Here is a 144,179-nt window from a genome sequence, read left to right as displayed (position 1 = left end):
TTTCGGTGCTCCAGCGATCCTGTTGCTGCTTCTTCCGACGATTCCTTGTTCTTCTTCAATCTCTATTCTTCTCTGTAAGGCCCTTTTTCTTTTCTATCTTTGGTTTTCTTTGCATTCCTTTCCCAAGTTTTCGTCCTCGGGATACTGTTTCGTTGCCATCTTCTTGCTTTTATCCTCTGTCTTTCGTCTTTTTTAGTTTCGTCTGCTCGGACAATGGCCCAATCTTCTCAACCCGAAGACCAGACCCTCGGCCCATGGTACACTACCATGGAGTCGCGCTTCGATCAGCGCGACGCTTCTGATTAATAGTTTCGATATCTCCTCCGACCTTGAAATCATCCTACCAACAGACTCTGCTCGGCCAAACAAACCGCCGCGCGGAGTTTTTTGTGTTTTCCGCGACCAGTTCACGGCCGGTCTACGATTTCCGATTCATCCCTTTATCATTGACGTCTGCAATTTTTTCGGCGTTCCGCTCGGAAGCCTAGTTCCCAACACCTTCCGCCTTCTATGCGGTATTGTCGTCCTTTTTAAAATCCATAACATTCCCCTCCAACCAGAGGTTTTCTACTATTTCTACTACCCTAAACAGTCCGAGCCAGGCACTTACATGTTCCAGGCTCGGCCCGGCTTGGTTTTCTTCAATAAACTACCTTCTTCCAATAAGCATTGGAAAGAATTCTTCTTTTATATCCGCCTTCCCTAGCGGGCTCCCTTCCGAACCCAATGGCAGGTTGGCAACCCTCTCTCCCCATAGCTCAAAAGGTTCAAGACCCGGCCGGATTATCTTCACGGCGCCAACATGCTCGTCGGTCTGCGGTTTGACATCAACAAATTTCTTCCAGAGGGGGTTATGTACATATTCGGCCTGAGTCCGATCAGAACACCCCTCCCGAGCAGCTTCGGTAAGAATTTTACTTGTGCATTTGCCTTGCTTGCTAACTGATTTTTTCCTTTTTCCTTTGCAGCGAATATTGTCATGGAGTCGGTGATGGCTGGTATTCTGAAGAAGAAGGTGGCGGCACTTGAAGCCACGGCGGCCAAAGAAATGGAGACGCTCAGCATCCAGCCGGTCAGCTCTAATGAAGAAGAGAGCGGGACAAACGCTGGGGAGTCAGCCGCTCAGGCTTCTCTCCCAGAGCCAACGGCTGGCGCAAGTGTTAGCCAAGAGCCTTCCGCTCGGGGCGAAGGCTCCGCTCCGGAAGAAAAGCGGCCTCTCCAACAAAAGAGGCGTCGAGTGGAGACTCCCCTTCGGTCAGCCACGTCCGCGGTTCAGCCGTCCGCCCGGGTCACTGCAAGCGCTCGCGGCAAGGCTGCAGAGGTCGAGGCTATTTCGTCCGACCGGACCCCATCTCAATTGGATGCGCCGACAGAGCCTATTGAGGTCGTTCCCGTCAGCGTCCTTCCGCCCGCTCCCCACCGAGTCCAGCGTTCAACAATTTTATCTCAATTTTCGACACCGGCCTCCGATCCTCTTCCATCCTCCGCTCAGACGACCCCCGGTCATGGCCGCACTGTTAGGGTCACTTTGTATCTCCCCACCGAGGAGCTTTTACCCAAGTCCGAGCGGCCTACCGCGCCCAAGCATACAATCACCTTGAAGGGGCCCCTAGATGAAATGTGGGTCGACGCTTGGGCGCGCGTCGAGATGATCCCCCTCCGCAATTTGGCCAACAGCCATATGCAAGAGGCCATGGGGGTAAGTTCGTTTTCTCCCAAGTTTTTTATGCATTCTTTCCGATCGGCCTATTAATGATTTTGTTAATTGCAGAGATGGGTAGAAGAGATAGCCGTCTCCAACCGCCTGGCGATGGTGGACGAAGAATTAAGAAAACTGAAGGCTGCAGGCGGTCCGTCCGGCTCCCAAGGCCCCTCATATGCCGAACTGCAGAAGGAGCTGAAGAAGGCTCAAGATTTGTTGGCGGCCGAGCAGAAGAAGACGGTCGACCAGGCTCACAATTTGGCCGAGCTCGAGCGAGTGAACAAATCTCTAGATCGCAAGATAAGCCTGGCGACCGAGCGGAAGAACACGGCTATCTCCGACCTAGAGAAGAAGAATGTTGAGGCTCGGGGCTTGGAGGAGAAGGTTAAAGAGCTGATGGACCAACTGGCCAACGAGAAGGTTACCCGAATGGATGAGGTGGCAAAGCTCGAGGCTGCTTTACAAGAACACAAGGCAGCCGCCGATGCTTCCCGAGCGGCCTTTAAAGAGTACCAGGAGGCCGAACCAAGCCGGGTCGCTGCCCTGAAACAAAATTACATCCGTTCGACCGAGTTTTCGGAGAAGGTCTGCGAGCGGATGTACATGGCCTTCAAGCTTGCCATGAATGCCACGACGGAATACTTGAAGTCCAAGGGGCAACTTCCCGAGTCCACCGTCATCCCGGCTAAGGACCAGGCGACACTTCTCAACAACATCCCGACGACTCTTTATGATTATTTAGAATAGGAGTCTATATGTAATTCTGCCGCTCGGCTAAAAACAGTCACTTTTTGTAATTTGGCCGCTCGGTCTTAGTTTCCTTAATAGGATATCCTTTTGCTTGCTTTGTCCTTTTGTTAGTCGATACGTGTGCTTTCCACTCGCCTCTTATCACACCTTTCTTGTGTTCGAAAGGGATTTTGACGAAGTATTTTACGTAACTTTTCTGCTCGGGCGAATATGTCCTGCTTAGACAGAAGAGGTTGTTCGCTGGATGTTGAAAGTACCTTCCGCTCGGAGGGTTTATAGTCGCCAGCTTGACTCGATATTTAACGTCGGAGCTCGACGGTCTTCCGCTTGGAAGGTTTATAGTCGCCGGCTCGACTCTCGATTTTTAACGTTGGAGCTCGATGGTCTTCCGCTCGGAGGGTTTATAGTCGCCGGCTCGACTCTCGATATTTAACGTCGGAGCTCGACGGCCTTCCGCTCGGAGGGTTTATAGCCGCCGGCTCGACTCTCGATTTTTAACGTCGGAGCTCGACGGCCTTCCGCTCGGAGGGTTTGTCGGCTCGACTCTCAATTTTAACGTCGGAGCTCGACGGTCTTCCCCCGGAGGGTTTATAGTCGGCTCGACTTTCGATATTTAACGTCGGAGCTCGACGGTCTTCCTTCGGAGGGTTTATAGTCGCCGACTCGATTTTTAACGAGTTCGACGGCCTTCCTTCCGGAGGGTTTATAGTCTGGACTCTCGATTTTTAACGTCGAGCTAGACGGTCTTCCCTCGGAGGGTTTATAGTCGCCGGCTCGACTCTCGATATTTAACGCCTGAGCTCGACGGTCTTCCTCTCGGAGGGTTTATAGCCCGGCTCGACTCTCGATATTTAACGTCGGAGCTCGGCGGCCTTCCGCCGAGGGGTTTATAGTTGGCTCGACTCTCGATATTTAACGTCGGAGCTCGACGGTCTTCCTCTCGGAGGGTTTATAGTTGCCGGCTCGACTCTTGATATTTAACGTCGGAGCTCGACGGCCTTCCGCTCGGAGGGTTTATAGTCGTCGGCTCGACTCTCGATTTTTAACGTCGGAGCTCGACGGTCTTCCGCTCGGAGGGTTTATAGTCGCCGGCTCGACTCTCGATATTTAACGTCGGAGCTCGACGGCCTTCCGCTCGGAGGGTTTATAGTCGGCGGCTCGACTCTCGATTTTTAACGTCGGAGCTCGACGGCCTTCCGCTCGGAGGGTTTATAGTCGCTGGCTCGACTCTCGATTTTTAACGTCGGAGCTCGACGGTCTTCCGCTCGGAGGGTTTATAGTCACCGGCTCGACTCTCAATATTTAACGTCGGAGCTCGACGACCTTTAAGGCTAATTTTGACGCTGCCGTTTGGCGAAGCTATATGCCATCCTTTTATCATTTTTGCTTCCTGCATTACAAGGACATAGGCGACCAAAACATATATAAAATTACATCAGCGCACCTCTCACCCAGCTCGGTACGGCTGGAGATGATTCGCGCTCCATGGTCGATCTAGCTACCCGCCCAAGGAGCCTCCAGCTTGCCGACGTCGCCGACCGACTTTACTTTCTTCCAGACAAGGTCGCCAACTTGGAATGCTCTAGGGATCACGCGCCGGTTGTAGTTCTGCTTTATTCTTTGTCGGTACGCCATCAGTCGGACGGACGTCTTGGCTCGCTCCTCGTCGACCAAGTCCAGCTCCATGTTCCTCCGCTCGGTGTTATCATCATCATAATTCTGGATCCGGACGGACTCGACACCAACTTCAACCGGGATCACCGCGTCGCCGCCATACACCAAATGGAATGGCGTAACGCCCGTTCCTTCCTTTGGGGTCGTGCGGATAGCCCATAAGACGCCCGGTAGCTCGTCCACCCAGCTTCCTCCCATGTGGTCGAGCCGAGCCCGAAGAATGCGAAGAATGCGAAGAATCTCCCGATTGGTTACTTCTGCTTGGCCGTTGCTCTGGGGATACGCCACGGAAGTAAAGTGTTGCTCGATGCCATAACTTTCGCACCATTCTTCGAGCTGCTTCCCTACGAACTGTCGTCCGTTATCCGATACGAGCCGGCAAGGGATGTCGAACCGGCAGATTATATGCTGCCAAATGAACTTCTTGACCATCTACTCGGTGATCTTGGCTAGCGGCTCGACCTCCACCCATTTGGAAAAATAGTCGACCGCCACTAGTAGAAACTTCCGCTGTCCGGTCGCCATAGGAAACGGACCCACAATATCCATTTCCCATTGGTCGAACGGACAAGACACGGTAGCTGCTTTCATTTCCTCCGTCGGTCGGTGGGAGAAGTTGTGATACTTCTGGCAGGAAAGGCACGTCGCGGCAGTCCGAGCGGCGTCTGCTTGCAGGGTTGGCCAGAAGTATCCGGCCAGCAAGATCTTCTTAGCCAGCGATCGTCCGCCCAGATGCCCTCCACACGATCCTTGATGCACTTCTTGGAGGATGTACGCCGCGTCTTCCGAGCTCACGCATTTCAAAAGCGGGCGAGAGAAAGCCTTCTTGTAGAGTTGGTCTCCAATGAGTGTGAACCGACCGGCTCTCCTTCTTAATAGCTGGGCTTCATCCCGATCGAAAGGTGTAGCACCCGAGCGGAGAAACTCCATGATGGGTGTCCTCCAATTGCTCGGAAACGCGAGGCCTTCCATCTGGTCGACGTGAGTCACCAATGATACTTGTTCAATTGGCTGATGGATGATGACCGGTGATATTGAACTAGCAAGTTTGGCTAACTCATCTGCTGCCTGGTTTTCCGCTCGAGGTATCTTCTGGATAATGACTTCTCTGAAATTGGCCTTGAGCTTTTCGAAGGCTTCAGCGTAGAGTTTGAGCCGAGCGTTGTTAATCTCGAAAGTGCCAGAGAGCTGCTGAGCGGCCAACTGAGAATCTGAATGCAGCGTCACTCGACCGGCCCCAACATGCCGGGCGGCCTGTAAGCCGGCTATAAGGGCTTCATACTCCGCTTCGTTGTTTGTAGCTTTGTAATCCAGCCGGACGGATAAATGCATCCTTTCTTCTTGGGGAGAGAGCAATAGTACGCCAATCCCGCTCCCGAGCTGAGTGGACGATCCGTCCACAAATATTTTCCACATAGCTTCGGGCTTAGGCCTTTGTACTTCGGTGATAAAATCTACCAAGGATTGCGCCTTTATCGCCGAGCGGGGTTGGTACTGAATGTCAAATTCGCTCAACTCCGTTGTCCATTTGATGAGCCGTCCGGACGCTTCTGGATTCAACAGCACTCTTCCCAATGGGCTATTCATCCGGACGATGATAGTATGAGCCAAGAAATAGGGACGGAGGCGCCGAGCGGCGAGGACCAAAGAAAAAGCCAGCTTCTCGAGCCTAGTGTAGCGAGATTCAACATCTTTTAAAATATGGCTTAGAAAATATACAGGTTCTTCTCCGCTCGCCCTTACTAGTGCCGAGCCGACTGCTTGCTCAGTTGAAGATAAATAGATACAAAGTGGCTCATTCAAGTACGTCTTCAGCTCTTCGAACGCCCGATCGCATTCTTCATCCCAATGGAACTTGGTAGCCTTGCGTAAGATTTTGAAAAACGGGAGACTCCGATCGGCCGTCTTCGAGATGAATCTGGACAATGTTGTTATCCGACCGGTCAAGCACTGTACTTCCCTCAGATTTCTTGGAGGCGGCATATCTTGTAGTGCTTTCACCTTGTTGGGATTTGCCTCGATGCCCCGCTCAGTCACTATGTAGCCCAAGAAACATCCGCCTTTTGCTCCGAACAGACACTTCTGAGGGTTCAGCTTAGCTCCATACTGCCTCAGCGTTCGGAAAGTCTCCTCCATGTCTTTTAAGAGATCGGTCGCTCGGACAGACTTGATGAGAATATCATCCACGTACACTTCTAAATTTCGTCCGATCTGATCCTTGAAAACTTTGTTCATCAAGCGCTGGTAGGTTGCCCCCGCGTTCTTCAGTCTGAACGGTATCACATTGTAGCAGTATGTACCGTCGGCTGTAACGAAGCTAACCTTTTCTTGATCTTCTCGGGCGAGCGGCACTTGATGGTAGCCCTGATAGGTGTCGAGCATGCATATCAACTTGCAGCCGGCTGTGGAGTCCACCAGTTGATCGATCCAGGGGAGAGGATAAAAATCCTTTGGGCATGCTTTGTTGAGATCTCGGAAATCGATGCATACTCTCCACTTGTTGCCCGGCTTGGAGACTAGTACCACGTTCGCCAGCCAGCTCGAGAACTGGACTTCGCGTATGTGGTCGGCCTCCAGGAGCCTCTTGACCTCCGCTCGGATGATGGCATTTTGCTCTACGCTGAAGTCCCTCTTCCTTTGCTTCACCGGCCGAACGTCCGGTCGGACGTGGAGCTCGTGCTGCGCTATACTCGGCGAGATTCCGAGCAGCTCATGAGTCGACCAAACGAAGACATCACAGTTTTTCTGGAGACATTCAATTACTTCCTCTTTCTGTCGTGCCTCCAGATCGGCCGCGATGAATGTGGTGGCCTCCGATCGGGTTGGGTGAATCTGCACTTCCTCTTTATCTTCATAAACTAAAGAGGGTGGTTTTTCGGTTATAGCGTTCACCTTGATCCGTGGCATCTTCCGAGCGGCATTAGCTTCAGTTCGGACCATCTCGACGTAGCATCGCCGAGCCGCCAGTTGGTCTCCCCGTACTTCTCCAACCTTGTCTTCGACCGAGAACTTGATTTTCTGGTGGAAGGTGGAGACGGCCGCTTGGAATTCACTGAGAGCCGGTCGTCCCAAGATGACGTTGTATGCTGACGGAGAGTCTACCATGACGAAGTTTGCAGTCCGCGTCCTTCTGAGCAGCTCCTCTCCCAGTGAAATAGCCAGTCGGATCTGTCCGACCGGCAGGACTTCATTGCCCGTAAACCCGTAGAGGGGGGTTGTCATGGGCAGCAGCTCGGCTCGATCGATTTGCAGTTGATCGAAAGCTTTTTTGAATATGATGTTGACCGAGCTGCTTGTATCAATGAAGATGCGGTGAATAGTGTAATTGGCTATTACTGCTTTGATGAGAAGGCCGTCGTCATGAGGCACTTCAACTCCCTCCAAATCCCTGGGCCCGAAGCTGATTTCGGGTCCGCTCGCCCGTTCCTGGCTGCAGCCGACCGCATGGATCTGGAGCTGCCTGACGCCCGCCTTCCTTGCTCGGTTAGAGTCGCCTCCGGTCGGTCCGCCAGCTATAATGTTGATTTCGCTTCGAGAAGTGTTACTTCTATTTTCTTCTTCCCGAGCGGACGGCCTAGGCTACTCCCTAGACATCCGGGGATTGTCTTCACGCCTCAGAGTATGATGCCGCTCTGGAGTCTGTCTCTGTCACCTGTCGGATATCATCCGATCGGCTTCACGAGGTCGCTGTCGCCTGTAGGATGATGGCGATCGGCGGTGGCCACCCCGGGGCACGGGGTGGGTGATCAGAGGAAGGCTTCGGCAATCTCTTGTGTTGTGCGTGTCGGTCCGATAGAAAGAGCAGAACATAGGGGTCCATACCTTCTTCTTTGGTTTGGGCCGCTCGGCAGCTACCTCTTGGACATAAGACCTCCCATGGTGAGAGCGGATTGCTTTAGCCAGCGGTCCTCTGGGCGGCTCCGGGCGATTGACAGGCTTCCGCTCGGCAGGTGCTGGCCGGTCAGTTGTGACTTCCTTTCTTCGGGTCGCCTGGGCTTCCTCCACGTTGATGTATTCATTGGCCCGGTGTAACATATGGTCGTAGTCTCGGGGCGGCTTCCGAATGAGCGAATGGAAGAAGTCACCGTCCACGAGGCCTTGTGTAAATGCATTCATCATTGTCTCTGAGGTGACCGTTGGAATGTCCATGGCCACCTGGTTGAATCGCTGGATATAATCTCTAAGCGGCTCTCTGGGCTCTTGCTTGATGGCGAACAGGCTGACGCTTGTCTTCTGATAATGCCGACTGCTTGCAAAGTGGTCGAGGAAGGCCATGCGGAAGTCTTTGAAACTTGTGATGGATCCGTCCGGCAACCTCCGAAACCACCGTTGAGCCGATCCCGAGAGGGTGGTAAGGAAAACCCGACACTTCACTCCATCTGTGTATTGATGAAGGGTGGCTGTGTTGTCGAACTTACCCAAATGATCGTCCAGGTTGGTGGTTCCATTGTATTCACCGATCGCCAGGGGTACATAGTGCTTTGGGAGAGGATCTCGTAGAATGGCCTCTGAGAATTGCCGATTGATCCGCTCGGGAGAAGCGTCCATTCGGGGGGCCTTGCCTTTTCTGTTGTCTCGTATTGGCACTTCGTCTGATGAGGATCCTCGATCGCGATTAACTGCTGCGGCTTCCGGAGGCGTGCGGAATAGGGCCCGATGAAATGGAATCGTGGCCTGAGGTGCTTCCGCTCGGCCCTCTGGTCCTGATGTCGCTTGCTGCTCAATCCACTCGGCTTGTGCCTTCTGTTTTTGTTCCACAAGCTTAGCTGCCCTTGACTCGATCAGAGCGTCAAGCTCCTCCGGGGAGAGCGTCACTGTATGCGGTCGTCCAGCTTCGTCCATTGCTTCCGATCAGATGCAGGAGCGTTCCCACAGACGGCGGCAAATTGATCCTGTCCGAATCGCTGAATCAACGGACGCTGGGCACGTGGCGCTCTCCTAGTTGCTGACGTAGATCTCCGACCGGTCGTACGGTGCTCCGACGAACCTATAAAGAAGTCGGGCCGGGAAGGGGTTCCCGGCGACGACCCTCCGACGCTCAAGTCAGGCAAGTAGACAGCAAAGAAGTGGCTCCGAATATCAGAGAATGCATACCTCTAGCGAAGTATGAGGCTCCTTTATATAGAGCTAGGAAGGGGCTCACACACACATACCGAGGCGAATATGTGTCCTCAGCCCATACTGCTACAGTCCGAGCACATCTCTGATGGGGCAGCGGTACTCTCTGTCATAAGATCCTGCGTATGGCCTGCTCATCGAACATACCCGCTGTCAGAGGATGTTTCTTGGTCCTTTTGTCTCTTCTTACTCCATGCCGAGCGTCCAGCCGGTCGGCAGTCCCATCTCGTCCGGCCGGTCACATGTGCTGGTCCACTTAGGAGATTCCCGCTAGTGTGCTCTGTGGAGATTTAGCAGTATTGCTACTTTATGCCTTCGGCCGAGCGGGCTACCCGCTCGGTCGTACGATCCTGTTCAACATGAGCGTCGGAACCCTAACTCCCGCCGGGGTGCCTTTGCCTTCAGTTAGACACCGGTCGCCGGTCGGTCCAACCTTTTTCGGTCGACCGGTCGGTCCACCCTTCTCCGATAGTCCTTTTAACCTTTTGACCTCCACGTGGCGTTGACTTCTTGGAACGGGGGTTCCCTGTTCTTACCACCGGATCACCCGCATTTAACGTCGCCGATCGACGTTCGGTGGAGACGAGGTTTTAACGTCGTCGCTTGACAATTTGTTATAGACCCGCGTTTAACGTCGCAGCTCGATGATTTGACGAAGACTCGAGTTTAAGGTCGTCGCTCGACCACTGATGGAGACAAGAGTTTAACGTCGTAGCTCGACGGTCGATGGAGATAAGGTTTTAACGTTGTCACTCAACGGCTTGTGTTGACTCGCGTTTAAGGTCGCCGACTGTTGATATAAACTTGTACACCTAGATTTAAGGTCACCGCTTGACCGATGAGGGAGATGCACTTAGAGACCTTTGCTTTTCTATTCAAATTTAGCCCTGCGTTCGGCAAACACACAATAGATACAAAGTACAGGATTCACTTGCGCACCTCTCATCTAGCCCTGAAGGGTTGAAGATGGTTCGCGCTCCATGGCCTCTTGAGCTGCCTCCCCTCTTCATCCTCCAGATAGTACGCGTCTAATCGGAGCTTCTGCATGAACTTGAACGGTCTTTCCCATGGTGCCTCGAGCTTGGCAACATCGCCGACCGGCTTCACTTTCTTCTAAACGAGGTTAGAAGAGGAATACGGTAGAAGATCAAGAGGTTTTTCTAAAAGGTATAACTAGTATTTTTTCTTTCCGCATCATACTAGTTATTTTTGGAAATAATACTAAATACAAGAGGCATACGATTCTAGAGTTTCGAATTTGTTTTCGATATAGTGTTCTTTTGTTTTTCTTTTCCTTGTGATTTGATTGTTCTTTTCGGTTAACCTAAAGTTATTTTAGGAAATTAAATATTAGCTTTCCATAAAAGGTTTTGTCTAGTCGGTGGTGGTTGCTCCCATATCCAAGAAGGCCATGTGCCTCGCCACGTCAGTACTGGGAACCAATTATGAAAATTAATATTTAATAGAATTAATAACTTAAGGTGACTTGGGTCGAACGTGTTAAGTTCCGCAGGAGATCCAAGTCAAAACCTAAAAGAACAAATAGATTAAGTTTTGGATCAAACGTGTTAAGTTCCGCAGGCGATCCAAAATTTAATTTAAAAGAACACATGGTAGCTAGGAAAAGGTTCAGACCTTTGTACAAAATTTTTGTACAGTGGAACCTCTAGGTTTTCCGAGTAGCAACCAACAATTGGTATCAGAGCTAGGGTTTTGCCTCTGTGTATTTGGTATTAGTTTAATTATGCACATGTCATACATAATTTAGGCAGGTTAATAGTAGGATGTGCTAACTTTGTGGATGCAGGATCCAACTATTATGGCTTATAGTTATTATGTGTGTGATTGGACCCTTGGACATGTCAAGGGCATTTTATTGTGTGTGCATGATTATATTATAAAATACAGCAGGAGTAGTATTTAGTTTTATTAGGATTTTATTTTTTGATCTAGTTACATGTACATTCCTTTTATGGAATATAGGATCGATGGATGTAAATTTTATTTTATGTTCGATCTAGTTTACATGTACATTCCTTCGAGGAATATAAGATCAAAATGTAAAATTCTATTTATGTCGCGGATCGAATCTTGCAAAGCGTGGAACCTTCTAAGGACCAGAGGCGCAGCGGAACTAGGAGCAAGATGGATACGACAGCTAGACCCGGTGGCAGTGGCCAAATATGGCAGCAGCTTGGGATGACAATGTTGGTTGCTACTCGGAAAGCCTAGAGGTTCCACTGTACAAAAATTTTGTACAAAGGTCTGAACCTTTTCCTAGCTACCATGTGTTCTTTTAAATTAAATTTTGGATCGCCTGCGGAACTTAACACGTTTGATCCAAAACTTAATCTATTCGTTCTTTTAGGTTTTGACTTGGGTCTCCTGCGGAACTTAACACGTTCGACCCAAATCGCCTTAAGTTATTAATTCCATTAAATATTAATTTCCATAATCGGTTCCCAGTACTGACGTGGCGAGGCACATGGCCTTCTTGGATATGGGAGCAACCACCACCGACTAGACAAAACCTTTTATAGAAAGGTAATATTTAATTTCCTAAAATAACTTTAGGTTAACCGAAAAGAACAATCAAATCACAAGGAAAAGAAAAAACAAAAGAACACAACATCGAAATTCTAGAATCGTAAGCCTCTTGTATTTGGTATTATTTCCATAAATAACTAGTATGATGCGGAAAGAAAAATTACTAGTTATACCTTGTAGAAAAACCTCTTGATCTTCTACCGTATTCCTCTTCTAACCTCGGACGTTGTGTGAGCAACGATCTTCCGAGATGAGAAACCACCAACCACCTTCTTCTCCTCCTAGCTAGGTTCGGCCACAAAAATAAAGCTTCACCAAGGAAGAAAAAAAAACACCAACCAAGCTCCAAGAGATGCAAGCTTTCTCTCCTTCTTCTTCTTCTTCTTCTCCAAGTAGTATCCGGCCTCCACAAGAGCTCCAAGCAATAGAGAATTTCGGCCACCACAAAGAGGAAGAAAGGGAGAAGATGTTGGCCGGCCACACCAAAGAATAGGAGAGGGAGAATAATAGAGGTTGTCTCTTGTGAAGGCACCCTCACCCCTTCTTTTATATTCCTTGGCCTAGGCAAATTAGGAAATTTAATTACAATAAAATTTCCTTAATTCCCTTGACATGATTTAATTGAGAAAAATAAAATAATATTTCCCCAATTAATCTCTAATGGCCGGCCACATCAAAAGGAAATAAATTAGACAAGTTTTAATCAACAAATTAAAACTTCCTAATTTGTTTCCGGAAATTTTAAAAATAAAATTTCTCTTTAAAAATCTCTTCATGGTTGATAAAAGGAAATTTCTATAATTTTAATTTTATCAACATGTGGATAATTTTAAAGAGAAAATAAAATATCTCACCAATCTACAAATAAGGAAAGAGATTTAATCTCTTTCTTTAATCTTTTGTAGATCTTTTACAAGAGAGATATTTTAATTTTAATTCTCTTTTTAATAAATTATTTCTTCCACATAATAAAAATTAAAATTAAAATCTCTTTTAAATTTAATTTGGCCGGCCCTACAAGCTTGGGTTCAAGCTAGGGCCGGCCACCCAATATTATACCTAGGCCGGCCCTAGCTTGTTCCCAAGCTAGCTTGGTCGGCCCCTATTGGGTGGGTATAGAAGGTGGGTATAGGTGGGTATAGAACTCTATAAATAAGAGGCTACGATAGGGATCGAGAGGAGGAATTGGTTTTGGTCTCCTGATAAAATTAAGCATCCCGTGTTCGCCCCGAACACACAACTTAATTTTATCAATAATAATTCATTCCACTAGAGAACTATTATTGAACTACCGCACCAATCCCAAATTACATTTTTGGGCTCCTTCTTATTATGAGTGTGTTAGTCTCCCTGTGTTTAAGATATCGAATGTCCACTAATTAAGTGAGTTACTGACAACTCATTTAATTAATATCTTAGTCCAAGAGTAGTACCACTCAACCTTATTATCATGTCGGACTAAGTCCACCTGCAGGGTTTAACATGACAATCCTTATGAGCTCCTCTTGAGGACATTATCAACCTAGTATCACTAGGACACAGTTTCCTTTTATAATCAACAACACACACTATAAGTGATATCATTTCCCAACTTATCGGGCTTATTGATTCATCGAACTAAATCTCACCCATTGATAAATTAAAGAAATAAATATCAAATATATGTGCTTGTTATTATATTAGGATTAAGAGCACACACTTCCATAATAACTGATGTCTTTGTTCCTTTATAAAGTCAGTATAAAAAGAACGACCTCAAATGGTCCTACTCAATACACTCTAAGTGTACTAGTGTAATTATATAGTTAAGATAAACTAACACCTAATTACACTACGACCTTCCAATGGTTTGTTCCTTTCCATTATGGTCGTGAGCTACTGTTTATAATTTATAAGGTACTGATAACATGATCCTCTGTGTGTGACACCACACACCATGTTATCTACAATATAAATTAATTGAGCAACTACATTTATCATAAATGTAGACATTTGACCAATGTGATTCTTATGTCTAGATAAATATTTATACCAAAAGCTAGGCTTTTAGTATACACTCTAACAGACAACACACGGAGGACAACTAGAGATAAAAGCCATAATAGTTGAAAATTAGATTTTCTATTTATTGCTTTTATATTGTGTTGTGTGTGCATGTTAGTTTACATATTTAGTAGGCTAGCATAGTTAAAATTCCTCATTTATAAATAACTAAGTGGGAGAGGGATTTTTAAGTAAATCCCATGGTCTCCATTACTGGTTTGTAAGTGATGCAAACAAGCTTGCGCGTTGGCTCTGAGTGCCTTCCTCCATAACGGATGAGCTTGTTTGTGGATCACTAGAACAGACTTCCATTTTTGGATGACTATAAGAAGTTAATTAAGAGCGTGTGATCTTCCCCAATGGAAGGGGCATAATCTTATTAATGGACTTAGTGTCAAGTAATGGTATACACTTAGACACATCTAATAGTATCCTCCCCATCGGAGTCACTGCTATTATTTGTGTGACCAAATGATACCAACTATTAATTTTATTTATCAAAAAGTTAGGTTGACAAGATAATAAAATTAATGGGTTAAAACCCTCCTTTTACAAATGTTGAATTTGTATACGTCCACACTAACGTGGCATGCAAAATTCACGGTGTTTGAGGTGTTGGAGAATTTAAATAATATTGTTTGAGGAATCAATATTTTTTTATTCAAAAGTTTTTGACCAAATATTTGATCAAAGACAGATCAACTATTAATTTTATTTCGTCATAAAGTAAAGTTGACGAGATAATAAAATTAATGAATAAAATCTCCTCTTCGATTTTGTATACGTCCACACTATCGTGGCATACAAAATTCATGGGGATTTTTAAGGAGTTGATCTTGACCAAATATTTTTGTGATTCTTAGGATTTAAAATGTTTGTCAATTCCCTAGTAGTCATACTATAGAAAAGACTTAGTAATCCCAATTGTAATGATTGGAAATAGGACTTGGACATTAAGGTAGACTGTCTTCTTAGAACTAAGAACAATATAGGTGTATTTAATTTATTAGTTGAAACATGTTTAGTGGTGTTATCTACCAGAACCTGGAGTGTAGATACAGATGCCATTAATCATGTCCGTAATTCATTGCAGGGTTCTAGGAAACCCGGCAACTAAATGAAAATTAAAACACCGTCTACATGGGCACTACTGTAAAAATGGTAGCTGTGGCAGTGGGAGATGTTTATCTTTTGATAAGAATAAAACATGGATTTTTGAGTAATTGTCTTTCCAAGTTTAGAAAGAACTAGTTTTCAGTTTCTAAACTATTCAAAGAACTTGATATTACGCCTCTTTTAATAACAAAGTTGTTATTAAGGAAAAGAGGAAGTTATCTGTTCCAGTACGTTGGTTGACAATTTATAAATCCAATAACTCTCACGATGCAACAAATGGAAATTAGTAACACATCTTCTAACTTTAAGAGAAAGTAACCTTCGAAAATGAACCAATTATATCTTTGGCTTCTAAGGCTAGGTTATATTAACTTGAGTAGGATTCATTGGTAGCTGATGAACTTTTGGGTTCATTAGTAGTGGAAATCTTTCCAACCTACGAGTCTTACTTGGAAGGAAAAATAACCAAGAATCTTTTAAGTCTAAGGGGTATGGAGTCAAAGATATATTGGAATTGGTTCATTCTGATTTGTGTGATCCTATGAGCATCCAGGCAAGAGGTTGTTTCAAATATTTCATCTATTTTATAGACAACTATTTGAGATACGGATATATTTACTTGATGTGCCGCAAGTCTAAGTGCTTTGATTAGTTCAAAGAGTACGAGGCTGATGTGGAGAAACGACAAAGTAAAAGTATCAAGACACTACGGTAAGATCGTAGTGGCAAGTACCTCTTGGGAGAATTTAGGAGTCATTTAACAGAAGTAGGGATTCAATCCCAACTAACTGCACCTGGTACACCCCAACAGAATGGTGTAGGAAAAGGAAGGTATAGGACTCTTATGGAAATAAGTAGATTGATAAGTTATTAAGAATATTATCAAAATCATTTTAAGGATATACTCTGGAAACGGGAGTGAATATAGTACCTTCTAAAGTCAGAACTCTCTACTCATATAGAAATGCTGAATATGCGTAAGCCTATTTCGAAGCATATTCGGATTCGGGTAGTCCAGCACATATGCAGAAGAGAGACAATGATAAGTTGGACAGGAATTCACTTGTTTGTGGGTCATCCTAGTGAAATGAAAGTAGGTTTATAGTCTTAAAAATCAGAAGGTCATTGTTAGCATCAATGACCGATTTTTAGAAAAGGACTATGTAATAAACCATGTGCTCATAAGAAAATTTGTTCTTAAGGAAGTAATAAAAGACATGTCTAATCTAGTACCAACTGTACAAGATGAGATACCACAAGGAAACTGCAACACGTATCACAAATGATACACAATTGCAGAAAGTGTCTTGTCGTAGTGGGAGGGTTGTTAGGCAACCTAAAAAGATTCATGTTTTGGGAGAGTTTTTGGACTCGATCCCTGGAGGACATGAACCTGATCTCCGGACATATGACGAAACACTCCAAGATAAAGATGCAACATCTTGACAAAGAGTAATGAATAACAGAATTAGAATATATGTATTCTAATAAAATCTGGAAGCTTGTAGAACCACCAAATGGTGTAAAAGCCTTTTGGTGTTAAAAGGTCTATAATAGGAAAAGAGGGATAGAAAGGAAGGTAGTAACTTTCAAAGCAAGGCTTGATGAAAAAGGAAACTTTTCCGGTAGCCATGCTTAAGTCTATCGATTCTTTTATCTATTTGGCAAGTGGATGTCAAGACGGCATTCCTTAATGGAAGTCTTGATGAAAGCATCCATATAAAGCAACGAAGGTTCATTGCAAAGGGCTAAGAGCATCTTGTGTGCAAGCTCGGTCACCTATGGATTGAGGCAAAGCTTCAAGGTCTTGGAATATCCGGTTTATCAAAGTAATCCGGACCTATGGATTTATTGAGTAAACGGATAAGTCTTGTGTATACAAAGGTGTGATGGAAACGTGGTGGTATTTCTTGTACTATACATAGATAGCATTTTGGTAGTTGAAATAATATCAAAATGTTGTCGAAGTAGGGTATGGTTGTCCAAATAATTGATATAAAGGACTTGGGAGAATGTATATATTCTTGAGATCAAAGTAATAAGGGGCAATAAAAAGAATATTTTACTTATCCCAAGCTTCATATCGGAAAAATCATTGCTCGTTTTAAGCATGCAAAACTCGAAAGGTTTCTTACCTTTTCGGGATGGAGTAACTTTATCTAAAGATATGTCTGTAGACATCAAAGGAGATAAAGGAAATAAAGGCGATTCTTTATGCTTCGGTGTCGGAAGCCTAATGTATGCTATGCACGAGATCAATCTGTTTTGCCAAGGGCATAGTTAGCAGATATCAAAGTAACCCTGGACAAGGACAGTGAACTGTAGTAAAGCATATATTGAAGTACCTTAGAGGCACTAGAGATTATATGCTAGCTCACAAGGCAGTTAATTTGGTTCTTGTGGGTTGCATGTATTTTGACTTCCAATCGGATAGGAACAATAATAAGTCAACCTCGGGGTTTTGTGTTTACTTTAGGAGGAAAAGTCATAACTATGGAAGAGTGATAAGCATAGGTGTTTTTCTGGACTCCACCATAGAAGCTGAGTATATGGCAAGCCTCTGAGGTAGCCATAAAAGCTGAATGACTTAATAACCTCAAGATAGACTTAGATATGATTTCTAGTTTGCCCAAAGATTATTACAATTTATTGTAATAATAATGGTGCAGTAACAAACTCGAAGAAACCATGAGTCTATAAGGCAAGTAAGCACAATAGAGCGCAAGTAATACCCAATACGAGAAATCGTATAACGAGGAGAAGTTGTTGCCGCCTAGATTGCATCAGATGATAACCTAAGGTCCTTAAGGCAAGAGCTTTTTAAAAGGCATGGGAATCAGATGTATGGCAGCAGATATGGCAGCTTAGTCTTTTAGTATAAGTGGGAGATTGTTAGAATGTATACTAAAAGCCTAGCTTTTGGTATAAAACATTTATCTAGAAATAAGAATCACATTGGTCAAATGTCTACATTTGTGATAAATGTAGTTGTTCAATTAATTTATATTGTAAATAACATGGTGTGTGGTGTCATACACAGAAGATCATGTTATCAGTACCTTATAAATTATAAACAGTAGCTCACGACCAAGATGGAAAGGAACAAACCATTGGAAGGTCGTAGTGTAATTAGGTATTAGTTTATCTTAACTATATAATTACACTAGTACACTTAGAGTGTATTGAGTAGGACCATTTGAGGTCGTTCCTTTTATACTGACTTTATGAAGGAACAAAGACCTCAGTTATTATGGAAGTGTGTGCTCTTAATCCTAATATAATAACAAGCACATATATTTGATATTTATTTCTTTAATTTATCAATGGGTGAGATTTAGTTCGATAAATCAATAAGCCCGATAAGTTGGGAAATGATATCACTTATAGTGTGTGTTGTTGATTATAGAAGGAAACTGTGTCCTAGTAATCTAGGTTGAGAATGTCCCCAAGAGGAGCTCATAAGGATTGTTATGTTAAACCCTGCAGGTGGACTTAGTCCGACATGACAATGAAGTTGAGTGGTACTACTCTTGGAGCTAGATATTAATTAAGTGAGTTGTCAGTAACTTACTTAATTAGTGGACATTTGTTATCTTAAACACAGGGCGACTAACACACTCATAATAAGGAGCCCAAAATGTAATTTGGGATTGGTGCGGTAGATCAATAATAGTTCTCTAGTGGAATGAATTATTATTGATGAAATTAAGTTATGTGTTCGGGGCGAACACGGGATGCTTAATTTCATCGGGAGACCAAAACCAATTCCTCCTCTCGGTCCCTATCGTAGCCTCTAGTATATAGAGATTTATACCCACCGCATACCCACCTTCTTACCCATCCAATGGGGCCGGCCAAGCTAGCTTGGAACCCAAGCTAGGGCCGGCCAAAGCTTGGGTCCCAAGCTTAGGTGGCCGGCCACTAGAATATTAAAAAGGATTTTTATTAAAATTATTTCTTATGTGGATATCATGATTTTAAAAGAGAGTTTAAAAATTAAAAATTTCCTTTTATAGCTTTCTACAAAAGATTAAGAGAAGAGATTAATCTCTTTCCTTATTTGTAGTTTAAAAGGATGGTTTTAATTTTTGGTAAAAACTTTCCTTATTTGTAAATCATCTACATGTTTAAAAGAGAGTTTAAAATTTGAAATCTTTCCTTATTTGTTGATTAAAGGAGGATTTTAAATTTTAAGAAAACTTTCCTTTTTAACCATGTTCATGATTTAAAAGAAAGTTTAAAAATTAATAATTCTCTTTTATTAGTTTCTACAAAAGATTAAGAAAAGACTTGATATCTTTCCTTATTTGTAGATTAAAAGAGATTTTAATTTTTAGAGATAACTTTCTTTTTATCCACATGTTTAAAAGAAAGATTTTAATCTATTAAATTTCCTTTTTATAAACCAATCATGAAGGGATTAAATTATTGGAGAAATTTTTATAAATTTCCGGAAACAAATTAGGAAGTTTTAATTCTTGTTTTAATTAAAACTTTCCTTGATTTGGGGCTTGAGGTGGCCGACCATTGTATTTGAAAAAGAAAATATTTTTAATTAAATAATTTTTCTTTTCAATGGAAAAAGAATTAAGGAAATTTTTATTAAATTTTCCTTATTTGCCAAGACCAAGGATTATAAAAGAGGGGGTAGAGGAGGCTTCAAGGTGAACGACTCTATTCTATTTTTCTTCCTCTTTTCCTTGGTGGTGTGGCCGACCCTTCCTTCTTCTCTTCTTCTTCTCTTTGTGGCCGAACCTCTTCATGCTTATGGAGTTTTAATTGGTGGCCAGATCTAGCTTGAGGAAGAAGGAGAGAAAGCCTACATCCCTTGGAGCTTGGTTGGTGGAAAAGATCTTCATCTTTTGGAAGCTTTGTGCTTGGCCGAAATTTGAAGAAAGGAGAAGGTGCTTTGGTGGTTTCTCATCTCGGAAGATCGTTGCCCACACAACGTCCAAGGTTAGAAGAGGAATACGGTAGAAGATCAAGAGGTTTTTCTAAAAGGTATAACTAGTATTTTTTCTTTCCGCATCATACTAGTTATTTTTGGAAATAATACTAAATACAAGAGGCATACGATTCTAGAGTTTCAAATTTGTTTTCGATATAGTGTTCTTTTGTTTTTCTTTTCCTTGTGATTTGATTGTTCTTTTCGGTTAACCTAAAGTTATTTTAGGAAATTAAATATTAGCTTTCCATAAAAGGTTTTGTCTAGTCGGTGGTGGTTGCTCTCATATCCAAGAAGGCCATGTGCCTTGCCACGTCAGTACTGGGAACCAATTATGGAAATTAATATTTAATGGAATTAATAACTTAAGGTGACTTGGGTCGAACGTGTTAAGTTCCGCAGGAGATCCAAGTCAAAACCTAAAAGAACGAATAGATTAAGTTTTGGATCAAACGTGTTAAGTTCCGCAGGCGATCCAAAATTTAATTTAAAAGAACACATGGTAGCTAGGAAAAGGTTCAGACCTTTGTACAAAATTTTTGTACAGTGGAACCTCTAGGTTTTCCTAGTAGCAACCAACAATTAATTAAGTGAGTTGTCAGTAACTTACTTAATTAGTGGACATTCGTAATCTTAAATACAGGGAGAATAACACACTCATGATAAGAAGGAGCTCATAATGTAATTTGGGATTGGTGTGATAGTGTGATAATAACTCTCTAGTGGAATGAGTTATTATCGATGAACTTGAGTTGTGTGTTCGGGGCGAGCACAGGATACTCAAGCTCATCGGAAGGCCAAAACCAATTTCTCTTCTAGGTCCCTGTTGTAGTCTCATTATAACCTCAAGTCCATCCAAATGTAAGGCTCTTCTTGGTGTCCAAGAAGGGGGTCGGACCATTGCTTGGTGACCAAGCAATGGCCGGCCACATCCTCTTATAGGGGCCGACCCTATTGCTTGGTGACCAAGCTTGTAGGGCCGGCCAAGATTAATTCAAATAGGAGGGGTGTTTTGAATTTTTAAAATCTTCTCTTTGTAGAAAATTATAAGTTTTAAAAGAGATATTTTAATTTTTAAAACTTTCCTTATTTGAATTAGGTCACATGTTTTAATAGAGAGTTTTAAAAGTTTTAAAACTTTCCTTTTTTTAACCATCCTCATGGTTTAAGAAAAAAAAAAGGAAGATAAGTTTTAAAATTAAAATTTTTTATCATCATGTTAAAAAGAAAATTTTGTAAGAGAAGTTTTAAATTTTAAAATATGGTTTTAATTTTTAGAACTTTCCTTTTTTAACTCCTACTTTAGGAAAGAGAGCTTGTAAAATTTTATAAGAGTTTTTCTTATAAAATTTTATAAAAATAAAATTCCTTTTCCCCCTAGATGAGGTGGCCGGCCACCTTGCTTGGTGCCCAAGCAAGTGGCCGGCCATATTAAATTATTTAAAATCATCACAAAATTAAATGTGATGAATGATTCAATCAAGAGGAAAGAAAAGGAAAAATTAAAAGGGAAAAGGAAAAACTCTTGGATGATTTTATTTTTTGTAAAAAGTTTTTCCTTATTTGTCTTGGGCAAGTAATATAAAAGAAGGGGTGATGGGGGCTTCATGAGAAACAACTCTTATTCTCTTGTTTGGAGACCTCTTGGTGGTCGGCCCTCTCCCTTCTTCCTTTCCCTTTGCTCTCTTCTCCTTGGTGGTGGTGGTAGTCGGATTTTAGAAGAAGAGGAGAAGCTCTTTTGGGTGGTGTTCATCTTGGAGGATCATCGCCCACACGACGTCCAAGGCGAGGCGAGAAATACGGCAGAAGATCTCGAGGTCATTAGCTTACAAAGAGAAGGTATAACTAGTAATTTTCTTCCGCATCATACTAGTTATTTTCTTTGTAAGAATTCTAAATACAAGAGGTAATTAGATCTAGTTTTTCGAGTTTGTGTTTTCTTCTTTTTCGAATTTGTGATTCGATTGTTCTTTTTGGTTAACCTAGAGTTATTTAAGGAAATAAATATTAGCTTTCCTTAAAAGACTTTGCCTAGGCGGTGGTGGTTGCTCCCATATCTAAGAAGGTCATGTGTCTCGTCATGCAGTCCTGGAAGTCAATTTTGGAAATTAATATTTATGGAATTAATAACTTAGGTAGATTTGAATCAATAGTGTTAAGTTCTGCTTGCGATTCAAATCTAAACCATTAAGAACATATAAGTTAAATTTGGAATCAATGATGTTAAGTTCCGTTTGCGATTCCTAATTTAACTTCTAAAGAACACAATAGGTTATTTAAGGAAAGGTTCGACACTTGTACACAAATTTTTGTACAGTGGAACCGGTACGTTTTCCTAGGACTAACCAGCAATCCGGTCCTCCCGAGGCGAGATAAGCAATATGTCGATCCCGCTACCTTGCCGAATGGATGAGTCGTCCACATATATCCCCCACATTGCCGCTAGCTCATCACTCTGGACTTCCGTGATGAAATCCGCCAAGGCCTGAGCCTTGATCGCCGACCGGGGTTGATACTGAATGTCGAACTCATTGAGCTCTGTCGTCCACTTAATCAGCCGTCCGGACACCTCTGGATTGAGGAGAACTCTTCCCAAGATGTTGTTAGTCATCACTATAATTAAGTGCATTAGGAAGTATGGGTGAAACTTCCGTGCGGCGAGTACTAATGCATAAGCTAACTTTTCGAGACCAGTGTAGCGGGACTCGACATCCTTTAATATGTGGCTTAAGAAATATACAGGTTGCTGCTCTTGACCGTTCTGCCTAACTAGAGCCGACCCGACCGCATGCTCATTGGATGACAAATAGATCCAGAGCGACTCACCCATAACTAGCTTGGCTAATACAGGCAATGAATTCAGATACTCCTTCAGCTCCTCCAGCACTCAATCGCACTCGGCGTCCCACCTCGGCGCAGTATCCTGAAGAATGGCAGGCTTCAATCGGATGACTTGGATATGAATCTAGACAACGTTGTGATCTGACCGGTCAACCTCTGAGCTTCCTTCAAATTCCGAGGCGGAAGCATGTTTTACAAAGCTTGGACCTTGCTCGGATTGGCTTCGATGCCCCGCTCGGTGACGATGTAGCCCAGGAAGCGACCACCCTTTGCGCCAAATAGGCACTTGCTGTAACACCCCAAATTTTATGATTTGGAGTCCTAAAAGACCTTATTAAAATCTAGAAATGTTTTAGAAAAATTCTAGAGATTTTTAGAGATTTTTAGAAATTTTTAGAGTATTTTTATGTAATTTCTGGAGGTCGTTTGATATTTTTACCAAAAGAAAGAAGTTTCGACAAAAAAATGTTCAAGTCGAGATTCGAACCGTGGACCTTGGACCTGAACCGAGCCTTAACCAAATCCAGTTAGCCAACTGATCCAGCAATCATTTCTTATTAATGAAGGAGAAAAATTCCATTTAAGCAGTAGTTGGGAAATAAATTGAAATAAAAAGGGCGCGACGGAAGATTTGAACCTGCAACCCTTAACTTGGTCAAAATACGGCCAACCAACTCTTCCGCAAATATTTCGTGAAAATATAAGGTGCGAAATATTCTTAAGCAATTGTTGGTAATAAAAGTAACCCTAGGTTATAAAAAGGAGGTTAAGTGAAGAGAGGAAGGGGAATTTTGCTCGATCCCTCTTCTCCTCTCGCACGCAGCGACGACGTCGGCTTCTCTCGGGCAGAAACGAAGAAGAGGGCTAGGGCTTCACCTCTATCTCCTCCTCCCGTGCGCCTTCTCCTCTCGAGTGACAGTGAAGAAGAAGCCCGTGAGCGCCTTGTCAAGGAGGACGCGCGGACACGAATGGAAGAGGCCGAGATCGTGAGCTCCTCCGAAACCCTAGAGCTGCCTTTCTCCTGTCGGTTGTGAGTCCAAGGAACCGAGGTAAGTTGCTACTCACCTGCAGTAGAGTAGTTTCGAATTCGGATTAGAGTTTTCCTTGTGTCTCTTGATTTTTTTTTTGGAGCATGCTGTGAGGTTGATTTCTTGTGAAGCCTGCTGCCGAGAATCTCAAGAAAAGAAATTAATTGGTTAGCTAGGCATATGTTTTGGCTTTTACAGATTTTGGGATTTATGCTGTGAAGTTTTGTTTAGCACGACATTCGCTTCTTTTGAAATTTCTGCCGTGAGTTCAGAGGAAGAACAGGAAAGGATTTTGGTTGCCTCATATAAGTTTAAGCTGTGAACAAATTCTATATGGGTTCTGTTTTAAATTCCAGCAAGCCTTGTTGACCTTGCTGTGCAGGTCTAGATTGTTGGTTGCTATTCGGAAAACCTAGAGGTTCCACTGTACAAAAATTTTGTACAAAGGTCTGAACCTTTTTCCTAGCTACCATGTGTTCTTTTAAATTAAATTTTGGATCGCCTGCGGAACTTAACACGTTTGATCCAAAACTTAATCTATTTGTTCTTTTAGGTTTTAACTTGGATCTCCTGCGGAACTTAACACGTTCGACCCAAGTCTCCTTAAGTTATTAATTCTATTAAATACTAATTTCCATAAAAGGTTCCCAGTACTGACGTGGCGAGGCACATGGCCTTCTTGGATATGGGAGCAACCACCACCGACTAGACAAAACCTTTAATAGAAAGCTAATATTTAATTTCCTAAAATAACTTTAGGTTAACCAAAGAGAACAATCAAATCACAAGGAAAAGAAAGAAAATAAAAGAACACAACATCGAAAAACATATTCGAAATACTAGATCATAAGCCTCTTGTATTTGGTATTATTTCCATAAATAACTAGCATGATGCGGAAATAAAAATTACTAATTATACCTTGTAGAAAAACCTCTTGATCTTCTACCGTATTCCTCTTCTAACCTCGGACGTTGTGTGGGCAACGATCTACCAAGATGAGAAACCACCAACCACCTTCTTCTCCTCCAAGCAAGGTTCGGCCAGAACTTTACCAAAGAAGAAAATCAAAATACTAACCAAGCTCCAAGAGATGCTAACTTTCTCTCCTTCTTCTTCTTCTTCTCCAAGTAGTATCCGGCCACCACAAGAACTCCAAGAGAGATGAAGTGTTCGGCCACCACAAGAGGAAGAGAGGGAGAGGGTAATGGCCGGCCACAACACCAAGGAAAAAGGGAGAGAAAACAATAGAGGTTGTGTCTCATGAAGGCACCCTCACCCCTTCTTTTATATTCCTTGGCCTAGGCAAATTAGGAAATTTAATTATAATAAAATTTCCTCAATTTCCTTGACATGATTTAATTTAGAAAAATAAAATAAATTTTCCAAATCAATCTTCAATGGCCGGCCACATCATTGGAAAACAAATCGGACAAGTTTTAATCAACAATTAAAACTTCCTAATTTGTTTCCGGAAATTTTAAAAAATAAAATTTCTCTTTAAAATCTCTTCATGGTTAATAAAAGGAAATTTCTATAATTTTAATTTTATCAACATGTGAATAATTTTTAAAGAAAAAAATAAAACATCTCTCCAATCTACAAATAAGGAAAGAGATCTAATCTCTTTCTTTAATCTTTTATAGATCTTTTACAAGAGAGATATTTTAATTTTAATTCTCTTTAAATTATATCTTCCACATAATAATAAAAATTAAAATTAAAATCCTTTTTAATTTAATTTGGCCGGCCCTACTAGCTTGGGCCACCCAAATTCATACCTAGGCCGGCCCTAGCTTGTTCCCAAGCTAGCTTGGCCGACCCCTATTGGGTGGATATAGAAGGTGGGTATAGGTGGATATAGAACTCTATAAATAAGAGGCTACGATAGGGACCGAGAGGAGGAATTGGTTTTGGTCTCCGATAAAATTAAGCATCCGTGTTCGCCGAACACAACTTAATTTTATCAATGATAATTCATTCCACTAGAGAACTATCATTGAACTACCGCACCAATCCTAAATTACATTTTTGGGCTCCTTCTTATTATGAGTGTGTTAGTCTCCCTGTGTTTAAGATATCGAATGTCCACTAATTAAGTGAGTTACTGACAACTCATTTAATTAATATCTAAGTCCAAGAGTAGTACCACTCAACCTTATTGTCATGTCGGACTAAGTCCACCTGCAGGGTTTAAAATGACAATCTTTATGAGCTCCTCTTGAGGACATTATCAACCTAGTATCTCTAGGACACAGTTTCCTTCTATAATCAACAACACACACTATAAGTGATACCATTTCCCAACTTATCGGGTTTATTGATTCAACGAACTAAATCTCACCCATTGATAAATTAAAGAAATAAATATCAAATATATGTGCTTGTTATTATATTAGGATTAAGAGCACACACTTCCATAATAACTGAGGTCTTTGTTCCTTTATAAAGTCAGTATAAAAGAAACGACCTCAAATGGTCCTACTCAATACACTCTGAGTGTACTAGTGTAATTTATATAGTCAAGATAAACTAATACCTAATTACACTACGACCTTCTAATGGTTTGTTCCTTTTCCATTTTGGTCGTGAGCTACTGTTTATAATTTATAAGGTACTGATAACATCATCTTCTGTATGTGACACCACATACTATGTTATCTACAATATAAATTAAATGAACAACTACAAACAAATGTAGACAATTAGACCAAATGTGATTCTTTATTCATAATAAATGTTTACAAAGCTTAGGCTTTCAGTATACATTCCAACAATCTCCTCATCTCTTTCTACCATATCTTCAATTTCAACACCATTCCTCCACATGCCGATCGAAAGCTTTCGCCGGAAGGGCCTTAGTGAAAGGATCTGCCAGGTTATCCGCTGATGCAATCTTGGCGATGACAACTTCTCCTCGCTTCACAATATCTCGTATCAGGTGGTACTTGCGCTCTATATGTTTACTTGCCTTATGAGCTCGTGGTTCCTTTGAGTTTGCAGCTGCACCACTATTATCACAATAAATTGTGATGATTTTGGGCAAACCAGAATCACATCTAAGTCCATTAAGCTCTGAGCCATCTGCTTCTTTAGGCGCCTCGGAGGGCTACATATTCAACTTCCATGGTTGAGTCGAAGCGCATTTACGCTTAACACTCCTCCATGAAATGGCTCCACCTCCTAAAGTAAACACATAGCCGATGTAGACTTCTTGTTATCCCTATCGATTGGAAATCGAATCGTGTAACCCACAAGGAGCGGATCGTGCGCGGTAAACTAGCATATAATCTCTAGTCCTTCTCGGGTACTTCAATATATGCTTTGCATGATCAATGTCCTTGTCCGAGGTTACTCGATGTCTGCGACCATGCCCAAAAGCGGATATCGGTCTCATAACATTGCATACATTAGGCTTCCAAGCAGAACCGCTTTCATGTCCTCTATCTCTTTTGATGTCTTTGGAGACATCTCTTTAGATAGAGCTACTCCATGTCTAAAAGGTAGAAACCTTTCTTGGAATCCTGCATGCTAAAGCGAGCAAGGATTGTATCTATATATGAAGCTTGGGATAGACACAACATTCTTTTCTTACGATCCTTATAACTTTGATCCCAAGAATGTGTGCACATTCTCCTAAGTCCTTCATATCAAATTGTTTGGACAACCATACCCTTACGTCGATAATACCTTGACATTGTTGCCAATTAACAAAATATCATCTACGTATAGTACAAGAAATACCACCACGTTTCCGTTACACTTCTTATATACACAAGACTCATCCGGACTTTGAATAAATCCATATGACTGGATTACTTCATTAAATCGGATGTTCCAAGACCTTGAAACTTGCTTCAGTCCATAAATAGACCGATTGAGCTTGCACACTAGATGCTCTTTGCCTTTTTCAATGAACCCTTCTGGTTGCTTCATATGGATGTTCTCTTCAAGACTTCCATTAAGGAAAGCTGTCTTGACATCCATTTGCCAAATCTCATAATCCATATGAGCAGCAATGGATAAGAGTATCCGGATAGACTTAAGCATGGCTACTGGTGAAAAGGTCTCCTCATAATCGATTCCCTCTTTTTGAGTGTACCCTTTTGCAACAAGCCTAGCTTTGAAGGTTTCTACCTTCCTCATCCCTCTTTTCCTTTTGTAGATCCACTTGCATCCAGCTTTTACACCATCGGTGGTTCTACAAGCTCCCAAACCTTATTAGAGTACATGGACTCTATTTGAATTCATTGTCTTTTGCCAAGATGCTGCATCTATATCTTGGAGTGCTTCGTCATATGTCCGGGGATCAGGTTCATGTTTACCCGGGATCAAGTCCGAAGACTCCCCCAAAAACATGAATCTTTCAGGCTGCCTTACAACCCTCCCACTACGACGAGGCACTGTCTGTGGTTGTGTATCATGTGTGACACGTGTTGCAGTCTCTTGTGGTACTTCATCTTGTACTGTTGGTACTGAAGTAGACATGTCCTCTCTAAGTTCTTCTAAAATAACTTTACTACTGGGCTTGTGATCCATTATATAGTCTTCTTCTAAAAACTGGGCATTGGTGCTAACAATGACCTTCTGGTCTTTAGGACTATAAAATAAACCACCTTTCGTTCCTTTGGGATACCCTACAAACACACGAACTTCTGTACGAGATTCTAACTTATCAGCATCTAGTTTCAGCACATGTGCTGGACTACTCCAAATCCGAATATGTCTTAGACTGGACTTTCGCCCATTCCACAATTCTGTGGGAGTAGAAGAAACAGATTTAGAAGGTACTAAGTTCAGAATGTACACTACTGTTTCCAGAGCATATCCCCAAAACCAATTTGGTAATTCTGAATAACTCATCATCGATCTAACTATCTCCATAAGAGTCCTATTCCTTCGTTCTGCCACACCATTCTGTTGGGGTGTACTAGGTGCGGACAGTTGGGATTGAATCCCAACCTCTGATAAGTAATTCCTAAACTCTCCTAAGAGGTATTCGCCACCACGATCAGATCGTAGTGTCTTGATACTTTTATCTAGTCATTTTTCCACATCAGCCTTGTACTCTTTGAACTTATCAAAGCACTCGGACTTGCGGCGCATTAGGTAAATATATCCGTATCTTGAATAATCATCTATAAAAGAGACAAAATATTCAAAACCTCCTCTTGCCTGGACAGACATAGGACCACACAAATCAGAGTGAACCAATTCTAACACTTCTTTGGCTCTATACCCCTTGACCTTGAACGGCCTCTTGGTCATTTTACCTTCTAAGCAAGATTCACAAGTTGGAAAATTTTCCAACTCTAATGAACTCAAAGTCCATCGGCTATAAGCCTCTGAATCCTACTTAAATTAATATGACCAAGTCTTAGATGCCAAAGATATGCTTGGTTCATTTGAAGGTTCTTTTCTCTTATTAGAATTAGAAGATGAGTTATAAATTTCCATGTTTTGCTTTGTGGAAGAAATTGGATTTAAAATATACAAATTGCCAACTAATGCACGAGCAGATAATCACTTTATTTCTTTTAATAACTACATCGTTCTGAAAGAAACTGAATATCCATCTATAAACAGATTAAATTCTTTCTAAAACCGGGTACATAAAGACAATTTCTTAAAACCAAATTTCTATTTCTACTAAAAGACAAGTAGGCGTCTCCCACACAATGCCACCTTAGTAGCATTGCCCGTATAGACGGTAATCTCCCCTTGAGATAGTCGTCGGGTTTCTGGAACCCCGCAAGGAATTGCAGACATGATCGATGGCTCCGTATCTACACCAGGTTCTGGTAGATAACACCGCTAAACATGTTTCAACAACGAGCATGAGATATACCTTTGTTTTGGTTCCTACGAGGACAGTCCGCCTTAATGTCCTGACTGCTTGCGGATGAAGCACTTGCCCTTCGACTTCTTCACTCCGACTTTAAATCCGTACTCGAGATTTATTCACTTTCTTTCTGAGCCGACTTGTTTCTTCTTCTTCTTTCCTTCGGTTTAGAAGTAGAACCATTTTCAAAAAAGTGAATTTGAGAATTGTGACGAAATAATCCTTCTGCTGCTGAAGTTCCGTCAGTAGTTCCCTAATGAATAAATCCTTTTATTCATATTATAGTCAAAACTTCTAGGTAGCGTTTGGAGGATCATATCGATCTGGGTTTCCCCATCAATTTCTCCTCCAAGGATCTGTATCTCGTTCAGATAAGCCATCATCTTTAGGATATGATCCCTTACAGGAGTACCCTCTTGCATGGTGGCTGTCATTATCTTTCTCATAGCTTCTTGTCTAGAAGCCCTATCCTGATGACCAAAGAGCTCCTTGAGATTGTTCATAATATCATAAACTGTTGGTAAATCTTGATGCTGATGTTGGAATACATTTGACATTGAAGCCAAAATGTAACACCACGTCATCTCATCCGCTTTTACCCATCTCTTATGATATTCAATCTCCTCTTGGGTAGATTCACCAATGGGTGCATCAGGACAAGGTTCGATCAGACAAATTTATAGCTTTCAGCAATGTCCAGGTTCCTTTTCCAATCTTTGTAATTAGGTCCAGTAAGTCTATTCTGTTGAAGTATGATGGACAGTGGGTTGAAAGTCATCCTAAGAATCACAAATAACTTTTGGTCAGAACTCTAAATTTAGAATAATATTGATTCCTCAAACAATACTATTTTAAATTAACCAACACCTCATAACACCGTGAATTTTGTATGCCACGTTAGTGTGGACGTATACAAATTCAACATTTGTAAAGGAGGGTTTTAACCCATTAATTTTATTATCTTGTCAACCTAACTTTTGACAAATAAAATTAATAGTTGGTATTATTTGGTCACACAAATAATAATAGTGACTCCGTTGGGGAGGATACTATTAGATGTGTCTAAGTGTATACCATTACTTGACACTAAGTCCATTAATAAGATTATGCCCCTTCCGTTGGGGAAGATCACACGCTCTTAATTAACTTCCTATAGTCATCCAAAAATGGAAGTCTGTTCTAGTGATCCACAAACAAGCTCATCCGTTATGGAGGAAGGCACTCAGAGCCAACGCGCAAGCTTGCATCACTTACAAACCAATAATGGAGACCATGGGATTTATTTAAAATCCCTCTCCCACTTAGTTATTTATAAATGAGGAATTTTAACTATGCTAGCCTACTAAACTTGCAAACTAACATGCACACAAATATAAAAGCAATAAATAGAAAATTTAATTTTCAACTATTATGGCTTTTATCTCTTAATTGTCCTCCGTGTGTTGTCATCCCAAGCTGTTGCCATATTTGGCCACCGCCTCGGGTCTAGCTGTCGCATCCATCTTGCTCCTAGTTCCGCTGCGCCTCTGGTCCTTAGAAGGTTCCACGCTTTGCAAGATTCGATTCACGACATAAATAGAATTTACATTTTGATCCTATATTCCATAAAAGGAATGTACATGTATCTAGATCAAAATAAAATCCTAATAAAACTAAATACGACTCCTGTTGTATTTTAATACAATCATGCACACACATATAAATTGCCCTTGACATGTCCAAGGGTCCAATCACACACATAATTAACTAAAAGCCATAATAGTTGGATCCTGCGTCCACAAAGTTAGCACATCCTACTATTATCACCTAAATTATGTATGACATGTGCATAATTAAACTAAATACCAAATACAGAGAAAACCCTAGCTCGATACCAATTGTTGGTTGCTACTCGGAAAACCTAGAGGTTCCATTGTATAAAAATTTGTACAAAGGCACTGAACCTTTTCCTAGCTACCATGTGTTCTTTTAAATTAAATTTTGGATCGCTTGAACTTAACACGTTTGATCCAAAACTTAATCTATTTGTTCTTTTAGGTTTTAACTTGGATCTCTGGGGAACTTAACACGTTCGACCCAAGTCTCCTTAAGTTATTAATTCCATTAAATACTAATTTCCATAAAGGTTCCCAATCTGGCGTGGCGAGGCACATGGCCTTCTTGGATATGGGAGCAACCACCACCGACTAGACAAAACCTTTAATAGAAAGCTAATATTTAATTTCCTAAAATAACTTTAGGTTAACCAAAGAGAACAATCAAATCACAAGGAAAAGAAAGAAAACAAAAGAACACAACATCGAAAACATATTGAAATACTAGATCATAAGCCTCTTGTATTTGGTATTATTTCCATAAATAACTAGCATGATCCGGAAATAAAATTACTAATTATACCTTGTAGAAAAACCTCTTGATCTTCTACCGTATTCCTCTTCTAACCTCGGACGTTGTGTGGGCAACGATCTACCAAGATGAGAAACCACCAACCACCTTCTTCTCCTCCAAGCAAGGTTCGGCCACAAAGGAAGAACTTTACCAAAGAAGAAAATCAAAATACTAACCAAGCTCCAAGAGATGCTAACTTTCTCTCCTTCTTCTTCTTCTCCAAGTAGTATCTGGCCACCACAAGAACTCCAAGAGAGATGATCGGCCACCACAAGAGGAAGAGAGGGAGAGGTAATGGCCGGCCACACCAAGGAAAAGGGAGAGAAAACAATAGAGGTTGTCTCATGAAGGCACCCTCACCCTTCTTTTATATTCCTTGGCCTAGGCAAATTAGGAAATTTAATTACAATAAAATTTCCTCAATTTCCTTGACATGATTTAATTTAGAAAAATAAAATAAATTTTCCAAATCAATCTTCAATGGCCGGCCACATCATTGGAAAACAAATTGGACAAGTTTTAATCAACAATTAAAACTTCCTAATTTGTTTCCGGAAATTTTAAAAAATAAAATTTCTCTTTAAAATCTCTTCATGGTTGATAAAAGGAAATTTCTATAATTTTAATTTTATCAACATGTGAATAATTTTTAAAGAAAAAATAAAACATCTCTCCAATCTACAAATAAGGAAAGAGATCTAATCTCTTTCTTTAATCTTTTATAGATCTTTTACAAGAGAGATATTTTAATTTTAATTCTCTTTAAATTATATCTTCCACATAATAATAAAAATTAAAATTAAAATCCCTTTTTAATTTAATTTGGCCGGCCCTACTAGCTTGGGTTCAAGCTAGGGCTTATACCTAGGCCGGCCCTAGCTTGGTTCCCAAGCTAGCTTGGTCGGCCCCTTATTGGTGGGTATAGAAGGTGGGTATAGGTGGGTATAGAACTCTATAAATAAGAGGCTACGATAGGGACCGAGAGGAGGAATTGGTTTTGGTCTCCCGATAAAATTAAGCATCCCGTGTTCGCCCCGAACACACAACTTAATTTTATCAATGATAATTCATTCCACTAGAGAACTATCATTGAACTACCGCACCAATCCCAAATTACATTTTTGGGCTCCTTCTTATTATGAGTGTGTTAGTCTCCCTGTGTTTAAGATATCGAATGTCCACTAATTAAGTGAGTTACTGACAACTCATTTAATTAATATCTAAATCCAAGAGTAGTACCACTCAACGTTATTGTCATGTCGGACTAAGTCCACCTGCAGGGTTTAACATGACAATCTTTGTGAGCTCCTCTTGAGGACATTATCAACCTAGTATCTCTAGGACACAGTTTCCTTCTATAATCAACAACACACACTATAAGTGATACCATTTCCCAACTTATCGGGTTTATTGATTCAACGAACTAAATCTCACCCATTGATAAATTAAAGAAATAAATATCAAATATATGTGCTTGTTATTATATTAGGATTAAGAGCACACACTTCCATAATAACTGAGGTCTTTGTTCCTTTATAAAGTCAGTATAAAAGAAACGACCTCAAATGGTCCTACTCAATACACTCTGAGTGTACTAGTGTAATTTATATAGTCAAGATAAACTAATACCTAATTACACTACGACCTTCTAATGGTTTGTTCCTTTTCCATTTTGGTCGTGAGCTACTGTTTATAATTTATAAGGTACTGATAACATCATCTTCTGTATGTGACACCACATACTATGTTATCTACAATATAAATTAAATGAACAACTACAAACAAATGTAGACAATTAGACCAAATGTGATTCTTTATTCATAATAAATGTTTACAAAGCTTAGGCTTTCAGTATACATTCCAACATAGATCTGTGCTAGAGGGGCACGAGCAGCCTTACTGTTAGTTTCAGTTGTGTCTTCTGTTGCTTGGCAGAAGTTAAGTTTTGAACAAGTTTAAATTAGGTTTCTTTTTAGCGTCAACAGGATTGTTAGCTTGGGGTTATGTTTCCTTGCAATATTCATCCAAGCGTACAAATTTTCCTTTAATTGAAGCTTGAGCAGATTTTAGTTTTCATTTAGCTCTTAGAATCATGTGTAGCATTTTGGTTTCAACAGCTTTGTGCCGTCATGTATGTTTTAATGTAGATTTGTAAGCAATCATTTTAGTTTCTAATGCAAGTTTTGTGCGCAATTATTTTGGTTTATGATGCAGTTTTCATATGCAGTTATCTTAGTTAACGCAGATGTGTAAGCACTCGTTTGTTTTAATGCAGATTTTTCTTATAAGCTGTAGAATGAATCAGATTTGTTAGGTTCATACTAATTATTGTAGTTTGCTGTAGTTCAAGTTCTCTATGCTAGTTCTAATACCTGTGAGCTATTCTCAAGTTTTACTATGCAAGAGATGAATTCTTCTTCAGTAGCTCATTGACTTTATGCATGAAATTGGTTATAGGAAATGAATGAAGTTCCTTTGTTGCCATGAAACTTAATTCAAATTGCTCAATTTTGAATAGTCGTGTAGTATAGGTTTTAATTCCAATAGATTTTAGATTTAGTTTAAGCTTGTATGATATGCAAATTTTCTAGTTTTCATTTGCTATTTTAACAAGCATGAACAACCATGTATTCTAGTGGAAAAATAAGAGTTCCATTAAATTCTTTTATAAGTATTAACAAGTATAAGACAGATAAAGAAAAGAAAGAAAAAGGTCAAGGCCTTAAGTAGATCCCAAAGTCAAGACTTTAGGGATTTTGGCACACAAGGTGCTAAAGAAAATACCGAGGCATTATATAGAAGTATTAAAAGATAACAAGTATTTTACTTTTATCAGTGACACTGTGCTGGACTCTCAGTTGTCCTTGGGTTGGGCTCCCATAGTCGTCCCTAGGTTTAGATAACCTAGTAGCAGGACTCTCAGTTGTCGGTCGGCTGGGCTCCCATAGTGGTAAATGGGTCGCCCAATGGGTCGGGTCGTTACAAAAGTAAAAGCACAGTTGCCGGGCCCAAGAAAAGTTGATTATTATTTTGAAGTATTATAAGTATAAGTTTTTGAACAAGTAAAACGAGTTTTACATAAACATAAAGTATTAAAGATTAAGTTAGAACAAATGAAATAAGTTTCGTGTAGTTCTAAAAATCAGTAAGTTTAGTTCTTTATTCTACCATGTTTATCTAGTGGATGAGTAGTTTTCATGTTTACCTATTAGATGAGTAGCATGATTAGCTATTAGAATTACATGAGTAGATTCCTTAGCTTTTCTTCGCGATTAGTTTGACATGAGCAGTTATGTTTATGCTTTATTTCTTTTTAGAGCATATAGTTTCTAGTTCTTTTCGTATACATGCACATTCATGATTTTGTGAGTTAGATAGCGCTTACTAAGCAAATTTTGCTTATAGACTGCACTTCCTCTTACTGCAGATAAAGGAAAAGAAAAGTTATAGCAAGGAAGGCGACAAGGTGGCGCAGATGGTGTGTGATGCCAGGACTATGGAAGCCTTGGGACTTAGTTTAAGAATTTATTAAGATTGCCATTTATTAAGAATGTATTAGATGAATCATTTAGTCTTCCGCTGTTAGTTAATTGTATGTTTTTATTTTGTTTTCGCTATTTATTACTTGCATGATTTGATTTCATTAAACTGCGTGGTGATGTTATTCCTTTTGTGTGTTTGATATGTGTTCCAGCCGCCTGTGGCTATGTATATTATGTTATGTATGTCAGTTTAAGGTCACCGGTACAAGGGAGACTCTGCCGAAATTTTTCGGTAGGGTTTCCATGTGATTTTTAATCATACCGGTTAAGTAGAGTTAGTAGTTAAGTAACGGTCATCCTTAAAGAGTAGTAGTAGTAAGAAGGGTGGTCGTTACACTTGCTCGGGTTTAGCTTTATTTCGTATGCCTTTAGCGTCTGACAAGTCTCGTCGATATCTACGCATAGGTCAGTGACTCGGAGGGATTTGATAAGCATGTCATCGACGTATACCTCCATATTACAGCCGATCTGCCATCGGAACACTTTATTCATTAGCCTCTGGTAGGTGGCTCCGACATTCTTCAGTCCGAACGACATGATGTTGTAGCAGTATGTTCCGTCAGCCGTAATGAAGCTGACCTTCTCTTGATCTTCACGGGCAAGTTACACTTGGTGGTATCTTTGATATGCGTCGAGCATACAGATCAGCTCGCAGCCCGCCGTTGAGTCCACCATTTGATCTATCTTGGGTAGTGAATAGAAGTCTTTCGGGTAGGCCTTGTTAAGGTCGTGGAAGTCGATGCAGACTCGCCACTTGTTGCTCGGCTTAGAGATTAAGACAACATTGGCTAGCCAACTCGGAAATTGGACTTCCCTGATATGGCCGACCTCCAATAACTTCTCTATCTCTGCCTGGATGATCACTTTCCGCTCTGTGCTGAAATCACTTTTTCTTTGTTTGACCGGCTGAGCGTTCGGTCGGACGTGAAGCTCGTGCTGGGCCATGCTCGGGGAGATGTCGAGCAGCTCATGTGTCGACCAAGCGAATATATCGTGATTCTGTTTGAGGTAGGCGATCAGCTCCGCCTTCTTCTCCTCCTCCAGGTCAGCGACAAAGAAGGTCATGGCTTCCGACCGGTTAGGGTGGATCTAAACCTCATCCTTTTCTTCATATATTAAAGTGGGAGGTTTTTCAGTGATAGCATTCACCTCTAGTTGTAGAGTCTTCCGAGCGGCTTTGGTCTCGGTCTTGATCATCTCCACATAGCAGCGCCGAGCAGCCAGTTGGTCGCCTTTGACCTCGCCCACCTAATCGTCCACTGGGAACTTCACCTTCTGGTAGTAGGTCGACACTACTGCCCGAAACTCGTTGACGGTTGGTTGGCCCAAGATGACGTTGTAAGCTGATGACGCGTATACTACTATGAAGTTAGTAGTCCGGGTCCTCCTCAACGGCTCTTCTCCCAGTGAGATGGCCAACCTTGCTTGGTCGATCGGCAAAACTTTGTTGCTTGTGACTCCATAAAGTGGGGTTGCCATAGGCAATAGCTCATTGCGATCGATCTGCAGTTTGTTGGACCCCATGGGTGTTTTGATGTGATCAACCAAGTTATGTTAGGTCATGCTTGTTATTTGATTCCTATGTCTAAGTGTGCAGGAACTTAGGAGTGCAAGAAGTCAAGCGGAAGATGCAGCGAGCGAGAAGGACGACACGAGAAGGGAGCCGACGGGCTCGGTGCATCCGAATGACAAAAGAGCTGCGGAAGAGTACACCGGTGGATGAGAAGAACATGCACGACGTTCGAGGGACGAGAAGCCGGGTCAGAATCCTGCTCGAGTAGAAGGTCGGAAATTGGGTTCGGATGAGCCTTATTTCGGTTGGCCGAAATCACCCAAGCGATCGGAGCTTCGGAAGAAGAGGAAAAAAGAGAAGTTGGAAGCTATTTATACCATGCAAGTTGAAGGCAATATTTATACCATGCAGGTTGAAGGCACCCTCAACATCATTGAGGGCGCCCTCAACATTGAAGGTGCCTCCATCACCTTGAAGGTGCCTCAGACAGTCTGAGGTGCCTTCAAGGACATTGGAGGCGCCTCAGACCCAGTCTTCGTGACTGTTTGCAACTAGATAGAGCTTTATCCGGTCAAACTGCTTGGAGTCACCCTCAAGCCTCTTGGAGGCGCCCTCAACCCTCTTGGAGGCACCTTCAACACTCAGGATAAGATTTCCAGGAGCTATATAAAGACCCCTGGAGCTAGAAAATTAATCAATCAACTCTGTAACAACTTTCTAGCAACTTGTAAGAGCTTTTAGTGTGTAAAAGGCTTCTCCGCCTTTAGAGAATGAGACTTTTTTAGTACGCTTTCGAATTGCCTTGAATTAACAACCTTCTTGGTTGTAACCAAGTCAAAATCGCCGAGTCTTCTTTATTTTCTATTTTTCTGCTTTATTTTATTTTCTTATTATTATTGCTATAATTTTAGAGTTGAAAGTTTGAGGAAGGTATTCTTATTTTGCAAGCAATTCACCCCTCACCTCTTGCCGACCCCGCTGCATCAACAAGTGATATCAGAGTCCGACAGCCTCAGAAGGACTAATCGTCAACTGAAGCACGAAGATCAAGACAATGGCCGGAACAAGCATTCATCCTCCGAAATTTGACAGAGACTTCGCTACATGGAAGCGAAGAATGGAGGTATTCTTTAAGACTGAGTTTGATATTCTTCTTATTATGAAATATGATTTTGTAGCCCCCAAAGACAAGGAAGAATACAATTGGATGAAGAAGGAGCAAGTCGATTTCATGGCCAACAGAAAGGCGAAGTTCCACCTACTCAGCGTCTTGCCGCCCTAGGAGGTAAGTCGAATCGGAAGCTACGACTCCGCTAAAGACCCCCTGGGAAAAATTCCTGGAGCTCCACGAAGGCACCTCAGAAGCAAAGTTAGCAAGGCGCGACATCCTTCGAACTCAGCTGACGAATCTCCGGATGAACAACAGTGAGAAGGTAGCACAACTCCATGCGAGAATTAAGGAGTTGATAACTCAACTGACCAATCTCGGAGAACCGGTAACGAATCGAGATTCTATCTGGTATGCACTCAACGCCTTCCCAAGAACTCCAGAGTGGGCTTCCTTAGTAGATGCTTACTACATCTCTAAGGACTTTGAGGTAAGTACTTTAGAAAGTTTATTCTCTACATTTGAACTTCACGAATCAAGAATTGCAGAACCTAAAGAGAAGTCAAGTCTCAATGTTGCCCTACAAGCCGAGATGAATGATCCCGACTCTAAAGCGTCAATCGACGAAATTAAAGTGGCATTATTGGTAAGGAAGTTGAATAAATTTGTTAAAACTAATAAATTTAGATCGCAGTCGAAGAAGCATTAACGCAACAAAAGGACGGCCCGATGCTACACCTGCAACGAAGAAGGGCACATCAAGGATGACTGCCCCAAATTTAAAAAAAAGGGACAAAGAGAAGTCTTGAAGACCGACGTCCTTCAAACGCAAGAGTCTGAAGGCTACATGGGATGAATCTTCATCCTTAGAATCTAAAGTCAAAGGCTTCTCGGGATTAGCACTGATGGCCAACCATCTTTTTGAAGAAACCAGCTCGGAGATGAGCATAGATGAAGGGGGAAGATCATCAGAAGAAGAAAGCTACGGTGAAAGGGGAGCATCACCAAGTAAGGTAAGTAAGGTACGTGCTCTAACCCCTACTCAATCCTTTCAATTTATCAAAGTGCTTACGAAAGATCTAGCAAAATTAGAACAAGAAAATGCTGAATTAAAATTAAACTTAGCAAAAACATGTCCTCTATACATGTATGATAATTTGAAATTAGAATATGAAAAATTAAAAATTGAAATTAAAAAATTGAAAAATGATCATGCATGCCTAAATAAATTTTCAAAACAAAAAATTAAAATTTATGAAAAATTGAATTGGTATATTAGAAAACACCAGGATCAACTTAGAAAAGTTCCCAAAAGTTATGTACCCCTTAAGTTCTTAAAAAATCCAATAGGAAGGAACCTATACTGGGTTCCAAAATCTTTGCTAGTTTATTTTTTTTTAAGTTAGAGCTTACCGCGAGAAAATTAAACGTTAAAATTTCTTTATAAGACTTTGTCTAAGGAAGTAGTTGTTGCTCCAATAACCAAGAAGGCCTAGTGCCTTGCCATGACCTGGAAGCCAAAATATCGAAATAAAATATTTAATTAACTTTATGGTAAAAGCATTAAAATTAGAATTAAATAATACTTTAAAAGGTTTTTCAAACATCTTTTTTAAAATTCTTCAAAAAAAAAAATCTCTTAAGAAAAATATTTGTTACTTAAAAAAAATAAGATTTTTTTTCCTTAGAAATCATTTTGAAAATGTTGGACTTGGATTTTAAAAATCATTTTTTTACTTGAATTTTTTTAATAATTATTATCCCGTTCTTTTTACTGTGATCAAAGGGGGGAGAAAGATAGGTACAAGTTTAGGGGGAATTTTTAATGTTTTTTACTTAAAATCTTGTGTTGCAAATTCTATTGCAATCCTTATGTTTGAATCGTTAGTTTAGTAATTTCTGTAAATTACTGTTTGTCTATTTTGTTTTCCTAACTTGAACTTGGATTGATGCAAATCAAAAAGGGGGAGATTGTTGGACCCCCGTGGGTGTTTTGATGTAATCAACCAAGTTATGTTAGGTCCTGCTTGTTATTTGATCCCTGTGTCTAAGTGTGCAGGAACTTAGGAGCGCAGGAAGTCGACCGGAAGACGCAGCTAGCGAGAAGAACGACACGGGAAGAGAGTTGACGGGCTCAGTGCATCCGAAGGACGAAAGCGTTGCGGAAGAGTACATCGGTAGACGAGAAGAACGTGCACGACGTTCGAGGGAAGAGAAGTCGGGTCAGAAGCCTGCTCGAGGAGAAGGCCAAAAATTAGGTTCGGGTGAGCCCTATTTCGGTTGGACGAAATCACCCAAGCGATCAGAGCTTCGGAAGAAGAGGAAAAAGAGAAGCTGGAAGCTATTTATACCATACAGGTTGAAGGTAGTATTTATACCATGCAGGTTGAAGGCACCCTCAACATCATTGAGGGTGCCCTCAACATTGAAGGTGCCTCCATCACCTTGAAGGTGCTCGGACCAGTCCGAGGCGCCTTCAAGGGCATTGGAGGCGCCTCAGATCTAGTCTTTGTGACTGTTTGCAACCGGATAGAGTTTTATCCGGTCAAACTGCTTGGAGGCGCCCTCAACCCTCTTGGAGGCGCCTTCAACACTCGGGATAAGATTTCCAAGAGCTATATAAAAGGCCCCTGGAGCTAGGAAATTAATCAATCAACTCTGTAAAAACTTCCTAGCAACTTGTAAGAGCTTTTAGTGTGGAAAAGGCTTCTCCACCTTCAGAGAAGGAGACTTTTCTAGTGCGCTTTCCAACCGCCTTAGATTAACAACCTTCTTGGTTGTAACCAAGTCAAAATCGCTAAGTCTTCTTTCTTTTCTGTTATTCTGCTTTATTTTATTTTCTTATTATTGTTGCTATAATTTTAGAGTTGAAAGTTTGAGGAGGGTATTCTTATTTTGCAGGCAATTCACCCCTCCACTCTTGCCGGCCCCGCTGCACCAACACAGTTGATCGAATGCTTGCTTGAAAATGATGTTCATCGAACTCCCCGTGTCGACGAAGGTCCGGTGAATGGTGTAGTTGGCGATCACCGCTCGGATGATCAAAGCATCATCATGAGGGATTTCGACACCCTCCAAATCGCTGGGGCCGAAGCTAATTTGAGGCACTTCGGCCTTCTCCTTGTTGCACCCCATGACATGGATCTCCAACCAACGAGCGTATGACTTCTGGCTCGGTTGGAGTCTCCGTCGTCGGCCCTCCTGCGATCATGTCTATCTCTCCCCGGGAAACGTTGTTCTTGTTTTCCTCTTCCCGGACGGATGGCCTGTTGCGCTCGGCTGGGATCCTGGAGGGATCGATTTCCTCCCTTCGCTGATAGCGATGGCGCTCGGGCTCCCTTCTTTCTTCCCCTCGCTGCTCGATCAAGCGGCGATGATCTTGTCGATCAAGAGATGGGGAGGGGCGGCGAAATCCTCTCGGGGGCGGTCGGCTGATGATTGGCGTCAGTCCTCGGCAGTCCCATGTGTTGTGCATCGCCGACTGGTGGAATAAACAAAACATAGGCGTCCATACATTTCCCTTTGATGCCCTGGGTCGACCGAACACCACATATTGTATGGTATGTGCCCTGATCTCCTGGTGCGGCCATGCTCCTTCAGCCCTCGACCCCTTGGGTGGTAGATGGTTGCTAGCCGGTCGGCGCTGAATGCTCGGTCGACGCCTACTTTCTTCTGGCCGCTTGGGCTTTTTCCATGTTGATGTATTCGTTGGCTTTCTTGAGCATGTGGTCAAAGTCTCTCGGCAGCTTCCGGATGAGTGACCGGAAGAAATCTTCCTCGGCAAGCCCTTGGGTGAAGGCATTTATCATGGTCTCGGATGAGACCGAGGGGATGTCCATGGCCATTTGGTTGAAGCATTGAATGTACGCTCGAAGCGCTTCCTTGGGCCCTTGTTTCCAGGCGAAGAGGCTGACGCTCGTCTTCTGGTAGCGTCGGCTATTGGCGATGTGGTGTTGGAAGGCGGCTTGGAAGTCTTTGAAGCTTCGTATCAAGCCGTCCGACAGTCTTCTGAACTAGCGCTGCGCCGATCCGGAGAGAGTCGTGAGAAAGACTCTGCACTTCACTTTGTCCATGTACTGGTGCAACGTAGCCTCATTGTGGAACCGATCTAGATGATAATTTGGGTCGGTCGATCCATTGTACGTCCTGATCGCCAACGGGGTGTAGTGTTGAGACAGAGGGTCTTGTAAGATCTCCTCTGAGAACTGTCTATTGATCCGTTCGGGAGACACGACGTTTTGGGGCACTTTTCCTTTCCGCGCATCCCGAACGAGTGCATCGTCGGAAGATAATCCCCGCTCCTGATGCGCTTGGGCTATCTTCAAGGGGGTTTGGAATAGAGCTTGATAGAAGGGGATCAGCACGGGCGACACTTCACCTTAGGTGTCGGTCGACCTTCAGTTCTGCCCCCATATGGAGAGTTGCTCCGCTCAGTCTTCTTGCCCCACTCGCCTATCGGCCGTCGATGTTGTAGGTTGTGACGTTGGTCGATCGACTAATGCTTGTTGTTGTTGTTGCGCTATCATTTTTGCTGCCCGTGCTTACACGAGCATCTCTAGCTCCTCTTGAGTGAGCGTCACGATCGTCAGTCATCCAGCGTCTTCCATCTTCTTGGCTCGGATTCAGGTGGCATTCCCACAGATGGCACCAAATATAATCCTGTCTGAAAGTCGACGAGATGGATACTGGGGGCATGGTGCTCCTGCTGACCTCCTGTGGGCTCCACTCCCACCTATAACATAAGTAGCGTCTGTGCCGAGCCAGGGAAGGGGTCCCGACGATGACCCTCCAACGCTCAAGTCAGTCTCCAGCGAAGCAAGAAGAAGCAAAGAGAACTGTAGCGCAACAGTAGAAATCGTGTGTAAAACATATCTCCGCCGATGCTTGGACCCCCTTTATATAGAGCCCCAAAAGCGCATGTGCACACTTCCCAAGGCAAGCACACATCTCAAAACTTTCCCTGAAAAGACATGTTAATAAAGTGTCTCTGACACAGTACCTTAACGGGCCGAGCATATATCTGAAGTGACAGTGGAAGCTTCCGTCGTACGATCTCTTGTCTCACCATGCCGTCTATTAGCGGCACTAGCTTCCAAAAGGATGTCGAAAGATATCCTTCTGTGTCTGTTGCTTGGCCGAGCGGAATGGTCGCTCGGCCAGAATTCTTCTATCCTGGTGCTGTCTACTGTCACGCTAAGCGGGATAGCCGCTCAGCTGAAAGTCCACTATCGCGCTGAGCTGGATAGCCACTCGGTTGAAAGTCCACTGTCGCGCCGATCTGGATAGCCGCTCGGCTGAATATCCACTGTCCAAGTGTCGTCCGTTGTCGGGCCGAGCGGGATTGCCGCTCAGCCGGAAGCCTATCGTCCATATGCTCGATTGAGGGGCCAAACTGGATAGTTGCTTGGTGGGTAGTTCTCTATCTGCGTGCTCAACTGATGTTGAGTCTACTGCTAGACAAAGCGGAGGAGCCGCTTGGCTCGGCTTCTGCGTGTCCTTTAAGCATTGGTTTGATTACTGCCTATGCCGAAGACGGTAGGTCGGTGCTTAATCCCCGATCGGCGTGTGACTCGCACGATCGACCAACACCGTCCACCCGTTGGCTGTCTTGATTTTGACCTCCTTTGACCCCCACCGTGGCAGCGAGGTGGGGCCCCTCGTCATCACCACATCAATAAGTATTTTGTCTAACTTAGTTTGAAGTTCGAGAAAGGATATTCATTTATTTTTCAAGACTATTCACCACTCTAGCCGGCTGCCAGAGGACCATCAATGTCCATGATCATGTAATGATCCTGTTTACATTTATGCACATGTTTATATTTATGTTCCATGATTGTCTAATGATCATGGTTATACTTATGTATATGTTCAAGTGTACTTAGTGTGACCCTGGGGATCCACGTTGGACTACTTATCCAGTTAAGTTCTGGGGACCCATGCCCGGGAAGCTTACCATTAGAATTAGTTATGTATGTATGGGCAAGATATGTTCTGAGGACCTACGTCCAGGAAGCTTATCGTAGAATTATTTATGTATGTATTGGGAGGACATGTCTTAGGCAAGCCCGGAAAGCATCCCAAAGTGTTGATTCGGGAAAATCCTACACCCCGGGAAGCTTATCAAGTCGCGATCCGGGTACCATGTATCACTCATGTTCCAAGGTTCAGGTGCGGGTACCTTTTGTCTAGAAGCCCGGGGAGCTTCGAGGGTCGACTCGGGGATTCCCTTCCGGGTAGCTCACACTATGGGTAAAATATGTTTCGAGCAAGTCCGGGGAGCTTATACTATAGAATTGATTAAAGTATCAATGGGTAGGGGTATCCGTTCCAGGGCTCAGATCCCTACCAATTATGGTAGGAGCAAGGGGGACGGGTAAAATATGTCCTTGGCAAGCCTGGGAAGCTTATCTAAGAAATTAGTTAACATCATGCATGAGATAGTGGTATGATCTGGGGACTCATGCCCTGGGAGCACACCAAACCGTGAAGGCTTATATTTATACTTATGTACATGTGTATGTCTATATCTATGAATGCTCATGCTCATGTCTATGCTCTTGTTCATGTTTATATTCATATATGTTTATGTTTATATCCATGTATGTTTATACTCATGTTTATACTTTTATGTTCACGTGTTTACATTCATACTTTAGTATGCAAACGCAAGGAACATGCTTTACTATAAATAAAGATTTAGGAGGGTGTATTCAATGTTAGACTTTTAATTACTTTGAATAACTTTTGTGGATTTTAAAAGTCTAGGTATATTCAATCTAGATTTTTATAAACTTTATAGAAATCGAGTGGTATCCAAATTAGATTGTTATAGACTTTTAAAAAGTCATGTGATATTCAAACTTGACTTTTTAAAACTCTATGAAAATCTTTTGGTATCCAAAGTTTCAATATGAATTCTTTTAGAAATCCTTGGATATAAATTTTAACCAATAAGAGCTTTCCAAAACACTTGATACAATTTTAAAAATAAAATAAAAAGTCTTCTCCTCACCCTTGAAATTTCTATAGACTTCAAATCACTTTAATTTGTTACAAATAAGTTATTACTCTTCCCGCCCTTCGATTTTGATTATTTCTTTGATCTTAAAGGTCCCATCCTTGTTCAACCTTTCGGTGGCCTGCATCAATCTCTCAGCATGCATTTCATACAAAGCTGAGAGTCCTCTGAAATGTCGTTCTCCGACGTTATAATGACAAAAGAATGGATTGAAACGGTTGGAACAGAACAGCGACCGCTTGTAGCCTTTTCTCCGGCGACGGGCTGCAAGCGGAGATTTTTTTCTCCGGTTTCTCGTGATGGGAAACAATGAGTGTTATCCAATGAAGCATGCGGTGCGCCGGAAATGAGGAAAGCAAATAGAAAAATTATTTGAGGCGGTCGATGATGCTTCCGTCGGCTACTTACGAGCAGGTCAAAGTCAAAGTCGATTTGGACGGCAACGCTACGCGTAGAAGAAAAAGAAACTTGAGATATTAGGTTTTAATATAAAATATATATTAATAAATCAAATTAATTCTCAACTTAATTAATAGATAATTTAATAAAGTCTAATGAAATTCGATCCTAAAAATATTCTATAAAATTTATTAAATTTTAAAATTTCCTAAATAAATTTTATATATTTATATTTGTTTATTTTAATAATATTATTACTAATCAAATTAATAATAATATTATTAATTTTATTACTAATCAAATTTACCCATTCAACATTTTATTAAAAACTTGACAACATTTCATGATAATTTGGATCAAAATTATAAATAAAAATATTTAAAATTATTATAATATTGTTGGATTTAAAATTATATTATTAAAGGTTTTTTTTTAAGTGAGACATTATTTTTTTAAAGCCAAAATAAGATAAAAGTATAAAAAGTTGAATTTTTTTTTATGGATAAGTATGCCATTTGTTATTTTATTAAAAAAATAAATTTAATTAGGTATTTTAGGTTTTGTTTGAAAATAAATATCGCACGAGACCATGATCGCCTACGTTTTTTTAAGATTGAATATACCCCCTTAAATCCACAACTTTCTATTAAATTTACAAATTTATGTAAAAGTCTTTGCAACAAAGTTAATAGAATTCCATGGACTTCTTTCCACAACTATATGTGATTCTATAAAAGTCAATAAAAATCTATCAACTACACAAAAGTATATCATTAAAAAAAGTCAATGATAGTTATTTACTCTCTTGATTGAATACACCCCGTTAGATAGATTTTCTCTTTTTGACACATGGATATAAGAACTAATTAATGCATAGTATAGTTTGAATGTGCTGAATATCTCAGATAATGAGACGAATAAGACAGGAGACATTGATAGGTCAGCAAGCTCAAGACAATGACAGTACAATCCAAAAGCCTTCCAGTTTAGTTTACACATTAATTAAATTTTTTTTTGAAGAATAAATTCTGAAATTATATGATCAGTACCAAATGTTGTTAGTAGTTAATGATTTTAAGAACTATTTAAGTATTTTAGTTAAATCGAGAGTATATTATAATTGTAAGTATAATTATGATTCGACACGTCCATATTAAAAAAAAAAAAAATTGTCCAGAAAGTTTCAAATATATATTAGAAGTATATATTAGAAGAATGGTAGAGGAAGTAGAAGAATAAATTTTGCAAAATTCACTAATAGAAGTTTGAGATGACGATTTCAAAAAATTCAATTTTTTTTAAATACTATAATAACATTGAGATAAATAAATACGAAATTTGATAAATATTTTATCTTGTTATCTTAGTTTGGCAGTTAAATGCTCTCTGTCAAGTATTATAAAGGTATTGTTCTGCTAAACAAATAAATTATCAAACTTGAATTTAAATTTTGCCCTGTATTTTGGGCCGGAGGCCGAATTTTGTTGGGCCCACCTCTCGATCTCAACTCTTATTCATCTCACTCCGTTTGACTGCGTGAGAGGGCGTTCTCGTCTTTTGACTTGGGTTCTAATCGATCGAAGAGACAAAAGAGCCGAGAAAGGGTTTTGGTGTTGGACAACAGGAGCGATCCAAAGAGGCGTCGGCTCGAAGGTCCCTCCCTCAAATCCCTGGTTTTCTATGAATCAGATGCTTTTGTTGGCATTTTCTTTGTGTTCCTGGAAGAAATTAGCTTTCCCCCTTTCTATACTGGTTCACCTTGCCATTGAAATTTTTGCTCTACTTACGTTGGAAGAGATTTTGAGATGTTATCATCCTGATCCGCTGGTTTTGTTTTTTTTTTGGTCATTTTTTGGTCACTATTGATAGTATTGATTCACAATGAAGCATTCATAATGAAGCGTTCTGAGGAAATAATTAAAACCAAAAAAGAACATACTAATTTAAAGTTTCTTTGGACTTTCTTCTTGTTGTGTGGGTTATTTAACAAGCTTGTGAACTCCCATCTTCACTCTGTTATGTTCTTTGCACAACATGATATTATCCCATTTTTCGATAGGGATGCTGCATTTCATGAAAGAGCTGTAAAATAAACTGTCAATCTTGCACAATTTGTTTTGGTGTTGTAATGAGTGGTAGGTCTACTACACAAACATTGAATGAGTGAAACTATGTTTGTAAAGTGAGGACAAATATCTGGGTGGTTGTCTCTTTGAGCAAAATGGGAAAGTAACCATGATTTGGATTGTTGGTATAAGTCAATAAGATGGCCTCTACCTGAGAATGGACACGTTGAAACTACCCAACCTCTTAACTTTCAATGAACTTTGGTGCTAGGGTTACAGGTGGAGTCTATTTGTGAATTTTCTCTAATAACCTCTTGAAAAGCAGGGTAAGAACGATAGATCCATTGTGGTCTAACCCTTTCCCGGTACCCGACATGACAGGAGCTTTGTGCACCGGGCTGCCAATATATATAACAGTCAATGGTAATGGTATGGATAATCTTCATGGATGACGAATGAATTCTTAGACAAGTTGAAGATGCAAGGAATAGAGGAATAAAAAGAAAGCTTTACTTAGAATAACCCAATTTGATTTAAGGGATTTTATATGACTATGCTGGTATAACCTTACATAGAGTTCAATGGTGTGATAAAATTCATGTAGTTGACTCGAATAGTTGGTATCAACATGGTTGATGATTATGGTGGTTCTTCTAGACTAAAACTTTAAGATATTTGTATCTTTGGAATTGGCTTTAGAATCCATTAAATTTAAGCTGTTTGGTCAACCACACCTATTCTAGCGGTAAAGTTGTCTAGTTTTGAAAGCAACGTTGCATCTTACCTTGCGATATTATTCATTGTCTCCTAAAATCCTACCTCAGAACCTTGGTACATCTAAGTTCTTTAGACTTAATAGAATAAGGTTGACAATTGCATCTTTTTGATTGTTCAAATTTCTAATATCATATAATTGATTATGGTATCATTTTGAGTTGGAGATCTGTATCATGCGCATGGCTATAATATTATGAACTTATAATTAACTTATACTACAATATTTAATTTTTTTTATACTGGTATATTTGCTAATAAACAATTTATGCTACTTTTGTCAAATTTCTTGTCTTAGGCCATCATCATCATCACTTTCTGATAACTATTAGAGGTTGACTACATCAATCTTATCCCTCTATTGAACTCTATTTAACTATATATTTACGGCTGTAAATGAATCAAATGCTTATGAGTAAGTTTAGCGTTTGACTTGGTAATAACTTGTTTATGTTCATTTTATTAATGTTTGTGGACAAAGATTGTGAACTATTCATGTCCATTAATAAAGTATGTGAAGTATGTTTGAAATCTCTCAAAACGGAAAACAAACTTGGAGTATCAAGCTCACTGGCTAACCAAATAATCTTAAAAATGTAAAAAACTTCAAACAATGAAACAAGCATGAAGTGAAATGTTGTTCCATGCCGGACAGCACGGACGGTATTTATCGTTCCATTGTGCGGGCGAAACCGGTACCCCAATCTCCAAAATTTCGCATGGCGCGTGATAGCGCATGTTTGCGATAGCTGTCACGATCGATTATTCGAGCAGAAGAAAAAAAAAAATTAGTTAGCGATCAGCGACGAGGCGACGTTGAACAGCGGCGAGGCGACGGGGAGCGACAATGACCACTCAAGAGGTATGATTTCCCCTTTCATAAACAGCCTAGAGGGCGTTGGAAGCATCTCGCGATGCCTTCAGCGCTGAAGGTGTCGTGGGACGCTTCTGGTGGTGTCGAAGGCGTCGTGGGACGCCTTTGGCACCGCCAGAAGCGTCTTGGGAAGCTTCCAACGGCACTGGAAGCGTCCCGGGGTGTCGTCGGACGACCCCCAGCTATGGGTGTCAATTCGGGTAGGTCGGGTCGGGTCGGGTCGGGTCGGGTCGGGTTGATTTTTTTTTAACCCAACTCGAACTTGACTCGAACTCGAATTCAATCCGAAATCCCTAAACTCGAACCCGACCAACCCGAACCCGACTCTGATAACCCGAAAATCCAATTCAAAACGACTTTTTTTTTTTTTTGCTATTTTTCCTATAATTCTTCACTTTTATCCCAATACTCCATCATTATCATACTAACATTGATATTAATATACATAAAAACATCTTAATTTTCAAAATAAAATTCGATTTAATCCCAAAAAATCGAATAAACCCTATATTTGGGTCAACTCGAATATGACCTGACCCAACCCCAACCCGGATCTGACTTGACTCAACCCGAAAACCTTCCAACCCGAACCCGATCCGAACTCGAAAATACCAACCCGAACCTGATTTTTTTCGGATCGACTCGGGTTGGGTCGTCGGGTCGGATTCATTTTTACCCCCATCGATGTTTGCGGCGATGTTTTTAACATCGAGTAAATTAAAATTTTAATTTAATTAATTTAAATAATTCTCAAGGTATTTGTGATATTTTGAGTAGGCTTTTATAAACTCTAGTTTAATTATTCCAATAAAATATATAAAAAAATATTTAAAATTAATTTTTTAAAATAAATTTTATTAATTAATATTCTGAAATTTTATTTTTTAATGTTTTAAATTTCATTTAAAAATTCTAAAAAATTATAATTATTTAGTTTTATATTCTAATATTTTTTACCATTTTAAATTTCATTACAAATTTTATTTTTTTTATTAATTAGATTTATACTATGATAATTTTTATTATTTTATATTTTTTTACTATTTTACTATTTAATTGATAATTTTTTTACTATTTAAAATATATATTATTTAAATTAATAATTAATTAAATGAATAAATAATTATTTTTAAAAAAAATTATATTTGGTTATTTTTTCTAACCATATTAAGTTGTCCAATAATTGAGAATTTATATAAAATCTATATACAACTTATTTTTAAATTATACACAATGAACATATTTATCTAATAATTACTATATGTAAATAAAAAAATACTGAAACCGTATCAGCACGATACCGAAACTATATCGTTCCGGTTTAGGACCGAAACTTCGGCACAAATCTAGATTTTACACCTTGGAAACAAGTTTGAATTATGAACTCGTTAACATTCAGACTCAAACCAACCATGCAAGAAAGAAACCAAGTAAGCTTAAGCAATTGTCATTTTAGTAGCTTGGTTAATTTTACGTTTAGTTCAGGCTTGGTTACCTTACTAAACACTCCTAAACGGCACAAGTTTTTATTTATTTGGCTCATTTTCAGATCTTAAATCACTTTGATTTACATCAGTTATCATTTTATTATCTTCTATGTCCTTGCATTTTTTTTTTGTAATTATTTGTCTTGCTTGGCTATAGAATTTATTTGATTGAATGACCACCTTTAACAATGTTCATGACAGTGTCGCATATTTATTTCTCATTTTATTGAAAGGGAGCCTTGGCGTTGTTGCTTTGTGACCAAAAGGTCACGGGTTCAAATCTTGCAAAAAATAGAATAAGGCTACGTACAATGGATCCTTTCCCTGGACCCCGCATAGCGGGAGCTTCGTGCATCGGGCTGTCCTTTTTTATTGAGTTACACCTAATTGCTCCTAGATATCAGTATTTTTTATTTTATCTTTCCTAGTACACTCGGACATCCATCATCATATTCTTTTCTATGTTAGATTAACTTTTTTGTATGGGTTATTTACTTATATTAAATTTTTGTATGTATTATTTAGTAAGTTCTGAATACTATTTTATATGTCATATACTTCATATATGTGGCTGCATGTTAAATACTTATATTAAATTTGTAAAAGTCCACCTCATTTTTCTAGGTGTGTATGCCCATGAACCTAGGCCCTTCGTCCACTTACTCATCTTCATAATTACCAACTCTTTGTTGATCCCAACTATTCAGAGTCGGTTAGATTGATCTTGCCTCTCTATTGAATCCCTTACAAGGCTATATCACTACTATTATTTTGATATCTTAGTCACATTTTTTTTACCTGAATTATGATAACATATTGCCTAATTTAAAACATCAGTCATTTAAACTGTTGGTTGATGCAAGGGTTGGGCAGATCTCCTTCATAGTATTGTAGGGTTGATCATATTTTTAATCATCAATGTATCAGTGACATCTAAAACTGAAGTTACTTGTTTGATTGCTATCCATTTACAGTCATCAATTATGTGGTAAACTTATCTTGATGTTTCCTTTCATTATGATGACCTTTTGGATCGTCCACATGGCTTAAGTGTTCAGCAAACTCCCATGACAAGTTGTGAAGAAAATGTGAACCATATTTTAGTAGCATGATTGCCCCCATGTCCTGATAGCATTACATTTAACTACTTATTTTAGCACTTCAGCCCTTGATAGAATGCCTACTTTGATATATTCAGGTCCGTCAATGCATATGTTGGTCAGATCAAGGTATCTTTGTAAAGCTAGCCTAGAAATCAGTTTTGTCAAAGAGGATAACTCATTCATTCTGTTGTGTGTTATAATTCTATTGTGGTTTTTTGAAATTCTTATTGGAATGGGTATTTTTAAAACAGCCCCATATAGCATGACCAATGCCTGGATCTAGGCATGGAATGGAGAATTAAAAAGAGCCATCAAGGAGTTTGCAACTGTGATTACATCTATTTTAGAAACTGAACTGCTATTCATTTGTCCAAAACTGAAAGAACTATGTTGATAAAATTTGTGATTGAAGATTATTTCTATTACATATCTGAGAAACACTTCTCCAAACTAGCCAGTCAATTACATTTGGTGATCAACCTGATTTGATATTTGGACATGACTACCTGTGTTCACATCCAATTTCAGATTTGTAAGAAGCATTGTAGCATATTATAAGTTTGACCATGCATTGTATTCCCTATCATGAAGGTATAGAGAACAATATATGTCGAACCCTCCTGACAGTTTAAATATAAAGAAAAGTGATTATGTGATCCAACTGTAATTATTTCTGAAGTCAATATTGTTCAGGCAAAGTGGCTATTCACTTAGAGATTGAAGTCAATTCTTGAGTTTCAAAGTGAAATTATCTAAGGGTTGTTAAGAAATTAATTAGCCAACCCCACAATACAATAAACAAGATTCTCTTGAGTACATTTCCTTTTTCTTTATTTTTTTTCACTTTTTAAAAATTGCACCATTCAAGTACACAATATTGTGAGATTAGACCATAGGTTTTGTAGCAGTCGGTGCCTAGACCCATAATGTCAGTTGACTTCTTCTCTTACTCATGTACACAAGGTTAGCAGTTGATACCAATCTGTATATCGAAACCTTAAGAAAGCAACATTGTATGTGATTAAGGTGATCCAATAGATAAACACACTGATTCCTTTTAAATTTTGTCATGAATAATCTGTAAATTGTACACATAAATGCTATGCGTTTTTAACTTTCAATTTTTGCAAGTGCTCACGTGAGTGCCATTTTCTATTTCAGGTGGCATGGCAGGTAGGAATCGTATTCCCCGCCATCTTGTGAATGAGAGGTCTCATGGTTTCCGAGATGGCCCTCCACTTCGTCGACCTGTGCCTGTACATCCAGCTGAGGAAGAACTAGCTTTGAGGCATGACGAAATCCGTAGGCTTCATACTGACAATCAGCTACTGATGGACGAAAATATTGCCCTCAGGAGAGAGATAACGTTCGCCAAGGATGAACTCCATCAACTTAGTCAGGCTATACCCAAGCTCCGGGCCGATAAAGAACTAGAGGCGAGGGAATTGATCCAGAGGGGTCTTAAGTTGGAAGCTGATCTTCGTGCCGTTGAGCCCCTCAGGGAAGAGGCTCTGCAACTAAAATCTGAAGCACAGAAGTTGGACAAATTGCGACAAGAGTTATCTGCAAAGGTTCAAACTATGCAACAAGATCTGAAACATTTGCAGGCTGAAAACCAACAAATACCTACATTACGCGCAGACATTGATGGACTTCGACAGGAATTGGTTAGAGCCAGGTCTGTGATTTCCTTATTATTATCGTCTTTTTCACTATCATTTCCTTACCTTTCCTGGGAATCAAATACAAAATACCTAAATGAGTAACATTTAGCTTGCTAGTTACAGTTCTTGTTCATAGTAAATATCTTTCCATGGTTATGTAGGACGGCATATGAATATGAGAAAAAAGCAAATGCCGAGCAAGTAGAACAGAGGCAAGCAATGGAGAAAAACATTGTATCCATGGCTCGGGAGGTTGAGAAGCTGAGAGTAGAGCTGGATAAGAGAGCAAGAGGACTCAGTTAGTCGTTTGCTATTCTATTTCTATGCATTCTGCCTCATGAAAACTGATTCTCTGTTATTCTATAGGTTCTGGCGGGTATAATATGCTTAACCCAAGTGCCAATATGAGTTACATGACTCCATATGAAGATGGCTATGGCGGAGACAAAGGTTATTATGGAGCTGCTGCCCCATGGGGTGCACCCAATGAACCTCGCGGCTTTTCTCGTCATTGAAGGAAATCCTTCTTCTACATGCCAAGAACTGAACTTCCTCTTCTCAGGTAGTACGTCGCCGCCAACAAGCCTTGCTCATGCATTTCACTTGTATCTGAATGATAATTCTGTAGGTTGAATGCTTCATATAGAAACAGTAAGTCCTATGGAACCCCATTTGCCTAATCTGTTATTGTGATATCAGCAGCTTCTACAGACACTTTACGATCTCTAGCTTTTCCTTTTTGATATGATATTATTTGGTTTTGATTGAATTTATATTTTGGATTTAGAAATATTAGAAATAACTATTCATATTTTGAATATTATAACTAACAAATACATATAATAATTTGTTTGACTTGTATGATTCACTTAATTCAGATTGTTTATGTTTCAAAATATATAACAATTTTGTTATATATTAATTCACCTAAATATAACCAACAAATATTATAACTAGCAATTAATATATATGCATATGTGTGTGTATATATATATATATACACTTTTTTTTTTACATATACAGACTTGGAAAAGAAAATCGTTTTTATTATATAAAAAAATAAACTTAAGCTTATGAACTTATATACTATTTTTTTTTAACTTTATTTGGATTTTTTTTTGTATCCTTACTTTTTTTATTTATTTGGATTGATATCCTTTTTCTTTAATTTCTTTATTTATTTCTGCTATTTTTTTTAACAACTTAAGAATTGAGCAAATTCCTTTGGCAACTAGATTAAAAGCGTTTGGTAACATGTTTAACGAAAATAAATGTAATCAAAATTGAGAAAAACAAATGGAGTATATATATATATATATAATTTGAAAAAAAAAATTTATGATCCTGATCCATGTAATTGTATTGTTACCAAACTGGCGCTTTCTATTGGCGTGGTACCCACTTTTGCTACTAATAACAAGAAAAGGTTGGCTCATGGAAGGCTTGTAGAGCTGTAAATGAGTACCCATGTAAAAACTTATTTATACTCATTGATAAAAATTTTATCAACGTTTTAAATAAATAAGTTTATATTATTAGATTTAATAATCAATTAAATAAATTTAAAATACAAAAAATTTAAACATTTAAATTTAATTAAAAGTTTAATAACAATTAAATGAATCAAACTCAAACTAAAAAGAAATTAAGTCAAGTTTAGATAATCATGGATGATCGTGTTCGAAAGTCGGGGAGACGGATGCTAGAGGCGTGGCGCTATTACCGACCTCCGGTGGACTTCGCTCTCGCCTGTAACACAAACAACGTCAGTGCCGAGCCAGGAAAGGGGTCTCCGATGATGGCTCTCCGACACTCAAGTCAGTCTCCGCCGAAGCAAGAAGAAGCAGAGAGAGACTGTAGCGCAACAGTAGAAATCGTGAGAAAAGCATACCTCCGTCGATGCCTGGACCCCCCTTTATATAGAGCTTCTGTAACGTGTGTGCACGCTTCTTAAAGCGGGCACGTTATCCCAAGCTTTCCCTGAAGAGACTTGTCAGTAAAGTGTCCCTGACGCAGTACCTTAACAAGCCGACCATATCTCTGAAGTGAGAGTGGAAGCTTCCGCCGTACGATCTTCTGTCTGACCATGTCGCCTGTTAGTGGCACTAGCTCCCAAAACGATGTCGAAGGATATCCCGCTGTGTCTGTTGCTTGGCCGAGTGGAATGGTCGCTCGGCCAGGATTCTGATATCCTTGCGTCCGCTGCCACACCGAGCGAGATAGCCTCTCGGCTGAAAGTCCCCTATCCAAATGTCGTCCGTTGTTGGGTTGAGCGGAATGGTCGCTCGGCCGGAAGCCTAATGTCCACATGCTCTATTGCTTTGCCAAGCGGGATAGCCGTTGAGCGGGCAATTCACTATTCGCGTACTTGGCTGATGTCGAGTCCGCTACTAGGCTGAGTGGAGGAGCCACTCGGGTCGGCTTCTGCGCGTCCCTTGGGCATCGGTTTGATTACTCCGTGTCGGCTGAAAACCCACTGTCGCGCCGAGCGGGAGAGCCACTCGGCTGAAAGTCCTCTGTCCGTGTCGTCCGTTGTTTGGCTGAGCGGGAGAACTGCTCTGCTCGGCTTCTACGCATCCTCGCTCGAACGGCCAAGATCGTCCATCGGACCGTATCGGGTCGTCCATCTGCTGATCGTCTTGAGTTTGACCTCCATTGACCTCTACCATGGTAGCGGGGTGGGGGCCTCTCATCATCACCACATCACAATCCTCCCCTTCAAGTCTAGTCGAAGGAGGATGTAGTCCGACTGACTGGACCATTATGTGAGTTGATTCCCTCCCGATCTGCCTTCGTCGCTGTATGGACTCCGACCAAGATGGGCCCGATCCTCGTCGATCAGCCTTTTGAAGCCTGTCGCACGATCATAAGCAGGCTCCCTCGATCCGATCGGACGGATAGAGGTTTGCACTTGTAGAGCTTTTTCCTCGGGTTGTTTCAGGCGAGTGCGGGCTAGGCTAACGCCACCTATATTTCTTGGGAATCATGCAAATCCCCTCTCATTAAGGCAGAACAGGTTCCCACGCCTGCATTAACTGTCGACCCGTGGTAGCATGCCACGTGTCACGCCCACCATCATTGCACACCTGACGTGACAAACATTGATTGTGACGCTTGGCGGTTTGAATTCAATGACGAGATCTCGTCCTAGGTTTCCGCGACCTAGATCGGATGGCTCCGGTGGCCGAGCCCGGGGTATATGATCCCGCTACGTCGCCGCCTTCTCCACACTTTCGTTGTTGTGTTTCCGACGACCTCTGTGCTTCTGCGCGCTTTGCTCCCCGATGATCCTTCGCCCCCCTTTCCCGTGACCCCTCTTTTTCCCAGTAAGCTATCTTCCCTTCACGTTCGTTTTTGAGCAGTTGACTCATTTTTTTTTGTTCCGTTGAAATCCCCAGTGACCTTTTCCCCTTTGATTGTGTTTCTGCCTCCTGGCTGCCCCCCTTTTTCTTTATTGTTGAGATGGCAAGCTCTTTGCAACCATCGGCTCCCATACCTGGACTTTGGTATACCACCATAGAGTCTAGGTTTGATGAGAGTGACGCTGAGGGCCTTAGAAATGCCTTTGAAATTCCATCCAACCATGAGATTATTCTACCATCTTCATCCGATCGGCCAAATACCCCGCCGGCCAGATGTGTCTGTCTGTTCAGGGACCATTTCGTCGCCGATCTATGGTTCCCTATCCATCATTTCATCATCGCAGTTTGTAAATACTTCCACATCTATCTTACTCAACTCGTGATGAACTCCTTTCGTCTTCTGTGCGGCGTCATCGTCTTGTTTTGGTTGCACAACATCCCTCTTACACCTCGAGTCTTTCATTATTTTTATTACCCGAAACTGTCCGAGCCCGGGACTTTCTTCTTTCAGTCTAGGGGTCGGTTTAGTGTTTGTTTGATAAAATGCTAACTTTCAATAAATATTGGTGGGAGTACTTCTTTTTCATGCATCTTCCCAAGCGCCCGGAATTCTCAACCCGCTGGCACCTCAACCCCCACTGAAGAGCTACAAGAGCCGGCCAGACTATCTGAATGCTACGCCGATGCTGGCCGGTCAGAAGTACGATATCCACAAGTTGCTGCTTGAGGGTGTCCTCTACATCTTTGGCCTCAGTCCGATCCGCACCTGGCTACTGACCAGCCTAGGTATGCAACTGCTTTACATTTTCCCTTTGATGCTAACTGATTTTTCTTTTTCTCCTACAGCCGAAGTCATGATGCAAGCGCGAATGGCCGGCAAGGTGAAACTTACGAATAGCGCGATCGAGGCGACGGCTACTGAAGAGCTAACGAGCTGAGGTCTGTAATTGGTCGGCTCACACGAAGATTCGCTCGGCCTGAGCGAGGAGACGCCCGTGATGGTGGGTGAAGGCGAGGCCAGCCATGCGTCGAGCGACAGAGCCACCCCGGGCTCACAGCCTCCATCCTCACAACGCCCCATCATTCCTGTCGAGGAGCCATCGAGTTCGGCCTCCTCCAACGTGCTACTGACCAGGCGCAAGAGGCGCCAAGCGAAGCCATCTTCGTGTTCCGCTACCTTGGGCATGCAACCGGTCGAGAGGGTTGAAACTTCAACTCTGGCTCCGCTCCCAGAAACTGTGGAGGCTTCATCGTCCGATCAGACGCCTTCCCTGGTCGAGCTACCGCAAGGGGTCGTTGTCGCATCGCCCGTGGCCTTCATGCCTCCACCACTGAAACTCTGAAGGTTAAATGATCCGACATCTTATCGGCTTCTGGTTGGGAGGCCTCAATTCACTCGGCCCTGAGCGGGCGATGGTCTTTCACGGCGATCCTCCACCTACCAACGGAAGACTACAGCGAGCCAAGCGCCCAGTCCCGGACCCCCGAGCACCAGATCATACCCAACCTCGCTTGCCAAAGTCTGGGAGGATGCATGGGCCCGCGCGACGATACTACCTCCGGCGCCCTAGCCAACAGTCATACCCAAATGGCCATCGGAGTAAGTTTTTTAATATAAACTCATGGCTTACCTCCATTTGGCTTTAACCTTTTCCCGTCTACCCGCAGTACTGGGTGGAGAGTCTGGTCATGTGCCACAAGCTCGCCTTCCTGGAGGATGAGTTCAAGAAACTCAAAGTCTCGAGCGCTGCCTCCTCCTCCCAAGGGTCGTCGACCTCTGAGGTCAAGAAGCTGAAAGCCGACCTGGAGAAGAGTAATAAGCTTCTGGAAGTCGAGCGGAAAAAATCTGCATATCAAGAGGTGATGCTTGTTCGGCTCAACAAACATGTCACCACCTTCGAGAAGAATATAGAGTCGGCCACTGCCAGGAAGCAACGGCCCATCGATGACCTGGAACTAAAGAATAAGGAGGCCCAGAGCCTGGCCCAGAAGCTCAAGGAGGTCGAAAATTTTTTGGTGGTCTAGCAAAACAACCGCTCGGCCGAAGAGAAGTCCCTTTGCTATCAAATAGCCTCCAAGGATGCTGCGCTAGCCGCCGCCAAGGATGAGCTGGAGGGATCCCGGGCAGCGCTACGGATTTACCAGGATGCCGAAGGGAGTAGGTTTGAAACCATGAAGCAAGTCTACCTCCATTCGAACGCATTCTGCGACAGATTCACCGATTAGGCCCTTCGACTGTTCGACTTGGCGATCGAAGGGATGATCGATCAGCTTCGCAAGGGGGGCTACCTGCCAGTCGCTGTGACCAGTAAGGTCATAAACTGGGACAAGTTGACAGCCACTCTGTCTGACGACATGCTAGATTACCTAGAGTGAGGCTGAGGGCTCTATCTTTGTAATCTCCGCTTTGTAAAATTTAAAGTATTAATGCATGCTTGGTCGTTCGACGAGACTTTTTCTTATTGTGTTTGCTTTTTGGTCTTCCTTTAGTCGTATTGTAGCCCTATAACTCCTCCGCTCGGTCGTGGTTTGTATGCGCGTCTGCTCGATTCGCCTTTCTTTTCAAGTCATGAAGCTTGAAGTATTTTGGTGCATTCTCTCAAACAGGCCTTTCATCTGTAAATTTGGGGTCTTGGGCAACACTCATTTGCAATCAGCCGTTCGACAACCCACGTAGACTCGGGTCTATCGTTACCACTTGGCTATTTGATGAAGTCCCGGGTTTAACGTCATCGCTCGACGATTTGGTGAAGACTCGAGTTTAACGTCGCCACTTGATGATTTGAAGTAGACCCACTTTTAACGTCGCCACTCGACGATTTGGTGAAGACTCGTGTTTAAGGTCGCCGCTTGACCGTTGATGGAGATGAGGGTTTAAGGTCACCGTTCGACCGTTGATGGAGACAAGGGTTTAAGGTCACTGCTCGACCGTTGATGGAGATGAGAGTTTAGGGTTGCCACTCGACAGTTGTTGGAGACACGCATTTAACATCGTCGCTCGATGGTTGATGGAGACGAGGGTTTTAACGTCGCCACTCGACGATTTGGTGAAGACTCGTGTTTAAGGTCGCCGCTTGACCGTTGATGGAGATGAGGGTTTAAGGTCACCGTTCGACCGTTGATGGAGACAAGGGTTTAAGGTCACTGCTCGACCGTTGATGGAGATGAGAGTTTAGGGTTGTCACTCGACCATTGTTGGAGACACGCATTTAACATCGTCGCTCGATGGTCGATGGAGACGAGGGTTTAAGGTCGTCACTCAACGGTTGATGGAGACGAGGGGTTAAGGTCACGCTCGATCATTGATGGAAATGAGGGTTTAAGGTCGTCACTCGACCATTGATGGAGACGGGGGTTTAAGGTCGTCGCTCGACCGTTGTTGGAGACACGTGTTTAACGTCGCCGCTCGACAGTTTGCCGGAGACTCGCGTTTAACGTCATCGCTCGATGGTTCATATGCACTCGTACCCGGATTTAAGGTCGTCGCTTGACCGTTGAAGGTGATACACTTAAAAGAGACCTTTGCTTTTTTATTCAAACTTTACCCTGCATTCGGCAAACATACAACAACTACGAAATACAGGATTCACTTGCGCACCTCTCATCTAGCCCTGTAGGGTTGAAGATGGTTCGTGCTCCAAGGCCTCTCGAGTTGCCTCCCTTCTTCGTCCTCCAAATAGTAGGCGTCCGAATGGAGCTTCCGCACGACCTTGAACGGTCCTGCCCATGGTGCATCGAGCTTGGCAACATCGCCGGCCGACTTCACTTTCTTCCAGATGAGGTCGCCGACCTGGAAGGACCTCAGGATCACTCGCCGATTGTAATTCTGCCTCATGCGCTGCCGGTAGGCCGTTATCCGAATGACGACTTTTGCCCTTGCTTCGTCCACCAAGTCGAGCTCTATCAACCTCTATTCGGTGTTCCCTTCGTCGTAGTGTTGCACCCGATCGGATTTTACCCCAACCTCCATGGGGACAACTGCTTTGCCGCCATATACCAACTGAAATGGGGTTACGCCGATCGCCTCTTTCGGAGTCATGCGGAGAGCCCATAGCACATTGGGGAGCTCGTCAACCCAACTGCCTCTCATGTGGTCGAGTCGAGCGCACAAGACTCGGAGGATCTCCCGATTGGTGACTTCCGATTGTCCATTGCCTTGAGGGTAGGCCACCAAGGTGAAGAATTGTTGGATACCATAGTCTTCACACCATTTTCTGAGCTCCCGGCTAACGAACCACCTCCCATTGTCAAACATGAGTCGGCGCAGGATTCCAAATCGACAAATAATGTTTTGCCAAATAAATTTAGTGACCATCTGCTCGGTGATTCTTGTAAGAGGCTCGTCCTCTACCTACTTTGAGAAGTAGTCCACCGCCACTAGTAGAAACTTTCGTTGACCGGTTGCCATAGGGAAAGACCCCACGATGTCCATGCGCCATTGGTCGAACAGGCACGATACCGTGGGCGCTTTCATCTCCTCGATCGGTCGGTGTGGCAGGTTCTAGTACTTCTGGCAAGACAGGCAGGTTGCCACCGTCCGAACGGCATCCTCCTGGAGGGTCAACAAAAAGTATCCAGCTAAAAGTATTTTTCGGGCCAATGCGCGACTGCTTGGATGACCTCCGCAAGAGCCTTGGTGCATCTCATTCAGGATGTAATCGACGTCTTCTGGTCTGATGCATTTGAGTAGGGGTTGGGAGAAGACTTTCTTATAGAGCTGGTCGCCAATCAACGTGAACCAACTGACCCTTTTATTTATCAAGCGGGCATCTTCCGGATCGACAGGTGCAGTTCCCAAATGTAAGAACTCTGTCAGCCCCGTCCTCCAGTCGTTCGAGAAGGTGATTCCCTCCATACGATCGATGTGGGCTACCAGTGAGACTTGCTCGATCGACCGCCCTATGACGATCGACGTTAACGAATTGGCCAACTTCGCTAGCTCATCCGCTGCTTGGTTCTCCGATCGGGGGGTCTTCTATATAACTACTTTTTGGAAGTTGGCCTTCAGCTTTTCAAAAGCCTCTACATAGATCTTCAGCCATGTGCTGCTTATTTCAAAGGTCCCGGATAGTTGCTGGGCGGCAAGCTAAGAATCCGAGTGAATGAGGACTCTATCTGCTCCCACGTGTCGAGCTGCTTGCAGGCCAGCTATCAATGCCTCATACTCGGCTTCGTTGTTAGTAGCTCGATAGTCCAGCCGAACGGATAGCTGCATCCGGTTTCCCGAGGTGAGATGAGGATTAAGTCGATCTCGCTGCCCTGCCGAGTGGATGAGTCGCCCACATATATCTTCCACGTCGCCACCGGCTTGTCACTCTGGACTTCTATCATAGAATCTGCCAGGGCTTGAACCTTGATCGCCGCACGGGGTTGATATTGGATGTCGAACTCGCTAAGTTCGGTCGTCCACTTGATTAGCCATCCGGACGCCTTTGGATTGAGGAGGACTCATCCTAGAGCGCTGTTAGTCATCACTATTATTGAGTGCGCTAGGAAGTACGGGTGAAGCCTCCATGCGGCGAGTACTAGTGCATAAGCCAACTTTTCGAGACCGGTGTAGCGAGATTCAATATCCTTCAATATATGACTCAGAAAATATACAGGTTGCTGATCTTGGTCGTTCTGCCTGACTAAAGTCGATCCAACGACATGTTCATTGGATGACAAATATATTCAGAGCGGTTCACCCGCGACTAGCTTGGCTAACACAGGTAGTGAGCTCAGGTACTCCTTCAGCTCCTCCAGCGCTCGGTCACAATCGGCGTCCCATTAGAATTTTTTGGCTCGACGTAGTATCTTGAAAATGGTAGGCTTCGATCGGATGACTTGGATATAAACTAGCACAATGTTGTGATCCGATAGGTCAGCCTCTAAGCTTCCTTAAAATTCCGAGGCGGAGGCATTTCTGCAAAGTGTGGACCTTGCTGAGATTGACTTCGATGCCCCGCTCGGTGATGATGTAGCCTAGGAAGCGACCACTCTTTGCGCCGAACAGACACTTGATTGGGTTCAACTTTATTCCATATGCCCTTAACCTCCGGTAAGTTTTGTTGATATCTGTGCATAGGTCAGTAGCTCGGAGAGATTTAATGAGTATGTCATTGACGTGCACCTTCATATTACGGCCGATCTGCCATCGGAACACTTTATTCATTAGCCTCTGGTAAGTGGCTCGATGTTCTTTAGTCCGAACGACATGATATTATAGAAGTATGTTTCGTCGGCTGTGATGAAGCTGACTTTCTCTTGATTCTCGCAGGGCGAGCGACACTTGATGGTATCCTTGATACTCGTCGAGCATACAAATCAGCTCGCAGTCTGCCATCGAGTCCACCAGTTAATCTATCCGGGGTAGCGGATAGAAGTCCTTTGGGCATGTCTTGTTTAAGTCGTGGAAGTCGATGCAGACCCACCATTTGTTGCCCGTCTTGGAGACTAGCATCACATTGGCTGGCCAGCTCGGGAATTGGACTTCTCTGATGTGGCTGACCTCCAATAGCTTTTCTATCTCCGCCCGTATGATCACGTTCTGCTCTGCGCTGAAATCCCTTTTTCTTTGTTTGACCGGCCGAGGGGTTCGGTTGGACGTGAAACTCGTGCTGGGCCACACTTGGGGAGATGCGGGGCAACTCATGTGTTGACCAAGCGAACACATCGTGATTTTGTTTGAGGCAGTCGATCAGCTCTGCCTTCTTCTCTTCTTCCAGGTCGGCGGCAATGAAGGTCATGGCTTCTGACTGGCTCGGGTGGATCTGAACCTCCTCCTTTTCTTCATATACAAAGATGGAAGGTTTCTCGGTAATAGCATTCACTTCTAGCCGTGGATCCTTACAAGCTGCTTTGGCCTTGGCTTTGACCATCTCCACGTAGCAGCACCAAGCGACCAGTTGGTGTCCCTTGACCTCGCCCACCTGGTCGTCTACAGGGAACTTCATCTTCTGGCAGTAAGTGGATACTATTGCCCGAAATTCATTGAGGGTCGGTCGGCCCAAAATAACGTTATAGGTCGATGGTGCGTTCACAACTATGAATTTGGTGGTCCAGGTCCTCCTCAACGGCTCTTCTCCCAGCGAGATGGCCAACCTTGCTTGGCGGATCGGCAAAACCTCATTGCTTATGAATCCGTAAAGCGGGGTCGCCATGGGTAGTAGCTCGCTACGATCGATCTGCAGTTGATCAAATGTCTTTTTAAAAATGATGTTCACCGAACTCCCTGTGTCGACGAAGGTCCGATGAATGGTGTAGTTGGTGATCACCGCTCGGATGATCAAAGCATCATCATGAGGGATTTCGACCCCTTCCAGATCACTAGGGCCGAAGCTAATCTGAAGCTCTTCGCCCTTCTCCTTGCTGCACCCTACGACATGGATCTCCAACCGCTGAGTGTACGACTTCCGGGCTTGGTTGGAGTTGTCGCCGGTCAGCCCTCCGCCGATTATGCCTATCTCTCCTCGAGAAGCGTTGTTCCTGTTTTCCTCTTCCCGGGCAAACGACCTATTTTGCTTGGCTAAGATCCTGGAGGGATCGGTTTCCTCCCTCCACTGATGGTGATGGCACTCTGGCTCCCTTCTCTCTTATTGTTGCTCGATTGAGTGGTGATGATCCCATTGATCAGGAGAGGGGGGAGCGACGGCGATATCCCTTGGGGGTCGATCGACTGATGATTGGTGTCAATCCTCGGCAATCTCGTGGGTTGTGCGTCGCCGACTGATGGAATGAACAAAACATGGGTGTCCATACCTTTCCTTTTGATGCCTTGGGCTGACCGGACGCCACATGTTGTACGGTGTGCGCCCGGGTCTCTTGGTGCAACCGCGCTCCTTCAGCCCTCGGCCCCTTGGGGCGGAAAATGGTTGCTAGCTGCTCGACGCTCAGTCGGTGCCGAATACTCAATCGGCACCTCCTTTCTTCTGGTCGCCTGGGCCTCTTCCACGTTGATGTATTCGTTGGCCTTTTTCAGCATGTGATCGAAGTACCGGGGCCGCTTCCTGATGAGTGACCGAAAGAAGTCCCCTTCGACGAGTCCCTGGGTGAATGCATTCATCATGGTCTTGGACGAGACCGAGGGAATGCCCATGGCCACTTGGTTGAAGCACTGGATGTACGCTCGGAGCGCTTCCTTGGCCCTTGTTTCAGGGCGAAGAGGCTAACGCTTGTCTTCTGGTAGCGTCGACTGCTGGCGAAGTGGTGCTAAAAGGTGACTCGAAAGTCTTTGAAACTTCGTATCGAGCTGTCCGGTAGTCTTCTGAACCAGCGCTGTGCCGATCCGGTGAGAGTTGTGAGAAAGACTCTGCACTTTACTCCATCCGTGTATTGGTGCAGCGTAGCTTTATTGTCGAATCGATCTAGATGATCATCTGGGTTGGTCATCTCGTTGTATGTCTCGATCACCAACGGGGGTGTAGTGTCGAGGCAGAGGGTCTTGTAAGATCTCCTCTGAGAACTATCTGTTGATCCGTTTGGGAGACTCAACGCTTCGGGGCACTTTTCCTTTTCGCGCATCCCGAACGGGGGTTTCGTTGGAAGATGATCCCCACTCCTGATACGCTTGGGCTATCTCCGAGGGGGTTTGGAATAGAGCCTATGGAAGGGAATCGGCGCGGGCGGCGCTTCCCCTTGGGTGCTGGTCGACCTTTGGTTCTGCCCCCATACGGAGAGTTGCTCAGCTCGGTCTTCTTGCCCCGCTCGCCTATCGGCCGCCGAGGTTGCAGGTTGTGGTGCTGGTCGATCGGCTATCGCTTGTTGTTGTTGCTGCTCCATCATTTTATTGTCCGTGCTTGCATGAGCATCTCCAACTCCTCTTGAGTGAGTATCACGGTGGTAAGTCGTCCAACGTCTTCCATCTTCTCGGCTTGGATTCAGGTGACGTTCCCACAGACGGTGCCAAATATGATTCTGTCGACCGCCGAGGTTGCTGGTTGCGGTGCTAGTCAATCGGCTATCGCTTGTTGTTGTTGCTACTCCATCATTTTTGTTGTCCGTGCTTGCACGAGCATCTCCAGCTTCTCTTGAGTGAGCGTCATGGTGGTAAGTCGTCCAACGTCTTCCATCTTCTCGGCTCGGATTCAGGTGACGTTCCCACAGACGGTGTCAAATATGATCCTGTCCAAAAGTCGGGGAGACGGATGCTAGGGACGTGACACTCTTGCTGACCTCCGGTGGACTTCGCTCCCGCCTGCAATACAAGCAGCGTCAGTGCCGAGCCAGGAAAGGGGTCCCCGACGATGACCCTCCGACGCTCAAGTTAGTCTCCGGCGAAATAAGAAGAAACAAAGAGAACTGTAGCGCAACAGTAGAAATCGCGAGAAAAGCATACCTCCACTGATGCCTGGACCCCCCTTTATATAGGGCTCCTGTATTGTGTGCGCACGCTTCTTAAAGCGGGCACGCTATCCCAAGCTTTCTCTGAAGAGACATGTCAGTAAAGTGTCCCTGACACAGTACCTTAACATGCCGAGCATATCTCTGAAGTGAGAGTGGAAACTTTCGCCGTACGATCTTCTGTCTGACCATGCCGCATATCAGTAGCACTAGCTCCCAAAAGGATGTTGAAGGATATCCGCTGTGTCTGTTGCTTGGGCGAGCGGAATGACCGCTCGGGCAGGATTCTGATATCCTTGCGTCAGCTGCCACACCGAGCGAGATAACCGCTTTGCTGAAAGTCCCCTGTCTAAATGTCGTCCGTTGTTGGGCTGAGCGGAATGATCGCTTGGCCGGAAGCCCACTGCCCACATGCTCTATTGCTTGGGTAAGCAGGATAGCCACTCAGCGGGTAGTTCACTATTCGCGTGCTCGGCTGATGTTGAGTCTGCTGCTAGGTGGAGCGGAGGAGCCGCTCAGCTCGACTTCTGCGCGTCTTTTGGGCGTCAATTTGATTACTCTGTATCGGCTGAAAACCCACTGTTGCATCGAGTGGGAGAGCCGTTCGGCTGAAAGTCCTCTGTCCGTATTGTCCGCCGTCTCGCCGAGCAGGAAAACCACTCGGCTCAGCTTCTACGCATCCTCGCCCGACCGGCCAAGACCATCTATCAGACCATATCAGGTCATTCATCTATTGACTATTTTAACTTTAACTTCCATTAACCTTCACCGTGACAATATGGTGGAGATCCCTCATCATTACCGCATCCATGGATCTGATTCATTTTTTTGGCTGGGTTGACTTAGTTATTCATTCGCTGCCCTTGGCAAGCGAGCTGACTCGGTAAGTTTTTTTTCGAACTATAGGGGCGCAGTCAAAATACCAATAACATTTGGGGTGCAGGATGTAATTTCCATTCTTATCGTCGGCTCTATCTATAAAAACGGTTAGCCTCCCCGTCTCGGCTTCTACTCTCCACGCCTTCGAAGCCGTCGCCCTTCTCTTTTTAACCCTTGCGATAGAAGAAAGAGGACAGGCGATCTGAGGGAAATCGCAGGCAAGAAGAGATGAAGATCTTCGTCAAGACTTTGAAGGGAACCAACTTCGAGATCGATGTCAAGCCCGAGGACACGGTAAACGATCCCTTCTTCTTCTTTATCTTTCCAGCGCCGCCGGCCCCGTCACTTTGGTGGGCGAATCAATGGATTTCTCTTTATTTTGTGTGGTATTTCTACTTTTTCCCAACTATCTGGTGTCCCCTTCTTCTGCTTCGAACTAAATTTTGGCGATTTTGGACAGTACTGATTGGTAAAGATCGTTTCGTTGGAGAGGTTTTTTTTTTCCTTGTTGTTTTGCTTATTTTCTTTGGATAATTGCAAGGTTCTTTAACGGATCCAGTTTAGACGATTTAAGGGTTTTGCTCACTGCAGACTGTTTTGCTGATATATCAATTGGGTTATTTGTGTAGCTGTGGTTACTACAATATAATGCTTTTAATAAAGTTGATAAACTAGGTAACTTAATTGTATCTATGATGTATTTGAGGTAAAGAGGTATGGATCGAGGGACTGGTAATAAGTATTGTAATCGTTAGTTTGATGCTTGTGATGGGGACTGTATTTGGGTGAGAAGGTGGTAAGGTCAAAGCCGTATCGGGTGTAGTCCTGGAGAAGTATATCGAATTGTTTATTTAGGGAATATAGGAGCTCAAAAATTTATATGGTGTTAGAATCTACATCTTAACTTTTATTTTGTTTCAAAAATAAATAAGGTTTTTTTTCTCAAACTTAAATTCAATTTATCCTTTTGGAAGTTATTACCTACTAATAACACTCTATGGTTGTACATGCTAGCAATCTTGTTGTTGATCCGCAATCAATATGTCATATATTGGGAGTAAGACTCCCAGGAAAAAAAAAATGATTGTCAAATCAGGACCATTTCTTAAATTCTTAAATTTGTACCATTACACAGTCATAACTGGTATGTGGATTTGTTGTAGGTGTCCTTTTTAGCCATGCAGAATGATTATTCTGAAATTTGATTCAATAACATTCAAGTTATCACGTAGCCATGATAGAATAGCTTATGCAAAGTAAGCATCAAGTGGAATACTCACTTTCACCTGTTGTCCTATGGTTGTCTTTCAGGTTGCTGAGGTAAAAAATTTTATTGAGACATCTCAAGGGAAAGATGTTTACCCAGCTGAGCAGCAAATGCTTATACATCAAGGGAAAATCCTTAAAGACAATACTACTTTGGATGAGAATAAAGTTGCTGAAAATAGTTTTATTGTGATTATGCTCAGTAAGGTAGAAAATGAATCTTATCTTATTCTAATATTCTTCTGTTCCTTGGTATCTTCTGAAATTGTATGCTTATTGAATATTGGGTCATAATCATGATTTATTAGCATGCACTCAATTTTCTAAAATTGGTGTATACAAGAAAACTTACTTAGTAAATGAATGTTATCTATTTCCATCTCTTATACATGTGCATACACTCTAGGATGACAATGCGTTATGGCCCTTGGATCTGGATCGCGTAATGGGACGGTTTTCTAGCTAATTTGTGAAATCAATCTTTGTCGTCTTGATTTTACGACCTTGATGGCCTATGGTGGTAGGGATAATTTGAGGCTCATTGGGATTAGAGAACCTCTCGATCTAGGTAGATCGAGGGCTTGATTTCTTTTTGTAAATTCAGTCATCATCTTTGTTGCATTATTCCAACCATTTAAATACAACTACTTATGTTCCTTCCTGACAAAGGAAGAAAACAAATACTGAATAAGAAGGTTTTATTCATACTAAAAATAAAAGATTCTAGACTCAGTTCTCCTGATAATAAATATACTCGATTCAATCCTACTCAAAATAACATATACTCGACTTAAATAAAAATCAATTACTATAGCTGAATCAATTCTCTTAATATGCACCATTCTTTCTAAATCTGTCGTGTGTATATCTCTTGTATTTGATGGGCTTACCTATGGTTCATAACACAATGCTGCTAATGAAAGTTGATGTTCTTGTTTTTAATAAATTCTCAATCACAATTTACTATATTATTGCTGCAATGTTGTAGAAAAGTATGCTGATAATAGTTCGACATTATATTTTTTACAGAATGAATTGTGTGGCATTCTTGGTTTCTTAATTGATTGTGTAACTTCTTTTCCATGTACTATTGGATTAATACAATGGCAATACATGATTAATTTATCAATATTTACATCATTTAATGCATGCTTAATTTGAAACACTTCTGATGGATCTTAAACCTTTCCAAATAGTTTTTGTTACCAATAATTGTTGACTCTGGTCAACCTCCAATTGAGCATTAATTTCAATTAAATTATCTCCAGAGTTTGTAAATTGGCAAGTGATGTTGTGATTACCAATGCCTATAACATAAAAAGATGTTTCTTTTACCTGTTATCACATTAAGATTTAATAGATATGGAGCCTTTTTGCTGAATTTGAGTTGCTTATGAGAATTTTTTATCCTTCCCAGACGAAGCCTTCTTCTAGTGGAGCATCATCCACTGCAAAAGCACCTGCTAGTCAGGTAATTCTGATTGTATTTTTACTCTTTTATCACTCATTGGGCTTGATGTTTGATGAAATTCATCTACAATGACAATAGATGCTATATATATATATATATATATAAAGTTGTTTTCAAACATGATGCATGAGAACAATTAACTAGGCATCTCTTTTTTTTCTTGAATATTTGTGATGTTTAAGTTGTAGCTTTCACTTCCACAAGAGAACATTTAAACATGAAGAATTTAATTCATTGAGGTTTTTAGCTGACTCCCACAATCCTTCTAATACTTTTTATCTCTGCCCAGTTTTCAGAGTCATGAATAATAGAATTGTCCTGTTCTGATAGGCACACCTTTGTATTACGATTTATGATTTCTCCATAACAGTGAAGACTGACTGAGGTTTATCTATAGATTGTACAACATCACAAAATTATCTAGTGTTTAAACTTAACTCATTTACATGTTAAAATATGGATAGAAACATAATTGGAATTCTAATCTCATAAAGGCAAGGAATGAAGCTGCATTTGATCAAACTATTTGGTAAATTAGAAGACATATTAGGTCCTTGTTTGATTATTACAATTCTATTTGTTTGCCTGATGGCAAATTGGAATGTCTCACTTTTAGCTAATTGAACTATCAAAAATAGAATACTGCTGGTCATGTATTTGACACATTGTGTTGAGTGTGCCTAGTGTTAATGAGTTCAATATTTGCTTTGTGGGAAAATGAGGTACAATACCCTTTTGTGTTGTGAGGTTGCCTATCATCTCTTTCACGGAATAGTCCAGAACTTCAAATTTATTTTCTATTTATGGATGAATATAATTATTGTTGGTTTGCATTCTGATCTAGAAGTTAAATTAGGATAAGAAAACTGTAATTGGCCCATACTGATAACTCAGATTTCAATGTTACTGAACCTAAGGGCTTCCATATTTCCTTGGAATTTAAGCAATTTGAATATTACTAATGTTATTACGTTGTATAGAACTCAATGGAGGGAATGTGGGGATAACATTCATGTAGCCAACCTAATAGTCCAGGCTAACATGATCTGATGATGACGATGGTGATGATGCTAAAGAATAAAATGCTGACATTTGGAAGGATTATTATTTATTTATTTGTGCATAGGAGTGAAAGCAATATTTTGTTCCTTTGAAATAGTTTCTTAATTTTCTTGTCTGTGTAGGCTCCTGCTGCTCCAGTGCCTGCTGTATCTCCATCTCAAACATCCGAAACCACGTTGCCTCCGTATGTTTATCATATGCAAATAGTAGGTAGCTATTTGAACAAACTAATTTTGTTTGCTAAAATCGTGTTGCTATGTATCACTAAGCAGGACATCTGCAAGTTTACCAGTTCAAATTAATGAAACTACACCAGCATCAGTACCAGCAGCGGTTACCATCACGCCGTAAGTTATATCAAATTTCTAGGGAATTTTAATTTTTATTTGGGTTATGCCTCTATGTAAATATTTTAATTTCTTTTTTCTATTTTTTTTATAATCCTTTTTCAGATCCAATTTTTAAAGGATCCTTTCCTTTTGAGCTCCCTTTGAGCACCTTTGTATTAGGATTTTGCTTACTGTAGAAAGAATCTGAAATTGACACTAAAGAAAATTCTCATAGGGGTAAGGCAAAGTTTGATTGTCTTATCTCAGGGATTGGTATAATTTATTTTAAATTCTATTGCTAAATGAGTTTTGACAGTTCCTTTGAATTAGATATTAGAAAATTGTTCCACTTTAATTTTCAGATTCATGGTTGCATCTCATTTTCACAAAGAATTAGTAAACCAATTTGTATTTTATATTATCAAGTAGACTTCCATCTATCTGATTGAGATTCAATGTACGGTGCTATTGTTTTGACATAATGGTGAAAAGTTCAAAGCCATTTTCCCTTGTTTTGATGTAAAATATGTTCATAATAATGAAACAATGTTCATTATAAATTTTTGTGCTTTTTTGCATGTATAGGTAAATATCCGTTGTTGGTTGTTGGATGATGTGCTACTTTTATTCTTTCATGAAACTTGAGTATAGTAATTGAAGTGACCGTACAGAGATAATGTGTCGCTTTGTATTATCCCTAGATGCAACCATTCCTAGCCATGTCTTAATAATTTGGGCTGCATCTATGAATCTTTGTCCTTCATTGAGCTCTTTGTAAAACATATTATTAATAACACTCTCAAGTCTTTTTATTTGTTGCTTAATTAGTAAGCTTATTTAGGGGGCGTTTGGTTCTTTTCTAGGAATAGGAATCGGAATCGGAATCATTGTATTGTGGAATGGAAATGGGTATGAGCATGGATATCACTCTTAAAAGCAATGTTTGGTTAGTTGTATATCTTCTATCGGAATAAATCAAAGTTTCCTTTTTTACCCTTAAAGGAAAATAAGAGAAAAAATTAGATGTGTGAGAAAGATAAATGTGAGAGAAAAATATGATGAAAGAGAATGATGAGAGAGAAAGTATTATGAGAGAGAAAGTGTGATAAGAAAGAATGAAGAGAGAGAGTGTGTGATGAGAGAAAATGAAAAAAGAGAGTGTGATTGGAGAGAGCATGATGAGAGAAAGTATGATGTGAGAGAAAGTATGATAGGAGAGGATGAAGAGAGAGAAAATATAGTGAGAAAAAATGAGAGAGAGTGTGATGAGAGAGATTGAGGAGAGAGAAAGTATGGTGAGAGAAAAAGAGAACAGTGAATATGATGGGAGAGATTGAGGAGAGAGAAAGTATGATGAGAGAGAAAGTGTGTTGAGGAAAAAAGGAGTAAGTGTGATAAGAGAAATTGAGGAGAGATAAAGTATGATGAGAGAGAAAGTGTGTTGAGGAAAAAAGGAGGAAGTGTGATAAGAGAGATTGAGGAGAGATAAAGTATGATGAGAGAGAAAGTGTGATGAGAAAAAAGAGAAAAGAGAGTGTGACGGGAGAGATTGAGGAGAGAGAAAGTGTGATGAGAGAGAAAGTGTGATGAGGAACAAAAGAAGGAAGAGAGTGCGATGGAAGAGATTGAGGAGAGAGAAAGTGTAATGAGAAAAAATGAGGAAAAAGAGTGTGATAGGAGAGATTAAGGAGAGAGAAAGTGTATGATAAAATGATGAGAGAGAAACTATGATGAGAGAGAAAATATAATGAGAGAGAATAAGGAGAGATAAGTGATATGAAAGAAAAAATAAATAAATATATTTTGATATTTGATATTAATGGAAAAAATTTTAGTTTTAAGTCAAGGGTATTTTTGGAATAAGGGAATATTTTGATTGATGAAAATAGGGTAATGGCTCATTGAAGGGGAGGTACATGGGAATGAGTCATTACCCAATTTCAATGATTCATTCCCTTATTTGTATTCCTATTCCTATAATCCAAACATTAACAATGGGAATCAATGATTCTCATTCCCATTCCCCACTCCTATTACCCTAAACCAAACGCCCCCTTAATGTTTGATTTATATTTTTCTTGCATTTACTTTTTTTTTTCTCGCTCAATGTTTTCTTCTTTCCACAGCAGCAATGAAGCAGACACATATGGTCAAGCAGCATCTAATCTTGTTGCTGGCAGTACCTTGGAGCAAACAATCCAGCAAATTATTGATATGGGGGGAGGAACTTGGGACAGGGACACTGTTGTTCGTGCCTTACGTGCTGCATATAACAATCCTGAAAGGGCTGTCGAATATTTATATTCCGTAAGCGCCATTTATCACCTTGTCTGCCATTATATTGGGAATTCTTAGGGTATATTTCCTTCTTTGTTTATGCTCCGTGAATGCTACCTCTTGTTTGTCATTTATAATGCGAATGCTTGGGTGAGATTCCTTCCTTAACATTGTGGTGTCTGAGATTCCTTTTCTTAGTTTGAGTTTTCAGTCATTCACATTCTAGAGTAAGTCCAAAAGTAAGGTTTTAATTATTTCTAAATGAATGGGCCAGTCCAATATTCATCCAACTGGGTTTCTTTATAACAATGTGGTGTCTGAAAAGCAAATTTCCGTATGCCAGGGCATTCCTGAACAAAATGAACCTGCACCAGTTGCTCGCCAAACTGCAAGTGTGCTGGCAACCAATCCACCACCTGCCCAGGCACCACAACCAGTTCAACCTGCAGTTCCTTCAGCCCTTCCTAATGCTAATCCTCTGGATCTCTTTCCTCAGGTAACTGTTATGCACGTGGCGTTCCTGCTTCCTCCCTCTGCATTGCTAAATTTGCCCCTCTTCATATATGTTTCTGTAACAGGGCCTCCCTAATCTTGGGTCCAATGTTGCTGGGGGCGACCTTGACTTTTTACGTAATAGCCCACAGGTATTTATGATTTCCCTAAAATAAACTATAGATACAGATTGAAAATGCTTTTCTTGAATATTAAACTATATTTTCATCTTTGATGCAGTTTCGAGCCTTGCAAGCTTTGGTGCAGGCAAACCCTCAAATCCTACAGGTGTTTTGTCCTTTTATTTCTGCTCGCGTTCAATGTTTGCATTATTTCCAAATCTGACCATTTGAAATTAATTATTTGTCAACTGGCAGCCTATGCTCCAAGAGCTAGGGAAACAAAACCCTCAGCTTATGAGGGTCATCCAGGAACATCAAGGGGAGTTTCTTCAATTGTTAAATGAGCCTGCAGAGGGAAGTGAGGGGGGGTGAGGAAGAATTTTTGTGCTTTATATATAATTTTTCATACCAAGAAATTTTTCTTCTAATCCTTTTTCTTGTTTATGTATATAGTGGCTTTTTAGATCAGTTGGCTACTGCTGCAATGCCACAAGCTGTGAGTGTTACTCCAGAGGAGCGTGAAGCCATTGAACGGGTAAGTTGACTTCACAATCACATGGAAACGGCATCGTTTTGAATTTTTACCACATCACTTGCCATTTTCAACAAATTCAATTTGTAGAATGGCAATTTGGAATTCTTTTTCTTTTTTGAGAACGAAAATTTAATTATTGTTTCTGTCAGCTTGAAGCCATGGGCTTCGACCGTGCACTCGTGCTGCAGGTCTTTTTTGCATGCAACAAGAACGAGGAGCTTGCTGCTAACTACCTTTTGGATCATATGCACGAGTTTGATGATTGATGACAACACTCCTATATAAGTCTGGACATCTTCTGGACCAATCATGATCTGCAGTTCCATGAACTCAAGCGAATGAGCCCTGTGTGGTATCAATACATGCTTTGGTGGTTGTGGAATGCTCTATATAGTACTATTTGTTTCTCTATAGTTTATGGGGACACTAATTTGTCTATAAGAATTGTGTTGCTTTGGTCGAGTTGATAAGTTATACTTTTAGGTACAATCATATTTTGGTTTCCAGTGCGCCCATCTCATTCTCATTGTTGAAACTTGTGACGATTGATTTCCTCGCACTGCAATCTCTCTTGCATGATGTTTGATATCTGATTTTATTTGACCCATCGTGTGCAAGTTTTGAATGAAACTTTTTGCTGAAGTTTGTTTGGTAAGGTTTGATTTTTGTTGGGTCATTGTGGTTCACTTGCAATGGAAGAGGTTGACGCTCTTGGATTCCTGTGGTTCTAATGAGTTATTGCAATTACTTTAATCTCTCTAATATGGGAAAATAGGGATTTGGATAAAAACATGCCTCTTCACCGAGTTTCATCGTAGAAGGGCTATTAAGTATTTTTCATTTTAAAAAAAATTACCGAGCTCAATTAGTTTATTGGAATCTTTAAATTGGCAGTAACTCCAGGGAATAACTCAAAAAGCTCCAACCGAGGCAAGCTGCAGCTTAATGTATTTCTTATGACAGGTATTTACCGATTAATTCTGGAATGATCCGACCAAATAGCTCGACATCCCAATTTATCATTTTAAAATTCATGAATGCTTGAGAGATTATGTTTGAGCACCATAGCTCAGGGAGCCTGCAACTCAGCTGAGGGCAACCTATCTCTTTGCTGGCGAATATGATATTCAATCCATTCTTTGTTTTGCACATGGACTCGTTTTCTTGTTATATATATAAAACCCACAAAACGCTTAACATGGATACAGAACCCTCCATTACAAACAATAAACAAAAAGAGAGTGAAATAATATCATAAACCAATTAGATTCTTGAACTCTCAGATATCACAGCTGTAATAGTAGTAGCTTGTCTACCAAAGATGACGAGTTATTTATATGGTTCTTTTAACAATATATCATAATGATAAAAATGATGGCATGTGAATCTGTAGGCTTCTCTCTAGTAAAAAAATCTGAATGTTTTTTTCTCAATTAAGAGAAAATGGTGGGTGATGTCATATCAGGGTTGGATATTGCCAGGGTTTCTCTTTTTTCCATTTTTGTGGTATGTATAGGAAAATTTCATGGCAAGATCTGATACCTCTCTCAGATGTTTTTTTGACTGTAAGTGATTCAGCTTCACAAGAAAAAGATGAGGTGGTTGCAGACTAGCTTAGTTTTCTGTGCTTTTCTTGTTTCGAAAGCTCTCCTTCATCAAAGTAAACTTTTTTTTGCACTGTACCATAGTTTTGCCAGGAACAGCAGCAGCAACACGCTCCCACCGTTGGTTTGCATCCTTCGGGAATGTTTTGAGAGCCTGGATAAGAGCTCTTTCTTGAGCTTCTGTCCAAGTATCTTGTTCTGGTGTAGAAGGAAGCACCTCTCCAGGTTTCTCGCTTCCTTTGGTGCTTGTAGAGTGTTTAGGTGGTGTGGTTGAGGACACACCATCGATCTTTTTCTCGATGGGAGACACCTCATCAACTGCCACTCTGGTTGATAGAGGCGATGAGATAGTTTGCACTGGTTTCCTCTTCTCGAGGAAGGAATCGAAAGCTTTTCCAGAATCAGGCTTCTGAAGGAGGACTGTTTTTGTTGCCTTGAGAATCTCTTCAACAGATCTCCCAGTACCAATGTATTCTGAAATGACCTCCCATCTGCGCGAAGTTCCCTTGGGATACTTCTGTATGGCTTTCTTGAGCATTTCAATCTCTTCTTTTTCCCATAGCTTGTCTTTCTTCTCAAAGTTGTTCGCTGTATGATCCACTTTGACTTGTGCAGCAGTAGTTCTGTTAGGTTTCAGATCACGATCTTGAAGACTAATCATCTGTACATTTCCACTAAGTTTTGTGGCATCTGATGCATCTCTCAGCAATTTAGCTTTCTCCATTTTCTCTTTACCATCCATGTTGTCACACAAAAGTCTGAGTGACTCCACCTTAAATGACATGCATATACTTTCCACAATATCATCAGAAAGACCGAGCAGATTGTCGGAAATCAATGGTGCAGATAGTGTACGTAAACGACTCCTTTCTTTGCGCAAGAGCTTCTTCTCCTTCTCCTTCATTCTTTTCTGTATCAGAGCAGCTTCTGCTATCTTCCTCTCCTCTTCCTCCTTTTGCTGTCTCTCCTCTTCAGCAGCCCTTCGCACTTCTTCTTCGTACAACTTCTTGGCCATTGACTTTTCCTCCTTTATTCTCTGTTTCTCGGCCTTTTCCTCCTCTTTCCTCCTTAAAATTCGAGGATCTCTCTTGTAAGCATTATCAACGAGGGTCCTAACTCGTGCATATTCCTCCTTCCTAGCCTTCTCTCTTAACTTAGAATTCTGTCGTTCCATCCATCTCTTATGATCACGAGATTCAGCTTGCTCAAGATCAAAATCATCTGCATGAGGGAATTCTCTCCAACTTTTGAAAGTATACCAGAAATTGTAGAAACTGTCTACGTCTATAATAGGAGTGTTATCATCTCCAAGTGAAGGAATCGGCTGATTGACTGACCATTTCCCATTTCTCATAAATGCCGGACCAAAGACTTTAAAGAAGTCCTGCGGAGTACAGTCAGTTGGAATATCATCATCAAATTCATCAGTGGAGTCATATATCCTTCGTTTCTCTGGATCTATTAGAACCTCATATGCTTCCTGAATGGCCTTGAAGTGACTTTCAATCTCATCCTTCTTAGTTTGTCTAGCCTCTTCTGTTTCTTCTGCAAAAATAAGTGCAGCCTGTTTGTCAGGATGATACTTTAAAGCAGTCTCACGGTAACTTTTTCGTATTTGTTCCTCAGTAGCTAGAAACCGCAAATGCCCTAGGCCAAGTAGCGAATAATGGTCTTTCTGTTTGCTTCCACTGCTAGATTTCTTTTTCCCCTTGCTTCCATAAGAATCAGAGGTTGGTAAGTAATCTTGGGATGATCGATCATCAGATAGAACACTTTGGGTATCTGTTTCTGTATCATCATCATCACAAAACCCTGATAGTTTAAGTGCAGCAGAATGAAATGAATGCCCTGCTGGTTCAAAATTGGGAGCCTTTATAGGCAAACAATTCGATGAGAAGAAAACGGGCTCCCCATTCTGAAGCTCTGATGAATATGTAAGCAGCAAAAGGTCTTTGTGACTTCTCATATTGCATAAACCAATTCCCCAGTATATATATAAGAACGAACTGACTTATAATTATTACAAGAGCTCTCCAAAACCTGTCAGACGGACAAAGCTGATAAGGAATTTATTTAAATAACTTGCCTAAGCTGCAGGAACGAGTCAATATCAGTTAACAGTTATGGAAAGAAAAGAGACAGTAGGAATAAGAATTAGGTAATAAAACTTTGAGTCACTACTTAAAATACAATGCCAAATTTTGAGCTTTACTTATCAAGACAAATGTCCATTACCAAATCTCTACCAATCAAACTACAACAGTACAACTTCAAAATGGTTACAAACTTGTCGACGGATAGCACAAAATTAAGGCAAATGAGTAAACACTTCCAGACTGGAAGAACCTTATGGTCTTATTATTCAGTAAAATCATATCAAGCAAGTTGGTGTAACTTGCTTTCTGCTTCGGGCAAAAGAGGATTCATAAATCATAAGATCCTTCGTAAAGTTAATTTCAAAAAATAAGATCTGTAGTATAATCTAGAACCAGTTCAAAATATCTCATATATTCCTTTACTCTTTAACTATAAGTATATTAAATAAAATGCAGCAGTTAATATTACAATATTTATTTTGTTACATACTATTTTAATAACTTATTAAAGTTTTAGGCTTGTGAATAATTGGATTAGTTACTGCACTGTATTCCAAATGGAGTTAATTGAAAGTTTCATTATCAATTTGCAAAATCAAATATTAAATTACTAGGAAACCTCAAATTTTCATTTCCACAATATGCGGCTTAGCTTCAAATTAAATGTTGTACAGTACTGATGGATTTTAGACATTGCAATATCTTTTATACACTAGCCCTAGCTTTATTTTCAAATCCAAAGTTCTTCAAAGTTCCATACCTCAAAATCAATTCGATAGATTTTAACCAAAAAAAAAAATGGAATAACAAATTCTAGCATTTTATGTGCAGCACTGATTGGTTCTATACATCAAAATCAGATACATACATAAAAAAAACATCTATAACAACAAATTCAAGCATTTTATATGCAGCTATATAGAGTTGGAATATCTGTGGCTAGGAAAAGAGAAAAGAGGCAGTAGTGGTAGTGTGGAAAGTGGTTGAAAGAAGGGGAAAACACAGACAGTAGGTACAAGTGAACAAGAGCAAAAGGCAAATCAAATGGTGACAGATTTATCAGATAATAATATAGAAAAAAATACCTAAGAAGTTTTTCTTCCAATAAAGAAGCCATGAAGAGACTATGGCTGATGAACAGGTCTTCAGCAAGTGCGGTAAGAGGCTAGCAGCAAAATTTCAAGCAAAGCTCACAAGAGAAAAGCTCCCATTGAACCAAACCAGATTCAACCCAATCTCATCCAATTCGATTCTAAATCAAATGGGATTTGCCCAAATTCAAACCCAAAGCAAACTCCATTTAACCTCTAACCAAAACCTCAGAGAATCTATTAGATTTCCAATTGAACAAGCCTAATTACATCAACATCAGCCCCTATATATAATAAATCATCTTTAAATAAATCATTTCAACTTCAAGTCCATCAATTAAACCCTAATTGATCATACTTAGAAACAAAAACTAATCAATCACTAATTAAATTTTGGGATGTAACATCACCCCTACCTATAAAAAATTTGATTCTCCAAATCCAATCGGAACAGAAATTGAAATGAACCACTGAAACATTTCAAAGAAAACAATATGATGACTAGATTTGTTACCTCTTTCCCAAAGGGTTCTTGATCACTCAACATATGAGATAAATCAATAAAATTAAGTACTCACAGAATCCCAACGAAAGCAAGGTACAATTTTTAATAGACACTCCAGGTTTTCTCTTACAATTAACCACAAGTTCTCGATCAAACAAGTTAATCCACACCAAATCATAAACAAATCATCTAATCCACTCTAACTCGATAAAAAGATGCAATCTAACAAGGAACACTTACCAAACAAAAATCTGGACGACCTCCAACTTGAAAGAAGACGATGCTAAAAGGCCCAACAGTTGCTGCCCTAAATCTAGAACTGCCACCAATAGATCAGTAAGGGAAAACATCTAGCACACAAGACCCAAAAAGAGGAGAGCCGCTGTTCTAAACTAAAAAGTCGGCTTGCTGAAACAAGAAGGAAAACAAAGGAAACATGCAACAACTTACTCCAAATCGGGATAGGAAAAGGCCCGGTGATGCGGCCGGATCGACAAACAAGCTGCTCGGATCCAAACGAAAGGAAGGCGAGTATCTCCGCTCAAGGATTCTCTGGTAGGAAGAAAGGAAGGAAATTGGCAGGCTCCACTGCTGCCGCCCTGCTGCCTGACCGGGGTTGCGGCTTGCAAAGAACGGAAGGGCAAGGAATGATCACCGGTGTCTCGGATAGGGGCCGGAGCTCGTCAGGAAGGGAGTGAAGCTCGCGATCAGGGTGGGCGAAGAGGAAGAGCGCGAGCTCAGCCCGGGACTTGCATGGAATCGCGACGGAAGGGGCTCGCTCGAATGCGGGATTAAAAAGGAAAGGGGCGGCGGCGCTGGCACCTCATTTCTCAACCCTAAGTCGATTCCCGGTGACCCGAGCCACAGACTGAGTCGAATCCAATTCAAGTCTGAGTCGAATCCGATTCAAGTCTAAGTTGAATTTAACAAACTATAGGTGGCAAAATGAAATTTTCAGAAAGAGAAAGACCCAGCCGCTTCCTCCGCGAGAGCTGCGAAAGCGACTGGGGGCATTCCAAAACATCCAGGGCTTTGCAGGGCCGAGGTTACTGAAGGCTACACCATACGCCCTCTCGGACCGGCCGCTTCCGTCGGATTTCAAATATCCAAGCCAGAAATCGACCGAGTTTATGGCGCTCCTCGTCTGCATGCGTCTCGCTCGCGAAATAGCCGACGATTTCCAAATTTCTAGGGTTTCGGCGGTTTTGCACCGCGGAGGCCGCTGGAGGCGTGCGAAGGCCGACGCCGGAGGACGTTAGAAATAGCTCTCGTCTGGGTTTCTGGCGCTCGTAGTCTTCATTTCGCCACAGAAAATGGAAGCATCAAGGCCTGCCTCTTCTTCCTCCGCCCGGTCGAGTGCGAGCTCTCGCAGAATCGGCGTGAGTTCTTGTTCTACTCTCTCCTCGAAGCGCAAAAAAAAAAAAAACATATGAGCGCCGCTTTTTCAGAAAACATCAAGCCCCTTGAAGTACCCGAAAAATCATATTTGATTTAAAATTTCTATGTTTCTGAACCGGATTTAGTGTTTTGGATTTGAGCTTCAATCTCCTAAAGTTTCAACCAATTTTCTCTCTTCTCCCTCCCTCCTTTAATTTTAGTTTAGTATTTAACTTTTAGCAGGGTTTTTTTTTTTTTTAATTCATGGGTTTTTTTAATGATCTTATTTGTATGATAGTTTTTTCTTCTTCTCATTTTCTTGTTTCAAAGACAGCTTTTGTTGTTATAAACTCCATGAGTTCGATCACCCATGTTATGTTTTGTTGTTAGTGTATTCTTAGATGAGTCAAACAAAGTAAATTTCATGATATCATTATATTTCAAATGAATATTATTTTATCAAGATTGATTGTATTGAAGTTAGTAGGTATATGAGTATAAATGAATCAAACTGTTCATGAGTTATTCGAAATTCGATTCGATAAAAATTCGTTTAAGTTCGTTTAATGAGCTTCGTTAAGATAAACAAATTAAGTTCAAGCTTCATAATATTTAGCTCATTAACTTGTAAATATATTTGTTATCTAACTTTTAAATAAAAATAATAATAATTTTGATATTAAATTTTTAGATTTTATCTTTATTTATGAAATATATAGATAAATATATTAAATTTATTTATTAGAATAAAATAGTAAATTTTAATAAGAATATTATAATTTTCTTTAAATATATAATTTAATTTGTAATAAATATTTAAATTTATAATTTATATTTATTAAACTCGTTTAGGTTCGATAAAAGTTCGAATAAACTTGTAAGTCATGAATATATTCGTTAAATAAAGCTCGAGCTCGACTCGATTATAAACGAGTCAAACTCAAGCATTCAAAAATTTGACTCGGCTCAGCTCGATTAAATCCCTAAGTATGTGATTGCTACAATGTATATTAGCTGGATGTTAACTTTTACAATAGTATCATTATTTTATATTTATTTTGCTTATTAGAGAGTGATAACATAGTTAAAATAATATTTCAATGAGATTTCATGACATTCACTATATTCCAAATGAACATTATCTAATCACGAATGATATTATAGAAACTAGCAAGTAGTTACTATAACGTGTAGCAATTGGTTGTTAACTTTTACAATAGTGATATTATATTATTTTAATTTTGCTTATTGGAGATTGATAACATGATTAAAATAATATTTCAATGAGCAAAATAAACAAAGAAGACTTCATGACACATATTATATTTCAAATGAATATTATCTGATCATGATTGACCGTGTAGAAACTAACAGGTAACTGCTCTAACATATAACAATTGATTATTAGCTCATATAACAATGTCATTATTTTTTGTTGATTTTGATTATTAGAAGGTAAAAATCTAGTTAAAATAACATTTCAATGAGCAAAATAAACGAATGAGACTCCATGACACCTACTACATTTCAAATGAATATTATCTAATCACGATCGATCGTGAAGAAACTAGCATGAAGAAACTAGCAGGTAGTTACTATAATGTGTAGTAGTTGGTTATTAGCTTCTATGACAGTGACATTATCTTATTTGATTTTGCTTATTAGAGAGGGATAACATGGTTAAAATAATATTTCAATATGAAAAAAGAAACAAATAGGATTTCATGACACTCATTACATTTCAAATAAATATTATCTGATCATAATTGGCCCTGTAAAAGTTAGCAGGTTGCTAGTATAATGTGTAGCAGTTGGTTGATATCTTCTACAATAGTGTTATTATCTTATGTTGATTTTGTTTATTAGAGAGTGACAACCTAATTAAAATAATATTTCAATAAGTAAAACAAACTAAGAAGACTTTTTGACTCTTATTACATTTCAAATGAACATTATTTGATTATAATCGACTATATATAAGTTAGTCGGTAGTTAGTATTGTAGGACCTTTGACGGTCGGCTAGAAGGGAGGTGAATAGTCCTGCAAAGGAAAACAAACCTTCTTCGAACTCTATAGTTTTATAAGAATCAACACTTACATAAAAAAAATAAAATACTAAATAAAGAAAGGAAGAGGCACAAAAGATTTACTTGGTTACAACCGGGGAGGTTGTTAATTCAAGGAAGATGAAAAATTCACTAATGTCTCCTTCAGGCGGAGAAACCTCTTACAGCAATTAAAGCACTCAAAATGCAAAGCTAAACTCAAATGAAATCAATTACAAGTGTCGTCCTGAACCATTGGGACCAGAGCTGTATTTATAGCCCTGATCGGGACACCTAAAAGGGTTACAAACTCCTCTAGGGGATAAAACTTTATCCCTGTAGTAATGCAACGCGCCATGTCACGTTTGGCTAATTTTTTTTGGGTCCCGGTGCCCAGACTAAGTCCGGGCGCTTGGACTGGGTCGGGGCGCTCCGGATTGAAAAGTCACCATTTTGTTGACTTTTGGTCCCGATCTTCCACTCCGGTTCCGCTTGCATTGGTCTAGGTCTTTTGCTTTGGCTCCGCTCGTTTGGGTGATCTCGGTCATTCGGAATATGGCTCACTCGAACCCAACTTCTGGTCTTCTTGAGTAAACTTTTGTTCTGGCTTCTCATCCCTTAGAAACGTTGTACGCCTCCTTCTCGTCTGCCCGCGTACTCTTCCGCAACACCTCATACCTCGAACGCACCGAGCCCATCGGCTCTCTCCTGTGCTGTCCTTCTCACTAGCTGCGTCTTTCACTCGACTTCCTGTGTTCCTAAGTTCCTGCACACTTAGACACAGGGGTTAAATACGAACAGAATCTAATTTGACTTGGTTGATTACATCAAAATTAGAATCTAACTTGACTTGGTTGATTACATCAAAACTAGATATTAACAATCTCCATCTTTTTATGTGAGTAAACTCAAATTAAGTTAGAATAAACCTCAAAAATAATAGTTATAAAAATAACAGTTATAAAATTTACAAATAAATTAGCAAGTACAAAAATTAAATTGTACTACCCTCCTTCTAAACTTAATCTTCATTACTTCCTCTTTTAATTATATTAAAAATAAGGTACTTTAAAAATATTATCTGAAAAAATAAAAGTCTAAAGAAAATTTTTAAAAAATATTAAAATTTAAGTTTCGAAAAATCTAGATTTTAGCAAAATTAACATATATATAAGGAAAAAAAAAAGAAATTCATATCAAGTTAAAATTATTTTAAAGCATAAATAAAGTCTTTTGCACATTAAAAAGAATGACTAATAATTAAAAAATTTAACATACAGAAAAATTTAAATTTTTTCTTATAGATAAGTGATAAAGTTATCTTTCTCAAAAAATTAAGTTCTAATCAATTTCTAATAAAATTTTTAACAAACAATTGAAAGTATTTTTATAACAATTAAATGATTAATAGTAAGTCAATTAAATACTCATTTCAATAATTGACTTTCAGACTGTGGCGAGGTACTAGGCCTTCTTAGATATTGGAACAACAACCACTTCTAGACAAACTTTTTTAGCACAGACAGTGTGCGCATGACATATCTAGCGTAATAATCAAGGGGTCGATTCTCAGGAACTGACGACCCTTCCTCCATATCCATGATGCCCGCACTAGGGGATCATTAATATAGCGGATTTACATTTTTTTTTAATAAAAGTAAATATTAAATTTTCTCTCAGAAAGTCCCTAAAAAATAATTAATCTGATTTTGGAATCCAAAATAGATTCTTTCATACAAGATTAATCAAAAAAATTTTGGGAATATATTTTTGTGATATTTTCCTAATTTGACCCTTATAGTATTTAAAATGTTAATTTAAACCATTATATCTTCTAATATTTTGAGCATGTGAGCATGCACATTCCTTCAAATATTGTATTTCTGTTTTCAATTTATTATTTTCCATTTTTATTTTGTCGAGATCTTCTAATCGACAAGATATAGTTAAAGTTGATTTAACTCTTTATTTTCTTTTTCTAACTTATAGTAATTTTTCGATAACATTTTTACGAATTGAAATAACTTGTTAGGAGAAAGAGACTGTACATGACTTACCTTGTCGATCTCGTAATCGAAGCTCCCCCTGAAGTGCTACTTTCTTCCAATGTCGCTCCCCCTTCATCAATGCTCTCGATGTTAATTTCAAACGAGTTTGCTCGTCTTCGTCTTCTTGGTGACTTGCTACTAACGCAAGTCTGGCAATGGCTTTTATCTCCGAATCAGATGACGTTTTGTCCCACGTCGCTTTTAGATCATACTTGGTCTAGGCTGCCTTCTTATTCTTTTCCTTGTCCTTGTTCTTGTCCCTACTCTTCAATTTAGAGTAGTTATCTTTCACGTGCCCTTCTTCATTGCAGTGGTAGTATCTTATCTTTCTTTTTTCCTTCTATTATCCTACACTTGATTAAATTTATTAGTTTTAAATAATTTTTAAAATTTTCTTTCCATGAGTGTCGTTTCGTCATCGTCGAGAGAAGATTCAGAATCTCGTTCGTCCGTATTTGCCGTTAAGGCAACGTTGTGCCTTGGCTCCTTCTTTGGATCTGCACATCTTGTTTCATGGACTTCAAATATTGAAAATAATTCTTCTAATGTATTTAATTCTAGATCCTTAGATATATAATAAGCATCTACTAATAATACTCATTTAGTAGTCTTAGGAAATACATTAAGTGCGTAACTTAGCGAATCTCGGTTGTTTATCTTTTCTCTGAAATTCGTAAGTCCGGTGATGAGTTCTTTTATTCTTGAGTGCAGGTATGCAATGGTTTTGCCTTCTTCTAACTTGATGTTGCTGCTCTGGTTCCTATGTAGATCCCGTCTCGTGAGTTTTGCCTCCGAAGTTCGTTCGTGTAGTTCCAATAATTTCTCCCAAAGCTCCTTGGCTGACTCGTAGGCTCTGATCCGGTTGACTTCTTGATATGGTAAAATGCTAAGCAGGTGAAACTCTATTTTGCCGTTTGCCACGAAGTTGGCTTGCTCATTTTTCATCCATTGGTATTCTTCTTTACTTTCATGTGCTACAAAATTGAATTTCATTATTAAAAGTAAATCGAAATCTATCTTAAAGAATACTTCATCTTTTTCTTCCAGCTCGTAAATTCTCCCTCGAACTTTGGTGGATAGATGCTCGGTCCGACCATTTCCTGTGCTTCATTCGACGGTTAGTCCTCCTGAAGTGAACCCGCTCTGATACCAATTGTAGGACCATTGGCGGCCGACTGGAAGAGAGGTGAATAGTTCTGCAAAGGAAAATGAACCATCCTCGAACTTTATAGCTTTATAAGAATCAACACTTGCATAAAAGAAATAAGAGATTAAATAAAGAAAGGAATAGGCACAAAAGGTTTACTTGGTTACAACCGGCGAAGTTGTTAATCCAAGGAAGATGAAAAGTTCACTAATGTCTCCTTTAGGCGGAGAAGCCTCTTACAGCAGTTAAAGCACTCAAAATGCAAAGCTAAACTAAAATGAAATCAATTACAAGTATTGTCATGAACCATTGAGACCAGGGTTGTATTTATAGCCCTAGTCAAGACCCCTGAACGGTTTCATGCGCCTCTAGAGGGATAAAACTTTATCCATGGTGTAATGCAACACGCCACATCGAGTTTGGCTAATTTTTTGGATCCGAGCGCCAGGAGGGGTTCCGGGCGCCTGGAGTCTGGGTGCTTCAGACTGGGTCGGAGTGCCTCGGACCGAAAAGTTAACATTTTATTGACTTTTGGTCCCGGTCTTCTGTTTTGGTTCCGCTTGCATTGGTTCGGGTCTTCCGCTTCGTTTTCGCTCACTTGGGTAATCTCATTCATTCGGAATAGGGCTCACCCAAATCCAACTTTCGACATTCTCAAACAAACTTCCGCTTCGGCTTCTCGTCCCTCGGAAATATTGCGTGTCTCCTTCTCGTCCGCCCGTGTACTCTTCCGCAACACCTTGTATCTCAGACGCACCGAGCCAGTCGGCTCTCTCCCGTGCCGTTCTTCTCATTAGCTGTGTCTTTCGCTCGACTTCTTGTGCTCCTAAGTTCCTGCACACTTAGACACAGGAGTTAAATACTAACAGGATCTAATCTGACTTGGTTGATCACACCAAAATTATCTTGGTGTACTATCAATTATAATGTATAGTAGCTAATTGCTAGCTTCTACATCAGTGTGTCATTATTAGAGAGTGATAATATAGTTAAAATAATATTTCAATGAGCAAAACAAATGAATGAAATTTCATGATACCCACTATATTTCAAATGAATATTATTTGATCATGATCGATCATAATAAATATTTACTACAATATATAATAACTACTTGCTAATTTCTACAAAGTACTACGGCTAGTTGTGATTCAAATCCTAACAGCTAAATCCAATTCAAAAATATAAAATTTTTAATATATTAAGGGCATTTTGGATTGAAATTTTTAATATCTTAAGGGTATTTTGGACCGTTCACTTTACATGAGATGCTGATTTTTTTTTTTTTTTTTTTGGGTGGGTTAATGGCAGCAATTTTTTTTTTGGATAATCTAAATGTCTAAATTTTGCTTTATTAATTAATTTGTAGACAATCTTCTTTTGGTTTGCGTACAACTTGCAAACACTAAAAAAAACCCACCTCTTATGCATATTTGGAATCAAGCTACAAATTGCATTACTCTTGCCTCCATAGGTATGGTATAGTGGTTAAGGGTTAACATTCAGTTAAAAATCGAACTAATTGATCTGACAAAGTGAAATTGAACTAATCAATTTATAACCATCGCCAAATGATAACATAACTGTCGGTTAACACCGATTCAATTTAATAGTTTAACCGAATTGAAAATTTTAAAATTAAGACGGAACGTAATAAATTGAAATACTAAAAAAAATAAAAAATAAATGAATTTAACGAATTAACCGAACTCGACTTACTAAGTCATTTAGTCAATTTTTTCAATTTAATTAAGATTTTACTCACTAATAATAGTAAACTACTTAGAAGAGAATCAATTAAAAAGACTAGAATTCAAATTCTTTCAGGAATAGATATTCTGAAGTATAAATTGTGTTCTAAATTTGTCAGATGGAGGAACAGAAAAGGACCGTCTAACGACTAAAAACAAATACAAAGTACATTACTCCTTATTCATTTTTCAATGGGTCGACTATGTTCTAAGAAGGAATGTTTTGATGACTTGAGTGATGCCCAACGAACTAAAAAGAACTACTACCAAATGAGCTTTTATACAGTTCAGTGTTTTCTGTGAAAACTCCTTTCACAGCTATTCAGTCTAGTAGTTTAGAGTTATGATTGATCAACAATCAAGATTAGTTCCTCTTCCTTCTGCTCGAATTCATTGGCTTTAAAAGAGCCTTCCATAAGAAACACTGGTTAAAGCTTCCAATGAACTAGCCATCAACATGCAAAATGCTTACAAGCAAAAAAAAATACAGCATAATGATTGCTTAATCTATAGGAAGAAAATGAAAAATATATTTAAAATGAAAACTTGGAATAAATTAAATCATTCCAAAATATGAAGAAAGCACTTTAAGAAACAAACAATCATAGTCATTAATCATTATCTTCTTAATAGAAACTGCGATCATTTTTTTTTGGGCTCTCTATCGTTGAGAGTACGAAATAACTGTAGAAAAGATGATGGAACATAAAAACTGTTGATAGTTTAACAGCTTGATCTGTGTTTAATTAGCACCTTGAAAAATTGGAGCACAAATTAATGATTCATAAATAGCTAGCAGTTCTTCAATACCACCACCGCCAAAATCAATGGATGGTTCCCAAACTTCTGCCTTTGTTTTGCTGAAGAAAAGCCGTGCTCATCACTTACCCTCTTCTGATTCTTGCTTCTGAGCTGCTTTTGGGGCTTCCTTTTCTTTGATCTCATCTCCACCATCCTCCTAGCAAACAAAACACAATCACATAGACTATGCTTAGATCATAGAAAAATTGCACAAGAATACGAAAATTCACCATCATTCTTACACCTAGTTTACTATATGGTGAATTATGGAGTAATAACGAAGTTTAATAAGCTGAGATGAGTGAATTACTATCATCTCAGAAGTGAATTACTAGTTTAATAAACTCAACTACTAACTACTCGGGCTTAAGCTTTACAGGTGGTTGGGTCTCACAAGTTAATGAGTCAGCTACCATTTAAGTGGGTTATGGCAGATTATTTGGAATCAGGTGCCCAGTAGAATTCTATGCAAAGGTATGTTATTCGTAGGACAAGGTACAAAAGTCAAAAACAAATAATAACAGACCATGATATCAGAAGTCCATAGGGTCAAGTTGTCACGGAGGAGCTGCATGATCAATGTGCTATCCTTGTAAGATTCCTCACCCAAACTGTCCAACTCCGAGATGGCTTCATCGAAAGCCTGCCAGTAAAACAAAAACAAAACAATTGTCATCTAATGACTCATCAGATTTGCAGTTGGATGACGCAAAGCAACCAATCGGCATCTTTTAAGAACACTTTCTCATAGGATTACAAGTTACAGCTATAGCAATTCATTTGTATTCAACAATGAAATTTTAATGCGTTCTTCCAGGTTGCAAAAGAAAGAGAAGTCATTTGCTTGGTTTGGCCAACAATAGTCTGTTTAAGAACAATCTTAGGCACAAATATTAAATGTTATGATCATAAATCTTTTAAACTACCGAATGGGTATTGATTATAATAAGAAAATTTTTCCCAGATGCTTCAAAGTTGCGCTAGCATGGCTTGATAATATTGTGGCCAAGGATGATGCAGATGAAGAGTGATACACTAAAAGATGCGATCAATGATAAAGAAGAGTGAAAAAAATGAACTAAGAAGTAACAAGTGAATACATAAGAATAAAATTGGTACATCATGTAGGATTAAGTCCACATGGGTGGATTAAATCGAATTAAGTCTACATGGGTGGACTTAATCTCCATAAGGCGGGCTTACACTATTAACACACACACAACTAACTGTCATTGAGAAAATTAAACCCCAATTAAGTGATCTAACACTTGATTGCATATAAAGGAGGTTTGGATTAAATGAATATGGATTAAATGTGTAGATCCAATAACCCGGTTCATTATCATTGATGGGAAAATATATGGCTCATTTAGGACATGTTGAATTGTGCTCACTTCCTCTCGATTCTTCTCCCCCATTGAGAAGGTCCTGTGGAAGATTTCTGCTGCGGTTGCAGGATCTCCGGAGATAAGTAAGAAGCAATAGCGATGGATTCAGATTAGCACTTCGCTAGCTATTGTTTCGGTTTTAATATTGTTTTAGAAATTGATGAAAACTAGATCATGTTGTAGATGCATCCTTTAGTTCATTATTAATGTATCACAATCCTAACACATCATTCTTCTACTCCAAGGCTATGAGCTATTCCAACTAAAATAACCTTGATCTGAAGATGAAATTTTACATGTATTAAACAGAAAAATTAGAGGGTTTGCCTTTATAAAGAAACTTCTAGAAAGATTTAAGAAGAGCGATAGAAACTCCGATTAACACAGATGGAGTGAAGGTATCAGAGGAGATGATAAGAACTTGGTTTGACTCGTGAGTAGGTTCTAAAACATTTGACATTGATAAGACCATATATGCTTTTGCATCGGTTTCAGACACGCTAAAATGATACATGAACAAGCAAAAAGTCAATTAGTTGGAAGACCAACAACACACGTTTCTACCATAGTAAGCTCGTGGTTTACGTATTCTAATGTAAGGCAAAGTTTCTGACAAGGTCCTGGAAATTTGTATTGGAACTACTATTTTGAATTCAGAATATCCAGCCGTGCAATCAGAACATACTTGAGGTAATCTGATATAGAGAATTAAAATTATGTTGTAGGCCTTATACGCTTGAGGACTGAACAGAAGAAATAATAATCATAAATAAATGAATTGGCTCATGACAGGTTAAAGTTATCGAGAAATATGTTTAACAAATATCCTTAAAACAAAAGGAGAGAGAAGTATCGAACCTGTTTAGCAAGACTACAAGCACGATCCGAAGAATTGAGAATTTCATAGTAGAACACAGAGAAATTAAGTGCCAGTCCCAGCCTAATTGGATGGGTTGGGGCCAGTTCAGCAAGGGCAATATCCTACAGATATTCCATAAAGTTGTTGGACTAGATAACACAAAAAATAAAAACAATAGCGATCATAAAAAAAGTTGCCAAGCAAAAGAAAAAACAAGCAATATAAGCATATGAAGTTTTCTAGAAAGTTATAAATGAAACCAGTAATGACACATGTAGGTGCTCGAACACAAAAACCACGGGGTGTCCAATTGGTTAGAAGGTCACAAATTTGCTACAATGGGCGGGAATCGATTCCCACATACCCCTAACCACTTAAGGGTCGGCTATAGCTGACCTGTGATTTACCTCCCTTCACATAACCTGGTGACAGATTGTGAGGGGTGTCTAGGTTGAGCGTAATAACCTTATGCTACAATCGAACGAAAAAACCAAATTTACACCGGGAATATCCTACATATTGTCCACAAAGTTGTTGAATACATGCAACAAGCAATATAAGCCCAAACAAGGAAACAACAACAATAACCAAGCACGATAAGTTTTTCAAAACAAGCAATATAAGCATACAAATTTTTTTATAAAGCTATAATTGAAACGAGTAATAACACTTAGATATAGGATCCCAAACAAGAAACAACTTCAGCCATGGACATATCCTAGAGATTATACACAAGGTTGATGAAACTAGATAACAGGAAATTAAAGAAAGATAAGCAAAGAAAAAACAAAGGCAAAGGCACTAGGCACTAGTTTTTGTGCATTAAGAATAAATATGCCAAGTAAAACAGTTCTCAGAACACACAATATAACTATAAGAAGCTTTGTTAAAATCTAAAAATGAAATCAGTGATAATGACACTACAAGTAGGTCCTCAAATAATAAAATAAACCTGTGCAGATTTATAGGCTGCTAGTGTACTTTCAGCAGCCTCCTTCCTCTCGTCTCCAGTCTTGAATTCAGCAAGGTACCTGGATCAAATACATCATTCAACAACTAATTTCACATCAAAATCTTCTTTGCACAAAGTGCATATAGCTTGATGGTTTGCCATCAAATATTCACCTGTGGTAGTCACCCCTCATCTTCAGATAAAACACCTTCGAATCAGCAGATGTGGCAGATGGGACGAGGTGAGAATCAAGCAACTTCAGAATTCCATCACAGATCTTGGTGAGCTCAACCTCGACCTTGCTTCGGTATTCCTTGATCACCTTGACATGGTTCTCATTACCACGGCTCTCCTCCTTTTGTTCGATTGACGAGGTGATACGCCACGAAGCCCTACGAGCGCCGATGACATTCTTGTAAGCTACAGATAGGAGGTTGCGCTCTTCGACTGTCAATTCCTCAGATCCTAGATTCTTCACTACCTTCTCCATGAATTCCACCATTTCTTCATATCGCTCAGCTTGTTCGGCCAATTTAGCCAAGTATACATTATCCTCCCTGGATGATTCTGCAGAGGACATTTTCACTTTGCCTTCCTAGTTACTTGTTAATCTGCAACAAAAAAAGGACTAAATAAAAATATAATCTTTGATTCTTCTCCACTATAATGTGATAAAATAATGCATATATGGTAAGAGCCATATTTTCCTTGTTTCTCCATCCATGTTATCCACAGATCAAGAAGCGAAAAAACGGAGGACATTACCAATACAAGATTCATAGGTTGGGGAATTAAAGAACTGAGTTAAAACTACCAACTTTTTCAATGAAGCATAATAGAAAATCCAAATTTCTCAGACAGACAGCATAAAAAGTAAAATCAAAGAGCATAACCAAATAAATGGGACAAAAATTGGAAGATCATCCTCATCACTATCAATTGGAGAACAATTATAGAAGTTGGCCGCAACGTGGTTTAGAACAAACACAAATATCAGGTGCAGAAGGAAAGAAAAGGGAGGTAGACAGATCCCGAAGTAATGTATATTTTCTAAGAAATAGAGGGATCGAAAAAGGAAGGCGATCCCGAAGTAGACAGATCGATAAACCAAAAGGGGGAAAAGATCCTCATTGTCAATACAAGGTTCATAGGAGGGAAGGTAAAAATACTGCTAAAACTACCAACGTTTTCCAAAACACATTATAGAAAATCCAAATTTCTCCGAGAAAACAACCAAAAACCAAAATTTACGGATATAACCAAATAAACGGGACAAAAATTTCAAGATCGTCCATATCGCTCTCAATTTGGAGAAGCAATAAAGAAGTTAATTAACCCACAATGTTCAAAGCAAACACAAAGATCAAAAGCAACAGGAACGGAAAGGGGAATTAAGCCACCGTACAAATTACCTAAGAAATGAAGGCGAACCTTTAAAGTGGACGAGCGCAAAGTAGACATGTCAAGAGAAGAAAAAACGAAGATCATTACTGATAAAAGCTTCATACATAGCATAGGGAAATGAAAGAATAGATTTAAGACAGCCAACTATTTCCAGAAAAGATAACATAAAATCCAAAATTTTCAGATAATACAGCCATAGCCAAGTAAATCCGACAAAAATGGTAATATCGTGTTCATCGCTCTCAATTTGAAGAAGAAATAGCGAAGTTAATCAATAACAATCCTTTTTAAAAAACAGAGTTCACTGAGAGAAGAAGACATGGAATTGGAAAGCGTAGTAATCGCCAGTGCCCGTATTACCTCATAAATCCAAGGGATCGAAGAAAGGAAGCCGATAACAAAGTAGACAGATGCAGATGAGGAAACAACGAAGTTACCAGTAAAAGCTTCATAGGTAGGAGAACAACTGAATATAATCAATCTCCCAACTTTTTCAAGAAAGCACAACGGAAAAAATCCATTTTGGGGGATTAAAACAGCCGTAACCAAATAAATGCGACGAAAATGGCAACATCGTGCTCATCGCTCTCAATTTGGAGAAGAAATAGCGAAGCTAATCAACAACAATGCTCAACAAACACAAAGATCAGGAGCAGAAGGAACCGAAAGGGGAGTAATCGCCAATGTCCACTTTACCTTGGAAATCGAAGCGATCGAAGAAAGGAAGACAAACGCGAGGCCTCTCTTTGAGTCTTCGTTGCCCTCCAATTTGGTCGGTTTAAATTTGTACGAACGATTTGAGGAACAAAACAAATAATACTCGATTTCAATACCCGGCATATGTACATGTGAATGGGTATCGATTAGTCAAGTCGGGGCCCAAATATAAGCAATTACACGTAAGGTGCAACTTTGTGTATAGTCATCGCGTAACTAACAATTGAATGGATAGGAAAGGCAAGTCCGTGTAGTGCGGTCCTTTTAATCGGTCAACAGTCCATCTAAGTGTTGACACCTGGACATTAATAATGACGATGGTGAGCCACGTGGCAGCTAACACTGTATAGTACTTATAACTCTTACCCATTTGTTTACCCTTTAAGTGGTGGATTTTGGTTGTCGGCCCCAATGCTTCAACATTGGGCTGGCATTGGGTGGAACCAGATCAAATTCTATGCAAAATTTGATGTTTAATAAATTTGTCTAGACAATTAATGGAAGAAAATGATGGCTTAATTCAATAGCATAAATCAATAATCTCTCGCCAAAACAAATTTATTTTTTTCTATTTATTTATTTTTTCCTATTTAGAATTTTAGATTGACGTGTTTCATCATTATCTAATAAAATTTGTCATAGGACTATATAAATTTTCCCCTCACATTTGAACTCTACTTACAATGATGTATTTAATCATCCAACTCGATTATCTGTTCATCAACTCAAAATTTCTAAAAATTTTGACAACCAACCTCTAATCATAGATCATGCACTACATTTTGTTCTACCAAGTCTTATTTTACTATGTTCTTTAGCTTGTACGGGACTCGTTCCTAGGACGTAGCATAACTGAGGGTGCATGATTTCATAATTGATAAGTCTAGAGTTCGATGAGTGTCATTATTTAGAGTTAGCATCTTGATCATACATTTTCAACTGTGTATCTGTATTTGTCTCCTTTTATATCCATGGGGCCGGCTCTAGAGGACCGTTGAAGTGACAATTCTATGTTTTTTTTTAAAAAAAAACTTGTACGAGACTCTTCGAGTTCATCGTTACATGTAATTGCAAAAGCGTGTCGTCCCTCGCAAGCAACAAGCTTAGCACTATGTCTGCCCTCAGAATTGGTGAGATCTTTCGGGGGTGGTAAGTTGCTTGGCCAGTTGTAACCTTCTTCCCATGACTGAAGCGCCCATGCATGGTGTTGTAAATAATGAGAGCACTAACAATAGTAAAATTGTACCAAAACAGCAAGCATGCAGTAAACAGGTAAATAAAAGAGAGGTCGAGAAAATATATCTCCAGTTGAAGCGTCGGTGTGCCGACTGTCTTTAGAGAATTTATTGTCGCCCACGGTGCAGAGGCTCTCCGGCAAAATTCTCTCAAGATCCGACAACCACTCGCATCGTTCGTAGGTGCACTCCAAGACGAACGACGCACTCGGACTCAACCTCAGATCGCTATAAGTCAAGCCTCAGGACAAACTCTCGGTAAAGGAAGAGTACAGAGAGAGGGAAGGAGAGAAAGCAGATTGCTTTGGTGTGTTTTAACCAGGAATACAGGGAGTGTATTTATACACTCTGAAGCCATGCACGAAGCAAAGCATGTGTCGCTTCTGCTTCCTGACGCGCGGGTGCGTCGCTTCCCTCACACGCGAACCAAACTCAAGTGCAAACCCAAGTAGATCGGACTGCTTCCCTCACACGCGAACCAAACTCAAGTGCAAACCCAAGTAGACCAAACCAGTCCGCCTGCAAGCGCGAGGCCCACGAGCTGGGGATTTGCACCCCCTGCACGCGATGATCGCGTGCGTCGCGCCCGATTTATAGATTTCCGGCTCGAACCCCCCGAAACCACCTGATTTGAGCTCAGCCCGCGCATGCGTGTAGGTCCTCTTAACTTTGCTAAGCAAAGATGGAAGGGCTCCATATATAAGGCCTTCCAACCTTTCCTTGTTTAGCAATGTGAGAATAAATGCATACATCTATTCATTACAAAGAGCAATGAAATAATTTGAATTAAACTCAAAACTCAACCCATGCGATTGACCTTGTTCACCAAATGCACCCCACAATTCTAAATCTTACATGTACCGAGAAAATTCGTCCATCGATAGTCAATGCCACTGAATGAGTGCCTCAACAAGATACCTGAAATGAGCAAGAACAAACACACATAAGTCAAGCTGATACAGATGATTCGACGACGTATAGAGGAACAAGTTACTAGATTATATTTTTGTTTTCTTTTTCGGCGAGCCAATTTACCTGGACAATGTTTGTTCCCACCAGGAGTTGGGACTTTCTGAGAAACCATTTTGCTGCTCTTATCATCCCCAAGCCCGAGCCTTCCATGCTTTCCTCTTCGCCATTCATACAACTTGCCAATTCGACGATACTAATCTGAGTGTCAACATAAGCAAGACCGAATACAAACTCGTATTGCTGTTTTTATTCTAGGTGCACTTGAATGTGCAAATCAAATGCAAATGACTGTCATGAAAACTCATTCCTCTTACAGTTAAATCATTTACAAAGTCCTCCTAGAGAAGTGAATTGCTTCCTTCCCTAGAAAAACAGATTCACAGGCTTCAAATAAGGCGAAATTTAAAATCTAGTGAAATAGAAGAATAAAGTTTTCTTGTGCTTCTTTGATGACAATTCAATGGAAGAAAACAACTGAATCACTGGAAGTTCCAGAATGGCATGACCCCAAGTTTCTAAAGAAAAACATTAACCGGCGGTAGTATGAATATAGTAACACACAAGAACATCCTGAGGTATATAATAGTTGAAGGAATATACTGCTGATAGACCATGAATGTTTTGCAAACATTTAATCAGATCTTAAATGCCTATGATCATATCCTTGATCAAACTGCTTAAATTCAGAAAGTTGAATAATTTGGATGATTTGTAAAAAACTAACATCCCCATTTCAATGACTGAGGAATGTTTGGTCACTGATATCCAGTCTCAAATGTTTAGTTGTCACTTCCACACAAAGAAACTTGAATGACAAAAGTTAATATCCTCCAATGCTACAGTATAGAACAAATTATTTTAAATTTGAGCTCAAGGTATGATCATAAAATTTGATTTCCGTGCTACAGGAAATATCCCATGTAAATCGGATGATTGGATTAAGGAAATGCAAACATACTTTGTTTTGGGTAAAATCATGCATGACTGGACTACATGAAAAACATAACTATTTACCTCTCCATCATCTGTTGGTGCAGCTGAATGCCGACCACCACCAGCAATGATGATCTAGAAAGAGAAAAGCAACTAACTGTAAAACACAACACCATAATCAGCCAGGCACTTGGGAATCTGCAAGCTAGAGAGTAAAATGTGCCTAAAGTCGACAAGATAGAAGCGCACTTAAATGTCCATAAATTGCAAGCCAGACAGTCAAATGTTGATGAACTTGAAAATCAGGCTGCCATCAGATTTGCAGCACTTAGCATTTAGCAGAACTTGACAAAATAGATATTCTTTTGATTGTCTGCAGTTTTTTATTTAAGAACAAAGTAAGATGTCACTTTGTTGAATTTGATATGACATACTTTATCTGTTATGCAAGAAACATAGATATGATATCATTGCAGCTAAGGTCTGCTATATTTCAGGTACAAGGAGAAGAACTTGCTCTCACTTTGTACCATTTGATCACTTTTATCTACTTTGGGTCTATCAATCTCCAGTAAGTTCCTTTTATCTGATTTTTCATCTTCTTCAATAGGAAAAGGTGAGCTATGCTTGACATTACCAATGCAGGCTAGTTACTTTCTGTATCTATATTTTTTTTAAGAGTTGAGTATCTTCTAGGGTTCGATTTGACATTAATCGAATGTGTTATGGTTAATGTGCTGATGAAGAAGCTTCAATCATTATAAGCTGGCCAAATTAAAAGGTGGTACAATTAAAATTAGCTGGTCAGATTTATGATATGTATGCTTGGAGTATTCAGCTTATCCCAAACCCAGAAGAAAAGGTGAAGGGTTGTGTTAGGCTCTGACATCTAACAGAAAACTATGTCGACAACCTTCAGAACATAGATACGTCTACTAAAGTTATGTTGTTACCAATATAGACTTAGAGAGAATCAATGGCCGTGTAAGAGCAGTGTAGTTAATCCCAACTAAATTAATTCAATATGCAAACTTTGGACTTCCTCCTGTAAGTATCTTTTAACTTTGAATTATTTGAAGGCTCAACCTTACTCCGATATGATTGCTTTACAGAGACATGACTAAGTACAAATTCACTAAAGAAATATTAAACTAAAAGGATGAGCTGAATACATCAATCAAGTCACTAGAAATTTGTATGTGCATGCTTGAATTTGGAAATCCAGAAATCAGTCATCTATATAATAGCTATAAAAGCTATTATACATTGGATTTTTAGGGTATAAAGCAAACTTTGAAGCACGAGAGATGCCCTTCCTGAACAAGGTCTTTAGAACTACCAAATTATGGAGAACATGGTGAAGTTTTCCTTTTATTCCAATGGGTTCTAGGAAGCAATTGGAAAAAGAGATTTAATTCCTTTTATTCCAATGGCTTTACGAACTAGTAATCATCCAGATCATTACTCTCTAAGAGATTTAATTCAAAATAGCTAACCTGATAGGCAAGACGCTAATTGTAGCAACTGTGATTGAGTTTTCGAAGCAGAAAATCACAGTTAATGGTCTAACACTCCGCCTTATACTAGCTAAAGCTTCTGAACACAATTTCTAACGCAAAAGCTTTTCCATTTTTCGTATGCCCCAAGCATAAGCCCGGCCCTGGTTGTCCACGGCCAAGCAATGCCAACCACCAATTGCGTCCTGAAAGAACGAATCGATAGACAGAGACGATGAGGTCCAAAGAGCACTCCGTCGAACAAGTTCAGTGCATGAAACGAACGCATAGAATCCTTTCCCAATCACACAATACCTGAACTATCTTGACACCGAAGAGGAACTGGATCCTATGAGCCCAGTCCTTTTCTTCCCAGTCCCCCATACAAAGCTTCCCCTCCTTGCCTGATCCACTGCGATCAAAACGGCCATTCCGCCAGAAGTAAACAAAAGCAGGTCATGCAATACGGAGAACGAAAGCGGAATTGCTATGCGAGGACGACGGGCTGCGGTGATTCCACGGATAAGGATTAGCAAATCGGCGATTTTGAGCTGTGGAGAACTCGAATCGGAGGTGGCCTCCGGTGGTGCAGTGCCAGAATTCACACTACGCTCCATCACTGAACTAAACCGCTTTTTCAAAATGGTCTTAAATTTTTTATTAATATCCAAATATCATTAATAGCTCTTACTTTCTATTTCAAAAATAATCAATGTTTTTTAATATATTAACTTGACATGAAATATAAAATTTAAATACATAAATGATTGACATGGATATACAAATTTAACAACAAATATTAATTTAAATAATATATATATATATATATATATATATATATATATATATATTAATATATATATATATATATTAATATATATATATTAATATTGGTAGTTTTATACGAACATAAGTTATATGATTTATGTTATAATTTAACTAAATCAAACATAAAAAACCAAAGTAAACAATGTCTTTTGATTTAACCTTACAAGTTGCTAACCATTGAAATAAGCTAACAGTGAAAAGCTACAAGGTGCATATACAAATTAATAGAAACAAACTAAAAATGTCGCAATACTCTAGTTGAGCTCAAGTTCATTTGCTCTTCACACTATCTCATGATTCATTGCGCGGCGGCAGAGGCCAGAGAGCTCACAGCTAATCTCTTGGGCGTGCCAACCATAACGAGCTTAGAGCTCGAAGCCGCGAGAAGTAATCGCTGATGGTTAGTAACGCTCGGGCTGCCTGTGGAGCGGTGAGGATTCGATGCATTTGCTGCAAAGTCTGCTGCCGCAAAAGATCAGCCTGAAAGGTAAAGTTACTGAGTTACGATACAAAGATCAGCAAGTGCACCAACTAACATTCATGAAAGATCAGAAGCAACAAGGACAATGGAAGATTGCATTGCAAGTTTGATTGCTAGTTTGCAGAGCAATTGAACCTATCAATTCAATGAATGGAAGAATCAATTCAAGGGTGGATCAACACCCGATTGGCCGAGTCAGATTATGTTTACTATCACAATCAAAGTTTGAAGTGAATGAACCAACAAAAATTAAGAGAATAAAATACCTGACGGATGAAGTTCTCCAGTGTACTCAATTTGCTCATTGCCATTGTCATCTGGCCCATGTAATTCGAGACATTATCAGGACCATCAGCCGGCACGAGGGATGCAGAAGCAAGTGTTTCCGTTAACGACTGTTGCAATGCTTCCATACCCTGCGATAGGGCGTCCTCTGCTTGCTGAGACGAATGCTGAAGGTTGCATATACCCATCAGCTGTTGATCTGTCAATGGCTCGAGATGAGTCACCACTATCTGCGAATTATCAGTTCGAAGAATTATAACCGACTTCTAAAATCAAAATGTGGAGTATCACACTCCACAACTTGAGCATATACTCAATACCTTCAGAAGCTCGGACGATCGGAAACCACCTAACCACATGAAACAACGTTCTGCAGGGGTCGTCCACATGCCGGACAGTATGTGAAACACATCGGATTTTGTACCAATGCTTTTCAGTCTGAATACTTCATTATAGTGAGACATAACAGATTCAACAAGAAGTCGTAGATCTTCATTGTTGGCTTGAGAGTTCAGCGCTGATCTAAGCTCATTAATCTGTCTTTGATGATCCTCAAGCCACCGGGCATACTCCATGTCAAACACTAATGCGGCTGTAATAAAAAGAAACGATAGTCTATGTAATTTCATTGCTGAACGAAATAATTCAATAAACAAAAATCAGATTTCTTCAGAAGAGATTGAATAATCTTAATATCGGGCATATCTATTAGAAGAAATGAACAACGAAAAGGGAATTCGCAACATCCCAAATTTATGGAATCTAATAGAAGGGAAAAAAACATAACAAGTGAACAAACCATTTCCTCCAATAGAATAACTATGATCACTTGTGAATCCATTTGCTAATAAGACGCCCTGAACAAATGAAGCTTGCTGGTTATTGATCTTCATAAACTAGTTTAAGTGATTCATCAAAAGCAGCGAGTGAACATTAATTTGTCTTACTTGTTGGCGTGCTCGCTGAAGAACTTGCTCAAGTTGGATCAATTTTAAGCGGCTACTTTCAAGCTGCTGAACATATGCCTACAGAAAAAAGAAACACTCTTTATAAATGGTGCAACCTTTTAGTTATGTAAAATGAGTGAATAAGAATGTCTGAATTCTAAAAACAAATGCAACGATGATAATGTTAAAGACAGGTAAAAGCCATCCTAAATGATTTCGAGGACAATATCCTTCCCCAATCTATTCTAGGAGATTTCACGGCCATTCATCCTTGCAGCGGTCATACTTTATCGGTTGATAGCACAACAGAATCATGTTTTCTGAAAGGAAATGGCTATCAAGAATATGATTTCACTGCTATTAACACCAAACTATGAGAAAAGTTTAAAATTCCTTAGTCAGACAATAAAATCATACAAGAATATTACATCAGTTCAATAGCATGGTCATTGAAAAGTGAAACTTAAGAAAGATAATGTCAAAACAAATACTGACTCATTTGATTCGACAATTATTCTAAGGACAATCGACAAATCTTCTAAACTTCTATCAGAGTAAGCACTAGCACCACGGAGTCTAAAAACTCGATCACTAGATCAGACTACATCGGGAATAGCTTGGCATTAATTAACATCTACCAGATTTTTGGAGTTAGCTACAACAAACATCATTTGTCACTGCAAACTTATTCAAGGTGAAAAAAAAAGTTGTTTTATGAAAAAACCTTCTTCCTTAAGCGACTCTTTTTTGCAGCCTCGCGATTTTGAGCGAGTCTACGAAGTGACTGCATTAGAGAGAAGCAAATGCATCAGTCAAAATAAATTCTAAAACGCAGAATTAAATACCTCCCACTCATCGTATGAAGCACCTTTTGCTCCCCATTTTTTCCCTTTGACACTGCAGAAGAATCGGCACAAGCAGTTGCACCTTGTTGGCCACTCCCTAACTGCATTACGACCATCTCTCCGTAAATCCGTAAACATGTATAACGATTTATTGTAGACATTTACAGCAGTAAAAAAATTGTAACTGGAAGGAAATCTTCACCGTTTTGTTTCTGTCCTCGATCTCGACATCAGTGGATGTATCAGTCCGCGTGCTACTTACGACCATCGTGGAGTCTCCCCAGTTCTCAACCTGTCCTCTTGAGAATGTCATTCTACCGGCGGCGGCAGCAGCAACATCCAGCGCCGGCACCGCTGATGCCACCATTTCCAGAGTGGCCATGCTCTGTCACGTATCAGTCTGAAAAACTCAGCAACGACGACAGCTAAAGAGGAACAGGGAGATGAAAAAACGAGGCAATGATTAGTTAAGTCACCCCATGGCTTAAGGCCCCAAATTGGAGATGCAGCGCCGAGGATGTAGCAGCCGCGAGATTGTTCGAGCTCTTGGGGGTGAGCACGGCATCTCCAATGCTGAATCCTGCCGGAGAATTCTCCCCTCTGAATCACAGAAACAAAACATCAAACACGCTGCGAGCGAGAGGCAATACAAAAATAAAAGAATCAATTCTTAAGTACAGATGATGTTGTTCACCTGTAGAGATGAGACGAGTACATGGCAGAAGAGGAGGAGAAGGAGAAGTGAAGTGGGAGACGGAGGTCTGCATACTCTGCAGAAGAAAACACCAAACGAATCAAGAGAAAGAAAAAAATAAAATAAATCAAAAAAGCTCTTTCCTTTCTCTCTCCGAACTGAAACTTGCTCTAGTGTTTTCAATCAGTCCATCAGTCCATCATCCATCTGCCAGTTTTTAATAACATTTTCCCGGTTCCTATCACGTCAACCCTTTCCGGTTAAAATTTGATATTCTATTGCCTTGGCTGCATGGGAATGTGAGGTGGAGCCGTGGAGGAGTAATGATCATTAGGAGGAGGTCCGGAAACAATAATGGCGGACGCAGGGAGGTGCGCAGGGCGATCGCTTTCGAGCAGGGAAGGTGTCAGCGTATCGGTACGGCCCCCTTTTGGGCGTGTGTGCACTGTTCAGGACCTGCGCGTCGCCTGCGACTGCGAGGGTTTGGGCGACGGGCGTAGCAGGTTCCTTGCGACGCGGGGACGCCGGTGACCGAGAGAGGGCAGGGTTGGCGTCATGCGCAGCGTGCCACGGTGCAGGGCCGGGGAGGAGGGGGAGAGAGAGACTGTGAGTGTCAGTGTGTCGTGCATGGTAGAGGAGTGTCAGAACTCAAATACAAGTACGTATAACTTTAATGACTTGGAGTTTATTGTTTTTCCTGGGCAGTAGTTGAAGAATCGTGCGGTGCAAACACTGTCTTGTAAAAATAAACAAAAACTAATAACGCATCCTTAATTACCAGAATAGTACAAAAGTATAAGGATTTAAGGTTTAGGTAAACACAAAATCCTAAAAAAATATTTCTTTTATAAAAGTGTACTTCATTGTATTTTAATATATATTTTTTCATAGAAGTGCACTACATGGTATTTAAAAAAAAAAATCAAACACTAATATGTTATAACGTTTATAATTTAACGTGTTAAAATAAATTATTTTTTATTTAATTTTTTAAAAAGTATTATATTTTATCAACGTGGTTAAATTTAATCGGATCAAAGTAACAATTAGTTAGCAAGAATTTAATAGTCATTACAAAACTATATTATAGTAACCACTTGAAAGACCAGAGCGTAAGGCCGATATTCAATAATCTATTATTTAACAGTAGTTTCGTATCATATTGGGGTAATAATCTTCAATATAGAAGTGAGTCCAATGTCATCAAAATTGTAAATTGACTTGTAAACTTGTATAAGATTGTGAGTTTACTTATGAAAATCGAATAAAATCATGATAAAATTGTGTATAAAAGTAAAATCGGATTAAAATCATAAAATTAGATTAAAATGATATCAAAATTATAAAATTATATTTAAACTTATAAAAACATAATTTTTAAAATAATTTTAGCAATTTTGTTTCGTTAATAAAAGGGAATCATTTTAAACAAAAAATATCGTTTTGCGACAATTTAGATTTGTACTTGTCTATAAATGATTTATATAAATTTTTTATCTTGTGTTTTATTTATTTTTTGACTGAAGCTTTATACTTGAATTTATATTTATGTTATGTTTTATAACAAGTATTTGGTTGTTTAAAAGTTTAAAATTATTGATAGTTTATAATTATATGAATTAAAATATTTTATATATAGATTTATGTTATAATTTGGATTAAAATATTTAATGCTCAATTAAAAAGAATATATATCATGTTTCTTTTAAAATTGATTTGATATATGATATAAAATTTTACGATTTTATGTGCTGATTTTATGATTACTCTCATAATTTTACCTAAACTCTCTATTTTAATAACATTGGGGCGTCTATCTTAATTTGTCGATGGGTAGTTATTTTTTTTATCTGTTCAATTAATTTCGAAGCACAATTTATGTGTATTCATCTTTAAAATCATCCCCACTTAAATTCAAGAGGATTAAAACACTAACCCGTGTAAAGTAATCTTCAACTTTGAATCACACAATATTTATCTTGGGTCAATGATCAGTTATTTATTAGTAAATTTTAAAATTTTAAAATTCTGTTTATGTTAAACTTTCAAGCCTAATTTATTTAAAAAATAAATTATTTCCATATTTTTATTTAATTAAATAAAATTAAATTTCACAAATAAAAAGTTGAAAATACTAATCATTTTGAATGAGTAATAAATTATTATAATACTACTAACATACATTAGAGCATTTGCAATGTAAATATTAAAGGGTGTTATAATCATTCCTATTGTTAAAAGCATTGAGAATAGGGTGTTATAACACTTTTTGCTTGAACACGTTCAAGACTTTGAACGCGTTCAAGCAAAGGTGGGGTGGGCCCACCCTTGACTGGCCCACCCCATGTGTATATTTTTTTAGTTTTTAAATTTTATTTATTAAAAAAATATAAATTTTAAAATGTAAGATTAATAATAATAATAATTTAACTATTTTAAAATATATTTATTTAATATAATATAATTTTAAGATGATTGAGTGGACTGTGAGACTCATAAATAATGAATGTTAATATTAAAAGAAATATGGGTGGAAGAATGATATTATTATAATGAGTATGTGACTCCATGCTTTTGATGAGGTGTTGGACATTATAACGATACAGTGTTATGGATGTCCTTATAATTATTATTTTTTATATTTTTATTAATTAGTTAATTTTGATGAAAAAAAGTCTAGACGCAATAATAAAATTATTATTATGTGATATAAAGGTAGCAGATTAGAGTAGTGGATTTAGCCTCGTGAAAAAAGGATAATGATGCTCCTCGACAGATACAATTTCCACTCTTGTTTCAATGAATGGCCAGAGGAAGGGCCGAAGGGGGAAGAGGAGTAGCCGCATACGTGGCTCTGTTGACGGTGACGGAAGAAGCGAAGAAGACCCCCTCCCTGTGAATAGTGTCCCTCGTATAAAAAAATCTCTAACAGTGAATTTCCTAAAATGTCTCTCTCCTTTCTTAATTATTGTCATGTCTCTAATGATGTGTTTGATTAAAGGTTATCTTTGAAAATTTTGATTATCCCTCTAAATTTATTAATAAAAATCCTGTTTGATTTAGATAATCATGATTCTCAAGTAATGTTCAATGTCTGACATGTCATCAAAAGGAGCATGTAACCCGAAATCAGAAAATCTCATAAAACTGAGATTTTTTTTTATTCTGAAATTAAAGAATTTTTTTACCTAAAATATCATTGGATAAAAGAAAATTTTGCCAAAAAAAAAGAAAAATGTAAAGAAAAAACGAAACATATAAAAAAAAATCGTAAAAAACATGAAAAAATGTAAAAAATTTTAAAGTATGGAAAAAAATATAAAAAACGTAAAAAAAAATAATAAAACATGAAAAAATTAAAAAAAAACTTGGAAAAAATTAAAATATAAAAAACGTAAAAAAAAACATGAAAAAAAAAATAGAAAAGAAGCGTAAAAAATAATAAAACATGAAAAAAAGGAAAAAAATATAAAAGGAAAATGTAAAAAATAAAAAAGCATGAAAAATAAAAAAAATAGAAAAAACATAAAAATATATATACAAAAAACATTAAAAAAATAAAATAAAAATTTTAAAAAATAAAAGATGTAAAAAATAAAAAATGTAAAGGAATTTTAAAAAAATTAAAAACTTAAAAAAATATAAAAAATGAAAAAAAACATAAAGAAATAAATAATAAAAAACATTTGAAAAAGAATAAAAAAATAAAACACATAAAAATAAAAAAATGTAGAGTTTAAAAATAATAATAATAATATTATTATTATTATTATTGATCCGGCGGTAAGAATGGGGGACCCACTTCCTGAAGGGTCCCAGCCTGAGGACGGATGGAGGGCTGACTAAGCGGGTAATGGCCGCGTCAAGCAGTTGAGCAGGTCCGAGCGGAGCCAGAGATAACCCAACCATAGGCTTGGGTTTCTGACGCCAAGGCGGGAGGACTGAATGGCCGAGCGGGTGTCTGCCCGGCTGGAATCGAAGGGCCGAGCGGGTGGTCCGTTCAGCCAGGATAAGGGCGAGGATACAAAGGTTAGCCGAGCGGCCTATTCGTTCGGCTCGGGATATGGGATGTCAGCAAAGGCATGTCTGATGATTATGCCGTACACAAGATTTCACGATAGAGGATCTTGCCGTCACATCATGGAGAGGTTGATACAGTAGCGGTATGGCCTTATGGATGCCCTTCTGACAGACCCATACCTGGGCATGGTCGAAAGCAGGTGATTGCTTTGATTGGCGCGCCCAGGCTCCTTCGAGAGGTCTATATAAGGTCTCCATTTCTTCACCGGAGGTACGCTAGTTTTCATCCTGCAGCCACCTTCTTCATCTATTCCCTCACCTGACTTGAGCGTCGGAGGGCCGTCGCAAGGACACCCCCCCCGGCTCGGTTTTGTTGCAAGTTCGCCGGAGCACTCGAGGATCCAGCAGGGAGCGCCACATCCCCAGCGTTCGTTGACCCCTGGTTCAGACAGGATCAATTTGGCGCCGTCTGTGGGAACGCACCTGCATCCGAGCAGAGGCAATGGACGAGGCTGGAAGACTACATACCGTGGTACTCTCACAAGAATAGTTGGACGCTATAGTCGAGGCGAGGGCAGCCAAGATAGTGGCGCAGCAAAAGGAGAAAGCACAAGCTGAGCGAGCGCAACAACAAACAACCTCGGCTTCAGCAGGCCGGGCGACGCAAGCAGACCGCTCGGAATATGTTTCAACAGGAGGGTTCCCTCAGGCACTCTTCCGTACTCCCCCAGAAATCGCGCCCGCTCACGGGGAGCAAGGATCTTCATATGATGAGCCTCCCGTTCGGGATCATAGGAAGGGCAAAGCCCCCCGAGCGGACGCGCCACCCGAGCAGGTTCACCTGCAATTCTCTGAAGCCATACATCGGGATCCGCTACCAAAATATTATACATCACCACCGATCAGAGCTTACAATGGAATGACCGACCCCGACGATCATTTGGGGAAGTTCGACAGCATCGCCACCTTGCATCAGTACTCCGATGGCGTAAAGTGCCGGGTATTTCTCACCACTCTATCGCAATCTGCACATAGGTAGTTTCAGAGGTTGCCGGACGGCTCTATCACTAGTTTCAAGGAGTTCCGAACGGCATTTCTTCATCACTTTGCGAGCAGCCGACGTTATCAAAGGACAAGCGTCAGCCTGTTCACCATCAAACAAGAACCAAGAGAATCTCTCCGGGCGTATATACAGAGATTTAATCAGGTAGCGGTGGATATCCCCACAGCCACCTCGGAGACAATGGTAAACGCATTCACGCAAGGCCTCGCGGAAGGGGACTTCTTCCGCGCGCTCATTCGCAAACCGCCCAGAGACTACGACCACATGCTACACCGGGCGAATGAGTATATAAATGTGGAAGAGGCGGAGGCTGCCCGACGGAAGGGAACCCACCGCTGCCCATCAGCCACCAAGAGGACCAAGAGTTGAGGTATCCCGGGCACATCATGCGAAGTCCCCGGTGGTCCAAGAGGTAGCGGCCGAGCGGAAGCATCGACTGCCCCAGTCATTTCCCTCAAAAGCAGATGCTTCGTCTCCCGAATTCAACTTATAGCAAGCCCCTCTTCTGGAACCTCAAGAGCGGGAGTTTGATGTCAAGCGATGAATTGACTACATAGGAGAAAGATGGGTGGACGGGCCGTCGAGCGGATGAAGATCTGAGCCACCGACTCAATAAAGAAGGCCCCGAGCCGTTCGGCCGGAGGTATAATATCCGAGCCAAGCGCTCGACTAAGCAGACCCCGAGCCGTTCGACCGGGAGTACGTTATCCGAGCTGGGTGAAAGGTGCGCTAAATGTAAATTTATATACATTTCGGTCGCCTATATGCTTGTAATGCAGGAAGCAAAAAGATGAAAGCACATTGAGCATTCTCCGCCGAACGGCTTACTACGTGAAGACCCCTTGCCGATTTAGCAGGGGCATATAAATTAGCCGAGCCAGGAGCTCGAATAGCGAAGGCCCCCGAGCCGATCGGCCGAGAGGGTTATATCCGAGCCAGGCGCTCGAAGAGCGAAGGCCCCCGAGCCGATCGGCCGGGAGGTTTATATCCGAGCCAGGCGTTCGAAGAGCGAAGGCCCCCGAGCCGATCGGCCGGGAGGTTTATATCCGAGCCAGGCGCTCGAAGAGCGAAGGCCCCCCGAGCCGATCAGCAGGGAGGTTTATATCCGAGCTAGGAGCTCGAATAACGAAGGCCCCTGAGCCGATCGGCCAGGAGGTTTATATCCGAGCCAGGCGCTCGAAGAGCGAAGGCCCCCGAGCCGATCGGCCGGGAGGTTTATATCCGAGCCAGGCGCTCGAAGAGCGAAGGCCCCCGAGCCGATCGGCCAGAGGTTTATATCCGAGCCAGGCGCTCGAATAGCGAAGGCCCCCCGAGCCGATCGGCCAGGAGGTTTATATCCGAGCCAGGCGCTCGAATAGCGAAGGCCCCGAGCCGATCGGCCGGGAGGTTTATATCCGAGCCAGGCGCTCGAAGAGCGAAGGCCCCCGAGCCGATCGGCCGGGAGGTTTATATCCGAGCTGAGAGCTCGAGGACGAAGGCCCGAGCTGCTCAGCCGGAGGTATATTGTACGAGCCAAAGGCTCAATTTCGAAGGCCCCGTGCCGCTCGGCCGGAGGTAAATTATCGGAGCCAAGCACTCGACGACGAAGGCCCCGAGCTGCTCAGCCGGAGGTATATTGTACGAGCCAAAGGCTCGATTCCGAAGACCCTGTGCCGTTCGGCCAGGTAAACGTTGTCCAAATTAGGCTTAAAAGTCCGACGAGCTCCGTCATTAAAGATCGAGAGCCGCGCCGACCGGCTATAAATATCCGCGCCGTCGAGCTCCGTCGTTAAAGATCGAGAGCCGCGCCGACCGGCTATAAATATCCGCGCCGACGAGCTCCGTCGTTAAAGATCGAGAGCCGCGCCGACCGGCTATAAATATCCGCGCCGACGAGCTCCGTCGTTAAAGATCGAGAGCCGCGCCGACCGGCTATAAATATCCGCGCCGTCGAGCTCCGACGTTAAAGATCGAGAGCCGCGCCGACCGGCTATAAATATCCGCGCCGACGAGCTCCGTCGTTAAAGATCGAGAGCCGCGCCGACCGGCTATAAATATCCGCGCCGACGAGCTCCGTCGTTAAAGATCGAGAGCCGCGCCGACCGGCTATAAATATCCGCGCCGTCGAGCTCCGACGTTAAAGATCGAGAGACGGTCCGGCGTCTATAAACCCTCCGGTCGGGAAACCGGGAGACGAGCCGACGTCTATAAATCCCCGAGCAGAAGCTCGTCGAGCTTCGACGTTAAAGATCGAGAGCCGCGCCGACCGGCTATAAATATCCGCGCCGTCGAGCTCCGACGTTAAAAATCGAGAGCCGCGCCGACCGGCTATAAATATTCGCGCCGACGAGCTCCGTCGTTAAAGATCGAGAGCCGCGCCGACCGGCTATAAATATCCGCGCCGTCGAGCTCCGACGTTAAAGATCGAGAGCCGCGCCGACCGGCTATAAATATCCGCGCCGACGAGCTCCGTCGTTAAAGATCGAGAGCCGCGCCGACCGGCTATAAATATCCGCGCCGTCGAGCTCCGACGTTAAAGATCGAGAGACGGTCCGGCGTCTATAAACCCTCCGGCTGGGAAACCGGGAGACGAGCCGGCGTCTATAAATCCCCGAGCAGAAGCCCGTCGAGCTCCGACGTTAAAGATCGAGAGCCGCGTCGACCGGCTATAAATATCCGCGCCGACGAGCTCCGTCGTTAAAGATCGAGAGCCGCGCCGACCGGCTATAAATATCCGCGCCGAAGACCGTCTAGCCCAGACGTTAAACCGTAGAGCCGCGCCGACCGGCTATAAATATCCGCGCCGAAGACCGTCTAGCCCAGACGTTAAACCGTAGAGCCGCGCCGACCGGCTATAAATATCCGAGCCGAAGATCGTCTAGCCCAGACGTTAAACCGTAGAGACGAGCCGGCGTCTATAAACTCTCCGAGCGGAAGACCGTCTAGCCCAGACGTTAAACCGTAGAGACGAACCGGCGTCTATAAACCCTCCGAGCGGAAGACCGTCTAGCCCTGACGTTAAACCGTAGAGCCGAGCCGGCGTCTATAAACTATCCGAGCGGAAGACCGTCTAGCCCAGACGTTAAACCGTAGAGACGAGCCGGCGTCTATAAACTCTCCGAGCGGAAGACCGTCTAGCCCAGACGTTAAACCGTAGAGACGAGCCGGCGTCTATAAACTCTCCGAGCGGAAGACCGTCTAGCCCAGATGTTAAACCGTAGAGACGAGCCGGCGTCTATAAACTCTCCGAGCGGAAGACCGTCTAGCCCAGACGTTAAACCGTAGAGACGAGCCGGCGTCTATAAACTCTCCGAGCGGAAGACCGTCTAGCCCAGACGTTAAACCATAGAGACGAGCCGACGTCTATAAACTCTCCGAGCGGAAGACCGTCTAGCCGAGACGTTAAACCGTAGAGACGAGCCGGCGTCTATAAACCCTCCGAGCGGAAGACCGTCTAGCCCAGACGTTAAACCGTAGAGACGAGCCGGCGTCTATAAACTCTCCGAGCGGAAGACCGTCTAGCCCAGACGTTAAAACGTAGAGACGAGCCGGCGTCTATAAATCCCCGAGCAGAAGACCGACGAGCTCCGTCGTTAAAGATCGAGAGCCGCGCCGACCGGCTATAAATATCCGCGCCGTCGAGCTCCGACGTTAAAGATCGAGAGCCGCGCCGACCGGCTATAAATGGTACCGATCGGCGGGTTATGGGGCCGGTCGGTCGGGTCGGCTACAACTATTTCATGGTCGTCCGGGATCCCGTACGTCCGAACAAGACGCCGAGCGCCCTCCTCGTCAAATTTACTCTCCATGGTCATATACCAGGGACCATGAACATCAACAGCGGGTACGGAAGTGCTCGCCATGACTAAAGTACCCAGAAAAAGAAAGAAGGAAGCCGAAAGAAACTCGGAAACGGAGGACAGATAAAGGTTCGCAAGCAAGGGGGCGAAAGGAGTTCCCCGCGAAAGGGAGAGGCCGAACAAAAGGAAGGGAGAAGCTTACTGAGGGAAGATGAACGGAGAGGATCACCAGAAAGCCGAAAACCACCAAGAGGCAGGAACTAGGACAGCCGGAACGATGCAGCCGCGGGCACCTTGACGGAGGAGGCGCATTAAATAGAGAATGCAGCATAAAGGCGAAGACGAAGGCTTTATGCGAACGAGGCTGGTCGGCCTCGTCCGTCGGATGCAGGTCACGAGAGACGAGGTCATCATCTAACCGTCCATTTCAAAACAATCGGCGTCCCATCGTACGGATCATCACCGCCACGCGAGAAGAGCCACGTGGCGCTCTGTCACCAGGCGCAATTAATGCGCCCATACCGCGCATGCTTCGACTTAATGAAAAGGATTTGCGTGATTTTCGAGAAGATTTAGACAAGCAAACATCCACGTTGAGCGCCAAGACATCCAAAACGAAGAGCCGAGCGGCTGAATTTGGCATAAGGGCCAAACGGCCCAAGGGATATTATAAGCGACGGTAAGGCGACGACCGCCCGCTCGGACACATAGTCCAGTCAGTCGGACTCACTGCCTCCTTCGACTAGACTTGAAGGGGAGGCAACGACTTAATGAAAAGGATTTGCGTGATTTTCGAGAAGATTTAGACAAGCAAACATCCACGTTGAGCGCCAAGACATCCAAAACGAAGAGCCGAGCGGCTGAATTTGGCATAAGGGCCGAATGACCCAAGGGATATTATAAGCGACGGTAAGGCGACGACCGCCCGCTCGGACACATAGTCCAGTCAGTCGGACTCACTGCCTCCTTCGACTAGACTTGAAGGGGAGGCAAGTGATCCGGTGGTAAGAATGGGGGACCCACTTCCTGAAGGGTCCCAGCCTGAGGACGGATGGAGGGCTGACTAAGTGGGTAATGGCCACGTCAAGCAGTTGAGCAGGTCCGAGCGGAGCCAGAGATAACCCAGCCATAGGCTTGGGTTTCCGACGCCAAGGCGGGAGGACTGAATGGCCGAGCGGGTGTCTGCCCGGCTGGAACCGAAGGGCCGAGCGGGTGGTCCGTTCGGCCAGGATAAGGGCGAGGATACAAAGGTTAGCCGAGCGGCCTATTCGTTCTGCTCGGGATATGGGATGTCAGCAAAGGCATGTCTGATGATTATGCCGTACACAAGATTTCACGATAGAGGGTCTTGCCGTCACATTGTGGAGAGGTTGATACAGTAGCGGTATGGCCTTATGGATGCCCTTCTGACAGACCCATACCTGGGCATGGTCGAAAGCAGGTGATTGCTTTGATTGGCGTGCCCAGGCTCCTTCGAGAGGTCTATATAAGGTCTCCATTTCTTCACTGGAGGTACGCTAGTCTTCATCTTGCAGCCACCTTCTTCATCTATTCCCTCGCCTGACTTGAGCGTCGAAGGGCCGTCGCCGGATCAATTATTATTATTATATATGGTTGATTTTGTAACTAAGGGTAATATAGTAAAATATTAAATTAAATTATTCAATAAATCTTTCAAATAAATAAATTTTTATTACATTATCAGATAATCACATAATCAAAGTTATATATATAATAACTTGAATCAAATGCAAAATATATCCGCATCAAATAATATTATGAACAATAAACTCTTTCTCAAGATCTCATATTAACAAGAGCCTTATACATCGAGATACTTTGCGTATTAATTTTAAACTCAATAAATTATCAATCAATTTATTTAGTTAAAAATATTTAATTGGTAAAAACTGATGAAGAATTTTAAAACAAAGTGCATATAGATAAAAGTAGAGGCACAATAATAACAGAGTAAAAATGATAACTAAGAAGAAAGAAACATAAAAATAAAAAGAGAAATAATAATATAATATTCAGCCAGCTGCTTTTACTTTTAAAACTATTTATAAAAATAAAAATTATTAATAAGTCTAAATAATAATTTTTTAATTTAGTAAACAAACTTAATTTTGGTTCATAAATTAATTTTTTATCAATACCAAAATATAAATTATGGAACAAATCCTAATAAAAAAAAGGAAAATAAACTATCAACCAAATTCAAATTTAACTGATCAAATTTTTTTACCATGGGCCAATGGTACGATGGTATAACGTCTTTTTAATTTTTTAAATATCTAAAGATCGATTTCAATGAATAATGGATAAATTTTCTTTAATGAACAATTGATCTAAAAATATCGGGCTAATAAGTCTTTACCTACTATGAAAAATTTCTATTGGTCGATCAATCCTAAGATTAATTAAGCTGGATACATGTGTCAACTAAAAATAAGTAAAAAAAAATAAAATATCAACCAAATACGAGTACAAAATAAAAAACGAACAAATTTAATTCACTACAAGGAGATAAGATAAGTTAACAGCGAAAGAATACTAATTCCATCCCTATTAACAAAAAAAAAAATCATATTAACTTATTTAATTAGCAACAATAAATAATTTTCGTTGCTAATTAAAGAATTATGTTAGGGTTTCCTGATTTTTTTTCTATCCTCTCGCTCTCTACTCTGCATTCGATTGATCCTCAATCTCTGACATCCGACACAATCTCCTTTCCAACATGCGGGTAAACTTCTCCCCTCTAATCTTCGACGATGTGTTCACGAGGCTAGCCATGACCTTGCACTGTGTTGGTAGTTTTGAGAGCATGAAAACTAAAACGAAGTAATTAAAATAATAGTGCAGAAACCATAAACACTCACATTGATCTCCCGAAGAACCGCAACTGAAGACGCCGATCGATGAAGAGATTGTCGCTGTCGGAAGCACGATCACGGAGTTGCCAGAAAGCGCTTCAAGATTCACGAGCCAAATCCCGATCTACAGATGTTCTCCCTTTGCTCACACACGATTACCTCCGCTGCTCCTCTGATCACCTCGATCGCTTGCTCGCTGTTCACCTTCACCCCTTCGGATCTGTACTTGGACGCACCTTTAATAAGAAGATTGAGGAAGACGAAGAGGAAAGGACACCCCTTCGTCTCCCTGGCATTTGCAGCAAACATCAGTTTGCAGCAGCGAAAGGGATGGACCCTTTCGTCTCCAGTAACGCCTAAACGTCCAACATCTCCTACTCGTCCATGTCAATCCATATGGTCACATAGACCATGTTAGTCACATAGACTACAAGGTGATCAAGTCACGAAGACCGGAGCGAAATTAGTCACAAAGACCAAATAAGTCACGAAGACTTTATAAGGATCAAGTCACGAAGACCAGAGCAAAATTTAGTCACAAAGACCAAATAAGTCACGAAGACTTTATGAGGATCAAGTCACGAAGACTTTATGAGGATCAAGTCACGAAGACCAGAGCAAAATTTAGTCACAAAGACCAAATAAGTCACACAGACTTTATGAGAATCAAGTCACAAAGACCAGATCAGAACATCCATTCCATACATTAGGAAAAATGGTTCGTGCGACAGCAAGCACAGTGATCATTCAATTGCTAAGAAGATTGTCACATCTTACTTAGCTGCTCCATAGAACAAATCAGAGACATAAATGTCCATAGAACAAATCATAGACATAAATGGCTTGCCTTTACCCCAGATTAAATTATTTACATCATCATGAACATCTCTAATCCCTCATATTGACCATATGTCAAGAGCATGTTCAACACCTCCAATCAAACAAATTATTCACAATTACATTTTATGTACTGAACTAAAAATGTAACAGGTACCAGTGAATAAATGTCGCAGATGTAAATCAATCTTAATATTCCTTTTTAGCTAGAATCCATTCACTCTAATCAGTTGCTTTCCTAGTTATACTCCATAGACCGAATCATCCATAGCCTATTGGAAACATGCTAAAGTAGCAGACATTGATCAAAACTTCAAGTAGATAGCTAAATAGTCACTTAGGGTAAAATCGAGATTAATTTATAATCTCAAGGGTCTCACATAGTAGAGAAGCAGGGATCCATTCTCCTACAACCCTTCTTGTCGCCATAGCACATGTGGTATGAATCACATGCTACGATGTTATTCTCTTTACCAAAAAGAGCGCATGATTTTCCCAATTTTAACATCGTACAGATTTTGAACTAGACATTCCTAATGTCTAATCCTGAATTCAACATATGAATTCTAATCTAGCTTCAAGCAGATTTAGTAAATGGTGGATGCATTTACTCCAATCATTACACAAATGATCTCATCTTGACACAAATATCAAGGCGACCTTAACTTATGGGTATGTCTCTATTTACAGCTACAAAAGTTGTCCCATAAGCAACGGTCTTACCTCTATTCGTACTAAACAAATAGAGATGATTGTCCATGTGAGTGGACTAATCCCAATCTGCCAACATGCTTATCGAGACTTTTATTCGAATGTAACCAAGACATATACACTGAATAGATCATGGAATTTTTCATTTATCAAAATGTCTTTACAATTGTTACATTCTCCGAAGTCCCAAAGACTTCATATGCCCATGAAATGACTCTTTAGTCAATGGCTTAGTAAAAGGATCAGCAAACATTTTTCGTGTAGGGATGTACTCAAGAATAATTTTTTTCTTGTCAACAATATCCCTTACAAAATTATACTTAATTTCTATATGCTTGCCTTTGTTGTGGTATTTAGGATCCTTGGAAAAAGCTATCGCAGCTTGACTGTCACAGTACACAGTAACAGGACTCCCACTATCCTCAACAATCCTCAGATGCTTCAGGAACCTTCTTAGCTAGACAGCATCTTGCATAGCCGCTGCACAAGCCACATACTCAGCTTCCATTGTCGACAAGGCTACACAAGTCTGCTTCTTGCTATTCCATGAGATGGCACCATCATTCAGCAAGAAGACATAGCCAGATGTGGATTTTCTGTCATCAAGGTCCCCTACCCAATCTGCATCTGAGTAACCACTTAGGCTCATATCTGATCCTTGGAAACAGAGGTAATAATCAGTTGTTCCTTTAAGATATCTAAATATCCTCTTCACCGCTTTCCAGTGTCTCGATCCTGGGTTTGACTGGAAACGACTAACTAAGCCAACAGCATAGCTTATATCGGGACGAGTACACAACATAGTGTACATCAAACTACCAATAGCACTGGCATATGGTTTTTTCTTCATTTCGGCTATTTCCTCAGAAGTCTTGGGATACATACTTTTGCTCAAGACAGTACCTTTCGCAATATGCGTCTGTTCAATGTTACAATCTGACACATTGAAGTGTTGCAGCATCTTAGTGATATAAGCTTCTTGAGACAAACCCAAAAGCCTTTTTGATCGGTCTCTAACGATCTTCACTCCTAAGATGTACTCTGTTTCTCCCATATCTATTATGTCAAATTGTGATGAAAGCAAACTTTTGACTTTTATCACACACTTTATGTCACTTCCAGCTATTAGCATATCATCAACATATAATGATAAAATGACAAGCTTTCCTTTTTCCTTTCTTAGGTAAACACAATGATCCTCATTGATCATTTCGAAACCATAAGATAATATTACTTCATTAAATTTTATGTTCCATTGTCTTGACGCTTGCTTTAGCCCATATATAGACTTCCGAAGTCTACATACTCTTTTCTCTTGGCCTTCGGCAACATAACATTCTGGTTGTACCATATAGATTTCTTCATCAAGATTACCATTAAGGAAAGCCGTTTTTACATCCATCTGATATAATTCCATGTCATAGTGTGCTACTATAGCTAGGATGACACGTATTGACACAAACTTTACAACTGGAGAGAATGTCTCTTCAAAGTCAATACCCTCTATTTGGGTATATCCTTTTGCAACTAATCGAGCTTTGTATCGATTAATCGATCCATCTGCTTTCCTCTTTACTTTGAGAATCCACTTATTCCCAATAGCCCTTCGGCCCGGAGGAAGATCGACTAAATCCCAAACTTGATTCTTCCTCATTGACTCTATTTCTTCATCCATTGCAATTTTCCATTCTTTTCTAACTGAGCTTCTCAAAGCTTCCTCAACTGTTCGAGGTTCCTCATCATCAACTGGGAGAACCATCAATGCCTCATTCTCAATATCAAACCTTCTCCGAGGAATAATCTGACGACTACTTCTTCGAAGGTTAGACTGTTGAGAAACTGACTCATTCAGTGGCAAATTACTCCCACTCGATTGACTAGATTCAGGCATCTCCTGATTTGTTGATAAAGGAACATTATCCTCCTCCTCTATCTCATATAGAGGAATTGTCTTATCAACTTCACCTCGTGTTGGGAACTCAGTTTCTAGAAAAGTAGCATCTCTTGACTCTATCTCAGAGATTGTTCCATCTTGTCGCTCACCAATAAAAACATAACCCTTAGAAGTCTCAGAATACCTTATAAAGATACACTTCTTACCTCTGGGTCCTAATTTTCCATATTCGTGAGTCTTATCATGAACATAGGCAGCTGACCCCCAAGGTCTCAGATTACTCAAATCCGGTTTTCTGCCTGTCCAACGTTCATGTGGGGTAGATGGAACTGACTTTGAAGGCACTTTGTTAAGTATATAGGTCGCAACTAATAATGCATCTCCCCAAAAGGAGATTGGCAAATTAGCCTGCGCCATCATAGACCTAACCATTTCAAGAAGAGTCCTATTTCTTCTTTCAGCAACCCCATTTTACTGTGGAGTTTCAGGGATAGTAAGCTGTCTAATAATCTCTTTCTCATTACACATTGTCTTGAACTGCTCAGACAAATATTCTCCTCCACGGTCAGTGCGCAAGGTTTTAACCTTACGTTCCAATTGATTCTCACCTTCGTTCAAGTAACGAATAAAACAATCCAATGCTTCAGATTTGTGAGAAATCAAATACACATGAGCAAAACGTGTGAAATCATCAATAAATGTAATGAAATAAGAACTCCCATTTCTAGCCTTCATATTCATCGGACCACAAATATCCGAATAAATTAATTGCAATGGTGATTCAGCCCTAATAGCCTTACCAAATGGTTTCCTAGTCGTCTTTCCAACAAGACAATGCTCACATATAGACAAGTTAATCTTAGCATGAGTGCCTAAAAGACCCTCCTTAGCTAATCTATTCATTCGTTCTTGTCCTATATGTCCCAATCTAGCATGCCAAATTTCATCATTAACATCAGCATTACTAGTAAGAGCAATGTTTGAAAAACAACTATTATTATTTGGTTCTACATCAAGAACCATAAAACCATTTGTTACATAACCATATCCAATTAACACAGAGTTAATTCGAAGTTCCACACAACGGCTATAAAAATTTACATTGTAACCTAAATTAAGAAGACAAATAACGGAAACCAGATTCCGTCGAATCTCAGGAGCGTACAGGACATCATGTAGAAACAAGGTGCCTCCACCACGTAGGTTGAGCTTGCAAGTGCCAATTCCTTTGACTTCAATTCTTGCATTGTTTCCTATATATATTCATTTGTTGTCAGCTGGTACCCGACGGTACTCCACATATGTAGCTCGATCACGAGCTACATGGTTCGTTGCTCCTGAATCCACAATCCACAAAGGATACGAATCAGCTAACAACACTGTACTTGCAACATATTGCTCGTGGAAAGAAGACAAAAATGGATTTACCTTTTTAGCCTCAGTACAATCCCGAGCAAAATGGCCCTTCTTGCCACAGTTGAAGCAAGTGAACCTGCCCTTAGGTTTTTGTCCATATTTCTTTCCTTTCTTCTTGATTTGGTTTTTCGCAGCAACAACATTAGCTTCCTTTCCTTTCCCCTTTCCTTTCTTGAACCACTTGTTCTTATTCTTGGAACCAGAACCTTCAGCCACAAAAGCTTGACCCGAAATCCTTGCGAATTCAATCTTCTCCGTCTCAAGTTCCACATGGTGTGAGACATCAGTGAAAGTCTTGATACTCTCACTATGGGTCAGGTTCTGTTTCATCGTTTCCCAAGAATCAGGAAGGGAACAGATAACTGCCTGAATCTGTTGTTCATCGGTCAACGTATAACCAGCAGTCTTGAGCTCTCGAATCATGTTACCCATCTCCCTGAGATGTTGGGCCATGGTAGCATTCGAGCGCTTCTTACAACTATCAAACTTGATAGCTAGCTGACGGAGCTTACTCAGACTGACTCCACTGTACTTCTCTCTAAGGGCTACCCAGACAGCATGAGCCGATGATAATGGCTCATACTCAAATACCAGGTCATCCACCATTGAACTAATCAATATACCCTTAGCAATGGAGTCATTCCTTTTCCATGCCTTATATGCATCAAGGTCACGTCTGTGCTGTGCTGTGGAACCATCAACCGGTTCCTCCATGATTTGGTTTACAGCCTCCAGAACTTCTTATTCCTCAAGAACATATTGTATCTTGAGGTGCCAGATTTTGTAGTTATCCCCATATAATTTCTCACCCTTATTGAGTTCAGCTATGATGTTTTAGTTGCCATGATCTACATAAATAAACAAATTATTTATTATTTCAGTGTAATTCATATATGTGCAACTATTTATTGACTCAGTGTAAATTAGAGTTAGTTTACAAAATCAAGTGATAACATTGTTTCCACTCATCATTTGTATGTTCTAATCTAATCAACACTGATTAATTATATTACACATATCCCAACTAATGAACAAATCATTTTATATGAACTAATCATATCATGAAATAAACTAATCATTTCCAAGTTAGTTAACATATAGCATAACTTTTATTATATAATTCTGTTCGTACAAAACAACAGAAATTATTACATGACTCAAAAACTGGATGAGCTAACAATGCTTGTACGTAACGACAGCAAACAGAACACTAATAAACTAGATAGGCCAGCACTGTTCCCACTAGGACAAACACTAGTATAGCAGCCAACACTATCCCTATTAACCTGGACTCATTTGGGATAATCTCAGATGGGGTAGCTGCAGGATTCTCCATTAGATCCATTTCTGGTTCTTCCTCGAGCATCTCCTGGTCCTCTTCAGACTCTTCAGGCTCTTCTTCACCCATATGGTGAAGTAGTTCCTCACACAGTACTGAATATGTGACACGCCCTTGATGGCGCCCCCATACATAGTCTGCTATTATCCTGGGATACTCTGGCAATGAATGCATCAATGCCCAGATCCTATAACTGTCCAGGACTGGAAACTCTTCTTGCTCAAGTTTCTAAAATAGTCTATCCAGCCGTCTAACATGTCCGTCAACTCCATAAGCAGACTTATACTCTATCTCCTGAATCTCCTCTCGGAGCTGGTTTCGCCGCACTTCGCGACGAGTCAATGTGGTAATCGTCTGTGCCATCTGAAAAATTGAATTTAAATAAGTCAGTACAAAACCTACTAACCAGTACAAAACCTGTTTAATTCAATTTATACAGGCATACCATCATTATAAATCAAGAAAAACAAATCTTCTTGATTTTCAGGAGTTTAAGTCGACTGACCCATTAGACCGGTCAATAAGGAGTCTGGATGTTAAACTTAGTCTATTGTCCTCATTAGAACTAATCTAATTGGACCTATGTTCTGTTCTCATTTAAGCCCATTTGAGTCAATCACAGACTTATTAATCAAACTCAGGTTCGTTTGACTCGTCCAATTGCCCATTGGATTAAATCTGACTCATTAGAACAAATCCAATGTTTCTGATCAAATTTTGACACAACAGAACTAATCCGGTCATATTTGATCAGCCCAACTTCTGTAGTCAAGATCACCCTTATTAATTCAATAATAAACTGAGCTGGTTAAACCAATAAATAATTTGAACCAGCTTTAGATATTATTGAATCAAATTGGTCTGCTTAAATTAACTAATAATTTAAACCAGACCGGAGTTTAATCGGATAAGTTGGTCTGATTCAATTTTCAGTAAATTAAACCAGAAATTAAATATCTATTTATTAATTAATAATACATAACTATATGCATTTAATTAATTAATAAATATATTTAATTAATATTCACATCTATGGTTTATTAATGTGAAGAAAAATATATATATATATGCACATGCATGCACTGCGCTTCGAAACTGTTCATTCTTTTTTCATTCGATCTTTAATCGATTCAGATTTTGAAATGAATCGATTCAAATATCGAAAATATTACTGTGCATGATTTTTAATCGATTGACGAATCGATTTAACAAAGCACTGTGCCGTCAATTGAATCGATTCAATTCCTTATTCAATCGATTCAAATATTTGAATCGATTGAACAATCGATTCAAACAAAAAATACATGCTGTTCGCGATTTTTGAATCGATTGAAACGAAATTTCAATCGATTCAATTCACTGTTCATCTTATTCTTCGCAACAGAAGAAGGAAAAACACGAGCTTTTCGGTGTCGTTTTTCATGCTGTCAAAACTATACATGCTCTGATACCATTGTTGGTAGTTTTGAGAGCATGAAAACTAAAACGAAGTAATTAAAATAATAATGCAGAAACCATAAACACTCACATTGATCTCCCGAAGAATCGCAACTGAAGACGCCGATCGATGAAGGGATTGCCGCTGTCGGAAGCACGATCACGGAGTTGCCGGAAAGCGCTTCAAGGTTCACGAGCCAAATCTCGATCTACAGATGTTCTCCCTTTGCTAACACACGATTACCTCTGCTGCTCCTCTGATCACCTCGATCGCTTGCTCGCTGTTCACCTTCACCCCTTCGGATCTGTGCTTGGACGCACCTTTAATAAGAAGGCTGAGGAAGACGAAGGGGAAAGGACACCCCTTCGTCTCCCTGGCGTTTGTAGCAAACATCAGTTTGCAGCAACGAAAGGAACGGGCCCTTTCGTCTCCAGTAACGCCTAAACGTCCAACACACTGTGCCCGTAAGGTCAGTCGAGCCCAGTGCTTATGAGGTCGACCACGACCACGATGTCACCCTATGCTCGAGACGTTGGTCAAAGGCTTGGTCCAGACCTCTCACCCTTGGTCAGCTACGAGCTCAACCCTAGCCATATGGGCAAGAAGGCCATGTGTGGTTTGGTAGCGGTGGGTGCCTGAGCGATCGTAGAGCTATGGGCGGTCGAGTGATCGGACAACCATGGGTGACTGAGCGGTCAGCCAGCCTTGGCCAGGCGATTGAGGTGCGTCCATCTCTAGCTAGGCAAATTAGATTGAACAAGAACTTGAATGGATTGACTCGTGCCTAAGCCCTTTGTGTTCTTTAAGTCGAAGATTTGCACAATGAAGCATGTTATCTCGTTTTTAACTCATTTACTCCATGTGGATATATCATACAATTTTATCGAGTTTTATAATGTGTATCGACTTCATAATGTTTTTATTTTGTCGGATTCTTTATTTGGAGTGTTCTTAAATTTTGAAGACAACTTTCTTTATTCTCCTGCTTTTGGTATATGATGAATGACTATTAGGTTTTAATACTTTAATTAAGATTAAGTTATGCTTAATTTTACATGTTTAATAATATTATAGATTTATTTCTCTCCGGTTACAATATATATGAGTAAAGTTTAGATATATAATAGGTTAGAAAATAAATTTATATCTAAAGAATATTTTAATGGAGTTGAAGAGTTTATGAATTTTGCTAAGCATCATCCAAACTGTATGGATAGTGATAAATTATGTTGTCCGTGTAATTATTACAAATGTAGAAATATAAGGGTGCGTTTGGTTTGCACTGTTTTCATTTTCTGGAAAACGCGCGTTTTCTAGAAAACAGAAAACGACATTTTGTCATTCTTTGTTTTTCTAGAAAACGATAGCCAATTTTTTAGAAAACGCGCGCGAAAAACGCAAACCAAACACCGTTTTTCAGAAAACGCGCATTTTCCAGAAAATGAAAATGGAAAACGCACGTACCAAACGCCCCCTAATTTTCCGCGATGAGAATGTTGTGAAAGTACATCTATGTAAAAATAATTTTGTTTCAACTTACAACAACTGATATTGTTATGGTAGGCCAATTAGAGGTTCCCTCAAGGCGCTGCGGTGGTTAAAGCATAAGATGTTACCACATGAGGTCTTGAGGTTGAAACTCAGCGTGTCCGAGCATGCCCTCACCTATGCCTTGGGCACCTGCACTAATGGTTAGTAGCTACTCTTGATTTACTTCCTCCGTGTTAGTTTAGGGATGGATTGATGGGGGAGCTGGAGGGGGAGCGAAATTGCCACATGGTAGGCCAATTAGACCTTCTGTTGCTTCGTCATCTGACCTTATTGCTCGAGAAGAATTGTTATCTAATGATAATGTAGTAAAATTAATGATTTACGACACGATGAATGCAGTTGATCATTCGAATGTAGATGAAATATCAACACTTGAAGTTCAGAAACTATATAACATGTTAAATGCTAATGAAAGATAAGTGTAGAAAGACATTCATTCTAGTCATTTACAACTATCAACTATTGCAAGCCTAATGAATATCAAGACACAACATCATTTATCAGAACAATATTACGATGACATTTGTCAATTGATGTCAGAGTTGTTCCTTACTAATAACATAATGACTGATAACTTTTATAATATAAAGAAATTAGTTAGAGATTTATGTTACCTGTCGAAAAATTAAATTGTTGCATAAATAGTTGCATGATATTTTGGAATAAATATAATGAACTTATTGAATGCAGAATGTGTAATCACCCAGTTATAAGCAGCATAGTCACATATTAAGGAAGAAGTAGAAGAATTTACCATGGAAAGTTATGTATTACTTCTCGTTAACTACTAGATTTCAATGTTTATATGCATTTTCCGCAACAGTAAGCCATACGAGGTGGTATCATGGGCATGTACATGAAAGAGTTATAATTAATAATCATCCTTCTGACTCCCCTACATAGAAACATTTTGATACAATATTTTCCCATTTTACAATGAAATCACATAATGTAAGATTGAACTTTCAGCAGATAAATTTCAGTCATTTGGTCAATCTAGATAACAATATTTATCATAAGCAATTATATTAACATCATATAACTTGTTGCCATGGATGTGCATTAAATCTAGCGATGAGGTGTGTTGACCTCAAGGCTTCAACTTATTTTTTTGGTTATCATCTATAAAATATGCAAAATAGTTCTGCTAATTTTGATACTATATACAACTCTAATTGTATTACATCTTTTCAGGAACACTATAAATAAAAAGGTCAGCATTTCAAAAACTGAATTGATACCATCATTAAAGTAAATATTCTTTTAAAGAATGTTAAACTTGTGTTTATCAATTTGTGTATTCTTTTGATAAGTAGTTTTGATTTTGTATATGAGAAGGATTTTTTTCAAAAGAGAAAATTTAGTGAAGTTTGAATTATGTGTTTTTTTAAAAATAACTTATCGTATTATACTTGTTGTAAGATGAGATGATAATGATACTAATAGGGTTTAGGGATGGATTTGAACTATATATGTTTTTTTTATAAAAGTGATGAATGTATTATTTTTGAATCATGTATGATGCTTTAAATATTATTTTTTTGGAAATGGTAAAAATATATATAGATCAAAGAAAACATATAAGTTCTAGATGTCTATAAAATGGTAAACATGAGTTTGTGCCTTGAAGAACATCCTCTCAACACAAGGCTCCTCACCCTTGAAACGAGATCGATTTCGAGATTGTTATACAAGAAAAATCACACAAGTCGCCACTAGGTAGCGGGCTTTCGTCTACCATCCTTTGCCCCAGAATTGACTTATGAAAACTCGTATTAAACTACCAATCATATAGATAGTGTTGGAGCAATCAGTGTGACCCTAGATTTTGATATTTAGGTAAATGTATAAGTTAGGTTATAGTTGTATTTGATATGCGTTTGTGAGTGTGTTGGATGTAAGTACAACAAGGCAAAGGCCAAGTGTGATCTTGGCAAAAAAAAAAAAATCCAAGTGTGATCTTGGCAAAGGCAAAGTCCAAGTGTGGAGGCTTGACGGTGTAAGTCCAAGTGTGCAGTTTTGGCAACTTAAGTCCAAGTGTGACTTGACAAAGTTAAAGTCCCAGAGGTGAGGAGTCTCTTGGTAATGGAAAATCCGACAACAAAGGACAAGACCGAAGGAAGTTCTTAAAGACAAGGCGTGAAGGATGGAAAATCATCTGAGGGATACGAGACTGATGGAAGAGGCTAAAATGCAAGGTCAAGGTTGTGTGGGGAGGATAAATGCTTGAGAGTTCATACTCGGGGTAAAACCATAGGATTAGGGATTTACCAGTCGACTGGTGGGAGCGAACAAAGGGCTCTGTTCATGTGGCCGATGTGGAGCAGTCGACTGGTCTAGTGATTAGTTAATTGGTATTGAGCCATTAAGTTATAACAATCGATTTTCCATAGAGGTCAGTCAACTGATAACTTTACCAGTCAACTACTAAAGTCACCAATTGACTAGTAGCAGGAAAACAACTTAGGTATTTTTCCCCAAGCTCTATATAATGGAGTTTGGGATGACTGGCTTGGGTGACAAAATTATAGGTGGTTAACCCCTAATTAGAGTCTCCAAAGCTCTCATTGCAATCCATGATCTTGATCCAGTTTGTAGCAAGATTTCTCCACCAACAAGGAGAATTGTGCTAGCCAAAGTTCCAGGGATTGATCCGTCAATGGATTGAAGGATCGCCCACCAGACACGCCGTGGAGTAGGAGCATCATCTCTGAACTATGTTAAACAAATGTGTTAGGGTTTGTTTATTTTCTTTTTGTCTTTATTATTTCTAGGGTTAACTTTCTACTGTTATTTTGTATTCTGCGGCGCTAACAAGTATAGAAAAGTGAACTAAGTGGATGACCGCCTATTCAACCTCCCTCTAGCCGGTGGATAAGGTCCCAATAAGTGGTCTCATAGTAAGGAGTGCTTATGAAAGATTAACTGCTAAAGGAGCAAGTGCTACAGGAAGAAATGGAGATGGAGGGAGTACTAGGATGGAATATCTGAATTCCACCTCCATACGTGCAAGGAGATTTCAAGTATTGGAGGTTGCGATTGGAGACATGGTTCCAAATAGATTGGGACCATTGGATCACATTGGAAGATCCCTTTGAAGCTCCAATGGATAAGAAGAGAAAGCGTCTCTGGCTATGGTATTGGTGTTAGAGTGTATACTAAAAGCCTAGCTTTTGGTATAAACATTTATCTAGAAATAAGAATCACATTGGTCAAATGTCTACATTTATGATAAATGTAGTTGTTCAATTAATTTATATTGTAGATAACATGGTGTGTGGTGTCACACACAGAGGATCATGTTATCAGTATCTTATAAATTATAAACAGTAGCTCACGACCATAATGGAAAGGAACAAACCATTGGAAGGTCGTAGTATAATTAGGTATCAGTTTATTTTGACTGTATAATTACACTAGTACACTCAGAGTGTATTGAGTAGGACCATTTGAGGTCGTTTCTTTTATACTGACTTTATAAAGAAACAAAGACCTCGGTTATTATGGAAGTGTGTGCTCTTAATCCTAATATAATAACAAGCACATATATTTGATATTTATTTCTTTAATTTATCAATGAGTGAGATTTAGTTCGATAAATCAATAAGTCCGATAAGTTGGGAAATGGTATCACTTATAGTGTGTGTTGTTGATTATAAAAGGAAACTGTGTCCTAGAGATACTAGGTTGATAATGTCCTCAAGAGGAGCTCATAAGGATTGTCATGTTAAACCCTGCAGGTGGACTTAGTCCGACATGATAATAAGGTTGAGTGGTACTACTCTTGGACTAAGATATTAATTAAATGAGTTGTCAGTAACTCACTTAATTAGTGGACATTCGATATCTTAAACACAGGGAGACTAACACACTCATAATAAGAAGGAGCCCAAAAATGTAATTTGGGATTGATGCGGTAGTTCAATAATAGTTCTCTAGTGGAATGAATTATTATTGATAAAATTAAGTTGTGTGTTCGGGGCGAACACGGGATGCTTAATTTTATCGGGAGACCAAAACCAATTCCTCCTCTCGGTCCCTATCGTAGCCTCTTATTTATAGAGTACTATACTCACCTATACCCACCTTCATACCCATGAGAAAGGGGCCGGCCAAGCTAGCTTGTGGTTCAAGCTAGGGTCGGCCAAGCCTTGGTTCATGGGTGGCCGGCCCTAGCTTGAACCCAAGCTTAGGTGGCCGGCCCCCATTAAATTAAAAAGAATTTTAATTTTAATTTTTATTATGTGGAAGATATAATTTATTACAGAGAATTAAAATTAAAATATCTCTCTTTAAAAGATCTACAAAAGATTAAAAGAAAGAGATTAGATCTCTTTCCTTATTTGTAGATTGGAAAGATATTTTATTTTTTCTCTCTGAAAAATTATTCACATGTTGAAAATTAAAATTATAGAAATTTCTTTTTATCAACCATGAAGGGATTTTAAAAGGAAATTTTATTTTTTAAAATTTCCAAAGACAAAAAAGGAAGTTTTAATTGTTGATTAAAATTATCCTATTTGCTCTACATGAGGTGGCCGGCCACATACAATTAATTAGGAAAATTTATTTAATTTTTTCTTAATTAATTGTTGTCAAGGAAAGTTAAGGAAATTTTATTATAAATAAATTTCCTTATTTGCCAAAGCCAAGGAATATAAAAGAAGGGGTAGAGGTGCCTTCATGGTGGACAACCTCTATTATTTTTCTCCCTCTTTTCTTTGGTGTGGTGGCCGGCCCTTCCCTTTCTCTCTTCTCCTCTTGTTGGCCGAAACCTATCTTCTTGGTGGAGCTTTTGTTTGTGGCCGGATCAAGGAAGGAGAAGAAGGAGAGAAAGCAAGTCTCATCTCTAGCATCCCTTGGAGCATTGGTGGTGGCCGAAATTATTCATCCTTGAAGAATATTATTGTGGCCAGCCATCCTCTTCCTTTCTTCCTCTTTTGTGGTGGCCGAAACTTATCTCTTGCTTGGAGTTCTTGTGGTGGCCGGATACTACTTGGAGAAGAAGAAGAAGAAGGAGAGAAAGCTTGTATCCCTTGGAGCTTGGTTGGTGTTTTGTTCTTCATCCTTGGTGAAGCTTCTTTGTGTTGACCGAACCTAGCTAGGAGAAGAAGAAGGTGCTTGGTGGTTTCTCATCTCGGAAGATCGTTGCCCACACAACGTCCGAGGTTAGATGAGGAATACGGTAGAAGATCAAGAGGTTTTTCTACAAGGTATAACTAGTAATTTTCCTTTCCGCATCATACTAGTTATTTATGGAAATAATACCAAATATAAGAGGCTTACGATTCTAGAATTTCGAATATGTTTTTCGATGTTGTGTTCTTTTGTTTTTTCTTTTCCTTGTGATTTGATTGTTCTTTTCGGTTAACCTAAAGTTATTTTAGGAAATTAAATATTAGCTTTCTATAAAAGGTTTTGTCTAGTCGGTGGTGGTTGCTCCCATATCCAAGAAGATCGTGTGCCTCGCCACGTCAGTACTGGGAACCAATTATGGAAATTAATATTTAATGGAATTAATAACTTAAGGTGATTTGGGTCGAACGTGTTAAGTTCCGCAGGAGATCCAAGTCAAAACCTAAAAGAACAAATAGATTAAGTTTTGGATCAAACGTGTTAAGTTCCGCAGGCGATCCAAAATTTAATTTAAAAGAACACATGGTAGCTAGGAAAAAGGTTCAGACCTTTGTACAAAATTTTTGTACAGTGGAACCTCTAGGTTTTCCGAGTAGCAACCAACAATTGGTATCAGAGCTAGGGTTTTGCCTCTGTGTATTTGGTATTAGTTTAATTATGCACATGTCATACATAATTTAGGCAGGTTAATAGTAGGATGTGCTAACTTTGTGGATGCAGGATCCAACTATTATGGCTTTTAGTTATTATGTGTGTGATTGGACCCTTGGACATGTCAAGGGCATTTATATGTGTGTGCATGATTGTATTATAAAATACAGCAGGAGCTGTATTTAGTTTGATTAGGATTTTATTTTTGATCTAGATACATGTACATTCCTTTTATGGAATATAGGATCAAAATGTAAAATTCTATTTATGTCGCGGATCGAATCTTGCAAAGCGTGGAACCTTCTAAGGACCAGAGGCGCAGCGGAACTAGGAGCAAGATGGATGCGACAGCTAGACCCGGTGGCGGTGGCCAAATATGGCAGCAGCTTGGGATGACAACACACGGAGGACAACTAGAGATAAAAGCCATAATAGTTGAAAATTAGATTTTCTATTTATTGCTTTTATATTGTGCTGTGTGTGCATGTTGGTTTACATATTTAGTAGGCTAGCATAGTTAAAATTCCTCATTTATAAATAACTAAGTGGGAGAGGGATTTTTAAGTAAATCCCATGGTCTCCATTACTGGTTTGTAAGTGATGCAAACAAGCTTGTGCGTTGGCTCTGAGTGCCTTCCTCCATAACGGATGAGCTTGTTTGTGGATCACTAGAACAGACTTTCATTTTTGGATGACTATAGGAAGTTAATTAAGAGCGTGTGATCTTCCCCAACGGAAGGGGCATAATCTTATTAATGGACTTAGTGTCAAGTAATGGTATACACTTAGACACATTTAATAGTATCCTCCCCAACGGAGTCACTACTATCACTTGTGTGACCAAAGGGAAACCAACTATTGATTTGTCATAAAACTAGATTGGCAATATAATAAAATTAATAAACCCTCTTACAAATGTTTGAATTTGTATACGTCCACACTAACGTGGCATACAAGATTCATGGTGTTTGAGGTAATTTTATTTGTCAAAAGGTTATATTGACAAGATAGTCAATGGGTAAAACCCTCCTCTTACAAATGATGAATTTGTATACGTCCACACTAACGTGGCATGCAAAATTCACGGTGTTTGAGGTGTTGGTGAATTTAAATAATATTGTTTGAGGAATCAATGTTATTTTAAATTCAAAGAGTTTTGACTAAATATTTGATCAAAGACAGATCAACTATTAATTTTATTCGTCATAAAGTAAAGTTGACGAGATAATAAAATTAATGAATAAAATCTCCTCTTCAATTTTGTATACGCAAAATTTAAGGAGATTTTAAGGAGTTGATCTTGACCAAATATTTTTGTGATTCTTAGGATGTTTGTCAATCCCTAGTAGTCATACTATAGAAAAAGACTTAGTAGCCTCAATTGTAATGATTGGAAATAAGACTTGGACATTAAGGTAGGCTGTCTTCTTAGAACTAAGAACAATTTAGGTGTATTTAATTCATTAGTTGAAACATGTCTAGTGGTGTTATCTACCAGAACCTGGAGTGTAGATACAAGATGCCATTAATCATGTCTGTAATTCATTGCAGGGTTCCAGGAAACCCGACAATTAAATGAAAGGTAAATCACCATCCACATGGGCACTACTGTAAAAGTGGTAGCTATTGCAGTGGGAGATGTTTATCCTTTGATAAGAATAAAATATGGATTTTAAGTAATTGTCTTTATGTACCAGGTTTAGAAAGAACCTGATTTCAGTTTCTAAACTATTATAGATATTGTGTCTATTTTGATAACAAAGTTGTTATCAAGAAAAATAGGGAAGTTATCTATTCTGGTATGATGGTTGACAATTTATAATCCAATAACTCCCACGATGCAACAAATGGAAATTAGTAACACATCTTCTAATTTTAAGAGAAAGCAACCTTCGGAAATGAACCAATTATATCTTTGGCATCTAAAAGCTAGGTTATACTTGAGTAGGATTCATTGGTAGCTAATGAACTTTTGGGTTCATTGGTAGTGGAAATATTTCCAACCTGCGAGTCTTACTTGGAAGGAAAATAACCAAGAAGCTTTTAGTCCAAGGGGTATGGAGTCAAAGATATGTTGAAATCGGTTCATTCTGATTTGTGTGATCCTATGACTATCCAGACAAGAGGTAGTATTGAATATTTTGTCTATTTTATAGTCAACTATTCAAGATACAAATAAATTTACTTAATGTACCGCAAGACTAAGTACTTTGATTAGTTCAAAGAGTACAACGTTGATGCGGAGAAATGTTAAAGTAAAAAAGTCACTATGGAAGATCGTAGTGGCAAGTACCTCTTGAGAGATTTTAGGAGTCACTTATCAGTAGTTGGATTTCAATCCCAACTAACTGCATCTGGTACACCCCAACAGAATGGTGTAGTAGAAAGAAGGTAAAGGACTCTTATGGAATAATTAGATAGATGATGAGTTATTCAGAAAATTACCAAATTTGTTTTAAGGATAAAACTCTGAAAATGAAAGTGAACATAGTACCTTCCAAGTTAGAACTCTCTACTCATATAGAATTGCTGAATAGGCGTAAGCCTATTTTGAAGCATATTCGGATTCGGGTAATCCAGCACCTATGTTAAAGCGAGATAATAATAAGTTGGATAGGAGTTCACTTGTTTGTAAGTTATCCTAGATAAACAAAAGTAGGTTTATAGTCTTAAAAATCAGAAGGTCATTGTTAGCATCAATGACTGATTTTAAAAGGACTATATAATGAACCACGTGATCATAAGTAAATTTGTTCTTAAGGAAATAATAAAAGACATGTCTAATATAGTACCAACTGTACAAGATAAGATACCACAAGAAAACTGCAACACGTATCACAAATGATACACAATTGCAGAAAATGCCTTGTCGTAGTGGGAGGGTTGTTAAGCAACCTTAAAAGATTCATGTTTTAGGAGAGTTTTTGAACTCGATCCCTGAAGGACATGAACCTGATCTCCGGACATATGACGAAGCACTCCAAGATAAATATGCAGCATCTTGGCAAAGAGTAATGAATAATAGAATTAGAATATATGTATTCTAATAAAATCTGGAAGCTTGTAGAACCACCAAGTGGTGTAAAAGCCTTTGGGTGTAAAAGGTCTATAATAGGAAAAAAGAGGGATAGACAGGGAGGTAGAAATCTTCAAAGCAAGACTTGATGAAAAATGAAACTTTTTTCACTAGTAGTCATGCTTAAGTCTATCCGGATTCTTTTACTATTTGGCAAGTGGATGTCAAGACAGCATTCCTTAATGGAAGTCTTGAAGAAAGCATCCATATAAAGTAACCAGAAGGGTTCATTGCAAAGGGCTAAGAGCATCTTGTGTAAAGCTCAATCAGTCTATGGACTGAGGCAAAGCTTCAAGGTCTTGGAACATCCGGTTTATCAAAGTAATTCAGACCTATGGATTTATTTAGTAACCGGGTAAGTCTTGTGTATACAAAATGTGTGATGGAAGCGTGGTGGTATTTCTTATACTATACGTAGATAACATTTTTGGTAGTTGGAAACAATATCAAAATGTTGTCAGAAGTAAGGGTATGGTTGTCCAAATAATTCGATATAAAGGACTTGGGAGAATGAATATATTCTTGAGATCAAAGTAATAAGGGATCGCAAGAAAAGAATATTTTACTTATCCCAAGCTTCATACATCGGAAAAATCCTTGCTCGTTTTAAAGCATGCAAAACTCCAAGAAAGGTTTCTTACCTTTTCAGGATGGAGTAACTTTATCTAAAGATATGTCTCTGTAGACATCAAAGGAGATAAAGGAAATAAAGGCAGTTCTTTATGCTTCGGCTGTCGGAAGCCTAATGAATGCTATGCACGAGATAAGAAATCTATTTTGCCAAGGGCATAGTTGGCAGATATCAAAATAACTCTGGACAAGGACAATGGAATGCAGTAAAACATATATTGAAGTACCTTAGAGGCACTAGAGATTATATGCTACCTTACAAGACAGTTAATTTGGTCCTTGTGGGTTGCATGGATTTTGACTTCCAATCGGATAGGGACAATAATAAGTCAACCTCGGGGTTTTGTGTTTACTTTAGGAGGTAAAGTCATAACTATGGAAGAGTGATAAGCATAGGACTACACCATAGAAGCTTAGTATATGGCAAGCTTCTGAGGTAGCTATAAAAGCTGAATGACTCAATAATCTCAAGATAGACTTAGATATGATTTCTGATTTGTCCAAAGATTATTACAATTTATTGGTGCAGTAGCAAACTCGAAGAAACCATAAGTCTATAAAGGCAAGTAAACACAATAGAGCGCAAGTACCACCCAATACGAGAAATCGTATAAACGAGGAGAAGTTGTTGCTGCCTAGATTGCATCAGGTGATGACCTATAGATCCTTCCACCGAGGTCCTTAAGGCAAGAGCTTTTGATGGACATGTTGAAGGGTTAGGAATCAGATGTATGGCAGCAGATATAGCAGCTTAGTCTTTTAGTATAAGTGGGAGATTGTTAGAGTGTATACTAAAAGCCTAGCTTTTGGTATAAACATTTATCTAGAAATAAGAATCACATTGGTCAAATGTCTACATTTATGATAAATATAGTTGTTCAATTAATTTATATTGTAGATAACATGGTGTGTGGTGTCACACACAGAGGATCATGTTATCATTATCTTATAAATTATAAACAGTAGCTCACGACCATAATGGAAAGGAACAAACCATTGGAAGGTCGTAGTGTAATTAGGTATCAGTTTATCTTGACTGTATAATTACACTAGTACACTCAGAGTGTATTGAGTAGGACCATTTGAGGTCGTTTCTTTTATACTGCCTTTATAAAGAAACAAAGACCTCGGTTATTATGGAAGTGTGTGCTCTTAATCCTAATATAATAACAAGCACATATATTTGATATTTATTTCTTTAATTTATCAATGGGTGAGATTTAGTTCGATAAATCAATAAGCCCGATAAGTTGGGAAATGGTATCACTTATAGTGTGTGTTGTTGATTATAAAAGGAAACTGTGTCCTAGAGATACTAGGTTGATAATGTCCTCAAGAGGAGCTCATAAGGATTGTCATGTTAAACCCTGCAGGTGGACTTAGTCCGACATGATAATAAGGTTGAGTGGTACTACTCTTGGACTAAGATATTAATTAAATGAGTTGTCAGTAACTCACTTAATTAGTGGACATTCGATATCTTAAACACAGGGAGACTAACACACTCATAATAAGAAGGAGCCCAAAAATATAATTTGGGATTGGTGCGATAGTTCAATAATAGTTCTCTAGTGGAATGAATTATTATTGATAAAATTAAGTTGTGTGTTCGGGGCGAACACGGGATGCTTAATTTTATCGGGAGACCAAAACCAATTCCTCCTCTCGGTCCCTATCGTAGCCTCTTATTTATAGAGTACTATACCCACCTATACCCACCTTCATACCCATGAGAAAGGGGCCGGCCAAGCTAGCTTGTGGTTCAAGCTAGGGCCGGCCAAGCCTTGGTTCATGGGTGGCCGGCCCTAGCTTGAACCCAAGCTTAGGTGGCCGGCCCCCATTAAATTAAAAAGAATTTTTATTTTTATTTTTATTATGTGGAAGATATAATTTATTACAGAGAATTAAAATTAAAATATCTCTCTTTTAAAAGATCTACAAAAAGATTAAAAGAAAGAGATTAGATCTCTTTCCTTATTTGTAGATTGGAAAGATATTTTATTTTTTCTCTCTGAAAAATTATTCACATGTTGAAAATTAAAATTATAGAAATTTCTTTTTATCAACCATGAAGGGATTTTAAAAGGAAATTTTATTTTTTAAAATTTCCAAAGACAAAAAAGGAAGTTTTAATTGTTGATTAAAATTATCCTATTTGCTCTACATGAGGTGGCCGGCCACATACAATTAATTAGGAAAATTTATTTAATTTTTTCTTAATTAATTGTTGTCAAGGAAAGTTAAGGAAATTTTATTATAAATAAATTTCCTTATTTGCCAAAGCCAAGGAATATAAAAGAAGGGGTAGAGGTGCCTTCATGGTGGACAACCTCTATTATTTTTCTCCCTCTTTTCTTTGGTGTGGTGGCCGGCCCTTCCCTTTCTCTCTTCTCCTCTTGTTGGCCGAAACCTATCTTCTTGGTGGAGCTTTTGTTTGTGTCCGGATCAAGGAAGGAGAAGAAGGAGAGAAAGCAAGTCTCATCTCTAGCATCCCTTAGAGCATTGGTGGTGGCCGAAATTATTCATCCTTGAAGAATATTATTGTGGCCGGCCATCCTCTTCCTTTCTTCCTCTTTTGTGGTGGCCGAAACTTATCTCTTGCTTGGAGTTCTTGTGGTGGCCGGATACTACTTGGAGAAGAAGAAGAAGAAGGAGAGAAAGCTTGTATCCCTTGGAGCTTGGTTGGTGTTTTGTTCTTCGTCCTTGGTGAAGCTTCTTTGTGTTGGCCGAACCTAGCTAGGAGAAGAAGAAGGTGCTTGGTGGTTTCTCATCTCGGAAGATCGTTGCCCACACAACGTCCGAGGTTAGAAGAGGAATACGGTAGAAGATCAAGAGGTTTTTCTACAAGGTATAACTAGTAATTTTTCTTTCCGCATCATACTAGTTATTTATGGAAATAATACCAAATATAAGAGGCTTACGATTCTAGAATTTCGAATATGTTTTTTGATGTTGTGTTCTTTTGTTTTTTCTTTTCCTTGTGATTTGATTGTTCTTTTCGGTTAACCTAAAGTTATTTTAGGAAATTAAATATTAGCTTTATATAAAAGGTTTTGTCTAGTCGGTGGTGGTTGCTCCCATATCCAAGAAGGCCGTGTGCCTCGCCACGTCAGTACTGGGAACCAATTATGGAAATTAATATTTAATGAAATTAATAACTTAAGGTGATTTGGGTCGAACGTGTTAAGTTCCGCAGGAGATCCAAGTCAAAACCTAAAAGAACAAATAGATTAAGTTTTAGATCAAACGTGTTAAGTTCCGCAGGCGATCCAAAATTTAATTTAAAAGAACACATGGTAGCTAGGAAAAAGGTTCAGACCTTTGTAGATCGCTGTGTAGATCGGGAGTGAATAGTGCGAGCAATGGCGAAGGAATCGCACGCCAACGACTTTATCCAGCGCCAACGATCGGGGAGGTTTTGGATCGATCGATCGATCGATCCAGAGCGCCTCTGTGCTCCTGGGAATTGCCTGGATCGATCAGCGGATCGATCCAGGGCTTATCACGCGAAATCGCACCTCCCAATCGATCGCCCGATCGATTGGGAGCTCTGGATCGATCGACTGATCGATCCAACACTTTTTTGTGCGATTGCGAGCCTCTCCCAATCGATCCACCGATCGATTGGGAGGAAGCTTGTCGCAGGGACTCACCCAATCGATCGGCCGATCGATTGGGCATGAGCCAATCGATCGGCTGATCGATCCAGCTCCTTGATTTTGCCCAAAATCAAGTCCAAAGCCCCCTAAACTAACATCCGATCCCCTATGACCTGTTGGTACATCATGTCTAGCATCCGGTCACCCTTGACATGCTAGAACTCGCTCACCAAGTGTCCGGTCAATCCCTTTGACCCACTTGGACTTTTCTCCTCGTGACAAGTGTCCGGTCATCCTTACCCCACTTGGACTTATCTTCACTAGGTGTCCGATCAACCTTGATCCACCTGGATTTCCCGTGCCAAGTATTCGGTCAATCCCTTTGACCTACTTGGGCTTCCCAACACCAGATGTCTGATCAAACTTGATCCATCTAGATTTCCTGTGCTTGACTTCACTCACCAGGTCTTTCCTTCCGCCTAGCTTCACTCACTAGGACTTCTCATTTGCCTGACTTCACTCACCAGGACTTCCCTTTCGTCTAGCTTCACTCACTAGGACTTTCACCTGGCTTCACTTACCAGGATTTTCCAGCTGCCCGGCTTCACTCACCAGGACTTTCACCTGGCTTCACTCACTAGGATTTTCCTTCTGCCTGACTTCACTCACCAGGACTTTCAGTCTGCCTAACCTCCCAGTTAGGACTTTCACTTGGCTTCACTCACCAAGATTTTCCAGTCAAGTATCCAGTCAACCTTGACCTACTTGACTCACCTTCACAATCTCACCACATGAACAATTTCACCTGCAATCTCCATGTCTTGTCTCCATGTATTGTCAAACATCGAAACCTAAATATCAAGACTCGAGCTTGAACTCAATTCAAGCTCAGTCAACCAGGTGAACCTTGACCTAGGGAATATTGCACCAACAATCTACCCCTTTTTGATGTTTGACAATACCACTTGTAAGTTAGGCTAATCCCATAGCCTGAATTTCCTTCATGCCAATATGAGAATGATGGTTTCCTTCATTCTCCTCCTTTTCTAGAGGGCAAACTCCCTCTTAGGTAATGAAGGTCTAACTTAACCACACATTCTCCCCCTATTGGCACACATAAAAACTCTCCCCCTGAAGAGTTACCCAACGTTGTTCACAACTTCACTTGTTGTTCACAACACAATAACGAAGGTCCCATACCCTTCATTATCCTAAACGCTCATCCTTGAGTATATACCACTTGGTATATTTACACATGATGCAAATAAAGGTCTCATACCCTTCATTATCATCAAATGCTCATCCGTGAGCAAACACCACATAAATAATGAAGATATCCACTCTTCATTACATTTAAATGCCCAACCTTGAGCATTTTCGCCAAAGAAAGTTAACCACCTTTCAAAGTGTATGAAAAATAACTTTTCATGTCCTTAAAGAGTAACTCCCCCTAAAGACATGCACGAAACTTCTGTCATTGCACCAACAATGACTTGGAAGCCCTAAACCTTTAGGAAACCCAAATTTAGAAGTTTTGAGGTTCAAGAATTCAATATTGAAGCCAAATCTCAACCTAAACTTCTACTTAGTCTTCCTTAACCAATCCATCCTTGTTTTCATCATGAAAACTCTCACTAAATGTATACAAATGTGTTTTGAGGGGTTAGGAGTGGTTACCTAGACTAAAGGTAGTTCAAAATGCTGAAATCAGGCTTTCGCAGCCAAAATTAGCATCCCTAATCGATTGGAGTTGGGTTCCAATCGATTGAACCCTGTTGAATCGATTCACTGATCGATTCAGACTGCGTGGATCGATCGGCTGATCGATCCAGTGAGTTTTTGCTCGCGAGAAAACTCCTCTCAATCGATCGCCCGATCGATTGAGGCACTTTAATCGATCGGGTGATCGATTGAAGCACTGAAAAACTGAAATTCGATTTCAGTGAATTTCAGAAACCCCTAGAAAATTCTATTAAATTCAAAAAATTATGAAAATTCATGTAGACATTCCTTAGGGCATATACTATCAAGGAAAAATAGTTTTCTAAGAAAATACTTCATATTTTCTAATATTGACACAAACTAGAAAACTTGTAAAAACTTTAGTGTTTTCTTCTAGTTTGTGTCTAACTTTTCAATGATGAGTACTATCAAAATATAGTCTTCACCAAGGTTTTCCAAAACATTTTTGAAATCATTTTCAAAACCAATTTCTAACTATGTTCTTTGGGCTCAATGCACATGACTTGTACATTTACTTTCCCAATGATTGGAAAACACATAACTATGTGTTTTGATGAACTTAAAACTCACAAAAATGCACTAAATCAACATCTTGAGTTTTGTTCATCATCCTAACCACTCACTTGTATTTAATGTGTAGTAAACTACATACAAGTCACCTTATAGTTCATAGTGAGATGTAAAGTTTGGTTTTGCCCTAATCTAGGAATCATGCATATCTACCTAGACATATTGAGGTTATGAACATCCACCAAGGATGTTATTTGTTAATAAATGTCATTTGTCCTTAAATTGCAAGGAATTAGAATAATACATGATATGTTATGGCATACATCAAAAAGAAATAATTTTCAAAAGAAAATTTCTTATAACTACATGATGTATGTATGACATGACATGATATTTTTGTGTTTTTCATAATAAGACATGAATGCAAAAATAAATATGATGTCATGGCATATGATGGGCAAAAAAAATATGGCAAATTAGCATAAAAGGAATACTTAGATTATCTATCTAAGTATACTTAATCCTTAGCTAAATTAAAATTTGACCCTAGATTGCCCACTATTTCCCAAGAAAATGCCAAAATTCAATTTTGACATTTCTTTTGATTTTCCTAATTTTGTGTCAATTTAAATTAAGCATATTCCTTAAATTTTGACACATCTTACTCTTCCCAAGAGTAAGTCATTAATCCTTATCATTTTCAAAGGTTAACAATAACCTTGAAAATGCTCTTAGAGTGCCAACTTTATTATGATTGGGTTAACTACCCTTGCAATTAGAGTTGACACTCTCTAACCCATCTAAGGGGTAGAGAAAATGCTCCTAGGAACCCAAAATCTATTGGTGCTCCTTGGATGCTCTAGGTATTCACTAGAGATAACTTCCCTACATACCTTCATAGTGACCTTGTTAGGCTTCTTAGAAGCCTTGGTCACATTTTCTGGGTCAACTCTAGGGATTTCTTCCCTTGTGACCTTCTTTGTGACTTTCTTGGACTTCTTAGAAGTCTTAGTTACATCTATTGCAAAAATACTCTTAGGAATAACCTTCCTAGTATTTTTGACTTGACCATTTGACCTAGACTCGGTTCCATAACTATATGGAACCCTATGGTAAGAAATTACATCCTTCTTAGCCTTTGATTTGTATCCCAAACCTCTATGGCCATTGGATGACTTTTGTTGTCCTAAACCTAGGTTATGCTCATTTTGCCCTTTAAGGATATTTTTCATCCTTTTTAGGGTCTTTTCCATTTTATCAAGTCTTGACCTCAAGACTTGATTCTCTTCCCATAAATCCCTAAATTTTGATTTTTCACTAAATCCTTGAGCATTTTTGTTTCTAGGCTTATAACTAAAATCCTTAGAATTATTGCCTAAATTTTTATCTACCTTCCTAACCCTAGGTTGAGTAGTTTTAGCATAAAAAGCTACATGTTTTTCCTTAATGTCATCATGCTTCCTATTTTTGTGGTAAATAGCATTAAAATGATAAAAATTAGAATTATCATGCATTTTACCATTATTTAAAGGGGTAGGCTCAATAAATGATACCTTTCATTTTACCTTGGAGGCTCCCCCTTGAGTTGTGCTTCCTCCTTGAGCCTTGACCGCTCTCTTCCCCTTGGGACATTGACTCCGATAATGTCTCTTTTGATTGCAAGAGAAGCACATAATGTGCTCCTTGCTCTTCTTTGTTCTGGGGACGGTCTCCTTGGGCTTCACCTTGCCCTTTAGTGTCACTTGACCCTTCTTCTTGGCCAATTTGGGGCACTTGCTCTTGTAGTGCCCATGTTCCCTACACTCAAAATATATAATATGATTTTTATTTTTAATTGAAACACTTATACCTTCATGTGTAGGGATGACACTTGATCCTTCATTTGATTTTGCTTGACTTGTGGAGGTGGAAGCTTCTTCACCCTCTTCTTCTCTTGACCCGGATGTAGAGGCTTCTTCTTGCTCCTGTGTCAATGATCTACACTCCCCCTCAATCCTAGAGGTGGAGGCTTCTTCATCTTCATCTTCATCTTGTACATGGAACAAGGAGTATGCCCTCTCCTTGCCCTCTTCATTGCATTCCTTTGAATATGAAGCTTCCTGGACTTCTTCTTCGGAAGATGAGCATCTCTCACCTTCGGAATTCTCCTCCTCTTAGTCTTGCTCCAATGAGTCACCCTCTTTGGATTCTTCTTGGATTGATACAGTGGAGGGGATCTCATGAATCTTGGCCAATTTGCTCCATAGCTCTTTGGCATCTTCAAAATCTCCAATTTGCTCCAAGATGTTGCTCGGCAATAAATTGACCAAAAGCTTGGTCACTTTGTCATTGACCTCACATCTTTGGATTTGGTCTTGGCTCCACTTGCTCCTCTTGAGAATTTTGCCCCTTGAATTCTTTGGAGTTTCGAAGCCTTCCATTATAGCAAACCATTGCTCTATTTCCACCATTAAGAAATTCTCGATCCTTGATCTCCAAAGATCGAAGTTCATCATTGTGAATGGTGGAGGCACCCTTGTGTCGAATCCAAGACCATCTTGGAATTCCATTTGAAGTTGAGCTTGATGATGAAGTCTTTGACTTGATAGAATTTGCTCCAACTTCTACACCCTCTAGCCTTGTTGCCCCTTCCGGCGATGTTTTCGGTGAAGAGCGGCCTCGCTCTGATATCACTTGTTGGGACCAAATATGTAGCTAGAAGGGGGGGTGAATAGCTCGTCGCGCTTCTCGTGCTCTTCGTTGCTTGTTTCTTCAATGATATGCAGCGGAAATACAAGAAACAAAACATACAATGCTAACATAAAGGATTTACTTGGTATCCACCTCAAGATAAGGTGACTAATCCAAGGATCCACACACACGAGCACTCTCCACTATGAAAACACTCCTTTTCGGTAACTACCGAAAGCGGAGAAGCCTTTACAAACTCACACAATAAACAAGAAGAGAAGAAGAAGCAAATACAAGTAAATCTTACAAGATTGTGTACAATAAACCCTAGCTAGCTTCTTCCTCTTGCTTGGGATGCCTCTTGACCTTGGAAATGCTGCTCCAAGAAGCTTCAAGAACTGACGGTGAGCTCTGGAGAAGAACCCTCGAAGATCGCTGTGTAGATCGGGAGTGAATAGTGCGAGCAATGGCGAAGGAATCGCATGCTAATGGCTTTATCCAGCGCCAACGGTCGGATCCCGATCGATCGGATTGCTCCCAATCCATCGGGGAGGCTTTGGATCGATCGACCGATTGATCCAGAGTGCCTCTGTGCTCCTGGGAATTGCCTGGATCGATCAGCGAATCGATCCAGGGCTTATCGCGCGAAATCACACCTCCCAATCGATCGCCCGATCGATTGGGAGCTCTAGATCGATCGGTTGATCGGTCCAGCGCTGTTCTATGCGATTATGAGCCTCTCCCAATCGTATCCACCGATCGATTGGGAGGAAGTTTGTCGCGGAGACTCACCTAATAGATCGACCGATTGATTGGGCATGAGCCAATCGATCGGCTGATCGATCCAGCTCCTTGATTTTGCCCAAAATCAAGTCCAAAGCCCCCTAAACTAACATCCGATCCCCTATGACATGTTGGTACATCATGCCTAGCATCTGGTCACCCTTGACCTGCTAGAACTCGCTCACCAAGTGTCCGGTCAATCCCTTTGACCCACTTGGACTTTTCTCCTCGTGACAAGTGTCCGGTCATCCTTGCCCCACTTGGACTTATCTTCACCAGGTGTCCGATCAACCTTGATCCACCTGGATTTCCCGTGCCAAGTATCCGGTCAATCCTTTTGACCTACTTGGGCTTCCCAACACCAGATGTCTGATCAAACTTGATCCATCTAGATTTTCTGTGCCTGGCTTCACTCACCAGGACTTTCCTTCGACCTATCTTCACTCACTAGGACTTCTCATTTGTCTGGCTTCACTCACAAGGACTTTCCTTTCGCTTAGCTTCACTCACTAGGACTTTCACCTGGCTTCACTCACAGGATTTTCTAGCTGCCCGGCTTCACTCACCGGGACTTTCACCTGGCTTCACTCACTAGGATTTTCCTTCTGCCTGGCTTCACTCACCAGGACTTTCAGTCTGCCTAACCTCCTAGTTAGGACTTTCACCTGGCTTCACTCACCAGGATTTTCCAGTCAAGTATCCAGTCAACCTTGACCTACTTGACTCACCTTCACAATCTCACCGCATGAACAATTGCACCTGCAATCTCCATGTCTTGTCTCCATGTATTGTCAAACATCGAAACTCAAACATCAAGACTCGAGCTTGAACCCAATTCAAGCTCAGTCAACCAGGTCAACCTTGACCTAGGGAATATTGTACCAACAAAACCCACATCAAGTGCTTTGAATGTGGAGAAATGGGACACTACATGAGTAAGTGCCCCATGCTCAAAAAGGTAAAAGAGGTCATTCCTAAACTCAAATAGGTTAATTTAGAAACTTATGTGAATTGTAGGAATGGAGTGAAGGAAAAGAAGTATATTAGATGCTTCACATGTGGTGAGAGAGGATACTGTTGGTGCAACATTCCTCAGGTCAAGGTTGACCTGGTTGACCAAGCTTGAGTCTTGGTTTGGATTTCGATGTTTGACAATGCAAGGTTGATTGAAGAAGAGTCAAGTAGGTCAAGGATGATCGGATACTTGACTGGGAAGTCCTAACTGGGATGTTAGGCAGGAGGAAAATCCTGGTGAGTGAAGCCAGGTGAAAGACCTAGTGAGTGAAGCTAGGC

At 40.3% G+C, this 144,179-nt stretch overlaps 6 protein-coding genes across 21 annotated transcripts; 2 read left to right on the top strand and 4 right to left on the bottom strand.

Moving 5' to 3' along the window:
- Positions 1-47,097: 47,097 nt before the first annotated feature.
- On the top strand, positions 47,098-54,253 carry LOC121997625 (protein FLX-like 3). The gene is made up of 4 exons (XM_042552139.1): positions 47,098-47,228; positions 53,041-53,557; positions 53,705-53,841; positions 53,910-54,253. Exons 2-4 carry the CDS (start codon positions 53,046-53,048, stop codon positions 54,056-54,058), a joined length of 798 nt encoding a protein of 265 aa, XP_042408073.1. The 5' UTR covers positions 47,098-47,228; positions 53,041-53,045; the 3' UTR covers positions 54,059-54,253.
- Positions 54,254-67,234: 12,981 nt separating this feature from the next.
- Positions 67,235-75,151, top strand: LOC121997624 (ubiquitin receptor RAD23d-like). Of its 2 annotated transcripts, none has more exons than XM_042552138.1 (12): positions 67,235-67,399; positions 68,417-68,578; positions 69,789-69,842; positions 71,027-71,088; positions 71,177-71,251; positions 73,363-73,540; positions 73,854-74,006; positions 74,089-74,154; positions 74,243-74,290; positions 74,380-74,492; positions 74,578-74,659; positions 74,809-75,151. In XM_042552138.1, the coding sequence occupies exons 1-12, from the start codon at positions 67,334-67,336 to the stop codon at positions 74,923-74,925; spliced, it is 1,176 nt and encodes a 391-aa protein (XP_042408072.1). In that variant the 5' UTR covers positions 67,235-67,333; the 3' UTR covers positions 74,926-75,151. The 2 variants fall into 2 exon arrangements, with proteins under 2 accessions (XP_042408072.1, XP_042408071.1); XM_042552137.1 differs by having other exon boundaries at positions 73,360-73,540.
- A 750-nt stretch (positions 75,152-75,901) lies between these two features.
- LOC121997623 (dnaJ homolog subfamily C member 2-like) lies at positions 75,902-80,757 on the bottom strand. Its single transcript, XM_042552136.1, has 3 exons — positions 80,406-80,757; positions 80,196-80,274; positions 75,902-78,303 (listed from the first exon to the last, which is right to left on the bottom strand). Exon 3 carries the CDS (start codon positions 78,227-78,229, stop codon positions 76,274-76,276), a length of 1,956 nt encoding a protein of 651 aa, XP_042408070.1. The 5' UTR covers positions 78,230-78,303; positions 80,196-80,274; positions 80,406-80,757; the 3' UTR covers positions 75,902-76,273.
- An 8,123-nt stretch (positions 80,758-88,880) lies between these two features.
- LOC121997622 (14-3-3-like protein) lies at positions 88,881-94,549 on the bottom strand. 3 transcript variants are annotated; one of them, XM_042552132.1, is made up of 6 exons: positions 94,425-94,549; positions 92,498-92,935; positions 92,325-92,403; positions 91,372-91,494; positions 89,652-89,768; positions 88,881-89,282 (listed from the first exon to the last, which is right to left on the bottom strand). In XM_042552132.1, the coding sequence occupies exons 2-6, from the start codon at positions 92,902-92,904 to the stop codon at positions 89,205-89,207; spliced, it is 804 nt and encodes a 267-aa protein (XP_042408066.1). In that variant the 5' UTR covers positions 92,905-92,935; positions 94,425-94,549; the 3' UTR covers positions 88,881-89,204. The 3 variants fall into 3 exon arrangements, with proteins under 3 accessions (XP_042408066.1, XP_042408069.1, XP_042408067.1); XM_042552135.1 differs by lacking the exon at positions 94,425-94,549 and adding an exon at positions 94,089-94,391; XM_042552133.1 differs by lacking the exon at positions 94,425-94,549 and adding an exon at positions 94,166-94,391.
- Positions 94,550-96,271: 1,722 nt separating this feature from the next.
- LOC121997620 (ultraviolet-B receptor UVR8-like) lies at positions 96,272-99,701 on the bottom strand. Of its 13 annotated transcripts, XR_006116322.1 has the most exons (6): positions 99,397-99,701; positions 99,082-99,287; positions 97,667-97,720; positions 96,967-97,015; positions 96,716-96,850; positions 96,272-96,598 (listed from the first exon to the last, which is right to left on the bottom strand). XR_006116322.1 is itself a non-coding variant. In XM_042552131.1 (4 exons), exons 1-4 carry the CDS (start codon positions 99,463-99,465, stop codon positions 96,587-96,589), a joined length of 270 nt encoding a protein of 89 aa, XP_042408065.1. In that variant the 5' UTR covers positions 99,466-99,701; the 3' UTR covers positions 96,272-96,586. The 13 variants fall into 13 exon arrangements, 2 of the variants coding, with proteins under 2 accessions (XP_042408065.1, XP_042408064.1); XR_006116319.1 differs by having other exon boundaries at positions 96,716-97,015; positions 97,667-97,742; XR_006116324.1 differs by lacking the exon at positions 96,967-97,015 and having other exon boundaries at positions 97,667-97,742.
- Positions 99,702-100,062: 361 nt separating this feature from the next.
- LOC121997619 (transcription factor HBP-1b(c38)-like) lies at positions 100,063-103,805 on the bottom strand. The gene is made up of 11 exons (XM_042552129.1): positions 103,305-103,805; positions 103,162-103,237; positions 102,944-103,067; positions 102,670-102,852; positions 102,491-102,568; positions 102,347-102,406; positions 101,623-101,700; positions 101,475-101,532; positions 100,996-101,267; positions 100,657-100,905; positions 100,063-100,389 (listed from the first exon to the last, which is right to left on the bottom strand). The coding sequence occupies exons 2-11, from the start codon at positions 103,182-103,184 to the stop codon at positions 100,243-100,245; spliced, it is 1,272 nt and encodes a 423-aa protein (XP_042408063.1). The 5' UTR covers positions 103,185-103,237; positions 103,305-103,805; the 3' UTR covers positions 100,063-100,242.
- Between the last annotated feature and the right edge of the window lie 40,374 nt (positions 103,806-144,179).

This window comes from Zingiber officinale, chromosome 6A (assembly GCF_018446385.1).
Source record: "Zingiber officinale cultivar Zhangliang chromosome 6A, Zo_v1.1, whole genome shotgun sequence".
NCBI classification, from domain to species: Eukaryota; Viridiplantae; Streptophyta; class Magnoliopsida; order Zingiberales; family Zingiberaceae; genus Zingiber; species Zingiber officinale.
This window is presented reverse-complemented; position numbering and strand designations above follow the sequence as displayed.

Coding starts and splice junctions, on each gene's coding strand:
- LOC121997625 (XM_042552139.1), top strand. CDS start 53,046: ATGGCAGGTAGGAATCGTATTCCCCGCCATCTTGTGAATGAGAGGTCT. Junction 53,558..53,704: donor CAGGAATTGGTTAGAGCCAG/GTCTGTGATTTC, acceptor ATGGTTATGTAG/GACGGCATATGAATATGAGA. Junction 53,842..53,909: donor TAAGAGAGCAAGAGGACTCA/GTTAGTCGTTTG, acceptor GTTATTCTATAG/GTTCTGGCGGGTATAATATG.
- LOC121997620 (XM_042552130.1), bottom strand. CDS start 99,465: ATGGGGGACTGGGAAGAAAAGGACTGGGCTCATAGGATCCAGTTCCTC. Junction 96,828..97,666: donor CACCAACAGATGATGGAGAG/GTAAATAGTTAT, acceptor CGAATTGGCAAG/TTGTATGAATGGCGAAGAGG. Junction 96,599..96,715: donor TGGGAACAAACATTGTCCAG/GTAAATTGGCTC, acceptor TGCTCATTTCAG/GTATCTTGTTGAGGCACTCA.
- LOC121997619 (XM_042552129.1), bottom strand. CDS start 103,184: ATGTACTCGTCTCATCTCTACAG. Junction 101,533..101,622: donor TTCAGCGAGCACGCCAACAA/GTAAGACAAATT, acceptor TCATTTGTTCAG/GGCGTCTTATTAGCAAATGG. Junction 100,906..100,995: donor GATCGTCCGAGCTTCTGAAG/GTATTGAGTATA, acceptor GATAATTCGCAG/ATAGTGGTGACTCATCTCGA.
- LOC121997623 (XM_042552136.1), bottom strand. CDS start 78,229: ATGAGAAGTCACAAAGACCTTTTGCTGCTTACATATTCATCAGAGCTT.
- LOC121997622 (XM_042552132.1), bottom strand. CDS start 92,904: ATGTCCTCTGCAGAATCATCCAGGGAGGATAATGTATACTTGGCTAAA. Junction 91,495..92,324: donor CAGCCTATAAATCTGCACAG/GTTTATTTTATT, acceptor GAATATCTGTAG/GATATTGCCCTTGCTGAACT. Junction 89,283..89,651: donor TATGGACTTCTGATATCATG/GTCTGTTATTAT, acceptor TTTGTTTGCTAG/GAGGATGGTGGAGATGAGAT.
- LOC121997624 (XM_042552137.1), top strand. CDS start 67,334: ATGAAGATCTTCGTCAAGACTTTGAAGGGAACCAACTTCGAGATCGAT. Junction 68,579..69,788: donor TTGTGATTATGCTCAGTAAG/GTAGAAAATGAA, acceptor TATCCTTCCCAG/ACGAAGCCTTCTTCTAGTGG. Junction 71,089..71,176: donor TCCGAAACCACGTTGCCTCC/GTATGTTTATCA, acceptor ATCACTAAGCAG/GACATCTGCAAGTTTACCAG.